Source organism: Ornithodoros turicata, chromosome 1 (assembly GCF_037126465.1).
Source record: "Ornithodoros turicata isolate Travis chromosome 1, ASM3712646v1, whole genome shotgun sequence".
NCBI classification, from domain to species: Eukaryota; Metazoa; Arthropoda; class Arachnida; order Ixodida; family Argasidae; genus Ornithodoros; species Ornithodoros turicata.
In genome coordinates this window covers 51,547,257-51,670,061 of record NC_088201.1, presented here as the reverse complement: position 1 = coordinate 51,670,061, position 122,805 = coordinate 51,547,257, and the positions used below count along the sequence as shown (strand labels likewise).

Below are 122,805 nucleotides of genomic sequence, written 5' to 3'. Positions count from 1 at the left end.
TTTCGGGAAAATGTAATAATGATGACAATGATATCCGACATTGTTTAAAGACATAATTTTTAAAAAGTTCTGAAACAATCACGTATTTTGGGATATTCATCACCAAAGTTTGCTGTGCAAATAAGCCGAAACCGAACCCAGCGCATCAAGAGCAGAGGAAGGACACGACCGACGACCAGGACCAGGACGACCAGAGCGTTCTATGTGCTCCGGAGGGAGTTTCCGCCGTTACTCACGTGACGCAGCGTCACGCAGGAAGGCCTGCTGTGGATGCTGCTATGACGTCAATTAAAAAGCGAACAAGAAGAAAGCTCTAAGCAGCTCCCAAAGCTCGCGCAGGCCCCCGTGCGTGACGTGGGGCGCAGGCCTTCTGCTATATACCTATAGGAGGTGTTGACACAGCGCGAACGCCTTCCTATCGTGACGTGTGTGACATCACTCGAGGGAGCACTTCAGCCTTCTCCTCTAGGTGGTGTTGGTTTATATGGCCAGCAGATGAGCGCCTACTCCAATCAGCTCCATCACTTGAAAGTACGTCGTAGCCCTCCTACGTGGAATGAGCGCTGTCTTCCTGCGCTCTTGATGCGCCTATTGGTTTCGGTTTCAAACAACGCTCGAAGCTAGAGGCGAACAAGGTCGCGCCCGAAAGCCACGGTCTTGAAGGGATTACGATGATCCCTGAAAGGGACGCGGCCTTCGGTCCTACTTTTCTTTCAATAGGAGATTTGTTTCGGTTTCAGTCTCTTTACCAACGTCACGGTGACGTTTCTCGGGTATAGAGGTCTTAGTGGTCACATACTCTGGTGTAACCCAACCTGCAAAAAATGACACCTATGCCATTCCCACAGCTTTATTATAAAATATCTCATATTTTACGAGGCTGCAGCGTATAAAATAAAATAAATAAAATAAAAAAATCTAACGAAAAAAGAAAAACTGTATATTGTTACAGCTACTAAAATTCGCGAGTTCGGAATGCTAAAATTTGTGGTTTGATTGATAAGCACGAAATGCTGTACGCCCTCCCTAACACCCCATTATCATACCGCCATTTGACTAAAGCGACATTGCACATGTTTGTGCTGCAAATCAGTTCAAATACCCACTGGTAACTACAACTAACCGTGAAAATAAAATTTGAGATTCTAGCACTGCGTTGAAGGCGATTCTTACAGGAGTCATGCCGAAATTCCAGCGTGCCCACAAAATTCCTGAATCTTTCAATTATTCAAACGAAGCAACAAAAGACGAAGAGGCAGCTTTCAGTCGCCCACCACGGACAGCAACAAGCCAACGATGATAAACAAGGTACGACGACCGTTGATACAATCATAATATCAGACCCATTTATAAGACCATGTTCAAGACACAGACATGTGCAATGAATCTGCGACAAACGCTCGTTCGCTGGGGATTGCTGCTTCCAACACGAGGATGTGCGGAGATCTTCCTGAAGAAGCTCGACACCCTAGTAGCTCAGCAGGATTCCAGAGCGTTCTATGTGCTCCGGAGGGACTTTCCGCCGTTATCCAGACTTGAAGGCGTCACAGTAGACGTCATTTCCATCCTCTGTGGAGCTCTGCAGTGTGCAGCCTGGCCTTTCATCCGGGAAGACCTAGACGCGATACTTTGGCTTGTGACAAAGTTCGGACCCCGAATAAGCGACTTTGGCCTTGTACGAATAATGAGAGATGTGCTCTGTATCGAAGAAAACGTTTCAGGCGCACACGGAAGAGCGAAGAAACTTTTCTTCACGTTACTCACAAGCTACAACGACCGTGTCCTATTCCGTTTAGAGCGACAAATCGTGGTATCTTCGCATGAATTCCAGTGCCGTGTCCTGGAACTCTTGCTGCAATGGCTGTTACTAAAGATCTTGGTTTCGCAGGCGACAGAAAGAGGGCTTCTTCGCATTGCCTTCGAAGGGCTAGAGGGTCATTCGTCAGTAGTGAGACTTTTGTGTTTAGATATCTGCCACTCCTTGAGGTACCGTGGGGTACCCTTCCACGACATTATCCTTTATCTGAAAGCCCGAGGCGCATCCGAAGAACTCATCTGTGCAGTGGAAGCCCGCCTAAAGCGTCGCCAACGACCTCCAATTTTTGACGGCAGTATTCCGCCAAAGCGAACTGGTATGACGGATGTCGACATCGCTTGGGCAACGCGGGAGACGCGTAGCCTTGAATGGATATAGTCTGAAATCACTCATCGGCATAGTAACGCGGAGGCACGTGCAATATGTGCACGGGGTCTCCTAAGGGGTGCGAGCCTTAAAGTCCTCAAGACCACCTCCACGTGGTGGGAGACGGGCAACGACACGTCGGCCAACGGTCCTCTGGGGCGCCTCTTTATTGTGCCGCAGTCGGCCGTGCTGCCAAAGACGATGCGCACTAAGTGTCTTTTTTTTTTTTTTTTGTCTTCGTTGTGCTTACTGCTCTGTGTTGTTACATGTCGTTCCATATTGAAACTAGTGAGACGATGAAGCTCTACAGTGGGAAGATTTGCGGTTTTGTAGTTGGAGTTCTTGCCAAGTACTTGGCAAGAACTCCGTTACCACGTGGTAACGGAAGTGCACAGTTCAACATACGTAACGCCCAATATGAATTGACGGCATAGAAATGACATGAAATCTTTTTTGCATCAAGGTATACTTCGGTTAAATACAAATTAAATTAACGAACTTGGGACAGTGTCGGTATGTTCCTGAACTGCAGATCTCAACCACAACAGCAGGCCTCTGACTTGATAGCGGCTGCAGCATCATTCCTGTTGTGAACGCTTCGCCATGGACTGACCGTATACGGTCAAAATACAACTCATATTGAAATGCAGCACGGAGACAGGATTAAAGGGGGGTTATTTATGGGAAATATGAGAACCTCGTAATTACTTTAGCTCTTGTCCTTACCAAGTTCAAGGTTTTATGGATCACAAATCTTCACCAGCCAGCCGCCATATTTTCGGTTCTTTCAGCTATAGAACACTTTGCTCTGTCCTTAATCTACCCCACCTTCTGTACTGCCTTTCGTTGTCCGTTGCACGGCTGATTCGCGTAGTGGCTTTTCGGCAGAAAATTTCGGAATGTTCTAAGGCTTCTTTTTTTTTGGGGGGGGGGGGGTGCTCGGAAAATCTCTGATAGGGAGGCACATCACATACTTTGCCACTGCGGACTAAATAAAATTTAGCGTATTTCGTATTACAAATCAACCCCGGAGAAAGACTGATGCACGATATATAAATGCTATCAGTGAGACGCGCTTCCACGAATTCTCAAATGAACCCCCAAAAGACTTCATAGTTTCGGATTCTCCAAGGTTTCATGTTCCAGGTACGCCTACAGGTGTCATGACCACGAGCTGTCGCGTCTGTCTCCTAGCAACCACAACGCGCGCACCTTTCCGGTCTCCCCTCTCCGCCTCCCTTTGGAAGACTGCCAGCAGCTGTGGTGAGGATATGGTAGAGGTGTGCGCCGCCGCGCCGCCGCCGGAGATCTGGAGCTCGCCGCCGCCGCCAATGTTGAAAAATCGGCGCGGTTGTTGAATGCGTCCATTTTGATCCGTTCTCCACAAAAAAAAAAAAAAAAAAAACTCTCATACATCTAATCTTTTCGTTTGATTTTCTTGCATCGTAGGTTCCAGGCTTCATTTGTGGTGTTTTTAGCAGTAAGAATTTAATCACTGATATACTGTTTATGCTTCACAGTTTCGTTTCACAGTCCACCCTGGAGGCACAACTCCAACTTGTCATTCAATTCCTGCAGGTTGTTTGCCGGTCATCCACTAACACCGTAGCACTAGTCATTATCCATATACAGGGTGTGTTTTTTATTCGTTACAGAATTTTCGTTAAAAAAAAAAGAAAAGGGAACTAGCGGAACAAAATGGATGCAGTTTTTTAGTTGGTCAGGTGAAGATTATCTCGAAGAAACTATGTAACTACAAGATCATCATTTACCTAAAATTAATTAATTCTTTAATTAGGGGATTTCGCGCAAAAGCGAGATGGCACGACGGAACATATTCCTCGTTGAAAGCAATTCCCTGTTTAAGAAATCCTTAAACGCGCACGTGTGTTGAAATATCTGACGCTGAATGTAGCTATGCAAATGTGCCGAAACCAGAAGTACGCAATTTCCTAGCGCAGAAATGACGAGACGTTCAAAATTACGATATCCTTTGATATCGTTCCCCGTATCCGTATACCAGTACTATATACCATATAGCCATATACCATATATATCAGTATATATCATATATATATATCATATACCATATATACCAGTACGTATACCGTATTCCGTACCAGTATACGGAACGTTATGTGGGTTGGAAAGCGATCTATCTTGCCAACAGATTAGCGCCTACACCAATCAGCTCGATCGCTACAAAGCACGTGGTCCTCTCACGTGGATTGCCTGTCGATCTTTCTGCGCTCGAAAAGTGCGTAGCAAGTAGTGCCTTTGTGTGTGCCGGCGACAAGCACTCCGTCTGATGGTGTTTTCAATCGCGAGATCGCGCGGCTTCTAATGCGCGCGAAGCGTGCCAGCCTCAACCCACTCGCTCTGGACAAGCTTATACTGTAAAACCCTTTAATTCGCGAGCCCTTGATTTTCGCGAATTTCGCGAGTCGGGAAAATTCGCGAACTTTAAGAGCACGCAAAAAATTTCAAAACACAGAAGGAGGAACTCGAGGAGCGCGCGAAATTTAGTGGTTGCGAATATATCCCTGTTGATTCGCGAAAATTTAGGGCTGCGAAATTAAAGGGTTTTACAGTATTTCTTCGTGATAACTACAGCCTCTGCAAAAAACAAAAAAAAAAAAAGAAGAAGAAAAAATTATATGACGTTATCGGTGCGCCTTATGTCATATCGTTTTCAGTTATAGTAGATATATGTAAATAAGCAAACGTAGGGCTTACGTTTGTATATTTACATATATCTACTATAATTTCTCAAAAAGAGCCACTGGATCACTGGAAGAAGCTTTTACGCGTTATCATCCTGTGAACGTTCGGCACTCGCTATAACTGTTACGTGTGGTTACCATTTAAGGGGTGGCTCATCGTCCTGACTGTCTAGTTATGTTGTTTTCTCCAGAGACCGGTCCTTAACGGGCCCTGTCGAAGTGCTTGGGTGACGACCTTCCTGAAGTGCGTTCTCCTAATATTCCTTTGCGTGTTCTGGTTTTCTTTCATAATACGCGCTTATACAGTGCTGATGTACTTGTTTGGCGCAAGGTGCAATAAATACTGTTATCGTCTCGGTATCTATGATGGAGAAAATACCCCCGCCCTGAGGCACCGTGCGTCGCCGTCCGAGAACACATATTGACAGCCCACGGGGCTCACGCCGACAAGACAGTATCGGCGTGGCGCCGCTGACGACGCCGCCGCCGGTCCTTCAACGTGCTCTACGCCGCCGCCGGAAAAAATGCTCACGGCCTCACGGCGCACACCTCTAGGATATGGTGGGATGGAAACGATGGAAAGAAATGGATGGATGGATGGATGGATGGATGGATGGATGGATGTGTAGGGGCACCCCTGGTGGGCCTCTTTGGAACGAGGGTCCAGCTTTAAATGTGCGGACGTGCCGGATATTCTTTGCTTCGTTTCTCTTCTGTCATTAATCAGTTGCAGTGGTAGACGTGTCCTATCAACTCCCCGGTGGTGGTGCTGATATTGAATCCGTCTTTTCCTCTGGTATGAGGGGTCCCGTTGTATCGTCTGCTTTTGCATCGTCTGTATTCCTCCGGTTCTGTCTGCTATGCTCCTGACGGTTTTCTACCGACCATTGCTTCAATCGGCGTTTGGTTGTTGCCACCTCTGTATTTTCTCCGTTGGCCGTAGTAAACCCGAGGGCTTCCTCTAGCGAGCATGTTCTTTTTCCACCAAGGACCTCGCACTCCAGCATCACATGTCGTGTGTTTTCTACTATTCCTTTCTTACACAGCTGGCAATGCTTATCTATGTCCTCGAACTTGCTCCGCCATTCTCTCGTTCGTATAGAACCCCTCCTCTTGCCTCGAATAGACGGCCACTTTCTTGGGAGTTATCGTACAGCCCGATTGCATTTGCTATTGTAGTTTTCCCCTTTCTGTATGTCTCAAATGCTGGTTTTTCTTCCATTCTCTTTCTCCAAGCCTCCGTCTCCACTTCCTCAATTCGTTCCCGTATTTCTTTGTCTGATAATTTTGGTGATGAGCGTTCTATTAGCATGACTGGTATGTTGTATTTTTCTTCCAATTTCCGAGTTCTCAGATTCCACCTAGTCGGCATTCCCAATAGAATTGAAATCTTGTATATTATTCTTGGCCATCTGTGTTCTTCCATCTATTAACCAGCTTTCATATGTTATTTTGCTATGCTTCTCTGGCTTCGAAAGTGGAGATTCCTAGGTCACCCATTACTATTTCGTTCGGTACGGATCTGTGGCCGTCTCTCAGAAATTCTCTTGTGTTTGTGTATATGCAGACTGCTCCATTTTCCTCCTTTGGTCCTTTTCATCCCAGTCTACATTACTACATCTACAAATCTACATTACAGGAGCCATGTTGCCAGACGGACGGCACCTTGAGCCATTGTCGGATCTAGGGGGGGGGGGGGGGGCATCAGCGGCATCAGCGGCATCAGTTTATGCATTGAATTTCCCTCCTCCGCTACGTGCTTCAACAAAGAACCCCCCCAAACCCAGGTTCTGGATCCGCCCCTGGCTTGAGCACACTGGTTGCGTTAAGTAGGCGCCTCTCTTTTGGCACACTCAAATCGAGAGTATGAGACACCCGGGGCGGCCACTAAACAGCGAAAGGAAACTTTGGAGCGTTTCACTGCTCGCTTCGTGATGCCGCTCCCTGTTGTCTGCTCGTGCAGTGCACAGACGGAGGACACGTTGTCTCAGTTTGAACCATAGTAACGTTGGAAGAGACGACTACGGTTGCGAAGACTTCTCCTTCTAACAGCAAATGAAGTGGAAAAGATGGGAATTTGTAACAGACGTCATAGGGGCTGTTTACTGTGAAGACTGCTGTATGGCGTGAAGATGTCTGCATTAAAGCACCACATTTCCCGCGAATAACCACCGATATCCGTGTGGAAATTGCCCATTAATACAAAAGTATGATAACAGTTATAAAAAACCATGGTCGATCCATCGGTGTATCCGACGGAAATGAGTTAGCATTAAAACTTGAAAATCGTTTGGAAAGTCTCTCATTCCCTCTGCCCTCACCGCGCATGCGCACCGCACCGTGAGGACAGACGGACAGCTACCACCACACCGCGAATCTTGCGTAGCGAGGACTATAATGCCAACACATTAAAATATTAGTTTACTAAAATCGGAGCATAGGGTAACATATTCGAAGGTCGTCCTGCCGGCGCTCGACAAGAAGCACGCCTTGGAAAATTTCAAGCACCCGGGCGTTTGTCGTCTGCTTCAAAACTCCCATTTCAAAACGTGTGCGCGGGGAGCAACCAATGTGAGAACAAGAGATAAACTGATGTTCTGAGGCTGGAACAACACAGAAGGGACAGATACAAACAAAGCCTCAAATTGCCTAAGAAATCAACGATGAAAGATGAAAGTCACTGAAAAGGTTAGAAAACCTTTTCAGTGACTTTCATCTTTCATCAATGTGAGAAACCTGCTGTCACATAAATTCGGCAATATTTTGAAGATACGAGATCTTGTCCAAGTAGCACTTGAAATTAGCCGCAGAATTTGGAGCGCGCGAAGAAACCCCCGAGACACAGGACCCCAGGACAGAAAAAAGGGGGACGACATAATACAGTCGGAAGACAGTCCCGGAAATCCCGTGTCTTGGGGGTCGTGCTTGGGGGTTTTATAGGGGGTTTCACTTAGTAGAATGTTTCAGGTTTCACCAGCTAGCCTGCGCCCTCATCCTTAGTCATGTGACTTCCTGTTGCTTCGTTCGTGCAACCAGGCGGTGCTGGCAGCGATTTGTTGTTGCGGCAAGGTCGATGGCGTGTGTACGATGGATTACCCACAGTTTCTCGGGTAGTACCGCTATTTTAGTGATTATAGCAAGTCTCAGCGTTCTTGGAGGTAAGACAGTCTCCGTCACGCTTACTCAGTGCAGACCAATGCTTGTGTTAAACCCTCGTAGCCGCATTGGAGTTGTTGTTCTGTGAGACATGTCGAGGCATTGGTCGAAGCTCGAAGCTAGCGGTTGTCGTCTGCTTTTTGTGCCTTGCGAGAGCGTAGTGACTTCCCGTCTATTCATTAAGTAGAATGCAGGCGCTTTAAATTTCACATGAACGATATCCCACTTAGAGTTTCTACTGTGATTTAAAGTGGAATCGTTGGTTGATGTTTGGATAATGTGTTGTCATTTGTCAGTTTCTGGCGCTTGCATCGCGACATTGTGTATTAGTCATGCTGCGGGTACATGTATAGGTGAACGTGATTAGCCCATTGCTAGATACAAATACCACAAGCACGTTCTCCTTGCTGCATTGCTGTTCGAAATACGTAAATATTTGATTGGAGGTATCGATCGATTGCACACTTCTGCAGTGTTGGCTCAGCATCATCATCAACACAATATGAAACAATACAACTTTCAAGAAGTACCTCTAAATTGCGCTGCACACGCGCATTAATATCGACAATACCATACCAACCATCAAGTTCGGCTTGTTTGAAATCATTACGTGCACGTGTGTTGCACAGCGTTCGTTGCGATCCACTAGGTGAACGCTGTAACAGGGTCAGGTCACTGACCGCTACTGACAGCAACATTGGATGTTAGAGTGCGGTGTGAGGTTGCTGTCACTATTGAACTTGCTTTCCATTATACAATCATAAATAAGCGAAGATGAACATGTTTGTTTTACTGCAACCATTGTCCAATGTGGACTGTCTAGTTTTGTGCATTATTCTGCCGTGTGGAAGGGGACTAGAAAAAGTTGAGCACTACAGTCACTTTCACAATGAGGGGTCCCTTAATAAGTGCCTAACAATTACGGGGGGGGGGGGGGGTCATTTGCAATTTTTGCAAGTGACCCCCACACTACTATGCTACGAAATGTTGGTGGGGGATGTGCAGCTAAGGACCTTCGGTGTTAGGAGTCCGAGTCAAAACACGTGAGGAAAAATTGAGATAGAGGAAAATGGGCTAAACTAGGGGGCACAAAAACAGAAGCACAGTGTATTATATCGAATGGTGATCTTGATGGATTGTTATGTCAACATCGTATGACGATCTGTGAGTAAGTTCCACCGTAATGTGATGCTGAATGACTAGAAAAGTGATGAATCAACAGCTGGGCTGCTTGGTATAGATCCATTCCATCAGGAAGGCGATAGCAAAAACACAGGAGAAGAGAGTAGTCCTGTGTTTTTGCAGTCTCCTTCTTGATGCACTAGAGAAGTGGCACCCTATGATTCCAATGCAAGTCTTTCTACTATGTCATTGTCCAGTCAATCTCCTTTGCTGTGACCACATGATGTTGGTTCAAACTTGGGTAAAGTGAGGCATGCAGTCGGCTACAGGTGACCTCCGCCTGTATCCCTTGTTCACAGGATATGTGCACATGCCTTCTACTGTGTTTTCATCCTTCGTCACATTGTGATGTGCATGTGTGTTATACGTGGAAAATGGAAAACTGTGGGTGGGGCTAAACAGTTAACATGACACACCGGTCGCGGCGAGTGGCTACCCAGTACATCATTTTAGTTTTCCTCTACATTGAAAACTACACAGTGCAGTGTGATGAATTATCTGGCACAATAAATGTCCACAACACATAAACCAACACAACACACATTTGCGATATACATGGAGAAGGTACAAGTCAGGACAAAAGTTAGATTGTAAATATAGAAACTGAGAGAATACGTAGTGTTTCTCGCATACAGTAATCATGCGTCCCTACGACCAGCCGACAGTAGAAGTAATGATTATTGTATAGAAAATAATTTTATACAAGGTACACATTTGTTTTTGTCATTTGCACATTTCATGGATTATCTTCTGGCTCTAGCAACGCAAGTGACACAAGGCAGAGAACCACCCGCTGGCTGTGCAAGCAGAGAGCGACTATCGTATTGCTCTTCACTATACCGCTTAAATTTTGTTTCAGGCGAGCATGAAACCACATCTTCCTGGGTTACACTTGAGAAGTCTATGCCACGGCTCGTTAGCAAGTACACTCACTTCGGCAAAGTGGTGGTGTTCCATTTCAACGTCCCTGATGAGGTTTTGGAGGCCAGCTTTCACTTTAAGGCCAACATCAGCAAGCGTTGCTCAGTTAAAGACTTGCATTTGTGAGTACAGATAATATGCTTAGCATTTTGGGGGCTTGTACGCAGTATGCGCAAACACGCAGTCACATACAGGCTCTCGTCTGCAGTTTGAGCGCTAAGAACACGAGCATGTTCCAAGGATTGTCTGTGTTCGGACAACGCCACCTAGATGCAGAAGGCCTGCTTATTGCCTCCTCTCCCTCCTTCGCTACGTGGACATATATAGTCAGAATTTGTCTGCTACTGCAGTTCGCCGTTCTGCGAATTCAAGTACCCGCAAATGATTGCAGCTCACTTGGAACCTGCAGACCTGAATAGTTAGACAAAAAGTGCAACACGCTCTCCAGAAAATCAGTTTTGAAAAAGTTTGGGGCCACTCACAGACGATGATGGTTCGTCTTCACAGCCATGACCGGTGAAGACACGTTCGTGATTCGCTGCCGCCGTTGAAAGCACGATCCTGATTGGCTGACTATTAGTTGTTAAGTCACACCGACGAGTAAGCAGGCTTTCTCTATCTATAGGTGGTGTTGGTTCTGGCCATGCTCATCCTGTTTGTAGGTTGTATGCGTGTTACCAGTTGTTTATGCGCTCATTGCGTGTAACCAGGTAAAAATTATACTCATTCTCCCAATGTCTGAGTTCCTTAGGTACATGCAACACGGGAGCTTCCCAGTCGTGAACCCGTTCAATGCATCTTTTCCGGAGCATTACGTAACAGGGCTGGGCTCAGGAACGTTGCGGTACATAACCGTGCGCACCGATGAACAACCTCGCTACATCAACGTCACCTCGCCTGTGCCTGGCGGTTGGTTTGCAGTCTCATTCTTCATAGATAGCGATGAACGAATTCTGCAAAAGGTGCGTAAGTCTGTATCGATAGACAATGTTGACATAGAACACATGTTTTTTGGTGGTGAGTTCTGGCACAGCGTGTGCCCCTTCGGTTACACTGTGACTTCCTCACCCAGACAACGCGATAGTCACGGCACAGCAGCCGTGGGGGACTAATACATATTTGGCAGGTCTTACATCGGGTTTCCTCCCTTTAGTACCACAGACTCTCTCCAAAGATTTGCCTGTGAGTGACTCGTAAGTGACAGCAGTTTAGAAATAAAAAAACTTACGAGATGGGAGTGGAGTGCGTTGCCTTCTCACATTTTCAATTGTAATTCACTGCCACCGTTTCTGTGTGACGAACGACAGTTGCACCTTTTAGCTATTCATGGAATGTCGGTTTTTGCTTGCATGTCCATGTATAAGACTCCTCATTTCCTGACTCCTTATTGGGGGGGGGGGATTATTTATTTGGACGGGAAAGGTCAGCTAAAAAGGACGGCTTACTATTCCTTGTTAAATAATTCTGTAGTGGGTAGTCAAGTTCCCGGGGTCCTTTATTGGGGTTTATACCTTGTTTGTACTAGTAACTAGTTTCCATTCCTGCAAATGGAATCATGTAATGCCTGCAGTAATTTGTAAATAAATAAATAAGCAAAACCCTTTAATGTCTCATTTATCACCCTGTTCGCCTTCTCTAATGGCTATGCTTGTAGTGGAGGGCATACTCTTAATTAAAACAGGCTGGAGACTGCTATTTTTGTCAATATAACCCTCTGCTTTACAGAACCTCCACACCCCTTGCAAGGCGATGATATCTGGCATGTTCAATGCACGCTTGGCCAATAATGTGAGAGTTTTGCTGTTGGATCAAAGCTCGACACATAGTATCAGGAGGGTAACATACTTCAGGTAAATACGAATATTTTAATCCTAATCACAGTTTATATATTTATAATATTAGTTACTTTATCGCGAATCTACATGTTCTTTCCGAATTTTACAAGTGCCTTGTTTGTTGATTTGCAAGTGTCATCGTATTACAGATTCATGTCACCAAAACATGCCTGGAATGTAAACTTCTCTGTGACACACTGTTCCGCTACGGACGATGCAGAGGGAGAGCTTTGCCCTTTGATAATTCATGCCGCATCTGGCGTGCTGCCCGAAAAGTTTAACAAATCCGACATCAACCACAGTTTCGCCTTGGCGAACTCGTGCCTAGTCGACTGTTCAAACTCTTCTTCTGGTCATTGTACGGGGTCCGTGGTTCCAACCCCAAATGTTTGGAGCTACATTTCGATCAGTCCCAGGAGTCATGTCGTCAACTTCACTCTGACTACCAAATCTACAGGTGGGTTCCAGCGCATGCTTGCAGACAATATTATTCATATCGTAGTTTCAATTTGTAGTTGTAGTTACAGCTACGTAAGAAAAATGGACTACCCTTGCGTTTGCCAACCAAGGGCAAGGGAGGCTCCACCTCCTGGATGCGGGCCAATGGGAGGACGCGGAGGGCAGGCACTTTCCAAGCCTCTGCTCTCGTCTAGGAGATGGCGCAGCATTACCGTTGTTTCGCATGTCGCGAGGCTTCTGCCATGGCGCACCAGTCGAACCAACTGCTTCGCCGTCCGTTAACCAGCAGCTACCATAAATTTCGCCTGCCGCAAGGCTTCTCCCATGGAGCACCAACCTAACCAATGGCTTCGCCGTCCGTCAACATGGGAACGAGGCCAAACGGGCGTCACGCATACGCCGGTTAATGGACGGCAGAGCCGTTGGTTAGATTGGTGCACCACGGCACAAGCATTGTGACACGCGGAACAACGGTAACGCTGCGCCATTTCTTAGGCGAGAGCAGAAGCTTGGGAAGTACCTGCCCTCTGCGTCCTCCTATTGGCCCGCATCCATGGGGCGGAGCCTTCCTCGCTCTTGGTCAACAAACGCACGGATAGTCGAAAAGTGAAGGGAAAGGAAAGGACAGTAAAATAGTTGGTAGATAATTCACGGTGATAATTTGTGGCTTAACACCAAAAGACAACTGTGATCTTGAGCGACACCACAGTGGTCGGTCTGTGGATTACGTTTGCCAGCCTGATGGTTCCTTAGTGTGTGTCGAAATCTCAGCCCACGGAAACTGTATTTAACGTCCCACGGGGAAGATGGCATGTCTAAGTAACTTTTTCTGTGCAACCATGTTTCTGGCATCCTCAGCCAGGATCGAACCCGAAACCCTGGGATCAGTAGGCAGACACACTGTCAACTGACCTACCGAGGCCGGTAAATAGTCTGTACACTCAGATATGGTGGGATGCAGTTTGTGTGTTTTTGAGAAGTTAATTACTATGAAAGTAAATGTATAGCGTGTTGGTTGAACTGCACCATATTGAATGAAAGCATGGAGGAGACAAGGACAGACAGGGACAGCGTTGTCCGTCCTTGTCTCTCCTTTGTGCGTTTGTTCAATATGGTGATTAGCTGATTACTGTGTACCATTTCAGATTTATTTTTCATCTCTACAGGTACAGTTCTATTCCGCGCGTAAATGCAGTGTCTGCGACTTGCTCTGTAAAAGTGGTGTGAAGAAAATGGTCCATGTAACTACTGTTTGTGAATTGGGCAGAAATGCTATGTTTCAATTCCACATGAAATGCAGTGTTTCTATTAAATGCGGAACATTTTTTTAGCTGTATGTATGGGTGAATCCCTGCGTACTTTGTGTGTCCTGGATATCGACCTATCGATTGGTTGATTACTAATTAATTAAGTGAAGCATTAAATTTTTAATTGCCAAATCAATACATAAAGTAAATGAAGTAGTGGTAATTAAGGGTGAATAGTAGCTAACCAGTAATCAGACAGTTAATTGGTTAACAGCTAATTGGTAAAATGATGAACAATGAGATGATTAACTAATTAGTAATTAACTAATTTGTTACCTGGGTTAATTCAATTAATTATCTATACTAATTTTTAAATAACTACATAACAAAAAAAACCTTCATGATTAACTAGTTCATTAGCTAAATAGTAGTACATTAATTTGGTATTTATTAATTACAGTCAACCCTCGATTTACTAACACCCTTCGTTTCTCAAAAAATTGTTAATAAATCAAGGGATTCATAAATCGAGGTGCAAGGTGCACGGAAGAAAAATGGGCTGAAACACAACAGGTAATGCACTAGATTACGCTAATTTTAGAAAATATTGCATAATTGTGCTGCATTCGGCTGCATTTATCCTGTTCAGAAGAGACGATAGAAGTCTGGCACTTGACTTGTCCGCTAGGTCTTCGAATACCATATTGCACTGTGGATGTGAGTCAACGCTGGGCGAGCTGTCACACCTTCGGAACAGTACTGCAAGTTATCTTCACTAACTCTAAGATCAACCTCGCCATCATCACTTGACAACTGCACTAAAGCACCATCATCAAGCGGCTCACATATGTATTCACAGTCACCACAGGAAATGCACTCCTCTGTTCTCACTCTAATTCTTGTGGCTTGACCTTCATTCTTTGTAGATCTTTATTGACGCGTTCCAGTACCGTCCCGTGCATCAACCTCTGGACGGCTCTGTCGTCCCCTTTCATAAATCGAGGTTAGAAGACGTGTTTTTGCGGTTCGTACCATGAAAATCCGTTCACAGTTCGGATATCGAGGGTTCATAAACCGAGGGAGAAATACATGGGAAAAGTTTGGTTCCTTGTGACGCTGTTCATAAACCGAGGGAATTCACAGATCGAGGGTTCATAAAACGAAGGTTGACTGTATTTAGTTTCCTTATTATGTAGTTGCGCATAACCAGTTAGATCATTCATTGATTGTACCAGAACATGTGCGCAGTGGCCTCAAATACTACATATTGCATTTCAACGTTACTCTGTGCAGTGATTTCTGCCACAATTTTTTGGTTCCCATTTGTTGTAGTGCTGCAGGAAGCATCATAATGCCGAATGCTGAAAAAAAAGTTCTAATGTTGACGTAATGCTGTTTGTATGTCCAAGAAGATACTGAAGCACGGTTTTCAGTGTACAGTCCATGTTAGGAGAGACGGTGGTCAATGGAAGGAGTTTGGGTTCATTGCTATCTATTTCTCTTCATGTGGCTGAAGATGGGAATTGTGGACATTTCAGTGTGCAGCGATGACATTGAGAATGTCTCTCCAATGAGGGCGAAGCAGAAGCAAAAAGTTCACCTTCTCCAGCAAATGCTCTCCTCCACTGGGTCGGAAATACGCTCTGTTCTCAAGAACTATATTGCTCCTTCAACATCCAGGAATATGTGCTGGCCCACTTTTGCCCTTCAGGTGAGTCACTGCAATTGACACCAACAGAGAGGAAGTGTGATTTAAATTTAGTTTTTCTGTATCTTTTACCATTTAGACAAGTTGTGATAAAATAACACCTTCTGAACAGCATGATGTACATGTGTTCGAAGGAGCAGCAAGGAAATTAGAAATTTACATAGCATGTTGCTAACCTGTGCTGCCATTATGTGTTCTAATATCCGCTGTTACTAAGAAAGGTTTGCACTTTTTCTGTAGGATTTGAACATACGTAATGTGTGTTCCTCAGTGCTCTTCTTCCTGTGAGCATAATATCCATGTTTTTGTAGTAGAACACAATGCAGCTGCAGAGCAGAGTTGTACGTAGCTCGTTACAAGTAACTCGTTACTCAGTAACCAGTTACTTTTTTTGGTAACAAAGTAACAACCTAGTTACTTTTCTGAAAATTGTAACTGCTAATGTATTCAGTTACAAAAATCGGTAACTTGTTCGTTGAGTCCTAGGGTGACCGGCATGCTGAATGACGAAACACGTTCCGATCAAGTCATTGACTGTGAAAGCATTCCTGGAAAAAGACCCTGGATTTCCTTTGTGTGTGTGTTATCTCCCAGCTGCTGCCAATGGATATACTAGAGTGACTAAACTCGCGTAAACTCGGATTTTGAGATGGCATTATCATTCTTTGTTGATTCGTCGTGTTGTTATAAAGTGTGTTCACCTGACCTGGACGATGAGATCCCGGGTTTATTATATGCAGCTCGTGCGTGTCATTAGCCTAGCAGCGTATCCCGGGAAGAAACCTTAGTCCCTGTATTTTCTCTCCCACCTCCACATTTGTGGGCTCCATTGAGGACCACTCACTGGATTATTAGATGGCACAGATGATAATCACTTCAGTGTGGCTTGGGTTGGGGTTCAGGGTGAAGGCGGCAAAAGGGAACGGGAATGCAGTATTTTAGTGTCTTCTTTGCCTTCCCAAACCAAAATGACGCAGTACATCCCACACGTCGTATTCAAATTTGCAGGGGCGTGCTCGGGTAAGCGTCTTCAATATTTTTGTTGGCTGTAGCAGTTACCATATCAATCGGATACTTCGTGGAGTTAATGCTGTGTAGGGAGGAGTTAGCCCGAGAACTGTGGCTGATAGATGGTTTACAACGGGGGGAGGAAAAAAAGGAAAGAACCATGCAAAGAGCCATCTTATACAACGGCTTATAGATGTTGGTGCAGCGTTTATCACTTCACATAAACACAGAATTGCGCAGACGTCGTGTAACCTCCTAACAGTGGTGCAAAAATAAGGGAATAAAGGCAGCTGTGGATCTTGAATTTACAGGAAAAAAATGAAAGTCAGCCTCATTACTAATCAGGCGCATCCTCTTTCCAATACATGCATCAAACAAAGATGGCTGTATTTGATGCAGCCAATTTTCACAGCAGTTTCAAAGAGCCTCTACACAGCAATTTTCCAGTATATTGCCACAGAGGCTCTCTCGAGGAAACGAACCAAAAATAACCGATGCCCATTTCAAGTACCAACTATTCTTCAAAGCGAATACCATGTAAATTATCGGACCGAATAAAGCGCGTGTCAATTTTTATTTTGACATGGTTGTGGCTCTGTAATAGCATGGTAACGTAAGAGTAACTCGTTACTGGTGAGTAACGGGAACACGTTCCTTTTGCTGCTTTGGTAACTAGTCACGTATTTAGTTCCTTTTTTTTCGTGGTAACGAGTAACGGTATTTAGTTCCTTTTTTTCGGGAACGTGTACACGTCTGCTGCAGAGCAGTAGCATGTCTGTTTGAAGCTCTCTCCCCTCTTCCCTGCTTTCAATATTCCAGGCCGTCAGCTTGATATTCTGGCAGTTATTCTGTGATTATCTGTTTCCTTCACCAGAAATTAATTTTTGTGACTGTTCGACATCGGTTGTGATGTATTAAGGTAAGTAATCAGTTCCGTCAAGCATCGTACAGGTTAACTGAGCGAGGTATTCTTTATCTTCGCAAGCAGAGAAAGGAGGCTGCGATAGCACCATTTTTATATCACTTAGAGGTTTCGTATAATCGTGATGCCTCTGTAGTGGCTAGCATCACGCGTGATCAAGACAGTTGTCCAAAAGGAACAGCCATTCTACTACAGTCAAACTCCTTTATAGCTAACACCTTTTTAACGAAAATACCACTACAGCAAATTTTTTTTGCGGTCCCGCTGGAGCCTATAGGTCCAATAATGGACATCCTTTTTAACGAAAATACCTTTACTGCAAATTTTTTTTGCTGTACCCTGAGTTTCGTTGTAAAGGAGTTTGACTGTATTTACAACAAGAACCATTCTCGTACATGAATGCAGAGATGTCGGCAGATTGCAGAACCACAATGGTAGCAAAGGTTCATATTTTTTGCTATCAGCATCTATAACCGCAAAGAATACATGCATTGCGGTGTAGAATTTTCTTTTCCTTTTTTAAATCATGAAAATAATTTGCCGATTAAAAAGGTCAAAAGACACTAAGAACAACCGTTTTGCAGTATGTGGACAAGTGGATCGTATTTGAGTACGGCTATCAGTTCTTGGACACAGAGTTCTCGTCCAACTCCAGCATTAACGTCACTACGATGTCTCCGACGCTACTTACATTCAACGTAGTACAGGGAACAGGAACTGGTGGAACACTCTCTTTGAGACTGGTCATCGACCCACATCATGAGGTATGTAAGGGTGTGAGTTTTACCCTCCTGATACCTTTTCAGATCTCATGCTGTGGTGTATTTTTTCTTGAATAATTGTCATAATGCAGGCTAATTGGTGATGCATGATGAAATTTGACTGAACCCCAAGACTGCCATGGTAAGAGTTGGGCGCGGTATGAGCTGTCTTGGTATGGTTCTGGGAGGCATTTTGGGGGGTGGGGGGGTGTTGCAAGATTTTTGCGGTGCATTAGGGGGATGTGGTGGGTGCTGAGAAAATCCCTGTACTACATAGCTGTTAGGTAGACCACTAACCTCCTACCCTAGCTCTTACTCGCTCTCTAGAGCTCTACACTAGCTCTTACCCACATAAAACATTTGGAGGTCCCACATAGCCTGGACTGTATTTTGTTCGCCATTCATTCAGTTAACATGACGTCGACATCACATGTGTTGGTGGCAACAGAAATTATATATTTTTTTCTTTTGAGGACACTGCCAAATGTGTGTACTGTATGTATGTGTTCCCTGCTCTTTTACACTGAGTTCTGCATCTTGTGTATCATATTATGTCCTATAGATGAGCAAGGGTTTTCCAGGGACCGTCACTGGCAGAACTCACTGTGCGGGCAGCCCTCTCATATGGCACACGTCCAAAGCTTGACCCCGATACTGGGACATGGCTTACTAAAGGCGTAGTAGAAGTCAACACTAGCAGGGCTGAATTCAGATCTGGCCAACTTCATGTCCCTTTTCCTGAATCGGGACTATGGTACCTGGGCATTTTGCCTCTGTGCACGAGCCATCACAAGGATAATCGGAGGTAAGTCGTTAATGCAGTGTACCTAGATATGTTTCCTATAATTACATGAACTTAAACGTATAGGGTCATTCCTTGCCAAATGATCCAAACGTCCTGCTCGACCCCCTGCATTTCTGGACCAAAAAAATTATTGTGGATACCTTATGGCATGAATAGACATTTCCCAAAGTTTTGCTGGGGAATATTGAGCCCCTGTCATTTTACGGGGGGTCAAAGTTTTCAGTAAGCATGAAAACTAGGGGTGTGCGAATCCGAATATTTTAAGTCAAATCGAATATCGAATCGAATGGGGGAAAAAAATTCCGAATACCGAATCGAATATCGAATATTTGCGCAAAATTTAAAATATGTGACTTTCGCACTAAAAGTTTCCATTTTGTAGCCCATGGCTTTAGTGTAATTTTTCTGGCATTAACTGTCACAAGAGAGACATGCAATTCTTCTGTTTAAAGCCCCTACTCTAATTTTATATGAGTGCTTCCTGATTTTCAGGTGAGCCTACACTTACTGGAGTACTAGAGTGGTTATCTTCATTTCAAAATTTTATGTCAGGCAGTAGCATCTTATACGGATTAGGCTGTAATTGTTTCAGACAACCACAGGCCATTTGTGAAACAAACGAATTGGCATCCTGCCTCAGCTTTGCCATGAACACCCTTTAGTTTCTTTGCACTCGTCCTACGAAGTTGCACTACTGAAATTTTAGATGCAAAGGACATCTTTAAGACACCCTTCTTGTTCATGGGCTGTAGTCATTATTCGAGAGACAACTTTTTAAAGGGAACCTCACAGACATTAAACCAAAGTCCCTCGTCGGCACCGCTAAACTGCATGTGGGAGGGGCGCCGCCCCTTCCACAAACGATGTCTACAAAACTAACTTTGGATAACGTTATCTTAAACTAAACACTGTCCGTCCTGTGTTGGTCCTGCAGCAAGGGCAATTTCGTAAAGGAGGCTTCACCTCATGCACGGAAGCATCAGGTGAAGCCCACTTTCGGGATGTGTCGTTCATATTTGTGGAATAGTCGAATATTCGAAAAATCGAATATTGAATATTCGATTCGCGAATCGAATAGTTCGAGCGTTTGATATTCGATTCGATTCGAGAATTCGAATATTCGCACACCCCTAACGAAAACCATAGTATGTTTAGAATAATGCTACCATTGTAGGACGTGAGGACAAAGTTTTCTCTATGAACACAGTGTACAAGAAGCGTGGAGTTTACGAAGCAGTCTGTGCTAGAGTAATAACTGCTGGGTTTGTGAGTAGCAGCAGGCAGGCTAGCGTGTTCGGAGGTCACAGTACCCACACTTCAGGAATATATATAGTTTGCCGTTCGAGCTCCAACGCTACTTTCTGTTCTCTGTCCTGCGCACAATTTCTAACTTCCTCACAATGTATCATGCTTATGCTTTCGAAAGAGTAAATACTGTAAACGTATTTTTATTCGCAATGTATTAATTTGCGAATCGAGCAATATCTCATTTGTGAAGTTCTTCACGAGTGTTTTATTCCGCTATTCCCGGGCTCTTTCCTTCTGCGGGATAAACGTCAAGCTATGTTCACGACTGCAGTGTTTCGCGATTTTTTAGCGGTCGCAAAATTTGCCAAAAATTAATACGTTGCGAATAAAAATATGTTTATAGTACTTCTAGAGGTATGTGATCCCGTGGTCCGTTCCTCAGCGACCCCGAACATGTGGCCTGCGGTGTGGACCACGTCCCTTTGGAAGTGCACCTGAATGGGACACCTTGCCTCAACATGGAATGTGGCAAGTTTGGGACCTGCTTTCAGTATCAGAGCGACAGCTTCTTATACAGTTGCTGCATATGTCGTGCAGGTAACAACCGGATCTTCCGTCACCGGTGTAGTTCCTCGTATAAATATCGTCTCACGTAGGGTACCGCGGCTGGGGCTGCTCAGACGACAGAAAAGCGCTTGGCCACACGGATCTTCTGGTACGGCTGCTACTGCTGACACTGAGTAATCTAGTCATGATACCTGCCATGGTACTGGCGTACGTGCGGCACCACTACCTCGAATGTGTTGTCTACACAGCCGCAATGCTGGCTTCCACGGTGAGACATTTCGTGCACATATATATTTTTGTCATGCCATGTTTTTGGGCTGGCATGATATGAGGGGAATTCAGTAAGTTTGATGCTCTGTGTTTGAAGCCTGTGGCAACAATGTGTTGGCGTATCGATTGAAAGAACCACTCAGGGGCAGCAGGTGTCCAGAAATTCCGTCAGTGCTCCAAGTAGGAGGGCGCTTCATCACCGTGATCAACAGAGATCTCACTGATAGCATCCAACAGTTTCCCACACATTTGGCAGAAAGTCCAGGACTTCGCCTATGATTACGTTGAACGGATGTAGTGGAATTTTGCATGTGAATTCCATCAAATTGTTCTCAAAATTTTATTTACAACCCACATTCACGTAAACATAACTGAAATATCCAGTTCTGCCCGCTACCACTATTTCATCATTTTCTTATATGAACATTATTAAAATGATTGACAGATCTTTAGGATTTGACAATAAATTCGGTACTTTTCTGTAGTTTTGTGAAACAGATCTAGGTATTTAGTCCTGCCTCACGAGTTTTGTAATTTGATGTATGCTTGATTACTTACAGTTTTATCACATGTGCGATGCTGAGCTGTCACCCCTCTGTGTGGTGCCACTGGAAGTGTTGCAGTTCTGGGACTTCATGCTGGCAATCGCCGCCTTCTGGATCACGCTTTTAGCCATCGCGAAAGTGCCAGAGAAAGTGCGATCGGTGTCCGCCACACTGGGGGTGTTGGCAATTGCTGCAGTGGTTCAGTACGACCGGACGAGCCTCGCTGCATTTGCTTTACCTGTGACAGTCGGCATTTCTATCGTACTTATATCTTGGGTATGTCATTGTTATACTGGTCCTTGCTCAGAGCAAGTTTCAACTTGCCCTAGTCTCGGAACTGTTGGCAAAGTGGGGAACATGGTTATCAAAAACACGACTTCGTAGTTTCCAAACGACCCACAATATATATTGTGGATAGCATTAGAGCTGTTTTCCTGATTCATCTTTCTAACACCACACACCAGCAATACAAATTACTGCAGTCAAAATTAGTGCTCAACTTGTCGCCATGTTCTGTATAGCCATCACACCACATGCTTGCTGTCTACTTAGTGCTGTGGCTTAAATGGACGGTCGCATCCCGAAACCCATTGGTTGGAACTGATAGCACTGTGTTCAGCATCGGCCGACAATCTACTTGGCAAATTTTTTCGCCCGAAAAGTGCTTAGATACAGTAAATCTCGGTTGTAACGAATGCCTCACGAACGACCGTCAAAATTTGTATTCAGTCTATGGAAATTGCCCCCGCCTATTATGAACGAATTGCCGGGGAGCCTTCGGTTACTGCGACCGAAAGAGCTCCCTCGACCACTGGAGAAGGCGAGCGCGCGACGTCAGACGCCCGCGGATTTGTCAGGCGCCGCTTGCACGTGACCTCGCTTTGCAGCCAATGCGCTGTCACCATCAGCGCGCGCTGCACGTGCACCCGTTTGGCCGATGATTAAGGCTAATGGATGCAGGTGAAGCGGGAAACTTTGCGAAACTGCTTCAGAAAAGCTGGATTTGTTCATCAGGCACTGGCTACAGACGCCGATCGTGAAGTGGACTTTGGTGTGCGTGATACCGACACAGAACTTTGGGGCAGAGCAACGGCTGCGAATCTGACTGACGGCTCTCAGTCTTTCGAGGAGTTCGCGACAGCAGATGACGACGCACAGGCCGTCGCGGACTTCAGTGATTCGGACATCATTGCCGACGTGCGCCCGCCGCAAAACGAACTTTCCGATGACGATGATGATGACACAGTGTCTTCCCCTCCTTACATTTTAACTACAGCGGAGGCACTCAAGTACGTTGCTTCGCTCCACGATTTTGTGTACACGAAGGCGCTCGCCGCGGCCCACCTGGACCATCTTGATGACTTAGAAAACGCCGTGATCTCCACAACTGTGTATAAACAGGCGCCATTAACGATGTATTTTCAATGAGCGGCATACATGACTCATGTTTCTTACACTGCTGGCCTTTTAGATCAAATTTTTTGTCCATTCCATTTATAGCGAACTTCGGATATAATGAACGGGTTGCGCACGACCGTCGAGTTCGTTATAACCGAGATTGACTGTATTAAATAAACGAATTTTAAAGATCAGCGCCGCTTCCGCTGCTGCAGAAGCTCCGGCGGTATGACGTCACTCCCTGACCAGAGGAGTGACAGGGCGGAGCTCAGAGGAGAAAGGCGCCATCCAGACGCCCCGTGACTCTGTGAAACGCCTGGACAGCTGCGGCATTCCTTTTCTCAAGTTTGTGCCTTTGTTGGTTCTTAGGGAGTGACGTTTTCTCCTTTTTCCGGAGAGGGCATTCCAGCATACTCTCAAAATCTGGCGCCTGTTCCTGTTATGCATTCCATCGAATAAGAATCAAACTACGTCACTCTTTCACGTGGGATTCTCGATACCGTGGTCCATGAGGAATAAAATGACACTATGGTTTCAAAACCAACTAGAACGGATGCGACCATCCCTTTAACCAATTTTCAAGAGATACAGAAAAATATAATAGAATAGTGGGCCTAGAGGCCAAACTTGATAAAATCAGAGGAGTATTTGTGTAGCCATCAATATTTACGCTGAATTCATTTTTGCAGGCTCGACAGTGCTATGCACTGCGCACCTGTTACCCTCATCGATGTGTGTGGCTTCTTTCCATAACTCCTGGGTTCCTACTAACAGGCACTGGGGCAGCATTGTATGCCTTCTTCGAGACACGGTCAAACTATGCTTATGTGCATAGCGCCTGGCATGTCTTTGCAGGTCTTGCACTTCTCTGCGTTCTTTCTCTGCGTCAACCAGAATCATCAGGTACCGTTCCACTGATCTACGCACGTTTTCAAAAATTCCAATTTCGAACTGTTGCGTGCATGATGCCTCTTGCATACACATAATGGAATTAGTGCAAACCAGCAAACAAAGGCAGAATAATAGTATGTTTCTAGTAGCAGGCGTCCTGTCAGGAACACGATGAAGAGTGGCTGGCGATAGGTATCAAAGCGTAAAATTAATAAGCAAAGATATGTTTGTATGGGATGCCAGTAGAAATGCTGGCAGGATTCTGCTTGAAGCAAGGCTATAGTGTGAGATTTTTCTGTTGATGTGCAGGGCGACCTTTCTTATATCGATGAATAATGTCCTGGACATCCTGCAAGACATCCTGAAATTTCACACAGTGTCTTACCGCTGTATTCTCCCTCAGTCATGAGGGATCACCAGTCTGCTTCAATACGCTTGGCAGTGCTACCTGCACACGCAGCAAGCGTGTGCCCAATGCAGTGCCAAAGCTAATGAAACATCCCCTCGAAGTGCAGGGATCTCTCAGGGCAGAGCCAGACTTATTCTTGAACCTTTTTCATGTTTTACTCGGTTTAGCTCGATTAGCTCAATCGGGGCTGATAGCAAACATGCCAAATTTGGAGGGCTGTGCGAATAGTGACTTTTGGGTTTGAATCAAATACAAATCGAATAATAAAATCTTCTAATAGTAGCGAATCGAATAATGTTGAATACCGTGCTCAATACCACGGTGGGCATATTGTTGAATAGTAAGCAAAAGTCTGCATTGAAACCAGGTGCTCAGTTGTAGTTTGTGAGGAGACTGACTGCAAACTATGTCCTGGCTAGCTTTTCTACAACAGGAAATACAAACTTGCCAGCACTTGTAAGGGGAAAGCTTGCACACACCCTCTAAATGTTACCTTTAATTTGTGTTTCACATATTTCATTGATGAATACATTTGTGCTAGAAATGTCCTGAAAACTGTAATTCTGGATTGTATCTAGTACCCAGACATAATGTAGTCGACCGTGTGATGAAATCCCTTTTTCTATGGTGTCATAGCTGGTCCAGCGAAAGCTCAAAATAATTTAACTTAAACTTCCCTGCCAACATTTGGTAAAATATTTCTCGAAAGTGGCAAGTTTAAGCGACCCCTCAAATTGCACTTTTACAAAATGCCTGCAACCCGTCAGCACTGGCAGAAGTGTAAACGGACGCACGGAGACATGCCGCGAAGCCAACTTGCAGCATATATTCAAGGCCGCACGCGCAAAAGTGTAAAGTAAGCTTCACCTAACACTCAGAGGCATGAGGTGAAGCCACTCTGCAGGATATGTTTGAGTCGCAGATATGTAAAGTAGGCTTCGCCCAACGCTCAGAGGCATGAGTTGAAGCCAGATTGCGGACTTATACGAGTATTCGATAATATGTTATTCGGTTTGAATACGAATAGCGCGGTACCGTTATTCGGTACAAATATAGAATATTTCAAATATTCACACAGCCCTACAAGTTTGCCTTGAGCAGCCGAGAAATTTGCACGTATGTGTCTTTATTGGTGAGAATGCCATGTGGAAGAGTAAACAGTTGCGTCTTTCGACCTGTTGCTAGAGTCCTTCATGATGTGAGAGTTCGCTTCCCTTTCTGTTGACGCCTTGCTTTGTCATGGTACCCCCTCGTTTGTCCCTGGGTCATATCACTTCCTTGCATGGCTCTGCTATATGATTTAGCTAAATGAGTTTCCTTGTTTTGCACATCATTTCATACGTTTAATGTGTGTTGATGTTGTGCTATTGTGGTGTTCGTTGCTGCAATGCTTCTGAGCGTCTAGGAACCGAAAACGTAATTGAAGATACCTCAAATTAAGTTTTCCAAGCCAAATTTTAATGGCTTAGGCCTGCTTTAGTGATACCTTAGTATTGATTCTCATACAATTTAGATTTATAATTTAGAGAATAGTTCACAATGTCATTGGAAATAGACCTTGTTAGAGAGAGTACGTCTCTACAGATGTTTTGTAAGAAGTTTAGCCGAATGGAAGCGGAAGTGCCATCAGTGCAAAGATGCTACACAATGTCTTTAAGAGGCATCCTTTCAATGTCCTTTAGCCATGTGTACTGTCATTGTGGAAAATACAAGACAGGTGAAAAATTGACATGGCAAGCAGGATAGGCTTGTGTTTGAGAAGATGTTTGCTGATGCACTGAAGCCCATTGTGAAGAAATTCTTGGGTTTCAAATCTAGAATGCCGGCAATGCAGCACACTTCGTCATCTCACTTATTGGCTCTAATGTTTTGAATTTGCTATAATGGTCAGTTCGAAATCAATCTAGCGATCAACTGTGCAAACATACCCTGCATGCACATTGGTAATGAAAATAGTGACCTGGAGTAACTCCTAGGAAAATCCGGTGGTAACAAACATATAGAGCACGTAGCCATCATGCATCTGGAAACAGATTTAGGAGATTAGAGGAGTCAGAAACGCCAACAATGTACTGCACTAAATTGAGTGCTTAGTCGTTACCGGTTTATAAAAAATGTGTGCGTTTTGAACACACAACTTAAAAAAGGCAACATTTACGAAAGTTCTAGTATACTGCGATCCCGTTAATTTGAACTTGAAGGGGACCGAAGCTCTGTTCGATAAAGCAGAGTTCAAACTAAAGGGAGTCACTCTGAATGAGGGCATGATGTGCTAGCACATGCTACAGTGGAGACCGCTTATAACGTATATTGCGGGAACGCCAAAAATCCGCACTAAAACCAAATAGTATCACATTTTTAGGCCAATACATGCCCGAGATTGAGCACCCAACTTTCTGTTATACCAGGCTGTGACCCAGACTGAACAGCACGGAGATTCCTTGCAGAGAGAACAATTTATTCAACATTCTCAGGGAGCCTGGAAAAACGCTGCGATTTTAGTCTGCCGTAGTTTCCTGATCATGTCTTGTGTCCTCAACAACGGCGCAGCGAGGCAACTGACTGCCTCATTGCTCAGTCCATTCTGGGTACAGGAATCCCTCAGTTGGTGCACACACTCTACCGCCTCTTTGCTGGACATCTCTACTGCCGTAAAGTCCCGATCATCATCAGAGTTGTTTTCCGGCACACACGCCTCACGGCCCCGGACGGCTTGCACTATCGCTTCATCGGTGGCTGCTCGTTCATAGATGCGAACATCGGTGTCAGTCAAACGTGTCTGCTGAAGAAACGAAGCCGTTCTGTACAATATCTTTCCACAAGTCTTGTGCGTTGACTCTAAGATGGGTGACGTGACGCAAAGAAAAGTCTGAGGCTTTTCGGGGCGGCCAACCTCCTAAAATGACAACCTCTCCCGCATTGCCAGAAGCGTCCTTTGTGATGGGTGATTCACGCTTCGGAAGTCGCTGACAAATGTGCTCAGTCCTTCACCTAGTTCGAAGAGGATGTCTGTGACCGCACTATAACTAGTATCCCGCGTCGCATGACCATTATAAGCAGTATTCCTATACATTATGTTCTATGGGAAGCATAATGGGGGTAGGAAAAAGCTGCATTATAAGTGGGCCCGCACTGTAAGCAGTTACGTTCAAAGTGGTCTCCACTAGAGCACTGCACGGGCCTAATTTTCAGGCCTGTGCCCGTCCCAGGACCGGCTGCTACGTCCCGCACCCGGCTCAACCTTTAGTCCTGTTTATTGTATACACTATATCGTATGACTTGGCATGTTCGCAATGTCGACAACACTCAGAGGTAGCCCTAGCTCACTGTAATCCATTCTGTTTTGCCTGTTCAGGTAGTGACGGAAATACTGGCAAGATGTGCAGCTATATTGCTGTAGTGGACGGAAGCAACCCAAATTCCGCTGCAGAACCTGCTGCAGAACGTCTTGTGCCAACTACCGATATTGAGAGCAACACAGGGCCATAGAACGTACCCGTAGACATAACCCTGTCAGTCTATGACGTCAAATATGTCCATATAATATTTGATGGTACTACATCAAAACCCACACAGTGCCTTGTTGTTGTCAGACTGTAGCCTTTCGAACATCCCAGAAGCTGAGTCAAAGGTGTCGGCTCCAGAGATTATAAATGGGGGAGTTTTGAATGAATCTTGACTCTGAAGAACCAGTGAGAAGTTTACAACTGTTAATTGTGTCACGCGTTTCTAATGTAATTATTTGGATGTAAATATTATTCACACATTACATTCCTGCCGCGTCAGATGTTAATGAAAAGCTTCGATAAAGGATATCACAAAGGCACCTGGACACGAGTCAGTGTCACGGGACCGCATGAAAAAAAAAGTGCTTTTGTGTAAGGATTGAATGGTTTATTTCATTATTTTTGGAAAATGAAAATTTGAGTGCCCAGCTAGTCGAGGGAAATGTTATGCACGAGGCTTCCTGCCTTAATTACAGTCCTTCTGCAGTGAATGTTCGAGCACAGATGCATTTTACTGTCGTAGTGATCCAGAAATAAGTGTTAGATAACTCAAATTCAGGAAGGAACCAGCAAAATTTCAAAGGCCACACCCTACTGATTCAAATACTGGAGCAACACAAATTTCCCACACAGTCGTGCCCGTTTATTACGATCTCCAAAAGAACTACAACTCCGATATAATCAAATCTCTGGTTCCGGTCAGCTTGTCCATTGGACAAGCTTATAAGCGTGACATCGATATAATGATAATCATAAATGCACTTGCAACTTATGATGAGAACTAATGGAGGTTGCTTCCTCTACCCATCATTTTCTCGCCCTCAAGTTTTTTCGGAGTTGGTGTGTGCAATGATTGCATCTGCTGCTATGGGAAATGTTTCAGTGAGGAAAGGCACATATGGCTCTGAATGAAGTTGTGCGTGCTCAACAGATTTTGTACCGGCGTACCAGAGCAAAACCTCATTGCGAAGTACGGTGCTTTTCAACATGTGAGTTGCCACGCCACTGAAACCCGAGCCGATGAGTTACCTATGGACGAGGTGCGTTCTAATGAACAACGCAGTTCCAAAAGTGAGAACGATGAGGACCTACGTGACTACGGCACTGTGATGGTGAGCAATGAACGAGGTCATTGATATAAAGAGGTACAGAACTTCATGGTGGTGTCGACTGTTATGTTGTCACTGGAAAACCTTCCATGTAATGTGACTCAAAGCTGCTTCAACATAGAGCTAGATCAAATGTTTGCGCAGCGGCGGAAGCGGCGCTGCGCAAATCTTTAAAATTTGTTTATTTAATACCTAAGAACTTTTCAGACTAAAAAATTAGCCAAGCAGATTGTCGGCCGATGACAAGTTTCCGGATGCGCCCGTGTCTTGAAGTCCACATTATCAGGCTTTGATGAAACTTAGCTTGTTCTCCCTTCCTGCTAATGGAGGTTAACTAATTTGACATATTTCTATTATGTGCTCAAAGGTCTGCGATGCATTAGGAATGCTAAAAGGACAAAAGGAAGTTGCATATAGTGCACATGTTCTTTTACAACCAGCAATGAAAGGGAAGTTTCTTTAACAAGCTGAAGTGTGATACTTTTTGTTTCACCTTTGTGTTCAAACTTTTACTAGCTTCAAAAATAGATGTAGTGTCCAATACGAACATTATGCTAATTATATTGTAAGTTAGACATGCTTCAATGAAACACTACTTATCCTTAGCATCTTGGTGACCACTAACGAGTCTAACTTTCGAACATTTACTGATGCCTTATCTTTCATTTTGTTCTGACAAGTGATGGGAAGAGGAGATGGTCACAATAACCTAGTGGTATGGGACGTCATTTCACATTCTGGATAAAATGGTGTAACATAATAGTTGCTGCAAGCTTTTGTGTGATCACCTGTACTTGGCGACCTTCTCTGCTATGTTGTGCGTTTGTCCTTTACTTACACGTGTGTGGCAGAGGGCACAGATGTTAGTCCACAGTGTGAAAATTCTGAGTCCCAAACCTTTTGTTTGTCCCTTCTTCAACTGGTCAGTTACAATAAAATGACTTGTGATATGTTGTGCTGTGCGGTTTCACTGGTGTCCTGGTCTTACTGGTGTATGGTGTGTATGCGCATTGTCTGACTTACTACAGGATTAGCTGGTCTCTCGGCTGGTCATCATATGGTCCTGCTGTCTATATCGGTGAAGGTACACATGAGATTATCAGCTAACACTGTTTTTTTGTTCTCGAAAATTCTGCACTTTGGGGCAGGTATCGGGGGAGGTCACCCTAACCGATGAAACAAGTAGAATGACTATACTAACTGTATTGCCTTTTTCATGATAAGTCGGGGCAATTGGATGGCTTATACGCAGGGCCTGACTCTTTAGGGTTATACCCGATTATGCCCGATATTTACCTCCCGATTCAAATCTGGAAAAACAGGGTTTAACCCAGTATTTCCCCGAAAACTGCTGGACCTGGGGAATCTGAAGTCAACACAACTTTGGAAACTGTGTTGTAACTGCATAAATATGCTAATACCCACTCTCAAAACAGAGACCCTGCTGCCTCTTAGATGCATAGGCTAAATATTGACATGCTGTGCCTACTGTTGTGTCGTGTATTATGGCGAGTAAACCAAAGATTTACGCCTGATCCAATCCGATTTAACCAGAATTAGGTTGAATCAAGTTCCGTTCAACCCGATTACACCCGAATTATTGAAGCACAATATAACCCGAATAAGTCAGGCCCTACTTATACGTAATAGATTTATGTGTACACGGCTTGTTACTGCTGAAGTTTGACTTTTTTTTTAAACATACATTAGTATTGTGCCACTGAGCCTCAATTGTGATGTTTAATGGTCATTCGTGCTGGGGTGTCTCCGTGAACTATGAACAGAATTTTTGAAGCTAAGCTAAATTTCAAAGCTAAATTTTTTAAACGATTTCTAAAAAAGGGGGATTGCTTATTTAAAAAGAAAAGATATTTGTTCCATTTAGCGCGCTGGTGCTGTTGCCGTCGTCAGAAAAAAACAAAACAAATAAAGCCGTGGAAATAAAAGCAGATTTGATGGTCATAGTTGTTGCTCACTTTATATTGGGCTTGATTCTTTTTCTAAACACCACAACAGCATGAGCGCAACAGAAGGAGCAGACATGGTTGTTGCGCCAAACTTCTATCCTACATAATTGAAAAAGTTCGTTAATCAAAATTAATGAGGAGAACTCCCCAGGAGGTGGCTAGTGCGACCACAACATGGCCCATTTAAAATAGAATATATCGTCATTTATAGTAATTAAAAAGAGTGTTTTCTTATTTTATAAAATTCTGTCCATGGTTTTTATATACAGGGAGTCAGCGGACACCCTGTTTGTAAAAGGGTTAAATGCAAGGTTTTGATGGGAAGAGTTTTTTTTTTTAAGTTTGTCGCCATGACATACAAAAAAATAGCTTGTCTCCATTGATGACTATATGGTTAATTTGATTTGACGTTTAATGGCGCAACAGCAGCGGAGGCAATACTGCGGCATGACAATGATAAAACATGGAGATGGTGAGATCCGTTTGAGATTGTCAGTCAGGCAAGCATGATAGGGACTCAGCTAGCGTCTTGCAAAGACAGATTGGCGATGTCTTCTTGAAAGGATGGTCATGATGATATGGAGAAGTGAAATGCCATTACCGGAACACGTAGCTATCACGACATTCAGCGCAAAATATCACTGAAGTAGATTATTAGCGAGATATGTCATCTTAAAATGCAAAGCACATCACCGGCATAAGATAGACGTTGCTCTCAACACACCCATGACGTAGGAGGCTTACGCCCAGTGTTGCCACACGTAAAACAAATTTATCTGTAGATCCGAGCCCGAAAAATCTGTAGATAGAGCTAAAAATCTGTAGCCACCCAAAACTTAGTTTCTTGAACATTTTGCCTTCAAATCTGTAATGTCTGCCTGCGTCTCTAAATTAGTGGAAGAGCAAGGGCTTATTTCGTTCCACTGCTGAAGACCACAGCGCCGGAATTTTTTGTTGCGGCGCACTGGCATTACGCGTTGGAACTTTCGGTTTGCGATGTCGCGTATTCAAATCTGCTACAATCACAAAAAAGTGTCACTGCACGTAGATTTTAATACTTTGACATCTGATATATCCACATGAGCCGTTGCGCTCCAATGCAAGAATAACGCATCGCGTGTAGTAGGAACAATTATCTCGCTCGTCCCACCATCACAATATGGTGAGCGAGGATCGCAATGGACCACAAAAACAATAAAGGTCGATATTATTTCCACAGACATAATGAAAGCGTACATGCGTGACGTGAATTATAAACGTTGTTGTTTCACTTCAACGCGAGTCAAGTCTGTGATACAAACTGGTAACGCGCACACAAACACTCAAGAAAACTGATTTAGCGTTGAGGCTCGCCAATAAGTCAGACGCAGTAGACGTCCTTCTCCTTCGGCGAGCCCCGCCAGTTTCGTGATCGACGGGTCAAATCCTTGTCAACTGCGAAGGCGAAGCAGTTTGACCCAACAGCATGCGTTTTGTGTGCAGGAGGCCAGTTGGTGGTCGTTGAGAGGCTGTTCCTTTGCTTCGTTTTCGTCAAATTAACTGTGGAAAATATTCTAAAAAATAGTCAGTAAAGCACTCATTCCCGCGTTCTGCTGACGTTTTTCATCGTTTCGTTTTGTGCACTGATGCGAAACACTGGGTCGACTGACTCATTCGTTGGAGCAAAAAAATCATGAGATTTTCGGAAATCTCTGTAGATCTTTAGATTTTTCAAAAAGTAGGTAGATCTCATGATAAATCTGTAGGTGTGGCAACACTGCTTACGCCTGTGACGTGAACTGTACGAAGAAGGGAAGGGACCTGGGAATTAGACGTCTGCTGCGCGTTTCGCAGATGCTCTATAGGTGGGGTGCGCTGGTTCTCCAGAAAGAGGGAAACATGTTTGCAAACATGTGACGTCACGAGAAGACTAGTTCGAAGTATGGTGAGCCAGAAATACGGGTGTGCCAATCGGGAAGGTTTTCAGGTACCCAAAAATGAAGGATGCTCCAGGGACGCTGAAGTCCGCGATAGGGCCGCGCTCTGGCGGATTTTCCTAAGTCACGTGATGTTCCACTACAGTTTGCCCAAGAGCGCTGGTGTGCGAATGTCAGTGCTTGGGATGCGATACGGACAAACAAGGACACGAGTCACTCGTTATCACTTGTTTTGTTGCAGGTACCACCGCGACTGGCCTTCATAATCAAAGCATGTGGTAGTACCCACCAGCATATGCTTTGCGCGACGGTGTTACGTAATGAATGACATAGGGGCGCAGGCAGTGATTTCCACAGAAATTCACTGCTGGTGCCGAGCTTTCAAAGGAGGGGGGGGGGGGGTGCTAGGTGAAGGTTCCACTTAAGGAATTTTTCTTAGACACGGAAAGAATCGTGGCAAAATGGTGACATCTATGTACAGATTTCCCGTTTTATTTGTACATGTTATTACGTTAGACCACAGTACATTAGAATACATATTCATAATGAACGGCATTTCAACATTAAGATGCATAATCAAATCGCAAATGGTTCTTGATGATCCACATTGAGTTTGCGTGCCCGCACGTATTTTTGCTCGTATATACGCGCAATATATGCACTGAACAATCACTTTCAAATGATTTTGGACAAATGCATGGTACGATCATCTGCACGACTGTGGTCCTACTGCCCAAGTTTGACAGTATACAGGATGTAATTCGCTGCGCCGGATTCTTTACCACAACGTGTTGGTGGCCGAGCTGGGTGGGGTCACCTGAGAAATTTCAAGGGGGGGGGGTAGGGAAATCCCTGGGCGCAGGTCGTCTATGGGGTGTATTCACTGATGTCACCTCGCCGCCATACTGTAGGTCCCTCGAAGTTATGTTCCCGCCTTCGTTCGCTAGAGTATGCTTTTTTGGATGATTATTAACGTCGGAAACATGAAAATCGCTTGGATATGCTACAAATCACAGAGCACAATAACTTTGAAACGCGAAATATACGGTGAGTGCGATATGGGTGACGGCTTGGATGGGACCTACAATATGGCGGCCGATGACAGCACATCTGCCTGTTAGCGACAGTGGTGGTCTCCTGCGGATGACGTCATGTGAATAAACCCTGGGGCGAAGGCTCAGCGATCTGGCCAACTCGTGTTCAGGAGGCACGTCGTGCGAACGTAATGGTACAAAAGGCCCTGAAGGCCAGGCCAGAAAGAGGGAAACGCACGGGTAAAGCTATGCTAAAGGGAGCCTGCATGCGCGTTCTCCTCCTCCGTCGTCGTTGACAGGGTGGGGACAGCGGCGGACGCCCCGCCATTTTCGGTCATAAACAGCGCTGGTTGCAGCGTGTTGCGATCGTTGCGATAGTCCACCTATGAGACTCTATCAGCCTTCCCCAGTTTTTCTGTGCGTGGTATCTTCACGAAAAAACACCTCAGTGGTCTCGTTTTTATTCTCGTCAGTGGTCTCGTCAACTCGTTATTAAATGGTTCTAGGACAAGGCTTTCAACTCGACAGACATAACCAACAAACGTGTGCGATTTCTGATGCCGTTTCGCGCTGTCTGATCCGGCTTTAGGCAAGGACAAATGGACAGCTTATGGACAACAAATAGACTACTATAGGACAGCTTACAGAAGTGCACTGCGGCCAAGATTATATCAGATTTATTGGAAAACAGCAAAGGGAGAGAATGTGTGCAATATACACTGGATCATGGTAGGTTGACAGCCGCACAGGTTTTTCTGCTGTACGAACTTTGTGCACTGTTTTTGTACCGCACCTGAGGTACATTTTGAGACGAACGCCAGCAAACTTCTTCAAAAATATGTTGCGACAGCCCTTGTGGGAATCACAAAATGGCAGTGCCTTTGTGAGCTCCTTTTGAATAAGTTGGTGCAATCACTGAAGCGGCTGTCGAAGCTAAACATCACACGAGTCCGATGCTGCTTTGAAAATCTGCTCGCATTTTTGTGTCCCGTTTAACACTATGGCATACCCTATCCCATCTGTTTCCAGTACAGCACTGAGCATACGGCATCCCAAACTACCATAAATCATCTGAGAATACCCAGGAATGGTCCAAATGTGTAATATCATTTGAATATGTCCACCAGATATCCAGAGGGTCATACTTTCGAAAACATCATATTTTGGACACCCATAAGATCTGAAAATATCACAATGCTAATATTCATATAGGGGCTACTTAACATGAGGTTTTACATTGCTGACCAGAGTCATGGCTGGCACTTAGACGTTAAGGGTGGGTGTGTTTCGCGTGATCTCTAAGATCAACACATTTGTATTCATGTAATGTAGTAGTATGTGCGGCATTTTCTTTCTTTTTTTATGCTTGTGTGAGCTGTGCCTCCATTTACAATTTGGTGCCGTCTGGCTGCAATTTACGTGCCAGTCTGCCGCTTCGTACATCAAAGGCTCGCTGTACTTACTCTGCAGCGAACCCATGTCGCGCACCTCCTCCCCTTTCTTTTTCCTTTGTTCGAATAAATATATCCCCCCCCCCCCCCCCCCCATGTCGCGCTCATGTGACCGTGTGCGTGATTTTTCAGTTTATCTTTTCCTCTCTTTCCTTCATTTTTTCTTTTTTTCTTTTGGAATAGCGAGCCGGCCTCTGCCGACTGACCTTTCCTTTTTCTTTAATAAATCTTTATGCACCCCGCCATATGGCAAACCTCTTAGTTGGGATCCTTCAGGTACCGTACTTTTTGTTGCGCGATATGGTTGCTCATTATGAAGGAAATATAGCCATTTTCTTCTGTACGGAAGCTGTGACAGCATAAGGGACTGTTCTACGGAAAAGGAGGAGGATCCGAAGTCGTTTTGAGGAAAAAAAAAGCTTTTGTTTTATTGTACCTGTACAACCTCCTTTCCTTTCTGTTTCAAGCATAAATTCCTGGCAGTGTATATGCGTATTCACATCATCGTTTCCAATTGTTGTTGCGTCCTATCTTGTTGCAAAAATGTTCCAAAAGCCAGGAGAAGTCATGACGAAAAGAACTGTACACTGGAATGAACCAAACGAACGAAAGACGGAAGATATGACCTAAAATGGCGGATGCCCCGAGGCGTGGACCCGTCACTAGGAAGCCCCCACCCTGTCAAAGAGGACGGAGAAGGAGAACGCGAGAGAACTGATGTTCTGAGGCTGGAACAACATAGAAGGGACAATCACATACAAGGCCTCAAGTTGCCTAAGAAATTAACGATGAAAGATGAAAGTCACTGAAAAGGTTAGCCAGCTGTAGGACTCGAACCCACATCTTCTGGATTACCAGCCCAGGGCTCTACCAATTGAGCTAAGCTAACACGCCTTCTCAGCGACTTCCAGGGTGCGTCATCTGAAGGGACATGCAGGCTCCCTAGCTGTAACGTAACGTCGCGTGCACGCCACCTATATGCCATGCGTGAAAACGTTAGTGGTGACCAGCACTTCTACCACAGTCAAAGACCAGATTTTGTATATAGACCGTTTACAGCAGCCAGTTTCTTCGGGCGCTAGTAGATGGCGCCACTGTAGCCACGCCATTGCTTGCCTTCTGCGAGAGCCTGTGTACCTTTGCCCATGTGAGTGTTTCCGACCTTTTTTACCGGTGTGCTACAGTTCTGTGCACAATCTGGAAAAGCAGAGGGAAGACTTGTTCCGTGAAACTGTGTCAGAGATCTGATCGTGTGGGACGAAGCTGGTTTCCACAAAGAGAGAAAAACAAGCTGATTCGACAACAGTAGGTATCGAATCTTCAGAGGAAGGATTTCAAACCGGGACAGTCAGCGAGGGTAAGTAATGCAACCCTCAAAGTGGCGCAGCATTTCTGTGTGAGCCCCAAACTCCGCTGTAGCGTTGGCTGCAGCTTGTGAGAATAAACTTTCCCCATAGTTGCAGGGGTCACGTTCCTTGCAGTTGAACGGTTCCGTGTACATGCCTTGTCAGTGCACGAAGCACTCGATCGTGAGCCCCTTGTTTGTCGCCTTACAACCTTGATGAGCGGTGTACAAATATGACTGCACCTGCTGCTCAAACCCGCTTTACATGTGCATGTTGCCGCCAAAGTGGGCCCGAAGCTAGTCTCTGTACTACACGTTCTTCTCACTGTTTGTGTCGACCTGATGTCGGCCTTTAAAATTCATACACCATCGTTGCACTGGCACAGTACTGCACCGACATGGCCGCTGTCAAACAGCTTCGTTCCCTTCGCAAATTCTCTGTAGCTCAGCGCAGGCTTTCCGTCTCCCTCTAGCTCGTTGATCATGTGGTTGTATACATCTGAAATCAACAATAAAAGTATATGCTACTTCATAACGACAAGCCCTTACATGCATATCTTTCTCAGGCAGTTGTACCGCAACTCTTGCGATAAAAAAGCAAGAAATCACGATCTTACGATATTACATTATGAACGTACCCACACCGTAACGTATGCGCAACAAAAGAAGAGAAAAAAAAAACAAAAACAAAAAAACGCCGAAATATGTAGTAACTCGAGCATAGTGCGCTTGATTCCACGTCAAGAGATCCAACGGGTCAAGAGATCCATCGAGTCAAGAGATCCACCGATGGATCTCTTGACCCGGTTGGATCTCTTGACTCCTCTGAGGGTTCGCCAGGCTTTGATCTTTTGACCCCTTTGTGTTACGTCGTTAACTCTAACATCGCTAAGCAGAGATTACTCGTATCGAAATACGAGGGACTAGTTTTACGTGCGGTATAAATATAATACAAATGCAGGTGGCAAATCAACATCTCATTTTTACTGACTTAGTTACTTACTTTGTAACTATCATAGTCGCGGGATGGCGTAAGTATAGAAACACACAGACATCATGGCGAGTTGTATGCCTTCGAGTCACGGCGTAGCAACTGCAACGTCGTGCTCTCTGTGCGTGAACTTTATTTCGTAAAGGAAGAGTGAAACGCGATCAACACAAAGGTACGCCGCGCAGTCGAGAACTTAAAACACTGGGTAGTATATCAAGGGAATGGCGGCGCAGTGATATTGGATAAGCTACCAAAGCCTTGCGCCGGCGCTGACGTAATTGACACTGGATATCACACTCCTCCCCTCTCCGAAAAGAAAGCAGAACACCTGACTTACGTATAAGCATTACAGCACTTGCTATCTACGAAAATAAAGCGAGAAGACAAAAATGTCATCAGCACCAACTATGGGCAATATCTGTCCACAGGACGCTTGATTCGTGTAGACCGTCTAGGTGACGATGTCACCGCACTATCACTTGAAGTGCTGCTGCCGTCTGGACATGACCCATGATTCTCCACGGTATCAGGTTGAAAATCAGCTGGTGGTACACTCGGTGACAACTGCGACTGTGCTGTTTCAGCGTCGCTGTCTGATGATGATTCTGATCGCTGTGCATCCCTTCGTAGATGGTCTTGGTGCCTGGTGGAAATAACTCCCCCAGGTAGCTGTACAACAGCAGACGACTGTCCTTGTGCTTTTGTGACAACAGCAGGGACCCAAGTTGGTCCAGGTCGAAAATTTCTTGCGAACACTGAATCCCCAGGACGATAGACGCTGTGGGAACGAGCGCTTTTGTCACGCAAAAGTTTGCTGCGCAGTTGCTTACGAAGCACTGTGGTGCGCATGTCCGGATGGAGATTATCCAGAGCAGTCCTGAGTTTTCTTCCGCACAAGAGTTCTGCTGGAGATGCACCGGTTATCTCGTGCGGCGTTGTTCGATAGCTGAATAGTGCGCGAGATAGCTGCGTCTTGAAATCACCTATGCTTGCCTTCTTAAGCTTGTTCTTAATTGTTTGAACAACCCTTTCAGCAGCCCCATTCGATGCTGGGTGATATGGAGGAATTAGGACTTTTCTTACTCCATTCCGCTTCACAAATTCTGTGTACTTTGCTGATACAAATGCTGGTCCATTATCCGACACTACGAGATCGGGCAGTCCATGTCTCGCAAATATAGAACGTAGACAAGAAATAGTAGCTTCCGCGGATGGTGATGGAACAACTTCGGCTTCTACCCACTTGGAAAATGCGTCCACAAGGATGAAGATGTAATGACCCTTAAAAGGGCCTGCAAAATCCACATGCAAGCGCGACCATGCTCTTTCTGGAAAAGGCCAAGGCGTCATAGGAACACGCCTGGACTCACGTTGTTGTTCTTGGCATGTCATGCATCTCTGTACCCTCGCGGCAATATCTTCGTCCAATGTATCCCACCAGACGTGACTGCGGGCCACAGCCTTCATTTTTGTGACACCAGGGTGGCTGTCATGAAGCAAGTCGAGAACCTTTGCACGTAGCTCTTGAGGAATGACAACACGATTTCCAAGAAGTATACAGTCATCCTGCACGCTCAGTTGATCAAAACGCCTTTGGTAAGGCCTGTAGTCAGTCACGTCAGGTAATTTGCCGCCTGACAACAGTATGTGGCGAACGTTGGATGCAATGACGTCTCTTGACGTGGCTTGAGCGACTACCTTTGCGGCTAAAACAGTTGGGTAGACTCCTTCCAACAGGAACACTTCTGAGGGTCGTTCCACGGGAAGAGCTTCGGTAGGTAGTGGCAATCTGCTCAGTCCATCGGCATGTGCGATGCGGCTTCCCTGTCGATAGACCAACTCGTAGCGGTAAGAAGATAACGTCAGGGCCCAGCGAAGAAGCCTGGGTGAACAGTTATTAGGTACAGGCTTATCGTGCGCTAAAAGTCCCAACAGTGGCTTGTGGTCGGTCACTATTTCGAATGAATGACCCCAGAGGTATTGATGAAACCTCAGAACGCCAAAAATTACGGCCAGAGCCTCTTTATCGAGTTGGCTGTAATTACATTCTGCTGGCATTAAGCTCCTTGACGCATATGCAATAGGAAGCTCTTCACCTGACAGTTCACGGTGCGCAAGTACAGCACCCACGCCATAAGGCGATGCATCACATACCAACACCAAAGGTTTCTTGGGGTCAAAGTGAGCTAGGACCCTAGCAGATGTTAGGAGGTCCTTACTTTTTTGGAAAGCGAGCTGCTGCTCGGTGCCCCAAGTCCATGGCGCATTTGCTCCCAGTAACTGGTTTAGAGGATGCAGTACTGTCGACAAATCAGGCAAGAACTTCCTGTAATAGTTCACTAGCCCCAGGTAGCTCTGCAACGTTTTCACATTCGTTGGCGCTGGCGCCTTCGTCACAGCTTCCACCTTCTTTGGATCAGGATGTAACCCCACCTCCGTGATTACGTGACCTAAATAGTGCACCCTAGGGGCCATAAAAATGCACTTTTCAAGTTTCAATCGTAGTACAGCTTCTTCAAGCCTTCGCAGTACAATATCCAAGTTCTTCTTGTGATCGTCGTCATCCTTTCCAGTGACAAGGATATCGTCGAAGTAAACCACGACGCCACGCAGATCTTGCAGCAGGTTTTCCATTATTCGTTGAAATAACGCTGGTGCCGTAGAAACACCGAACGGTAGCCTTACGTACCGATACAACCCTTTCTGAGTGTTGATGGTCACCAGGTTCTTGGACTCTTCGTCCAGCAGTATTTGTTGTTAAGCATCCTTGAGGTCAAGCTTACTGAATTTCTTTCCTCCTGACAGCTTAGCGAACAGTTCCTCAACCCTTGGATCGGATACTTCTCAGGTACGGCAACGGGATTTACGGTAATCTTGAAGTCACCGCAAATTCTTACACGTCCATCGCGTTTGACGACAGGAACAATGGGCGCGGCCCATTCAGACGTCTTTACTGGTTCGATAATGCCTTCACGCTGCGTACGTTGTAGCTCCTCGGCGACTCGGTCTTGAAGAGCAAACGGTACTGCACGCGCTTTAAAGAATCTTGGGCGTGCGCCGTCCTGAATTTGTAGTTTCGCTGTGACATCCTTCAGGGTACCCAAAGTATCTGAAAAAACGTCTTGATGCTTAGCAATAACGTCCTCAACAGTTGAGACCACGCAGACGCGTGTGTCCTCTGCTGTCAGAGCCATGCCAAAAGCTTTCATCCAAGTGCGGCCGAAAAGATTTGGACAAGAACCCGGCGCCACGTAGAGTGGTAAGCACTCCTGCTTGTCACGGAACTTCACTTGAACGTTCACGCATCCTCTCACACGAGTTAGTTCACCAGAATAGCTTCGCAACAGTACGTTGGAAGTCTCAAGCTTTGCATGGGGAAGAACCTTGCGCAGAACATTTTCACCGATGATAGATACTCCAGCACCTGTATCGAGTTCCATTTCCAACGGAACACCATCAAGGACGACGTGCGCGCGAAACGGATCGCTTCGATCCGACGCATTCCAGAGATCAAACACTTGAGACACAGAAGTAGCTTCTTCTTCGTCTTCAGATGGATCTTCAACGGCATGTACTGGTTTCTTTTTGTCAGACTTTTTCTTGTCTTCCACCTGTTCTTTCTTCTTGTTTGCTTTTCCTTGGCAAACTTTCGCCAGGTGACCTTTTTTCCCGCAGCTATGACAAACTGTGTTACGATGTCGGCACTGTGTCGCCAAATGCTTCTCACCGCAGCGGTAACACGTTATTCCTGTCGACTTATTCTTCACAAAATTCGCAGCTGTGCCCTCGGATTGTGTGGACAGCGTTCTGGAATCGTTTCGTGCAGCTTCAATTGCGACAACAGTCTTCTTTGCAATGGCTAGGGTAAGATCTGGCACTTCGAGTAGTCGTGTCTGCATTTGGGCGTCATTAATGCCACACACAATTCTATCACGTAGCATACTGTCCCGAAATGTGCCGAATTCGCAATCATCCGACAATCTGTTCAACGCAGCAATGAAATCACTTACGGCTTCGCCTTCCTGACGAACCCTTGTGTTGAACTTGTAGCGAGCGACTACTTGTGACGGCTTTGGAGAGTAATGACTATCCAACGCCTCCAGGATGGCGGGAAGTGCCGTGGCGGACGGTGCAGCAGGCGCAAGCAGGCTCCGAAGTAACGTATATGTCTGCTTTCCACAGCATGTCAAAAAGACAGCGCGTTGCTTGTCCTGAGCAACGTTGTTAGCTTCGAAGTACTGCTGAATCCTTTCCCGGTAGTCAGTCCACGCAGAAGCGTCGCCGTCGAACTGCTCAATATTGCAGTAAACTGGCATGACGGTGAGTGCTCTGTAGATGCAGGTCTACTCGAACAGCAAAGATGCAAAGTGGTTAATCCTCGTCGCCAATATCATAGTCGCGGGATGGCGTAAGTATAGAAACACACAGACATCATGGCGAGTTGTATGCCTTCGAGTCACGGCGTAGCAACTGCAACGTCGTGCTCTCTGTGCGTGAACTTTATTTCGTAAAGGAAGAGTGAAACGCGATCAACACAAAGGTACGCCGCGCAGTCGAGAACTTAAACACTGGGTAGTATATCAAGGGAATGGCGGCGCAGTGATATTGGATAAGCTACCAAAGCCTTGCGCCGGCGCTGACGTAATTGACACTGGATATCACAGTAACACATAGCGCAGTCCAAGAAAAGCCGACAGTTCTCTTATGTCATTTCTGTTAAAAACAGGGGGTTGCATAAGATCAACCTGTTTGTAACACAGGATTTATAAAATGTTGTCTTTTTTTTTTTTTTTTTGACAGCGCTTCGTGTTAGTGATTATTTCTACAGTTAGCGTAGGCTACGTACACTCACGTTGGGTGGGCCGGCCGCTGTTTCAAACACGTTGATTATTCAAACACTTCTCGTATCACAGCAGGCTCGTAGTCGAAGAGCCAAGTCGCTGTTGTGGACAGACGTTCTACATGGCGGAACCGTCTGATCATGGACTCTCTCAGGGTACGAAAGGGTACTTCATATGCCCGAACATCTGTTTTTTTGTGTTTTTTTTTTCTGTATCAAGTTTTCCTAGAATTTTTCCCGCCGTCCACAGAAGGACAAAGCCAGAGCACTTTGCTGCTGGGCCCATTATTATCGGTAACAAACTTCAGTTCTGGCATAACGTGGGGACGGCTGCGCCAATGGACAAAGTACAAAGACAACTCTGAGTCCAGCAGTATAACCTGCATTTTGGGGTTGAGGTCAATGAACGTGGCAGGTCAATGTTGATTGGAAAGCACAGTCAGACAGTATTTTCCCGCACAGTCAGTAAAGGAATAGAATAACGTGATAACGGTGGGGGCCACTGAAAAGAACGCGATAAGGATCCCTGCCCCTGCAGCCTACGATTCTTTGTAAGTTGAGCTCAATATTCTTCGTAACAGGCATCCGTTCTGGCATAGCGTGTTACGGCGCTAGGGCAATGAACATAAAAGTGCAAAGGCAAAAGGGGGACTCGCCGCCGTAACCGACAGCACAACCTCAGGATTTTCTCGCTTACTTTTTTTTTGTGCGTGTGTGGTAAGAAGAGAGAAAACACAGAAAAGTATTCACTGTTACCGGGCATATTACTTCATAACCTAATACTATGTACAACGCAATAGTTCTGCAATGAACATGGTAAGGGATAGACTTTCTTTTTTGTCGGGAATCCTGACCAGTATGACGCTTTGACTGGTTGGACCTCTTGACTCGTTGGATCTCTTGACCGGAAGCGGTGCGCTTCCGGTCAAGAGATCCAACGAGTCGGGAGATCCAACCGGTCACGTGACAGGCGAGTTCAGAGATCCAACCAGTCAAAGCGTCATACTGGTCAGGGTTCCCGACAAGAAAGAAAGTCTATCCCTTACCATGTTCATTGCAGAACGATTGCGCTGTACGTAGTATTAAGTTAGGAAGTAATATGCCCAGTAACAGTGAAGAGTTTTCGGTGTTTTCTTTCTTCTTAACACACACGCACAAGAAAAAAGAAAACAAAAAGTAAGCGAGAAACCTTGAGGTTGTGCTGTAGGTTACGGCAGCGAGTCCTTCTTTTGCCTTTGAACGTTTATGCCCATTGCCCCTAGCGCAGTAACACGCTATGAAAGAACAGATGCTTGTTACCAAGAATATGGAGCTCAACTTACAAAGAATCGTAGGCCGCAGGGCTTAAAACTTATCCTTGTCTGGTTCTTTTCATTGGCCCTCACCCTTATCACGTTATTCCATTCTTTTACTGACCGTGCGGAAAATGTGACTGTGCTTTCTAATCAACATTGACCTGTCACGTTCATTGACCTCAACCCCAAAATGCAGGGTATACTGCTGGACTCAGAGTTATCTTTGCACTTTTGTGTCCATTGGCGCAGCCGGCCCCACGTTATGCCAGAGCTGAAGTTTGTTACCGATCATAATGGGCCCAGCCGCAAAGTGCTTTGTCTTCGTTGTTTTGTGGACGGCGGGAAAAATTAAGGTAAAACTTGATATAGAAACACACACACACACACACACAAAAAAAAAAAAAAAAAGAAGCTGTTCGGGCATATGAAGCTATTTTTCGTACCCTGAGAGAGTTCATGATCAGTCGGTTCCGCCATGTAGAACGTCTGTCCACAACAGCGACTTGACTATTCGACTACGAGCCTGATGTGACACGAGAAGTGCTTGAATAATCAACGTGTTTGTAACAGCGGCCGGCCTACCCAATGTGGGTGTACGTAGCCCACGCTAACTGTAGAAATGAGATGTTGATTTCCCACCTGCATTTGTATTTTGTTTATACCGCACGTAAAACGAGTCCCTCGTATTCCGATACGAGTACTTTCTGTTTAGCGACGTTAGAGTTAACGACGTAACACAAAGGGGTCAAAAGATACAAGCCTGGCAAATCCTCAGACGAGTCAAGAGATCCAACCGGGTCAAGAGATCCTCCGAGTCAAGAGATCCATCGGTTGATCTCTTGACTCGATGGATCTCTTGACCCGTTGGGTCTCTTGACGTGGAATCGCATAGTGGGGCCGATCATCTGGGACGCACGAGGACAGAAATATCACTCTAAATCAAGCAAATGCACTCACCTGATCGTCGAAGCTTCGGCCAAAGCCTCGTGTCATCCTTCCATCCGGAATTCATTGCAAAAAAATTAAAATCTGAGAAAGCGTCTCTGGGTTGCACCGCCGTACTACGTGCGCTGTGCCAATAGGCAGCCGAAAGAGAAGGCAAGCAGTGGCGGGCAAGGTCACGTGCGCTAAGATGGCGGCGTCCAGATAACTCTGCTGTAAACTGTCTGTAGAGGGCCGTTTCACGCCAGATGATCCAATATGGCCGCTCGAACACCTCCGACACTTTTTTTTAAAAATTAGTGCGCGTAGAGGGCCTACGCAGATGAGTAGTGGTGAAGGTCCCACCTCAAAATACATAAAAAAAATATCTTACTGATATTTTTAAGAAAGCTGTAAGAGTAGCACTGATGCCATTTTTGCAGGCGGGTTATGCAGCCGGGCGGATATGCTGTGGTAAAGCGCATATAACTATTGGAAGACTACATAAAAGTGACTCTCTAATAAGACGTTTTCGAGGAAAATGCGAGACAGCAGAATTGGAGGCAATCATTATTTGAATCCACCCTTTTTTTCTTCTAAAGTCATGAAACGAGCACGTACTTGGAGATATAAACCGCCAAAAAGTTGACATTCAAATGAGGTGAAACCAAAACTATACGCACTTGTCGTGGGCCGAAACGACACGTGGTCCTCCAACGCGAACGCCCGTCGCTCCTTTTGCGCTTCAGAAGTGCGTGGTTTCGGTTTCGGTTCATTTCAAGTACGTGCTGGTTTTAAGCAACTGAAAGAAGAGCGCGGATTTGAATAATGACTCACTCCAATTCCGCTGTCTCGTTTCCCCCCGAAAACATCAAATTAATAAGTTCATAAATTAATATTAGGTAATTAGTTGTCCAGTAGTTACGCTTTCCGTCAAGATGTCCGCATGGCCCGCACAACCCGCCTCTGACAACAGAATATAGGTAGCTAAAAGTTTTATTATAAAAAAAAAACTATTTAAAGGATTAAAAAAAAACACCCTGTATATTTCCTCAAAGCTTTGGAGGCATCTGATACTTAGCGTCAGTCACGTAGCGTAAAGTCAGAAACGTGCACTGTCGTGTCCGTGGCCTCGCTCCGATAAGCGCCCGACTACCGGAGAACAGTGGAAATAGCAATGGACCGGTCAACTATCACTTTCGGGGCGGTCGGTTGCAGGTATGGTATCGTTTTTTGACGAACACCTGTAAGAACAACGGCCCAAGCGCAATGAAAGAAGCCCTAGGAAGTCATTCACGCAAGTTTCAGATAAGCAGTCTTCTTTCATTGCGTTTCAGCCGTTCTTTTCTTTTCTTGTTCGCCCCCGTGTGTTCACAAGTGACACTATGCCAACATCCGGCCATCCCCAAAGTGACAATCGACCGGTCCAATGCTGTTTTCGCTGTTCCCCGATAGTCGAACGCTTATCGGAGCGAGGCCAGTGAAACAGGAAATTTGGTTAACTGTGGCCCCCGCAGTACATTTTCGCCATTTACTCGCTCGCGCTTTATCTGATGAACTACCTAACGTGATTTTTATGTCATTAAAAGATGCAGTACTACATCCTCTATAGCTTACTCAAAATGCGTTCTTCATGCTGCGCGCAAAAGATGCGATTTCTGCTCCGCTTGCCATTTTTTTTCACGTCTTTCTATTCAACCAGCGGGTGAAGTAAACATAGTCCCTCATTGAATAACACCATAGGCGCGTTAGAAAAAAGTGTGCTTCCTCGCGAAATTACTTTATACGTTAGCAACGCTTGAAGAATGGAAAATTTTGTACTTTTAAAATTTTCGGCCGCAACTTTCGTAATGCGGCGGTCGTGATAAAAATAGCTGCCATATCTCATTCTATAGAACAGAGATTCCACTGCATCGTACTAGAAAGCTGGGAATCTACTGTTTGAACTACGCTAGAAAATATTAGTTTTTCTGGACTATCACTATACTTAGTCGCCAAATGCGCTATGTATTACGCTTTATAGTACCGGTAGTATAATATTGACCGTTGGCACGTATTCTGTGTTTGAATTGTAGTACACACAATTAGCGTTAGTGTCCACCCCTTACCACGAAACGTTGCCCGACCCCTCAAATGACAGTACGCTAATCGCTGCTCGGACTGCGCTCTCAATGGCCAACCATTAAACGTCGTCAGCCCCCGACGTCGTAATGACCCCCCCCCCCCCCCCAAGCCCAGCTAGTAGGCTTCATCTTATTCTCTAGGCGACGTTCCACTATAAGCTGGACATCAGTGAAAGTCATTTTGGAATGAAGCCACGGTTGCTCCCCAGCCAATCGTGCTGCTTATGGTACTCGACGGTAAGTGATATTATTGGTAGGATATGCGCAGTGTACAAACTCCTATTCTTACGTTGTGAAAGGGTAGTCTTCACCATACGTGCACAAAACGAGGTACTAGGTCAATGTCATTTAACTGGAATCACATCTAAGAAGGAAGAAATAGAGACAGCGTTATTCGTTCTGACTTCTGCTTCGTTGCCTATACCAGTTTCTTATTTCTAATATGCTGCAGTATAGTCCTTTGCTATTATTGAGTGCACCAACACGGCTAAGTCAAATGAACGAAGTCCATTCCACTATTTTTTTTTTTTCAGGATACACCTTGGAAGATAGGAACTGTTCCAATAACAACGAAGCTAACAACAACGATAGTATAGTCTAGAAGTCTGACAAATTGTGATGGGTACTGCAGTAAAGGATCAGCCGCATGAGCTCGTGTTTCGTAATAAAGCACTGCGCCTGAACACAGTGTAACATAGGGATCACGTGACTTCTTGGTACACTGGGTGGACGGTCAGCGGTACGTTGCAGCTACGTGTCCATGGTTATTACGCTGCGCTGTGTCTTTGTGCTTAGGTAATAGCAGAGGGAACTGGAAAACTACTGGAAGAACAACACTGTTCATTTGGGACAACCCGTTTTACACAAAACATTGTTAACACCGATAATTACAGTGGACCTCTTCTACTAGTTTCAGCTTTGTTGACAATATTATAGGAAATTTTTGGAAGGTTATGAGCTCTCCTCCATGGCCAATTTGTACACTGTAAGCAAAACTTTCGTTGGGAGAGTGAGCTGTAGTTTCTTGGGACACAGTAGTAACCCTTAACTGAAGACCTGACTGTTGAGTTTCCAAAGGTCCGATCTCATGTAGTCTAGTCTGGACTGAGGAGGGTAACATGGCCTTGAATCGGAGGGCAACGAAGCGGACAAATCGGGACGGAAAGAACATAGCACGATGGGCTCACTAACCAGCAAAGACAAGTTTACACCAGCTCTTTGCCTTGACCCTTCTGTGTTAAACATAACGTCTAGACCAGTGTTTCTCAAAATTTTCCAGTACGTGACCCCTTTGAGTAGTACCAAACCGACCATGGCCCGCCAACTTTATATGCCTTCCGAAAATTTTCCTTTCTTCAATGACGCAAATACATTTAGGTTGTAATTTCTTTAAAAGACATTAACCACAGAGAGAGCTACCAAAAAATCTTATTAATGTTGTTTAACAAGGATTCATCTAATCACGTATTTTAATGAGAATGACGAATTTGCTTTCTTGATACAAGCAAATCAATACGTTGGTCTGTGTGGCTCAAGGCATATCGCATGTCTGCTTGGACCGTCCATGACCCCGAGAAAAAGGCTCATGATCCACTTGGGGGTCATGACCCGCAGTTTGAGAAACACTGATCTAGACTATATACAGTGGCGCGCAGACTTGCCTTAAAGTGCCACTACGGACTATATCTCGTGTCTTCAGAATGCTACCAAAGTTATGTTACTGAAATCTTCTTGTCTCACTCTACATTCCTGCAAAATATTTTGATTCTACGTGTCGCGAAAGCTAGAGAAAATTATTTTGCTTTTGATTTTTGAGAACTGTGGCATATGTTAGGCTCCGACGGAGCGCTCGGCTCTCATCTGGCAATGTTGTTGCCCTTCGCGTCTTCCGGTTGGCGCACTTTTTGCACTCCGTTAGCGGAGCCCCACGTGACATATCCTCCGTCAGCACCGACCTTCGAGAAAACACAAGGAGGGAGAAGGCATCTCTCCCATTTCCCCTCTTTCGATCTCGTCACGTGAGTTCTCCAACACGTGGCCCTCCCCCGACGCCGCTGCTAGGAGACGAGTACCCTCTCCAGAACATGACACTGCAATTTGTGGGCTTATGATTACGTCACCGGCTCCTCGAGTCATCGAAACTTGTGGAGGCTCAGCAGATCTTCAAAAATTGACAGAAATGCACAGCGTTCGTAAACAGGATTGAAATTTCGCGTCTAGAATCGCTGAGGCACCTTCTTTTCATGCACTAAATAAAATAAACACAGTTTTCCAAGTCCGGAGTGGCACCTTACCAGCGGAGCGCGTGTCATCGGGCCAGTGGTTTATCCAGAATTCTTTGTCTGGGGTGTTGTTGCGAGTGTGTGTGGGCTAGTGGGTGTCCGGACAACATTCACAACACTTATTTCGAACAATATTTATTTATGGTGGAACACGAACAATATATTACTTTCAGTTTCGTACATCGCAAAGTTATGTGACAAACACAAATAAGCGGCGATGATAAGGTAAGACTTCCGCCACAACCAAACTAAGAAAACGGGAAATATAGGCGTTGTGGTTGTCATTCAACGGGACTACTTCTCCGTCTTCTCAAAGGTTTCTGTGCGGTGTATTTAACCATATATCAAGGGCTCTGTCAATCACGTCTTCATAGTTGTTGTTCTCCTCTACAGAGCCGTTCCTGATGCATGGAATGGCAGGCTCTTCAACGGATATCTTCATGAGGGCATCCACGTGCTCAGGGAGAAGCCGAGAACGCTCGGACGACAAAATTCTGTTCATTACAGAGAAACTCCTTTCAACACCGGCCGTCCGTATTGGCAAGAGCAAAATCTTCTCGGCGGCTGCAGATAAGGCAGGAAACATCTCTCGCCTCTCTTCCACGCCAATGTGACGAGACTCTCATGACTGGCGATGTCACCCGGATACCGTTTATATAGTTTGAATTCTGTGGACATCCCATCCTTGCTTGTTCTGCACAGATCAGCAACGCCAGTGAGATCCGTCATTTCGCTTCTATTCTTCAGCATTGTGTGGAATTTCGCTAGTTCTTGAAGCTTATCTGAGTTTCATGTTATCCGTAACTGTTGTTCTATAATCCTCCGCAACTTTCAGCGAATACGTCGTGCTCCACATGAATCCCGCTGGCTTATGCCTTGCTTAGGATGTCGTCCGTCTCACGTCTCAAATCACGAATTGTTGATATCTTCCAGTTCTTCTATCACGGCATTTATCGCATTCGTGGCCTCTGAGATATTTCCCTTGGATGACTGTAGTGTCCCACTGAGGATGGCCAGTCGGGAAAGTAGCGCCGCGAGCAAGACTCGAATGAAGATCGTGGAGACCTTTCGGAACACAAGAAGAAGGCCGCCAGCATGAGATGAGTGGTACCCAGCTTCCACATAAATATGTTCAAAGGAAGCACAAATGGCGGCATAATGCTGGACCACTATTTTAATACTGCCGTGGTAGGAGAGCCATCGTGGTTCCCCCGGATGGACTAGCTTGTGCGACATGACGCCAAGTGCTTTTTCTGTCTCCTGGAGGACAGACTGTAGAGCCTTCCGACTGCACTAAGCACGCGCTTAATTTCGCGACTTTTCCTGCAGCTGTGCACAAGAGCGAGTTGCAGTACGTGACTTCTGCAGTGCACGAAGGTTAAATCCGGTGAGTAGGCCTTAAGTCGTGCCTGAACTCCGTTAGTAGCCCCACTAAAGTTTGCTCCCCCATCGAACGGATCTGAGGAAATGTCGCGAGGGTCCAGACCAAGCTTTCGAAGCTCTGAAATCATGACAGAGGTAATTGTTTCTGCATTCGTTGCCTCAGAGGGTGTCGCAGATACAAAATGTTCCTCAACTGGAAATTGGACACTCGTGGAGGTGAGGCACCGCACGCAAACGCTAAGTATCTGACGCCGTTAATATCGGTACACTCAACCGCGGGAACGGAATAGGGCTTCCGCGACGGAATGCGGCGACAGCCTCGCCGAAGGCATGAAGAAATCCAGTTATGCTCGTCGATGACAGCCGATGAGCGTTCCGCGGACTGTTTCTCACAGCACTTGCAAGTACATTTGATTTGTGCATGCTCGCATGCATGCATGATCGCATTTGTGCATGCGATCACAAAAAGTTGCAAGTGCAAGGTCTGGCCAGTTTGAAGTGGTATGCGGGATTTCTGAGCGAAACAAGTAGTAGGCCAGCTTTCATTCCTTAATGGATCCTTGGCCGTGAGCTCGTTTCATTTTATCTGCAGCACAGCAAAGCCACTGGCACCAATGCACACCTTTGCCTCGAAGATGCTCGTCGAAGAGACGCGGCGCGGAGTCTACTCCTCCGAGAGTAGCGTTCAGTCGAAACTGGCGACGCGCTTATGCCCATAAGCTGCATGTGTTCGACGAGGACGCGTGTCAGGACAAAAAGTACTGTACTGCTTCCGATACGCGGTCTCGGGTTATGGTGGTTGGTGGTGACGCGCCTTGTGGTCTCTCGTGGTAAATCGTGTCATGTGCTTAAGCATATTTTCCCACAGCACATCGAGGCCTGTGCTTTGCCTGCAGCTTTGAAAATTTTCCGCTCCGATGCCATCGCAGCGCATTCTACATAGGCTGAAGAAAACAAGAAAATAAGTTACAAAGCGTCTCACTGAACATCAAAACTCGGAGCTGAGTCTAAAAACACCACGAAGCACAGCGAGCTGCAGTTTCTTTCACCTGTTACGCGGAAATATTAAGAAAAGATAGAGAGCGTCGTATAACTACATTTTTTTTTACCCCAGCAGCGGGGAAAGTGTTGGGGGGGTTCGGAAAATTTTGGGGGGTTGTTGGGCGGTTGTTAGGGGGGTCTGGATAAATCACTGCATCGGGCGCTGATAGACAGCTGGATACGAGATTGGGATGATCCACTATCCCCTTGGAGGGAGAGTCGGTACGCATAACGGATGCGGTTCCCTGATTATCGATACATGCACGTGATCAAGGCCACCCAAGGTACTGTTTGGGAGACTGTTGTCTAAAATCTCCAGCCCGTTGCGGAGCGATTCCCAATCGGCGATGTCGCGCACGAAGGAACTATACCAATACCTCCGCGAGGGGAGGCCGAAGTCGAATAAAGTATCAAACTCAAATGCTCTCCCAGCAGACGCCGCCGTGTATGCGATGGTTCTCTCTCTCGACAGGTGGCACTGCATGGCATTCCCTCGCAGAGCTCTGTTCCCTCGGAGAATGTATTGGTATTGTTCCCTCGTACCCGACATCGCCGATAGGGGACTACCACGGACTGGAGATTTTAGACAATCGTGTCCCAAAGAGTACATCAGATAAACGGAGCAGTGCTCCTGAGAAGCCGAAACGCGAACGCATCCGTTGTGCGTACCGACCCTCCCTTCAACGGGATAGTGGATCATCCCAATCTCGTATCCAGCTGTCTATGAGCGCCCACGCGCTCCGCTGTTAAAGGCAAATCTGCGCGCCACTGTACGTGTAGTCTACTGGAAGCGTCAGTTATGATTTGTTCCTTGGTCACAACCCAGGAGACCTGCACTGCGTGCTTTTTTTAAAACTTCTCGATGTCTCTCTCCCTCCAAATTGGAACCTGCAATATGCGTTTCACTGCTCACGGAGTAGCAATAATAATGGTACTACCGTGCTTTTTTTTTTTAAATTCTGGGTTAGCGCCGCGAAGCAACTGTGAGCTAACCGGGGCGAGCTGTGTGCTATGAGCGGCGTACAGACGTGGACAGATTGAGAGAGGACAGCAGGAAGGAGTGGGGGACAGGGGGGGTTAGTATACGTCCTGGGACGACTTCAGAGGGAACTCTGCCGACATTCGCCTGGAACGTCTTCGGAAAACCTCCGACAGCACAGCCGGTGACAGGATTCGAACCAGTGTCACTTTCCAGCCTCAGTCATCCTAACCACTATGCCACAAGAGCTGGTGTACCGTGATGTTACACGTAAGGTTTGTATGCGCAGTGTGGCGCAGTAGCGGCCGCGTAGAAAGCAAACATTCACACAACTATGGGCTGACGACGGTGCCGCGACATCACAGTCGAACCTCGCAAACGGGGACTTAACCATAACGACTGTCATTCGTATGAGGTGCTTCGGTCAAGTGCCCCGTAGCAGGATGGGGGGCATAGTTGTCTCGCGACGTAAAGCCACGAATTATTATTAGGGATCGAGGGCCACGCGTCACAGCGGTGGGGCGGGGTTCACTTCACCTCTATCTACTAGATAGGGAAGTGGCAGCTTTTACTGGTTATCGTGCACACCTTTGTTTTTTGTACGAATTCCAGTATACTGTACTTGAGCAAATGCAGTAAATAATAATAATAATAATAAACACTTGCTAAGGTGCCACATACCAGCAGAGACTCAGACGAGTGCTCCTGTACGACAAGTTATCAAATGACTTCCACGCTGGAATTGTAGATGTAGCTATCAAGTCCAAAGGGCTACGTCCGTTAGAGACAGAAAAGAACCCTGAAGACGATGACATGAATGACATGACATTGGCAGTGATAGTAGTAGGGGCACAGGAACAAAAAGGTATGGGATTACTTATTATTTATTTATTATATACTGCTAATCGCCTTTTGGCGACCGTAGCAGGAACAGGCTACAATGTTTTGGATGTATACATGAAGAGCAAACAACGACAACAAAAAAGATTCAAACACAGTAATACATAGAATAGAGCGTAATGAAAACCTAGAACAAGCACCTGAACATATAAAGAGGAAGGGCTGTACAGCTACTGTGGGACGATGGCTGATGAGAACGCATGTAATGATGAAGCATTTGTTATCTCGTACGCTAGTGCATTCCTGTCTGTTATTGTGCGCGGAAAAAAAGAAAACCTGAATGCATTTATTCGAGAAAAAGGGGCAACAAACGTGCTGTTATGCCGGGATCGCACTGGCCTATTTTCGTTACGCGAGATATATTTGTTGATGTCGATACGAAGTTTTCCATTGACCATGAGATAAAGAAGTTTAAGCATGTCGCGTGAGCGCCGAGCAGTTAGTGGTTACTTACCCAAATCCCACTGGTATTCCATGCTCGAACTGTCCAATCCCAAGTCGTGGTCCAGAGAACACAAGCACAACAGTTGAATGGAGCAAGGTGCCTAATTTCGGAACTTGCACCCCTCAGCCGCTTCCAGGCTAAAGAGGAACCAATCCCCAAAAAGAGGGAAAAATGAGAGCTTCCAACGTGTATCCGGCGGCAGCGCCCCCGATGTCGCCCTGTGTTTTGCTCTGGGAGATATCAGCTTACTATCTCCGCACGTGTCCAACACCTCCTAATCAGGCCTGCGCCCCACGTGACACCGCGTCACACACGAAGGCCTGCTGTGGATGCTGCTATGACGTCAATGAAAGAGCGAACAAGAGAAAAGCTCGAAGCAGCTCGCAAAGCTCACGCAGGCCTCCGTGAGTTGGGCAGTGCGCAGGCCTTCTACTATCTAGGAGGTGTTGACGTGTCCCACCTTCAGATATTCCGCGTATCAATTACCTCATCATCGCATGTGACGGAATAGCGAAAGGAAGTAAGTGAGGCCTGCAGTATGCCTACTTTGGGAGTGTCGGTGCAGAAGCCGCCTGCATCTGAGTGCGATGAAAACGCGGTGGACCGTCTAGAGGACCTCAGTATGGGATTGCCCGGGTGTCGATCTTCGATTCTGAACCCGCAAAAAGGCACTGCGTTCCGCGGAGATTTATTCAAATGTTGGGACTAGTGGATCCAACGGGCATCACGGGAGACGTAGCTAACGGTTCTGCCCCTGTCCAACACGATCCATGTTGTCAGGGGACGCCCGTGGGGTCGTCCGCGCGGAAAAGGCTGGGGCAGCTGGTCCGCTGGGCCCAGTGGGTCACAGTACCGTCCCGATAAGCTCGACAGTTTTTTTTTCAGATTCCCACTGCCTACTCCTGTGGTCCATGATGCGATAAAAATACGGCTAAACTACGGTAACTACACTTCTACCAGCAGCAGTAGCGGGGAGGCGGCGGTGGCGATGGGCAATGCCGAATATCGGGTTAGAGGAAGTTAGCCTAGGTTAGGTTAGGTTTGGTTCGTGCAGCTTGCCTCACGGCTATGCTATGAGTTGAACTTGTGATTCACACGCTCTAGGCGGTGCCGCCATCAGACTGCCCCGACGACGTGTCGTTGCTGTAGTTTACCCAAAAATCACATTGGAGCGAGTTACACGTACCAATCGACTCGGCGTTGTTATCGCAACGTTCCAGACCGCGCGTGACCGGCGAGAGCCGTGTGCTCACCTGGAGACAATGATGGGTACCTTGTACTATACTTAAAATACATTTTTTCCCCATTAGTTTCCCATCAAGTACTGAAGTACCCAAACTTAGACTCCAGACAAAGAATTAAAAAAAAAAATCCACCCTACTAAAAGAGCTAAAATGACAACAAGAAACCGAAAACACAAAGATAGCGCTATCTGTGTTTTTTTCGTGTTCTTGCCATCGTTTTAGCGCTTTTAGTGTGATGCAATACCAACAGTCCCATCACATCCTCCTGGTCTGCGGACAGTACGACCGCGAGCGCTCTCTCATGAAAACTGCTCTGCGCCGATCAACGCCAATTCAGCTTAGTCAAAATTCTCGGGCCATGGCCGGACCCCTCACGTCAGATGCAAGGCGTACGAATTGTTGTTGAGTTCCTCTCCAGCACTGGACTAATGGACAGTCTCTAATAGGACACTTTCTCATCCCTTCCGCAAGAGCAATGGGGCAGTGTACCGCAATAGCGACGGTGAATTACCCACTACATCATCATCCCATTTATGCGTGTGTGTGTTTGCCCTTTGTCTTTGACATCCCACAAGTTTATAAGAACGCGGCCGTTGCAGGCCACACTGTCGCATTCCTGCGTTTGTTCCCAGCCCCATCGTGCCTGCGATTCCTCCATGGACGTTCCCGACCGCTGCAGTCTCTTTTTCCATTCCTGGGCTGAAAGGCCGGAAGAATCAGACAGCAACTCCAGTTTTGAAACAATTAACGATGTACATGATGCAGAGCAGATATTCTGAACATACGGCTGTGTTCACGGATGGATCTGCCAGATCGCAATGCTAGGCAGCTACCTTTTACCATTCCGGATGACTCGGCGACTCATGGGTACCAATTATCGCATCGCACATCCTCCACGTCTGCAGAACTACATGCCATCTTACTATTGCTCAGAAATGTCCCATTCACTCAAAGCCGTAGATGGGTGGTATACTGTGATTCCAAAGCTGCCCTGCAATGTATTGCCCATATGGGGCTTCGTGGATCCGTGGCTCCGGTTGTTACATCTATCCTCCACGAAATGAGCCGTCTACAGACGAGTAGTGGTCACAAAGTATCCCTGCATTGCAGAGTTGTACGTAACTCGTTACAAGTAACTCGTTACCCAGTAACCAGTTACTTTTTTCGGTAACGAAGTAACGACCTAGTTACTTTTCTAAAAATTGTAACTAATAACGTATTCAGTTACAAAAATCGGTAACTCGTTACTCAAGTTACTCGTTCCTTTCCTTCGTTTACGCTCGGCTTCAACATGGACGACATGGTCAGTTAGTATGTGGAAATTCCCGAAATCTCATACGCTTCTAACACGAGGTGACCTGACCTGGATGTTCAGCTCCTGGGAGCCTCTGGTCGACAGTCATTCTTTTGTTGAGTCTGAAGGTGACCGGCATGACGAATGCCGCAACACTTCCCGGTCGTGTCATTGACCATGAAAGCATTCTTGGAAAAATACCCTGAATGTGTCTGCGGGTGTAGGTGTTATCTCCCAGCAGCTGCCAATGGATATACTAGAGTAACTGAAACTCGGATCCTGAGATGGCACTGTCAATCTCTGCTGATTCGCCGTGTTGTTGTAAAGTGGGTCCACCCGACGTGGACCACGAAATCCCGGGTTTATTATATGCAGCTCGCGCGTGTCATTGGCCTACCAGCCTATCCCGGGAAGAAACCTTAGTCCCCGTATTTTCGCTCCCACCTCAACACTTCTGAGCTCCAGTGAGGATCACTCGTTGGATTATAAGATGGCACAGATGATAATCACGTGAGTGTGGCCTGGGTTGGACGAGACGTTCAGGGTGAAGGCGGCAAAAGGTGACGGGAATGTAGTATTTTAGTGTCTTCTTTGCTTTCCCAAACTAAAATGACCCAGTGCATCCCACTCGTCGCATTCGAATTTGGAGAAGCGTGCCCAGGTAAGCGTCTTCAATATTTTAGTTAGCTGTAGCAGTTACCATATCGAGGATTACACGTTAACGGCACTGCTTTCCACGAGTCCATCGAATACCTCGTGGAGCCAATGCCGTGTTGTGAGGCCCGAGAACATTTGTTGATGGGGGGGGGGGGGGGTATGTTTATTGAAAGAAAGGAAAGGTTAGCCATGCAAAGAGCCAGCTTATACAACGGCTTGTAGACGTTGGTGTAGCATTTATCAGAACATATCAGATATATCACATATTTATCAGAACATCAACGCACAATATCGCGCTGACGTCGTGTAGCCTCCTAACCGTGGTGCCAAAATAAGGGAATAAAAGCAGCTGTTGACCTTGAATTCACAGAACGAAAAAAGAAGGGAAGTCAGCCTCGCTACTAATCAGGCGCATCAAACAAAGGTGGTTGTATTTGATGCAACCATGCCTTTCCACAGCAATTTTTCAGTCTTGCCACAGAGGCTCTCTCGAGCAAACGCACCAAAAATAACCGATGCCCATTTCGAGTACCAACTATTCTTCAAAGCAAATTCCATGGAAATTGTCGGACCAAATGAAGCACGTGTCAATTTTGATATGGTTGTGGCTCTGTAATAGCTTGGTAACGTAAAAGTAACTCGTTACTATCGAGTAACGGGAACGCGTTCCTTTTGTTACTTTGGTAACGGATAACGTATTTAGTTCCTTTTTTTCGGTAACGTGTACAAGTCTGCTGCATTGGATTCCAGGACATTGTGGCATCCACGGGAATGAAGAAGCGGGCAGGGCTGTTGCAACGGCGTATGGGTCCCGATCAACAATATCTATTATCCTCTCCGAAGGGGATAGAAGAAGCTACCTTGCCGATATGGCAAAGCCCTATCCCATCTACAATGGTGTCAAGATGTCAAATCAAGGACCATCATGAGAGAAGCGGATCCCGATTTATCCCTAAACTTGCCCAATCGGCTGCCTCGCAACTTTTTGTCCATTATACACAGGCTCCGCCTCTGTGTCGCCTTCACCCCACTCTTTAAATACAGGCTTGGTCGCTCCGACACCATGTAATGCTCCAGGTGTGCCGTGCTAGCAGATATCCAGCACGTGATCGTGGACTGTGTCCTCTTCAGGGTTCAACGAGAAAGGTTGCGAAACCGGCTGAAGCCAATCACTGCCGCCCCGTTCACTTTGGAGACAGTTCTTGGGCCCTGAACATCCTGCAACATCGTCGTGTCCTGCAGATTTTCCTGGATTTTCTGAAAGACACCGGCCTCCTTTATGGGAAGGAGTTGCCTGAGGACAGAAGCCGCCGATATTTCGAACAGAGACTGTTCTTCTTCTGGGCACCGTCCTCATCATTGGCATGGTATTTAAAGGGTTAGGTGTGACGTGTTTAAAGGTTCATGCGAATTGTGGGTCAACAGCCCGGAGGGAAGAAAGGTTCCGTACGGTGTTTTACGGCCGGAGTGAATGGCTGCTTTGTTAGAGTGTGGAGGAGATTATGTGAATGTAGTGATCTAGGCTACAGACCGGTTACAGGAAAATGGAAGGTTCACGAACACGTGGACGAAACGGAACAGACAAGAATTGGCAAGCATAGCGAAAGATAAGGAGGTTAGTGATTACGTGGGGAAAATTCCAGAACCAGCAACGTTTTTTTTTTATTTTTGTAATGCAAAGTTGTGGCATGCAATAAAGAAAGTAGAAAGCAGTGGCCATGCAGAACATAACAGATGATAATGGAGGTAGAAGGGAAAAGCATATTTTATTTGTGAAGTGTTTCTAGGGTGCCTTGTGATTTGTTGATACCGGACGTGTGAAGAGCGTTGAACTTGTATATGAGATAAGACTCCCTATCACGTCTGCCACGTGTGGATCTATACTCCACGTAGGGACCAACGACATCGCACGGTCGACAGCACAACATGTCATCCAGGAATTCGAAGCACTAGTTTCCTTCATCACAAACAACAGACCAGGCGCTGAAATAGTACTGACAACGATACTTCCCCGAAGACAGAACAAACACCGAGCATACATATACCAGGACACATGGCTACACGAGTTCGACAGGAAGGCGCACGCTGTCAACAACCACCTCATCCACATGCGTCAGGTACACACCAACGTTATGGTTATCACACACGCAGCTTTCGAATACCACGCTGAAGCACATCTCGCTCGGGACGGCATCCACCCAAACCACGCAGGCGTACGAGCTATGGCACACAACATCAAACACCTAATGGTCCATAGATGCCGTCCTGCACTGACAAACGCTCAAACACAACATCCTCAACCAGCTTACACTTTAAGTGCCAGCACCGCAAACACGCCAGAACACACGATGGCATCAAAGGGGACCACAACGACCACTGCACCCACGCATACACACGCGGCAAACGACAACACTCCGAACACAACCCGCACACACACAAAGTTCACGCAAACTGTGACACGGAAAACCACAAGCACGCAAACACAGACAGATGACATCGAGGAACACAGCGAGTCTCCACAGCCACTGACCCCACAGCCACCGACCCCACAGACACGACGCACGCGCACATCACGCAGAAAACACCGTTGACTATCTAATCACCAGCCTACCATGCAGTCAACGAACTTTCTACGAATGCGAAAACTCATGGAGAAACGTAGCCGATACCTACATCATCTACGGATCTACACCCGCCACCTGGCTCACAACACAGTATACCTAAAGGCCTCACCCCTAAAACAGTTCCTGCATTAGGAAAACTGACACCTGAACTAGAGCTAGAGTGGGCATCAGCCCTTAACAACACAGCCCGTACGTTTCTAGAAATATTAAAGAAACAGTGCCACGCGCAACTCGCTACGATCCAGGCCCATATGAACAATATCAGTCTCACCGACGCGGAGGCAAACACTCTCGAACTACACATTCAACAACTCAACCGCGAGCTAGCTAACAAGGAACACTCAAAACTCGGAAAACCTAATTCCAACAACGACACGGATACCGGACCCATTAACACGACACACGCAGCAGCCGAACAAATAATTTCCAGCACCACAACCACAACTCCCTGCAACATCGCTGAGTCACCCCGAGAAAACGCTGACGCAAGCACCGTAATAGATATATCACGCTCACTAACCAGCGACGAACTACAAGTCCTCTCTGTCACAGGGCGACAAGATTGTTTTGTGGATTTTTGTCGTTTAACAGGTTTTGGGAGAGTCAATTTGGAAGAACACACTCTGGTTCGGTGCGCCATGACATCTTCGGGATGCTCAGATTTATGGCGTCCAGATGCTTGGTTAGACTCGTGGAGGAACAGTCCACGTTGAGAAATACGACACTTCGACGCGACTGTGTTTGTGCCCTCCGGGTTGTTCTTGGCACCCCGCGGCGCGACCAGTGCTGCTTCTTTCGGGTCGTTCGGACCGTGTACATTAACCAGAGGCCACGTGTTGTAGAATAGAATTCTGTTTTAAGGTCCAGAACATGAGGGTCGTCTTCGCAATGATGCGTTGCAAGAAGTTTTCTTTTCTGTTGTGTTGTTATTGTTTCTGTTTTTTTTTACGTAAAAATACCAGCTGTGTTTTGGGACAGAGGGGCGATTACCTTTTCTCAGAAAAAGGGGGGATGCTCCGTGCAGTGACATTTGGGAACCCCGTTTCCCGAGGTAATATAAGGGGTAACTGAGGGAAAGTGGGGCAGTCGTCGCAAGGTGGTCAGTTAAGAGTCCCAGCGAGAGAGTGGGGGGGAAGTTAGAGGAGTGGCGGCAATGTACTGCAGGTGGACGATGATACAAGTTAGAAATGTGTGTGAAAGCTGACTAAGTTCGGCAAGTGTTGTGAGTGAAGCGACGACTCAAGGGACCCACCGAGAACCACCGTCGGAAGTAGGCAGCGATTGACCCCCTCCAAGACATCGCAGAACTGAGCTAAGTGTGACTGTTTGGTTTGAAGTGGTACTGGCTCTGTGTAATCTCAGTTTTTGCAACATTATTGTAGCATCAGTAAATATGTTGTTGATTGTAGCTCTGTGTACGTGTGCAATCGTTCAGCCACTGACTGCAGCCGCTTGACTCGCTGAGTCCGAATCATAATTAGTCACGGAGTTCCAGACATTACTTGGTATCGTCACCCGAACCCGTGACACTCTCTAGGGGATTAACATTCTGCCCTACACTCAATTCTGTTAACGAATACGAAATCCACAAAGACATATCAGACTTTGCGCGGCTACGCCTTAGAGAATTCTTCGCTCATACAACACAAGAAAACAACAACGACCTCCGACTACCATCAACCTGGACACCAAATCACGGCCGAGAACCCGCATTAGACCTGTACATTAAACAAGTAAGCAACGACATCCTTCGCGGTATTTCCCAAAGCTCGCGTGGTCACAACCTCACTAAAACACAGCGTGACATCATCAAAGCGCTAGCTGACAGAGATGATATTATTATCAAGCCCGCAGATAAGGGTGGGAGTATCGTCATCTGGCCCACAGATAAATATATTTCTGAAGCTCATAGGCAACTCAACAATACGCAACACTACCTCAAACTGGACCATGACCCAACAAAGGAGTACACGGCGCTAATAACCCATACCATACAGGACCTCCACGAACGAAAGCTCATCACACGTGATGACCTCAGATATCTCACCCCATCAAACACAGGCGCAGGTCGTTTCTATTTACTGCCCAAAATCCACAAGGTACACGCCAACGAGTTCTATACGGCTGACATCCCCGGCAGGCCAATTGTATCTAATAACAACACACCAACAGAAAGACTCTCGAAATTCCTGGACCACTATTTAAACCATATTCCGACAACACTGCCATCGCATGTACAAGACACAACCCACCTCCTCAGAATAATCAGAGATATAAACAACACTCGTACATTTGGTAGGGACACAATACTAGCCACGCTGGATGTGACATCACTGTATACTAACATCCCACACAACGACGGAATCACAGCCCTCTGCAATACCCTTTCTACAACAAACACCAGAAAAGACACGGAAACCATACTCGCTCTAATGGACTTGGTCCTTAAACTGAACTACTTCGAGTTCAATGGCGAACACTACCTACAAGTACACGGTACAAGTATGGGCACACCTGTTGCACCCACGTACGCAAATATCTTCACGGGGTTCTTAGAAAACAAAGTTCTCAGCGCCCTCTCATTGAAACCCACGGTGTACCTTCGATACATCGATGATATACTGATAATATGGGAACACGGGTAACATGAATTTCAAAAGTTGAGGCCCGACCACTGATCTCTATCTATAAAGGCTGGATGGCGCATGAGAGAGGGGCTCGCGGGGGAGAGGCGTGCATTCGGGCCGCCATGTTGGGAGGCCCTAAAGCGCAGTGTGCGCCCATAGAAAACAATGGGAGGCAACGGAGATTGTGAGTATTTATAGCGCTGCAGGCGTTGATCGTTGCTTGTCATCACACAATTTTGTAAGGTGCCAGTATACTGATGTATCCTAACAGTGTTTCACAGGTGTCCTGCCGTTCGATTCTTAATTACGTTATGTTTTGCATTCCGAAACTAGACCGTCACAGCAGTGCAGCGCTGGGGATTGTACTACAGTACGTTTCCCAGCCAATATTTCAACAAGAAACGATGTGAGGTTAACAACCACCATGTATGTGATATCCCGTGCTGCGTTCTGGACAAAAATTGTTCCATAAAGAACGGTCCGGGAAAGGATATACTCGCATGGCAGAAAGAGATCGTTCTGTAGAATCACAGCCGTTGTTTTAGCCGTGTATCGGTTTCATATGATGTATATCAAGCACTGCCGCAGGAAGTGTCTTTTAGTGAACGACTGCGGTGCTTTGCCTCGCAAATATGGACACACCGAAGCAGCCCAAATACGTTGTGAGCGTGATTTAATTGCTTCACGCAATTAGAACACGCTCGTTAGGACAGTTAATCAGGTAGTGATGTAATGTTAATCAATTAAGTTACTTAAAAGTGGTAACACCTCCTTGAGACACAAGATTTACCTCTTTTTGAAGTACATCCCTTCTATGTTTGTTTGTTTCTTCCTTCATTTGTTCTGATTATTTGCAGGCGCAGTTGTGCCAAACTGAATGTCCTTCTCGAGTACTCACATGCTTTTGCTGAATACAACTGCAGCGTGAGCAAAGCTGCTTAGGAACGGGGGCCTGCTATCCAGTGCTGACTTTGTCATGCTTGTTATGTGGAGCACGTTCGAAAAAATGCAGCTGCACATCTGAAACTCCAATGAGTATCATCGTCATCTAAAAGAGAGCGTCGTAGCACCGTTGTATGACCAGACACGCTTTCTGAATATCTTCTATGGCACCTTCCGCAGTTTGCACAATTTTGTTCAGCATCGAAGTCTCTCATAGGAACCACTTTGCATTAACTGTGACTCCCATCTTACATTTTGATGTGCAAGGGCCTTCTTGCACTACACACGTATGATCTGCAACAGGATAATTGCAGCAGGACGATTTGGAGCTTGAAACAGTTGTGATTTTGTCATTTTGGCCCTCGTGTACCCCGTCTGTGAAACGTAAACAAAAAATATCTAACACGATATGCTTTTGTAAAGAAGGTCACTGATGGTGAGTAAAGAGAATATACAAGTTCAAGTTTATTCAACGCTGGGTAACGCTCCAACAGATCGGTTAAGGTTTCCATCTGTTGGAGCGTTACCCAGCATATACGTCAACGGCCTCCGTCACGTGACTGAAAAACAATCCGGCGCATCACGAAATTCGAACCAAGGCAAGAACGCTGCTGCCAACGGCCACTACAGTCACCCCTGAGGAAGGAGCCGAACTGGCTCCGAAACGTCGGGTATCCCCGTCCTGTAACTTGGTTGGAGATTTTCGTTACTATCATAGTTCTCACCCAACCAGACACACTTGTGTCGAATATGTTCACTTTCAAGTCATTATATTATTCAACATTTTATATCAAGTTTATACAACATCAAGTTTATTCAAGTTATTTGTTGCACTTATGTGTTTCAGGATACAATGAACGTGCAGGGAGGTCACAAAAGACTACATTTATTGTTTTATGACCTTGCTACAATGACAATATATATTTTAGGAATGACAATGGACAGGTACTCTCTCTAAATTTGTAGCACTCAATTTTAGGTTAGAATGAGCAATGAATAGCAACTTCCCTCCTGGTATTTTCTTATATATGATGAATTTTGAATTTAATGTGATCAAATATGTGTTAATATAATAATATATATAAGAATATAATATGTGATAAATGAATGTGATCAACAGTAGATGTAAACAACACCAGTAGCCAGAGAAGTGCATTCTCAAGAAATAATTTTCTTCTTATAGCATATATGTGCATGCCTATTAACTGAAACAATTATCACGGTTCTCACGGTTTTAATTTCTGAGAGTGTACTGTAGAGACGGCTTAGATCTACAACAGTTAATACAAGGTATTATATACTGTGAATACATTTAAAAATCCCATGTGACACATACTTTCTGGAGGTGCTGCGGTAATCAAAGTTTGTGGGCATTACGCAGGTTCTGCACCCATTTCTTGAGTATGTCGAGGCAGCTGTGAAGTAACCTGCATTGATGATGATTATTCCAATTTTTATGGTGCATCGACAACAAAGGAAATAATACATCAGAACATTGGTTTGGGTGCAACCAGTTAAAAATGAATATGTTGTTTAATAAATGCATTGGACAAATGTTAAAACATCAGTTTAAAACATGGTTTACAATCCCTGTATCTTCTAATAATTGAAAAGATTAAAAACTATTCTAAAAAGAATATGGGGAACTCTTCTAAAAAGAATTATAATCTCTAATTATTATATTGCTGGGTGAACGAGCCTAAAGTGTAAGGTGTGTTTCTGAGGTGAACATGTAAGAAAATATGCAAAACTGAGAGAGGCTAACCACAGTGCGTGCACTGAGGTTGTTCCTTCCTGTAAAGTCGAAACCAGTGGATGAGGAACGTGATACTTACCTGTACACCCAGCCGTATCACACTGCACAGATTATTCACTGGGCAGCCCTAATGACGAAACCTGTATTGAGAGACCACTTTCGCCTTAAAACTGCTACAAATAGCACGACACGCTAGAAATTATTACTATCGTAACAAGCTGACGATACAGCTCAGACACAAAGGCGTTATTCAAGTCGCGCCACACCACCGTTACGTAGGATTCTTTGTCACAAATCAAACCAAGGCACAAAACAATACCAATACATGAAAAAATGTGACAATCGTGGTCTTATTATGACGTAATACCGAACTTCTGCGCGAAGGTAATTCAAAGAAATGAATGTGGCACTTGCTTCCGCAGAGAACACCGTGTACCATGCTAGCAATGCATGCAAAAAAGCGCTCGAGTGTTCGCACATATATTGATGACAACACTACCTGTGTAGTGTAACATGTTCTTTCAAGCATATTATGCACTCAAACTGTATTTGCCGCCGGGTAAAATGCAAGTGTGCTCGATTGAACGTCGGAAGAGCGATCAAGCAACCTGCATCCAGTGCTCGTTTTGGGCAAAAAAACACTTCATAATGGTCAAATAAATGTACAGAATGGACGCCTATTTATTCCTTGATGAAGAGTGACTCACCTGTATAAATTTAGGCCCTGTAACCTTGCCAGTACGGTTGGTACGACCGTAATTGCAAGAAGTTGCCATGATCGCTGCGGCGACTGTTGTGGGCACCGTAAGATGGCGGCCGGTTTCTTCACGCTCGCGCTCCCTATCCGCGATCCAGCCTTTTACAATCGAGATCAGTGGGCCCGACGGCCCGACGCACTCAAACTTCATTGGACAGCCAGCGCCGCGGCGTGGCAGGAAAGGGCATTTGCTAACTGTAGCTTTCCGGCGCTTCCCGGTTGTCATCGCCTGTTTGGAGCGTTGCAGCACGTTCTTCGCCATGGAAAACGTCCCGCCTAGGCTACGATGGTCGTCAAAGGGAAGTTTTGCTGCGTATATGAATGCCATAACAATCAGTGGGACTCCAGAAATGCGGAAACACCTGTCATCTTCTACTCCTTTCCCGGCAAGCCGTACGAGAAAGAAAGAAAAGAGCGTTGGGTAACTGGCCGTGCGCAGGGCCAAGGAAGTGTATCCATTTATGTAGCATTCTCCACTAAACTTCTTTGTGGTCAAATATCGTTTTCTGACTACCGTATTCATTCATTCAGCCCAGACGGCAGCTCGTGGAAGCCGAAGAAACAAAGCGTAATCTGCAGCGCGCATTTCGTTGGCGGTCGTAAAAGTGACAGCACAAACAGCCCCTCATACATCCCCACGATATTTCCAGATGCGTATCGGCAAAGAATGAGGGACCTGCAGTGCGCTCGGGGAAGGCACGAAAGGTATTATCTGCTCCTGTTTTTGTTGCAAGATGGAGTTAAGTTGTCAAGATTCCTTGAACACACTCTTGAACACATCGTGGCAAAGTTTGCTTGTGCACTATTTGAATGAAGACTCCTTTCCTTATACTGTGCTTAGGTGGAGCAAGCGACACATACAATCAATGCAGCTATTGGCCGATGTACAGGTTTTTGATGAAACACAACACATGGCACTGCCTGAAGCTGAGGACACGAACTCCTCACTGGACAACACAGACCCTTTAGACTACACGTGTACTATGCTTGACTGTGTAAGTACTTCCGTGTTGGTAAGCTCCTTTACCCACATAACATGGTTCTATTCTTTAGTTTTCTGCAGGGGACGCAAACTGAAGATGACCAGTCAATGCCTGTGTGCGGGACAACCATCGCAGCCTCATTTTCAGTTTTCCTCTGCACAATAACTAGTGATGGAGCAGCATCACAAATCTTGCACAAGACTACAAGAGATGCATCTACATCCCCTGCAGTAATTGCAACAGTGACCAGTTCATCCGGGCCAACAGAAAGACAATGTTGGTTTGCAGGATACGAAAGTGTGGCATACAATTCTGATGCACTTCATGGGCTCACAAACGTGTCAGCTGCTGTGTTTGCTCTCCTCCTCAGTGTACTGCAAACTGCAGCTACAGTGCGTGAGGGTGATATAAGCCTTCCAAATAAGTTGCTGCTGTTCCTTATGAAATTGAAATTAGGCATATCGTTTGTATCACTCAGTTTTCTGTTTGGCATCCATCCATCCATCCACAGCATCTCGAATATTTCAGTTTGTACTTTACAAACTAGCAAGTGCAACAAGAGATATTTGTACCCAGCCGTGCATCTATACTGTCTGCAAGTCCACCTTGTTTCAAGCTTCACTATCCCTCGTGTACATTTATCTGAGACTGCACTGAGATCCGAACGGAAACACCTCCAACAGTGCAACAACAACGTGCCCTGTTTTCAGCCTACAAAAATGGTTACACAGTTAAATTCCTTGTTGGTGTTCTCCCAAATGGGATGGTTGCATTCATTTCAAAGGCATATGGTGGACGAGCAACTGACTCATTCATTACTGTCAACTCTGGATTTTTAAATCATGTACAGAGAGGAGATGTTATTCTTAGTGACAAGGGCTTCCCTGGGATAAGGACAGACATGAAAAACCTGGATGCTGTACTAGTGATGCCTCCGTTCTCAAGTGGAGGTCAATTTAGTGAAGAAGAGATGAGGACCACGTATAATATTGCACAAGTTCGTATTCACGTGGAGCGAGTCATACAGAGGATCAAAATATTCAACATCTTAAACACTCAGGTTCCAGTAACGCTCCTGCCACACATCGACAACATATTTCACATGTGTTGTGTGTTAGCAAACTTGCAAAGTCCGATCATCAAGGTTCAGTAGTCATGAAACTGCACACTGGCGGGGTAGACAAATGATGTAGGATTATTTGTCGTGTTAATGTGAAATTGTGCTCTGCATACAAACAGCCAAATAAATTTAACCCTTTGTAGTGTAGTTACCCTATTTACTTTGAAAATTGGTCATGAATTGCGTGTGAATAGTAAAAATAAAGCACCCCAGGAAAGTATTCGTTAGATGCTGCCACTCAAAAGCAGACTCACTTTATTTTGCATTTATGCAAACCATAAATTATGTCAGCCTTTGCAAATAGTGTTCAAAATAAAACTTCTCAAGCTTGGGCACAACCTCACACAGGAACTGTTCATCCCTTTGCACTAGAATATCTGCCTGCTGCTTTGTAGTGTACACATAGAAGTGGGCCTTCTGCACACCTGCAATGTACATCAGTAGCTGCACTTGAGTATAGTAGGTATGACGCTGCTTTAAACACAGTTTGGCATCCCGGAACTCCAAATATGGGACAGATGTTGACTGCGCCTCTTCCCAGTAAAGCTCCTTTCCTGCTCTTGAGAACGGGCACTTTATTTCAAGCAGCAGTGGCTCACCCCCTTTCCAGATGATGCCATCAGGGCTGCCACAGAGCCAAGGCTGGCAGATGCTAATCATAACACCAGTCTGCAAAAAGTCAATGCATCAGTGAGCTTGTAAAGTATGTGTTGTATTTAGGAGACCACACCTCGTACACAGGAGCATGATGCCTGCTAGCAAAACTCAGCCTCGCTTCTGCCTCAGTCGAACTCCCTTTGGAACAAAAAAAAAAGGTTGTGCTGCAGGTGAAATTGACAGTGCCAGCAAATGCCCTCACCATATTTTGTTGCTGCATTGCTGAAGCGCCTGCTGTTCAGCAGGGCTTGCACCAAACCTTCTTCATTCACTGTCCTCGTCCATACACGATGTGCATTAGAGCTGGTTATCCTGCACCTACGCTCTTGATGCCACCTGGAAGACAGATGAGGGGATGAACAATGATAGCAGGTTATACCGCATGATACATATTAGGCAACGTCACTGAAAAAGAAAAAAAAAAAAAACGTTGTGGGGACCACCTTTCGCACATGGCTTGCTTTCTTGTTTCAATTGCCAATTCAATAGCTTCCTCTTGTGTGACGACAACCCTCTCACTGTAGAAAGACCACGCCGTTTCGGGGAGGCACACAATGAAATTTCGTTTCGTTAGTGTAAGGCTCTGTGTTCTGGCAATACTTGACTCCATACAGTGGTACGTGTTACCAGATGGTGCACTATATAATTGTTGGAGCAAATCCCTGTCCAACTGCTCACTAACACTGTTTACGATACCACGAAGCAACGTTTCACATTCTTTTTCAATCGGGCATCTCTGTTCGAGGTTCAACATCTGAACAAATGAGCCCTCAATGCCTGGAAAATGTTCCAGGATATGGTTCGTGCAAAAACGGTCAGCATCTTTAATTCGAGCTGCCCCCTTTGGATGTGGAAGGGGCATATTGAATAAACTAAAGTTAGTTTACTCAAATGGGTAGGTCTGCTTGTTGTAAATTCCATAAAATTAAAAACGTGAAAAAAAAACAAAAAAAAAACGCAACCAGCAACATGCTTTAGTCAAGGCTCACCTGCGAAAAGATCGCATATCAAGAGCTGGTTGTCGAGCGCAGGTCGTGTTGAAGGGCGTCCCCAAGCACGTGGACGGTCTGTGCACGACTTCATAACGTCATTGTTGATGTACTGGGCAACTGCAGCGGTATGTTTGCATTGCCCAGCGATTCCGCCTTTACAGCTGCACGATGCAGAAACGATAGCTCTTTCAGATCCAATCTGGCAACGAAAAAATAGCAAAATTCCAATTGCGGCAACGATGCAAGAGGTAACCAATGCAATATATCTTCTTAATACTGAGGCTTACCTCAATTAAGACATCGTGTGAATGCCTGCTTGTCTGCGCAACGCATTTGCCAGAAATCGTGACGTCTCGTCCAAGGGCTTCTTCCTTCACGCCGTACACATGTTCGGACTCCAACAGTTTTCTTCCCTTTCTAATATTGCTAGCACGGAAAAACTGTGGAATGCCTTTTATCCTTCCAAACCCACAAAATATCACGTAAGCACTCATTATACCCCGTCACAGGAACACCCAGAGTCAATCAAACACCATAAAGTACCGTACGCTTCGTAGTAAGTCGCAAAAATGGCAGAAAAGTACAGTCAATCTGTTTTGGGATTTGCCACAGGTGGCGCTGCACGCAGGGAGCGGTGGCGCCGCCTGTCAAGCGCGTCATCATCACAGTCAACTCACTTAATTAACTTCCTCGACACCACAATATCACTAGACAACGGCAACCTCATCACAACCCTGTACAAAAAGCCAACTGACAAACAACAATACCTTCACTTCAAGAGTCACCACCCGCGTCACTGTAAGGTTGGAATTCCTAATGGGCAGAGTGTAAGACTACGCAGAATTTGTTCAAACGACACAGATTACGCTGAGAAGCTTGACGAACTCTGCAGTACACTTGCCCAAAGGGACTATCCAGACTCCCTCCTAACCGAATTCCATCGCAAGGCACTCACACTCGATCGAGACGAGGTTCTGGAAAACCGAAAAAATCCTGACGCGTGCCAAATAAGCTTCATCACAAGATATTCCAACGCACTTCCAAACATCAAAGCCATTCTACAGAAGCACGAGCCCCCGACTTAGCAATATATTCACAAATCCCATACAGGTGACATACCGACGCGCAAAAAACCTGGCAGACTCCTTGGTCAATGCCAAAATCAGCAAAACAAGCACCCCGTACACGGGAACACGACCCTGCAACCTCCCGCGCTGCAAAACATGCAAGCACGTTCAACACGCTAACTCCATCAAAAGCACTGCGAGCAATTACACCCACCCCGTTAACCACGCATTCACATGCACAAGCTCCAATGTCATATACTGCATTGAATGCGGCGACTGCTCTATGCAATACATTGGTGAAACCGGCCAACAAATGAACAACCGCCTTACCGGACACAGAACCGACACGTCCAACAAACTCCCCAAAGCAGTCGCCGAACACTTTAACGTTCCTGGTCACAATTTTGACAACATTAAACTATATATTCTAGAAACCGGGTTTAGATCCACACGTGACAGACGTGATAGGGAGTCTTATCTCATATACAAGTTCAACGCTCTTCACCCGTCCGGTATCAACAAATCACAAGGCACCCTAGAAACACTTCACAAATAAAATATGCTTTTCCCTTCTACTACTTCTACCTCCATTATCTGCTTTCCACTTTCTTTATTGCATGCCACAACTTTGCATTACAAAAAAAAAAAAAAAAAAAAAAAAAAAACGTTGCTGGTTCTGGAATTTTCCCCACGTAATCACTAACCTCCTTATCTTTCGGTATGCTTGCCAGTTCTTGCCTGTTGTCCCGTTTCGTCCACGTGTTCGTGAACCTTCCATTTTTCTGTAACCGGTCTGTAGCCTAGATCACTACGTTCACATAATCCCCTCCACACTCTAACAAAGCAGCCATTCACTCCGGCCGTAAAACCCCGTACAGAACCTTTCTTCCCTCCGGGCTGTTGACCCACAATTCGCATGAACCTTTAAACACGTCACACCTAACCCTTTAAATACCATGCCAATGATGAGGACGGTGCCCAGAAGAAGAACAGTCTCTGTTCGAAATATCGGCGGCTTCTGTCCTGAGGCAACTCCTTCCTACATTCTACCGGTTCGCTGGATTTCTACCCATCTACGGCCTCCTTTATGTTCTTTAATCCTGATGTGCGGCCTTGCTACCGTCTCTCCCCCCTCGTCTCGTCATTGTCATTTTACATCTCACGCAGTCCTGTCGACGGTTACATCCCATTTCGCCTATTCCCATTTTGCCTAACCCGGATTATCGGATTAAAGAGGCGGGAGGGGTAACAGCCGTTAGGCGAAATGGGACTGCCGTGCAATCTCATTAGGCTAAACGGGACTGTCGGCAAGTGGGCGTTACTTACACGCTCGGACCCGATGATGACGTGTGCAAGAAATGAATGTGCTCGTCGGACAACTACCTTACGTCGTCCGAAACAAAGACCCTTTACATTTGCAAATATAAAGTGTAAATATAATGTACAAATATAACAAACATTTTACATAGTGACTCCTGATGGACAGCATGACGAATGAAACAAGGCTTCGAGCCATGTTCAGTGTCACCTGAGCGATGTTAAATATGGAAACTGGTGTCACTATAGTCGTGTTTAATTTAACTCTTTTTTCTTTTTTTTTTTCGTGTTAGCGCCGCGAAGCTATGAGCGACGGCGAGGTGGCTATGAGCGAGATGTGGCTATGTGGAGATGAGAGGTGGCTATGAGCGACGTACAGATGAGAACAGATGGAGAGAGGACAGCAGGAAGGAGTGGGGGGATAGGGGGTTAATATGCGTCTTGGGCAGACTTCAGGGGGAACTGTGCCGGTATTCGTCTCGAAAGTCTTCGGAAAACCCAGGGAAAACCTCTGACAGCACAACCGGTGGTAGGATTCGAACCCACCGCCTCCCAGTTAGCACGACACCACCGAGCGAGACGCCTTAACCCACGTTCAACCTAACTACCGTATTTTCCGGTGTATAACGCGCGCGTTATTCGGTAAAATGGCGCTCTGAAGAGGGCCTGCGCATTATCTAACGGTGGGAGTTATACACGGAAATATTTTCCGACAGGAATTTCTTTTCTGGTCGGTGTCGTACAAGTTCTAGTCTCCTCCAGGGTGTGCTGTGAATTTCTCCCAAATCACTTAAAGTCATTTGAAAAAGCCGGCGTAGGGCGTTGGAATTAATAAAAAGTTGTGATGCTACTTAAGAATGTCATTGAGCAGTCAATAATTCAGAATGGCGAACGGGACATGATGTCGTACCTCGATGCCGTGGGACATCTAATGCATATTGAGTAGAGCTGCAAATTTGGAAGAATTATGAAGTGCAGAAAACAAAGCTGCCCTTTTAATTTAAAAAATGTAAATAAATACTATGTTTTCACTCTTGCACAGTCTATATTTGTGAACCAACAGATGAGGGAAGAAACCCTAGTGTAATATGAATTATAAATACAGACCTCATGCTTCAATGAAACCAACAAGGTTGCATGTAAAGTTATATGAAGATCCGAAATGGACTTTTGGCAGCATGCCAGAGGACCGCCTTCTTTCTTACGTAACACGGATTAGTAGGGGAAGTGGGACTGTCTGCAGCATACATTAGGCCAAATGGGACCCCCTGCAGTTCGAGGTCGGTGAACCTGCTAAGGGATGGCGAGATAATCTGCTAAGAAGCATTAGGCAAAATGGGAATAGGCGAAATGGGAAAACACGCTGTCGACATTGGGGTAGTGAGCCACAACCCAGGTGGCGAATTTCCACATTCATCATCATCAGTGCATTTGTTGTTGTTGTTGTCGCATTGCAGTGGATCCCCGGACATTTCGGCATCAGCGGTAATAAAGAAGTAGACAGAGCCGCCTTGAGCGCCCACGCAGCTCTTTCCCCAACAATGATGTCCCCAGGCGACCGTAGATGTGCCTTCTTTCGATACTCACCTGTTCCAAGATGCAGGCTGAATGGCAACACGACGTAGACCACTCACTTCTATCTGCTGTAGACCCCACGCTTTCTCCTGAAATTCCTCCGCAACTACCGTGCCCTTTTACTGCACTCTTCCACCGCATGAGGCTGAACGTTGCCTTTGCACCTGCCTTTAAACACTGTCTCGGCTCCATCTCGTCTTCCTTCTGCCCCACTTGTGGAATGCACGGCGACCTCTGCCACGTTATCCTGGTTTGTGGGCAATATCACAAAGAGCTTGTACTCATGGAAGTTGTTATGCAACATATTGACAAACGGCCGTTCAACCTCGCGAAGATTCTCGGACCGTGGTCGAACGCCCACCAGATGCAAGGTCTTCGTCTTCTTGCGGAGTTCCTGCGCTCCTCCGGTCTGGCGACGGATCTCTGAAAGTGCTCCCCCATCATCATCCCCTCATCCGTTTCCAATGTGCAATAGGGTAGTACCATTCAGGGGTACGCCATGAAATTCCTCACATTCGGTTTCTCACTTTCGTTTCTTTGTCGCCCAGTCCCGCTACGGGCACGTCACATCTGTCAAGTGAATGGGACGTTAACATGGATACGTGATACACCTGTGGAGGGCACGACCCGCAGCCCGTGACGGGATCCCTTCATAACCTTTGTAGAGATAATGAACGCTACATGCAAAATTCAATTATAGATTATCTGCTGCGCGTCGTTTCAAAATGTCTGCCATGGTGGTGGTTGTGAATAGCACTGACAATTATACGACGGTTGCTTCCGGGTTTTTCTTTTTTCTTTTTCGAAACTACATCGATCCTTTAACATAACCATGCACACGCGCGTAGCCCTCTGAGAATCTTATTCCTGTTCTCGTCCTTCGTGTCGGAAGGTTGTACTACCGAGGATGCGCTCGACAAGTTGCTCGACGGAGTGACCATGATCAAGAAGAAGAAGAAGAAAAAAAAAACACCGTTAAAATACCACGTGCGGCACCTCTTCATGTGGAGATGCGATGCGTACATGTTCCCACGGCAACTGTCTGCTCTTCCGCAGGGCGTGCAGTTCTCCGTTTGGCGTCACCAGCCGTCTATCGAGCTTTGGATAACGCATTTTTTTTCTAAGCGTCTTCACAAAAATGGCGTGCTACGGCTACATATATGGCTCTCTGTATTGAAAATGTGGTCTACAATATTATACGAGCAGTGCATTAAACACATGCGGTTAGAGATGGTTTCTCAACCCCTTTTGAAGGCCTTGAAGCGGAGACTCGGGGGAAAAGTGTCAAACTGAAGCGGACAGAAAACAGTTTGGTACCACTCTCTAGTTCTACGTACAGGTTGAAGCGAGCACGAGATGGTACTCGTCCAGTATGGATACCTCAGTTGGTCCTCCACGCATGCATGGCGGCTCGAATTTTACTTACTGTATGACTGCGTCTCCGGCCGATGATTAATTGTTAGCGTACATTTATTCTTTGCTGTAAGTTAGCATTGAACCCTGTTCCTCCACACGAGTCGCGTTTTTATCAGCGTCACACAATTTTTCGCAGTTCCTGGTAAGCAAGTGCAGCAGAATCAACACTAGCGCCATTACGAGGGAAGCCACGAAACATGTGTACATCAACACCATGGGGAAATCATCTATAAACTGTCCAACAAGTACTGGGCTTAACATAGCACCAACGCCAGACATGACAATGATAAGGGACATGTTGGCGTTCGTCAGGACGACGTACTCAACGCAGAACGACACAGCGGCGCCGTAAATCGATGCCTGACCTATTCCAGACACTGCTGTTCCAACCCAAAGAAGGAGACTTGAGGATGCACCCCATGGCATTAGGATGGCGTAGGTGCCTACAAGAAGGAGATTTGACGCGAGTAACATTCCGAAAGGAGTCACTTTTAACGCCATCACCGCGGCTAAAACTCTAGCCAGCGTGAATGTGACAAAGAAGACTTGTGTGAGGTAGGCAGCTGATGACACAGTCATGCGAAGGTCGCTCTTCACACCGAATGTTGTCAGCATTTGTCCATAAGAACATTCCATGGCAACATACACGAAAACGTAAATTCCCGTGAGCGCGAGAAATGTCCTGGTGAACCTTATGTCGCGATTTGACGGTGCGACGTCGTTGTGCACCTTCTGCGTGGAGGCCTGCCTTTCACTGGTTTCCTTGTTATCCACAATGTACAGTAGGGTCATACACACAGCGATGACAGCGATATAGATGCTAACGATGAGAAACGCATATTGAATTTTTGATTCTTCATAATAATTCGTCACTGTAGAGTTGAGGAAGCTGGTGCTCTCTGGGAGTGATGTGTTTGAGTCTGACAGGTTGCCGGCGAGGTGATCACGTGGTAGTCCCGAGAGAAATGGTTGTGCCAGGAGAGGAGCCAGCAAGGAACCCACGCCGAAACTAAAATGGAAGACCTGGAGCACGGGACCGTTGTTCACCGGCCATATATTAACGAGACGGACTTGCGAGCCTGGGAAAGCAAGAGCATCAAAGGTACTGGTTTATTTAAGGCCAACTGAACTGCCGATCGTAGTTTTTGGGCATTCTACTCAGCAATAAAGGAATAATGTATCGCAAAAAAAAACATATATATATGAATGCCATTTTTTAAAGTGTACAAGAAGTATCCACAGCACAATAAATTTCACTTTTTCCACAAAATGTAAAAGATAAAGTGCTCACCAGTATCAAATGCCCCAACCCCCATGCCATTAATGAAGCTAGCACAATGTGCCAAAGGCAAGTTTCCGCAGAGAGGTAAGAAAACAAAAGTCCCGGACATCATGGCCACGGTGAGGATAAGCAGCAACTGTAGGTTGTATCTGTCAAAGAGACGGCCACCTAAAACGAAAATAAATGTAAACACAACAGGTACATTGCTAGGCACGTTCATAAATAACCATTTTAGTTTGTAATATTAGAAGATCTACTACGATTATGTACTTTGTAACTTATTAAAGGGAGCAAGCAAGTTATTGGCCGTAAGAGCGAACACCGTCGCCGTCATGCGGCTACTCTATGAACTGCCCATAGTGGGGATGCAAGGACACAAGGCTAGAGCAAATACAGCCTGAGCGCTACTTGACGTGACGTAGGTGCCACGCCCCAAAATAAGAGTCCGCCAATCAGAACCATGCTACTGGCGGCCGTAGCTATGGAGATGAGCCGCCATTAGTCACATGGGGAGCCACAGGTAGCCACAGAAAGCCAGTGTTCGAAACGGCCTGCGGCGATTGGATGAAATTGACAACATCCCCACTTTATACTCCAATCTACTCCAATTACCAATTACCCCAGGTTGCGTTGACTCCCCCTGGTTGCGCTGGGCTAGACCGCCGTTTACACTGTGGTTGTTATGCTCGCAAACGTGCCTGCAAGACAGTCTTTCTGTGCATCGAGATTTCCCAATCGTTTCAAAATAAATGAGGGAATATAAGAAGACTTATTGTAGATCACTTTTTGAGCTTTACAAAGCAAACCGCCAGATTCTCTCGCATGGACTTTTAACAAGGGGAGGAAACTGTAGAACAGGGAACCGTTGTGATGCAACGTCATTGCCATAAGTAAAACCATGCATGACACAGTCACTTCAATCATAGCCAGTGCGAACGTTCTTCGACAAACTATTCTGCCAAACATTTTCTACGAGCCAAGAATAACGTACATCTGTCAGAATCCGCACCTGTTCATCCAATTTTACCTTACAATATATGACATATTGACATTTGGCCGTTCACGTGTCCCTTCCGGCTTAAACATATACGCTTCACGAAAAATGTCGTCCCTGTCTCCAACCGTCCTTCGTAGGAATTATACAATATTTTGCACGCGCACATCAAGAGAAATATATAAAGCAGATTATATATTTTATGGGTCTTTCCAAGCCCACGGTCAACATCATGTTCCAGAGTGTAGCTTTGTTCATTAACATGCGCCGAACAAGGTAAGATCCTCCATTCAACAGCTGCCGAAGTTCACGGTTGAATCATCATCCTTTATCACTCCGTCCTGGACACCTCCGAACCTGGACCTCTTTTATTTTCCATCCCTAGGCCGAAGATAAAAAATGTGATATGGCATGTTGTTTGTCCAAAGTGAGCACTCCGGCCATGATACGGATTACAGTCATGTCTCGATTATCCGGACACCTCGGGAGTCATCCCTTTTCGTCCGGACAACGAATTTCCGGATAACCAAACCAAGCAGACTTCCGGGGAAACACGAAAAATTTGGGAGACCTCGTCACAGCCCCAGAAAAGGAAACAAGTGAACGATCGTTTCTTCAAAAATGTATGCCAAGTGAGCTGCTTGAAATTAGTAGCATGCCTCTGACATAATTTTGTGTCACCGCCATGGCACCCACTGCGTCGCACTGCTGTTCAAAGAAGGGCGATGACTCAGTCTCAGAAAGTTGGTCCCGCGCACATGTTTTTGTCTTTTTGCAAACGCCTTTGCCAAAAGACAGGCGATGCTCAAGGACGGCCTGGACATGACGTTCACATGTGGATTTCTTGCGCCCGGTGGGAACAGGGCACCTCTTCCGCTTATCGTGTGTCCACTTACACCAAAAGGGAGTGAGCTCTGAAGAAAGCGGAGTCAAACAGTACAGAATGCCACGGTGAGATGTGACCCTTTTCCGGAGTAGTGCGAATACAGCACATGCCAGGGACAGAGGACGCTGACACTTCTCCGGATCAGGGAATCAGAATGACCTATGTCCTGGAAGATCGTTCCTCGTACTTGCTATCTGGATACGGATAACGAATTCCGGATAACCGAGGCAAAATCCAATGGTAGCAGGCTCGTTCCAGGTAATATAGTCCAGATAACGAGTTTTCCGGATATCTGAACTCCGGATAAGCGAGACATGACTGTATACAGCTATATTTACAAATGTCCACCTAAAATGCTCCTCAAGTGCCTTTATGATTCCGTCTGACACCATAACCTGCAGCATTCACTTATCACATAAGACGTAATCAACATCTGCCGAACGAAACGTTATGCTCGAAGTGAGGAAGATGGAGGAGTGCACGATTCGATCCTGGACATTCTATAACGCGGAGTCCGCTACAGTGCTCAGCAAACATGGGCATTTACGGATCACTTGGACATCCTCTTGACATTCTAGAAGCTTACCGGGAATGATACAACAAGAGACACCGCATTGCGTTCTAGTTGGTACCAGGTCATGTGGGTATTCCTGGCAACTAGTAGGCAGATAGGGCAGCTCTCACCACGTGTCGCCATCCCAACACATCGTATCATCCAGAGGGGATCGCCTGTCTCTGATTTCGGGTATATCCGCTAACAAGATGAGCACTCAGTGGTAGCAAAATATAACATCACACTCTTTGTTGCATGCTGTGGATCGGCCACTCTCCCTGACGCTTCCCCACCAGTTACCACGTCGACTCGTAGTCACCCGTGACCGTATGCGCCTAAACGTCCTATCTACTCCTGAGTAAAGAGCGTCTTGGCCTTGCAACGTGGAACTTCTGCCCCAGATGCGACGTCCGGTGCCACCTGCAACACATGCTCATGGTGTGTGGTCTTTCCCGAGACCAAAAGCACGTGGCAGAGCGATATGCAGCATATCGATCACCGACCGTTCACCATGGACAAACTTGTCGGGTCATGGTCTACCACCGCGTATCAGCTGCATTGCCTCCCTCTGTTCTGGAACTTTTTGACGACGACCGGTCTCGCGAGCGAAATGTATAATATACTACCCATTCTTCAGCCAACAACGGGGTAGGGCCACCTTTGATGGCGAACAACAGTCACAGATCATAATAGTTCCCACGCGCGCGCGCGCACGTGGTGTATCTGTGTGATGTGTGCGCGCACACACACAACTCCACTTTGGGAATCCGGATCAATGGGGTCCTTTGGTTTCGACAAGGACCCCATTGGGACCACACTGGGACCAAGGGCCCACTGATCCGGATTCCCAAAATGGAGTTGTCTACAAAGTGAAATGCAATGATTGTGACGTCAGGCACACACACACACACAGATACGCCACAGGTACACAGATACGCCAGCTGCTAGAACAAAGCACTTACACTCTGCGGTCAATGGATAAACCGAGGGGGAGAGGGCCCATATATGGGGAGCAGCCGAATTGGTCGGGTGATAAATTCAATATCTCCTGGGTTTTCTTCATCCAAGCAACCAGTCAACCATAACAAGTAATGCCTTACACTCAGCGAATTTCATACGTTGCATCTCATTTTCATAGTGCTTTCGTTTTTCAGCGGCATGCAATAAATGTTCGCTTCAATTTACTGAGTGCGTGTGAATCTTTCGCAGAACTTCAATGCTCAATCATCATCATCATTATCACCATCACAACTTTCTCTTTTTGCCGAAAATTGCGGTTAGTGTTTGCTGCACGTCCACCGCACACGGTCGGGTTCTGTTTACAATTCCACGACTGGAGTGGTTCGCAACGCAGCGCTTTTTTAAAAAAATGAAATTGTGGAAGTTCTCAGTAAACTGTAAGTAGTACACCCGAACTCGGCTCAAAATTTAAGCTAAGCGCAGACGCAGACAAACGTTCGGAAACGTTGCGAAGCTTCAATATGATCTCGTAGAAACACGTGCGCATACTTTGACAAAGGCTACAGTGCTTTGATAGAACGCGAGTATCGAGGCAACATAACTACAAGGGCACGACACCAGCGCCACCTGAAGCTGGGTAAGCTGAGCGGAACGTGTAAAGAGTTCTGCTTACCAACGAGACACCCAACTAGGGATCCGATACATCGGGACGTCATGAGATGAGATACGGCACCGACGTTGGAGTCATATATGTCTACGAGGTCCAGCAGGGCCACTCCTGTCAGCGAAAGTATGAAACCCTAAACAGAGAGAGAGAGAGAGAGAGAGAGAGAAAGGATATTAGTGGAAGTCGTCCTGGTTCCGCCAAAGTTCGCACTGTTGAATCGTGGACTGCGCCATATTGCCACTCCTCTTTGTATCACAGTGCAATATCTGTGTACAATTTTGGTGACTTTAGAATGTGCATACTATAATGTCGCAGGGTTCCGCATGCTGGATATATAATCTGTGAACAGAAAACTTTAACCTTAAACTTGAGCGCAATTTTCACCCCATCCTCAGGGACATGCTAGACTTAGAGTCAGCCACACGCTCTCATTCGTGAGCTGAAGAAACTGAAAGAGGGAATAAAATATTGCGAAATCAAATATTTCCATTCCATAAAGCTTTTTTTTTTTTTTGTGTGTGTGTGAGAGGAAATCAGATAGTGGTGCACAAGTCGTGGAGTTATTTTTGGGTCGCCATATGCGTACCTTTCAGCCGGCAGTTTGCTGTAATTCCCTTTGTTTCCTGTCTTGCGGTGAGCCCCATCGTCATAAAGGACGTTACGTTGGCAATACTGATTAACTCGACGAAGAAGTCACCATCCTCTGGACGGAACCTGCAAACCACTTCCGTTCGACCTCTCGATGCACAAGAAGCTACTGGAATACGTTGGATAACAACATACAATATCTAGAGGTATCTGTGCATTACCTGCAAGTTACCCTGGACAGCACCGGCCTTTTGGTCTAGCTCTCGCTGTTGTAAGAAAGCCCAAGAAATTTTCAGTGTAGTCTAATGTTTAATTTGATCGATTTCATAAACTACAATGTATTGAAACTTTACGTATAGTTTAGGTGCACAGCTGTACACGTTTTTTTTATTTGTTCACCGCAGACAGCGGAGTAGTTAAAGGGGCACTAAAACAAGACAAACAACAACTTACTCTCAAGTGAAAGTCCGTGTTTCAATTGGTATAACGCAAGCAAAATTAGTTCACACAGCGCGACAGTTTAGAAGAAAAACGTAGGTAGCTAGGTGGTGGTGATAGGGCTTGCCGTTGTCGGCCTCACGTATGTGGGCAACGTCACGACTCACGCCCTGGGGGAATGTGCGTCCTGGGCCGACTTCTAAGGGAACTGTGCCGACATATGTCTGAAAGCGTCTGAGGAAAACCCAGGAAAAACCCCAGACAGCACAGCCGGCACCGGGATTCGAACCCGGGTACCTCCCAGTCTCGACGTGACGACATGGCCAGCACGCTAACCACTGAGCACTGAGCAATGAAAACAGAGCCGTCTTTGGCGGCAACGAATGGGATCCCCAAGAGGCAAAGATTGGCGGCATCCAATGAGACAGCAGGAGAAGTGCGCGCGTAACTATCGTGGCCGTGTGGATTTGGAACGGGTCCGATCGTAGTGTTCGATATATGCGCGGCATGATGCGCACTGCTGCATTTCTCAACACCGATTCACTAAATTGTAGCCCACAACAGTTCTCGCGAATGCTTCACTGACAACATTTATGTTCACGTCCTTCGGACAGCGACGCCAGTCCGCTTGGCAACGCGCACTATGTTTTTCACCGGGACTGCTCCATGGCGTGGCACGCGCGTGCACGCGCAGTATGGACTAGAGTCACTAGATAGGGAGCAGAGTAGCGACACTGAGCCACGCCGGCGGGCGAGCCAGCCATTTTGGGTCCGGCGTGGCTGCGTCGCCTAGCAATGGGGCGCCAGCTCGCAACCGAGGAAACCGGTTTTGGATGGAGGGGACTCAACATGGACGCGCGTTCTTGGAAGGAGAAACCACGTGACACGACGGGTCCAATCGTGGACACCGAAAGGCGGCTCCTGCACGGAAAAGGAATGCCATACTCTGTACCCCTATTTAGTGACTCTAGTATGGACTAAAACTAGCGATGCATGAGTTGAAACGACGTTCACTGCTCAGCGCCGAAGCAAGAAAGAGTCCGGTATACCGTAATTTCACGCGTATTAGCCGCGGCTTATGCGCGATTTTTTTTTCTCACGGCCGCTCTGCGGCTTATCCACCGGTGCGGCTTATCTGATAACTATTTTGGCCTGGTACTTTCCTCATACCCAGGTTTTAACCGAAAGGGCGACAGTGTCTCTCGAACAGCGCCGCCCTGCCAATGCACGAACAATGCGGAACAGGGGCACGTCCACATTCGAGTAGATTGACCTTCCTGGCGTCTTCTCCCAAGCAGCTCTAACCAAGGTTGTTACTGATTCATGCCTTCTTGAAGGCCAATGACCTGTCGATCCATGAAAAACACACAAGGGCGAAGTCCGATCTTCGTAGAACACTAGAACTGATTTCCTTTGTTGTACACCATCCCGACCCCGGGGTATGGATCACAGGGTTTACGGCCTTCTCAGTGGTCTTCCTTGTTGCACAAATCAGTCACCTCGTATTGCTCGCGGCTTATCTGCGAGTGCGGCTTATCTGCCCGAAAATTTTCAAAACGTTCGTAAAAACAGGTCCTGCGGCTTATCTGCGGTGCGGCTAATACCCGTGAAATTACGGAATTTCGATTGTAGCTTCGTTACGGGATCGAAGTTTTTAATTATAATAACAAGTACGAAGTTTACGTAACGTGTAACGTAATTTGAAGTGAACCTGTTTCTGCATTTTAGTGCCCCTTTAAATAAGTGTTTTTAGAAATGCTCCCGATAGGATATCGGATGAACGGAGCTTCTCCAAGACCATTAAGGCGGTCTCACTCCTTCAGAAGTTTATGGGAAATTTTCATCCCCACACCACGCACAAATCACGTGGAATATCTTCGCGGGGTTGCCAGAGATACCTACGGCGGTCAATGGGCGCCAGAGCAACAGTGCTTCGCCGGACGCGCACGGCTTCGACATCTACACTCTAAGAAAAAAAGGAGTACTTTTACTCCTTTTGGGGAGTAACTGCATTGCCACAAAAAATAGTCCCTTTCGGGAGTAAATGCACGGGAGCAAATAAATGTCACAGAGTGAAGACCGCATTTCACGCGCTGTTGTAAGACTCCAAGGTACATAATTGGTGCGCACGCATGAAAATACTTTGAAACAAACCGTCAACCGTGATATATCGAGTGATATAAAATCTTGCGCCATACCAGGGCACAATTTGCGAAGAAAGATGCGTTAACTGTTTCTTACTCTGTGTGGCTGGAAAATTGCTACGTTGTCTGAGTTATACAGCCTTATGTCGTTCAAATTGACAAAGGGCACATATTTACGTAGACTTTTGCATTCAGGAGACCATTCGCGAAGTTTAGTGACAATTTGCAGTCCTGGGGAGTAAATGTCGGGACTAAATGTCGGGGTTGGGGACTAAAATGGGGAGTAATTGCAGTCTAGGGGAGTAGAAGCTGCAATTACTCCCCGTTTTACTCCTTTTTTTCTTAGAGTGTATACCAATATAGGCAATACTGTAAAAGTAGAAATTTTCGCGAATTTCGTGATCGAACTTTTTTCGCGAAATTAAGGTTCCGCGAAATATAGGTAGCGGATATGAAAAAGTATGGGCACTGGAATTTGCGACGATATGAGCTCCACAAAGACAAATAGACTTACTTGACGACCCGCATTCTCACAAATTCGTTCTTGTGAAACATTTCTATAACTGAAACGCCACTTCAACATCGGTAGTTTGTTCGCATAGTGTACACAGTAAATCTTTTTGCACCCTTTAGGGTGTAAAAAGGGTGTAATTTGCGGATAACACCATACTTTTTCCAGTTACACCCTTCGCTACACCCTTGTCAACCTACAAGGGTGTTTTATGGGCGTAAAATGGGTGTACATTAGAAACACACCCCAATAACACCCTGCTCTCATAAAACCAGCACGTATGCACTCTTAGAAAAAAGGGTGGGGCAGTTACACCTTTTACGAGGTAATAGTTGTCGCATATGTTGCGCCTAGAAGATTGCGAAGTTCTACCTGTTACTTCACTCTCAAAATAGAACTTCACCGCATAGCACGTAGTTCGCCGACCATTGCCACGAATGATGGGGTTACCGCTTCTGATTCGGTGAGCGAGGGGGTCATACACCTTTTGTAGCAATTTGGATATATGAGCTGTTTTTACCACCCTTTTACACCCTTTATCAGACGCTATGTTGACCTAGGTGGTAACTATATAGAAGTACCTTATCACGCCCTTTTTCCTTAGAGCGTGTCATTGTCACGGGATCGAAGCTCACGGTAAGCATCTAGAAGCCTACCGGCAAGGCTTCATGACACTGCTGGCAGTGTCATGAACCCCCGATCTCCCCGATCCCGCGATAGTCCGCTTCCGTCCGGTCCCACACGAATTCGTAAGACCTCGAAATTAACCACTTTTACAGTATGTCTCATACCCTAAAGTTTTAGTCAATGAGTCGAATAAAGTAAAAAAAAAGAAAAAAAGAAAAACGGTTCATCTCGTTCTAGTTAGTGAGTCGTGCGAACGAAAAGTCGGTTTTGTCGTCTGCTTGCATTCGCACAAGTTTCACAAACTACGAGTTGAAACGAGTTTTGCGAATGAAAATTTACGTAGATTTCCGAGGAAGGCCTGCTAGTTACTCGAAGTGACGTATGGTTAGGAGTATGTCCAATCAAAACCGCGGTTCTAACCACCGTGGTCATGGTGACGATCAATCGCGGAGCCTTCAATCGCGCAGGCATGCCACATGTAGCGGCAGGCTTCCTGTTTTTCAAGTCCACGATGATTGTAGAAATAAACGTCATAGGCACTCTATGTGTTACTTGACGAAGGAGAGAAAGGAGGCATCGAGCATACCTTATTAGTTCAAAATGACGTTGGCTCTTCACTCAGCAAAAAACTGTCGAAAGCATCACACAAAACGGCATCTAGAATGACCCCAAGAGAAAGTTAATCTGTGCGCATTCCGGTCCTCCGATGTTTCTTCTTGTTGAGGGTCTGGCGTAGATGTAGGCCAGCTGGCGGACAAACTGTTTGTCTTGTGTTTGTCCTGTCCCTCTAGTTGTGCCCAGACTCAGGCTTTTCACATTATGGAGTTTCTTCTAGTTGAACGAAACCAAGTTTTATTTAGATTGAATGGACTTTCGAACTTGAACTGGGGACGCTGTTACGGCGGGAAGTGTTACGACTCAGATGTCCGTTACACCCTAAACACATAATACCCCTCGGAGTGTTTTGGAAGCCTTGAAAGCCTTCTGCTAACGACAGCGCGAAAGAGCGCCGACACTTTCTCTTCATTTCTTCTTCATCCAGCCGATGAAATAAAAAATGGAGAGCGAAGAAGCGGACGTCGCTTTCGCCAGCATAGCTTCCGGTAAACTATGTTGCTTTTTGTAATGTAATAACTCGTTTACCCCATTATGCCCTGCTTGGTCGAGTCAATATATGTCAATACGTAGGTAACCATAGAGAACCGAATCGTACGTGTTCTGAGTGAGTCACGAAGTGCGCCGCCTTGAAGTTTCTGTTGCGCAGCCGTAAACCAGCTGGTAGGTATAGACCGTTGTCACCGCTACCATTACTATTTCGTTTCTCTAAAGCAGCCTCTAAAAGAGTCAAACGCTTTCAACAGAGTTTCCAGTACTACTATTATTATTAAGGATATGGATGCACTCGGGATAGGGGGTATTTTGCCTGCTTGGAAAGGGTTAGTAGTCCATCTTCCATGTTCGTCCATATGTCTCAAAGTGGCATCTTTGGGACGTTGCTGTAACGTTCAATCGAGGTCCAAATGCTGATCTTCTGGGTACCCCAGGGATATCCATGGGCTGTACAGAATGCTCCCTGGGATATTCTAATATCCAAATCAGGATATCATCGGGATGTTGCTGGAATATATATGGTTTACTGGGAGCTCTCATGCGCGAAACACCATCTAGGAGCAATTCTCCTTCCGACGTAAACCGTCTGCACTCTAGCAATATGTGGTTGACATCGTCCACTAGACCACGAGTGGGACGCATTGGAAAGTCCACCAGGCCCATCCCGAAAAGCAAACGCCAGCAAAATGGGACACCGGTGCAAAGACGATGGATGACCGTCTCGGCTGAACGGGAGATACGGTTGTGGATGAAGAACCACAGGTCGGCATCCAGCTGCTGCAGTAAAATCAGGTAAGGCCTATTGTCAGCGAACTATGGTCGACGGGAAACTTCACGTGTATTGGAGGCCAATACATCAAGTGACCACCCAATTTACTTTTTCGATTTAGGCACTTGTTGGACGCACACACGCATATAAAAAATGCCTGAGGGTATTCTCCACTCTTATGTACGTCTGTTTCCAGCATACTGTGGAGCCCGCCTGTCTCCGGATCGAAAATAACTGCAAGTACTATGTAGGGCGTTATCATTTTGGCACTGCTATTAGCAAACATTGAGGAGAGGTTTGTTCTTTGATAGTGGAGGTTGTCGGAGCAACAGCCACCAGATATGGACGGACCGAAGGTCTGTCTGTACAGCGACAAAGGCTTGAGGGAAGCACGCGGGAGCTATACTGATCGAAAACATCACGAAGACTGAGTCAGCGATGAGCAACTATAGAAAATGATTGCAATCAGAATTTGAAATTCTAGCTTATAATGTTATAACAACCGAACCCCGCTGTAAGGAAAACTGATATAAATATAACATAGAGACAGGGAACGCAAGGAAGAGAGAGAGAGAGATGAAGACGTCGGCCGCGCTAGTGCAGCTGCACCGGCGCGGGCGACGCCTCCATAAAATGCACGAATGTGACATGCGCGTCCAGCTTGTCCAACGACGTCTCTCGGAGCGGCTCGCTCAAGCACACTCCGTACAATTCTAACAGGTCCCGCTTTGCCTGCAGGAAGATACATTACGAACCAAACGATTAGGAGTGCGTACGCTTCTGGGCTACTTATTATCAGCGCTAGTATCATCGAAAGAGTGCAGTCATTTGCCATTTCCAAGTGGTCGGTATACACTTGAGTGTGTTTACTCGCTCGATGGTGATGTAAAGACACGGATGGCAACACTTGTCTGTACTTACATCACCATCGAACAACTTTTTCATGCACATGTCTTCGATAACACACATGTGTACATACCTAAAGTGTTTCACTATATTTGTCGTATGAGCATGTTCAGTGACAGTCTTTCCTCCACAAACTTTTGTGTTACATCAATCATACACAATGTCAAGCGCGGCGGAAATGTACTGCTACATGATCGACGGTCTACAACATCTCGCTTTTCTCTATTTTTTTTCCAATTAGATATTTTTTTATTCGGTGTTAATAGCGCGAATCAGCAGTGGCTATGACCGACGTAGAGCGAAGGATTTGAATCTACCACCTCCCACCCTTCAGCAACATCACCTCGAAATCGGAGATATACCACCAGCAAGCGAATGCTGCGTCCACGCAATCATGCCGCTGGAGGGGTACACTCCCCGACATATCATGTCGGATCAGTAAAGGGCACCCGAGATGTTACACATAGCTAGGATTGTTAAACCGGTTTTTTTTTTGCTGATCTTAAAGCACCGCTCAAACTTAACTCTACTACAAAGCTAGACTATGAATTCATTTTGTCATTTGAATGAACTCACTAATAGGCTTTTGCCGAGTTTCGGTTCAGACATGAACAGGGAATTTGAGAAGCAATCTAGCTCACCAGCCCAGCACATCCCAGGTTGAGGTTAATAGTATGCGCTATTGGCAGCAGCAATGACTTCTTGTTGATGACGGGCGACATGGTCCCAGTTCCTCCCATCTCCGAAGTGAGATGGTTTAAGAGTTCTCCATGATTGCCTTATCAGGAACTGCCCGGGCGATGTAGATAGCTCACGGCAATAATTGTGGCAATGATTCTATAGTTGACAGAAAAACGACAGGCCTGCGTAGACTCCCTGCTGCAATGACCATGGACTTCGCAAATCCGCGGGGTAATCGCGCCTGACGTAACGGTGACGGTCATAGGACGCTTTTGATTGGCAGGCAAATGTATGCTCGCTTCATAAAGATAGAAAAAGAACACTAAGTACACGTGTCACTCTACGACAAATGGCTTTGCTTTTCATATAAAAGCTTCAGTTTTTCTTCCCAGACGACCTTAGTGCATTGACGAAATGTGACAAGAAGTTTAAGGAATGCAATGTCTTGTTTAAATTGAAGCTTGAAGCTGCATTGAACATACCGTTCGTTACCGTTATTTTTTAAATTGGCGGGTACCAAACGTGGAAACCGCTTTGGTAGGTTGGAATTCTTAATAAATGTTGCGATTAGCCTCCGCTGGGTTAGCTCGCGATGAATAACTGGGAAGGAATGCATTTATCGCGCGCTACATACAGGGTGAATTTAGCAAACGTTAATCATTTTGATCGAGTCGTAAAAATACAAGATAACATCTCTGGCCCTTCAAACTTTGCAGACTAATAGTCATTCGCCTGAAGTTTTATCCATATTTTTTTTTCTTTTTCAAATGCTATTACTTTGTGAGAAAAAAGTTAGAAACAAAGAAATTTCTCACCCCATGCATTTCCTACTGCCCATACCGCCCGCAAATCGCCCTTTTTTTTTCTCCTTCTGATCACGTTCACATCACCACGTATAGGTGGCGCTGCCTGGAGACGAAGCAAGACCAAAACATTTAGGGCTGTTGCAGTGAAGTTTGCACAGCGCCATTTCGGGCCCAAACGGCCACGGATCCCAACAGTCGGTCGTTTCATTAGCGGGTTTTACATGGTGTTTCAAACGGTATGGTGCCAATGAAAGCTACAAAACATGTAAGAAATACACAGAAAAAGCAGTGCTTCTTCAAAAGTGCGAACAACTCGAGACCGTGTATTTGAAAGTGCCGCGTCGTCTGCTAAACTACCGCGTGTTGCATAATTTGGGGCGCTGACGTTGCCGCTCACTCGCGCCACCTGGCCCAGAAAAACAGGTCTATGGAACAACCAACAACCAGATGGATCAGATGCAAGGTTTCGAGGCAGCGCCACCTATACGTGGTGATGTGAACGTGAAGCAGACAGAGGAAAAAATGGCGGTTTGCGAACGGTATAGGCCATAGCAATGAGCATGGGATAAGAATTGGCTTTGCTTCTAACTATTTTTCTACAAAGTGATTGCATAAAAAAATATGAATAAAACTTCAGGCGAATGACTATTAGTCTGCAAAGTTTGAAGCACCAGAACCATCATCTTCTATTTTTATGACGCGATCAATATGTGTAACCTTTGCTAAATTCACCCTTTCTTCGAGTTTTAAGTAAATTTCATTCGAAAAATATTCGTACTTATCAATCTCACAGCATAGAGAATCCACATTGCGTTGTAGTGTGGTACATAGAAAATACCGAATCTTCGATTAAATTCTCTGTCATCGCGAAAGACTTCTTAAAACCTTCGTGTGTCAAGTCAGCGAGCTAAAGCTTCCATATTGTGAAATTACACTTCCTACAACTAAGCTCGTAAATTGCAACACCCGTTCAAATTTTAATTAAACACTTACTGATGTGTGGTAGTCTCCACTTTACAAGGCTTCTCCTGAAAGTGTTTCGACAAATTTTAGCATTTAATGCACACTCAAATGTCTTGTATAGGATGTCTGACTATATGTAAAACTTTTTAATCTGTATCTTAAAAAAAAAAAAAACGTAAGAAAGTATGTACAGTTTTGACTTTGAAAATTTAAACAAGAAAATGATCTTCGGTGTGGAGTTAGCGTTTTACCTCATTATGAGCTAAAAACCTCTAAAATTAAATACGCCCTTTCCATTTGCAGTGTTCGTAAGCTATGAGACTCTGAATAGGATGATAGTTTTTCAGTATGTCTTCGGGAAACCTCAGGTACATTTTGTGAATTGGATAAATGATCTACGTTTATGTTTCACCTGTGCTTCTTATAATGATGAAGTTTGCAAAATGAATATTTGCTTATATAATTACATTTACATATCTTCCATTGTGCTTATACATGATGCTCATCCTCATTGTATATTGGTTAAACATTTCTGATGATAATTGTGTGGTTCGCTTCTCCCAAAATCTGATTGCCAGATAGAATTTATCTCATACTTGTTTGTGTGCTGTGTGTTATGAGGATTGTGTGATTAGAATTGTAGACTCCGTCTGCACGTCATGCTTGTAAAATCCCCCATTTGCATCGCAGCATTTGATAATAGATTCCATTCAACATATATTGTCAAAAGATGTTATAGACATTCTTTCAATTATACATTTGTCATTGCTCAAGGATAAGAGAACAAGAGTGCTGGTCCAGCTGGTTGAGAAGTATACACACTGTGCAATTTAATTCAGGAAATATGATAAGTTTTCGCAAAAGATTAGTGATCCTCTTTTGTAAACAAAGATTGATGTATCATGCGTCTAAATTTCAATGACCGACTCTTCTCCGTCTATTCTATCCTTTGGATGTTGAAGTTGTACAGAGTGTAGTCGGGTAAAAACTATTTGATGGTCAGCTCTGATTCCATATGAGAATTCTTGCACATAGCGTGGAATATTCGTTTCCTTAGCAATCATTGTTCTCAATCTAACCATGCTAAATACAATTGCAATCAATCTGTTTTCGTTGCGATGCATAGAATTCATTATAGTGATGACAAAGAAATTAAATTTATTATTTCAGTTATACACTTGTTTATTTTGATAAAGTACAACTGTGCTATTCCAAACGCTGAAGTTTTCGTTTGTTATCTTGATTATTGATGAATTGAGAATGCATCATATAGTGATGTCTTATTATGGGTCGCTTGAATCCAGCGTTGATTAATGCAATCGATACGTTGTCGCCGTATTTGTATCGCTTCAGTAACTTGCTCTTAGTTGCCACGAACTTGCAGAATCTCTTATTGATGTTTCCTTTCTTTGTATGAAGATTCTTGAATGGCGTACAAGAGAGATTATTAGATGAAAATCATTCGGTGGTCCACCGCAGTTGATATGGTCGTTGAGTTTCAATAAGTGATGATACATCAGACCTTGTACAGGGTGTGTGCAGAAAAACGTGACCCGCATTTTTACATGTAACTCGTTGTCTACTTAGCCGAGGAACTTCCGGTGGCGCACGACGGCGTATTTATGCGTGCGAAAGCTACAAAAAAATCCGGGAAGCCATACTCAGTGTAAAAAAATAAACAGAGCGCGAAAACATGCGCTTCCATGCACTAGAATAGGGCGGTCATGACAGTGCATGGTAGTGCATTTCAGTCTCGGGAGCGTTATGTGCAGGCACCGCTAGGCGTACGCCGATGAGCATCCATGTGGGACATCGTTTCGATTTATGCACCGATAGCTCCCCTAGCGGTACTTGAACACAACTCTCCTACGTCCACCATGTTGCCCTTTCACATACACCCTGTTGTTTACCATGTTGCCCTATTCTGATGCACGGAAGCCGACGTTTTCGTTGTTCCGTTTGTTTTTTAAGCTGAGTATGGCTTTCAGAATTTTTCTGCAGATTTCGCACGCATAAATGCGCCATCGTGCGCCACCGGATGTTCGTTAGTTAGGTAGGCAACAAGCTATGTGCCTAAATGCGGGTCATGTTTTTCTGCACACACCCTGTACAACAATATTGAAATTCTGCTCAGTCGACATCGTTGCAACAACTGGTAGAAGAAAATAATTGCTGTGGTAGTAAAACATATCACGTGATAAGATTTTTTATGTACTTTCCGTGTCAATAGTTAGACGTAATTTCAACAAATTCATAATGAATCGTGCGATATAGACCGCTTGTATATGATAATTTGATCTCACTGATTTCTTGATGAATGCAATACTCTTTGCAATGATTACGATTACATCTGGTGTTGAGTACTTCAATTCTTCTTTAGCGGACCTCAAAAACTCCACCATCAATCCCAGTGGTTCATCCGATGTTGATGTGCAGATATTTTTATAACTATTCTAGATTCGGCATACACATTCTTGCACCTTCAATTCTATAATTTCTACCATATCTCAGAATACGACCATGTCTAGGACGTATTGAAATGCAGTGATAATGGAATCATTTCGCGGCTCTTCTTTTTCGAAGCAGTTTTTTATCACATCTTCCCATGACTTATGGTAACGAGTGCAAAATCTGTCCATCTCTTCAATGTAGAGCAATTGTCTGTTCTGTTTTCAAGTGCGCGTCTACACTTAATTAAAAGCATATCCGTGCTCATTATATTGTTTGTCATGCAATCGGGTTTAGAATGTTATTAATATCCCGCCCGTGTCGCCATGAGAATTGTGGAAATTGATTTAGAAAAAATATGTGATGTGTAACAAAAAACGAGCGCTTTCAATGATTCTATGTACAAGACCGCGAGAGAATCCTCCCCTCCCTACCTTGACGTGGGTGTAGGGGGAACTTTATGGTCGTCGGCTTCCATGTCTCACTTTATTGTTTGAATTTCCTAGTTGATCCTGTTTGTTCATTGAAAAAGACAAGTTTCTGTACTGATTCTGTGGTGTATTCATGCTGCTTGCTTAGAAATTATTTGTCTTAATTAATTATTGTTTTGACTTTGTTTCAGGTATTCACTCGATTGATATCCTGTGAGTTGGGAATTATGTATGCATGATGTATCAGTTGTGTCTGTTGATTTCCTCCGTAGGAAACGTTTAAGTATTTTTCGTTTGCTTAGAAAATGACTGCCTGAAATGATTATTGTCTTGTATTTGTTTCAGTTGGTTCACTCGATTGACATTACAAAAATAATCTCTATGAGTTGGGAAAGCCTCATATTTCTTAGTTGCATTTCAGATGTGTTGTTTCTGTGTGGTTCATCTATGTAGAACTTTCTGTTGCAAAATATTATAAAAATTTTCAGTACATTCATTAAATTTGCAATGTTTCTCGTTTTGACTGAGTATTGATTCGCTGATGTTATCATAATATTTCTGGTTTGCTTAGAAAATGCTTGTCTAAAACCGGTTTGCTCTGATATTGATGTCTGTTCTTAGTTTTTGCTGTCTATTGATTGCTTTGATAGAATTCTTGTTGTGTTCCTGAGAGTCGAATGCTAACATCTATTTGCGATAATTGTACAATAAAACATATCGCCTTTGTACTAACTTGGCTGCCTTGAGAAAATCTCCGTTTGCTGAAAGAAGGAAGAGGAATGTACCCCCACCCCGTGGAGTGACAAAGTATGCGCAGTTGCTTCGCTTTGGTTGTATAGAGAGAGAGAATAAGGTCTCCCCGCTTTGAGGAAGAGGGTGAAAAAGTGAGAGCCTTTCTCATTGTAGCATGTCTATTTTCTGTGTGTTGGATACCTCCATCAGTGTAAGGTTTGTAGTGTCTGTTAGAATGAAAATTGTATAGTATTCGATTAGATTAAGCCACGAGGATGATTTTATGGTGGTTCAAATGATAGATTATTTTCCTCGGTTGTTTACGTGTTGGAGAATGCGCCGCTTAGAGCGTTCCTCTGTTCTTCAGCGTTAAGTCTGCGCTAGTCACAGTTGGAAGTTACTAAATTTGTAATGTTTCTTGTTTTGATAGATTGATTCGATATTATTTTCCTGCATGTATCTGTTGCTTACGTGTTGGATGATGCGCAGGTTTCCCTCTCTATTAGTGCAAGCTATTCATCGTGTTGTGTTGATTCGAATTATTACCTTACGTCTGTGCTATTCACTTAATAAGAAATTGATTAATTAAAAGTTGGGTCATGTTGGAACAAAACATATGCAACGTAGATTCGATATTGTGCTCGAAATTCCTTACCGCACTTAATAAGAAATGAGATAATGATGAAATTATTAGTGTCGCAATAATGGTGATAACTGTTTACGTGCTGGATGATGCGCAGGTTTGGCTCTCTATTAGTGCTAGCTATTGATCGTGTTGTGTTGTTTCTCATTATTTCCTTACGCCTGTGCTATTCACTTAATAATAAATTGATTAATTAAAAGTTGTGCCATGTTGTAACAAAACCCTTATGAAAATGATTTTCTAGTTTGTATACAGGTCTTAACCAGGACCTATCCAGCCTATTCACTCCCAATTTAGCAGGTAGAAACTTGATTAAAGCTGGATACAGTATTTATTGAGTGCACTGTATACATTTTCTAAACATGAATTCCTGACCACTTTGTAACCAGCCCTTATCAATTTCTGTGTCAAGCACACTGTATACAGCTTTTATACGGAAATTTCTGGCCGTTTTGTAACTAGTCCGTATTCAGTCTGTATTCAGCAGCAGTATTTTAATGACGTTCTGAACCCGATCATAATGTACGCATGCAAAACAGAAGAAAGGAATTTTGGGCAAAGAATTTTATATAATTCTTTTAATGTGCCATGTCATTGACCATCCTTTCACGCGCCGTACGTTGACAGAGATTTCAAAATCGTTCAGCATTTCCCGAAACATCCTGGAACCGCCACAAGCTGAAGAGATAGTACGATTCTACCGTCGTCATATCTCCTCCGCCGAGCCATTGAGCGGAGACGTCGGCTCCATGCCCATTTCAACACGGGCCTGCCCGCGCGTCCTTACTTGTTCACCATGCCATGCCACCAGCAGGCGCTGTCTGTCGCGCATGCGCATGGTTTTGTTCGGTTCGCTTTGGCTGGGGTAACGGACGTTTCTCGTCGCCGCATGTATGAAGGGTGTTCAAGTCAAACCGGGACTTTTCATTTTTCGCAAAAGTAAAATGAACATACAGGCGAGAAATTAGTTTTTTTCAACGTAATCTCCAGCTGCACTAATGCACTTGTCCCAACGTTTCACCAGAGGGCTTGGATGCTAGCAGCGTAGAAATCCTTACCGGCGCGTGGCAGCCATGATCGGACCGCATTCTTGACCTCGTCGTCGCAGCTGAAGTGGCGGCCCCCAAGGAACGCCTTCCGTAGCCCGAAGAGATGGAAATCGCTGGGGGCGAGGTCTGGACTGTAAGGGGGATGTGGCAGCAACTCCCAGCCAAGTTCCTGTAAGGTGCGTGTCGTGAGATGCGCGGTATGCGGGCGTGCATTGTCCTGTAGGAGGACTCCTTTGGTGATGAGGCCCGGACGCTTTTGCTTCAGCGCCTTATGCACATCCCTGAGAACCTGGCAGTAATATGCACTATTGATGGTTGTACCACTGGGCAGAAAATCAACATGAACAACGCCAGCCTTGTCCCAGAAAACCGTGGCCATGACCTCACCCGCAGACGGGGTGCTTCGGAACTTCTTGGGAGCTGGCAAGCCGGGATGCTTTCACTGTTTTGATGCGCGTTTAGAAGCAGGAGTGAAATGGTGCACCCACGTTTCATCGCACGTGATGATCCGATCAAGAAACGGCTGTCCTTCAGTGTCGAAACGGTACCTTAGCTCTTGGGAGATTTCCAGTCTTCTCTGCCCGTCAAACACGAAATTATTAGTGTCGCAATAATGGTGAGCACGTCTCAGACTTTTTATAATAACACAATTTTTATTGTAATCGTTTTGATTAAGATTGTCTTCTTCAACTAAATGTAGTGTCCTTTGTTATATATTTTTTTTCCTCTCGTGATCGTGTCGTCCCTCTGTGTTCCTGTGGTCTTCCAGGGTCTGTGTTGTGTACAATTACTTACATCTATCAGAACTTGTAATTGAAATTAAAACCCCACTATTGCAATGATGGTGGTCACGTCTCAGACTTTTTATAATAAAACTTGAAATTCGATTCTTATCATATTGATTAAGAATGTCTTTTTGATTAAAAGTCACGTCCGTTTCTCGTTTTGATAGAGCAATGTTTCGCTATTATTTCCCTACATGTAACTGTTGTTTGCGTGTTGGAGGATGCGTCGGTTTTGTTTCTCATATAGTGCTTGCTACCGATAACAAAGCCGATAACAAGGTCGCCGGGGAAAAATTCTTTCCCAGAAACAGTACCGCAAGCGATACTGCAGTATCGCTACTGATTTTCGCTACTGATTGTGTTGCGTTGATTCGAATTATTTCCTTACGTCTATGCTATTCACTTAATAAGAAACTGATTAATTAAATTTGTATCATGTTGGAATAAGGCATATCCACCTTAGCTTCCCTATTGTGCTCGAAATTACTTGCATCTATCAGAACTTGCAATTTAATTGAAATTAAAACTCCACTATTGCAATGATGGTGCTCACGTATAGGAATATTAGACTGTTTATAATAAAACTTGTAATTTTGATTGTAATCGTATTGATTTAGAATATCTTCTTTGATTAAATGTGCTATTCCATTTTAATTCTGATTCGTTGAAAACTTGTGTGCATGATTATCGATTACCATTAATAAAAAATATTGTGTTTGATTCTTTCTGTGTGATACCTCTTCAATGCTATTGCATCGTACCTGTAATAAGTGAGTATATTCTTTATTATGTGAATTGTATTTTATCGTATTTCTTCTGTTTCAGGTTTTTTCGGCTGGATTTTTCCCCTTCACAGATTGGCATTACACCATTGGCATTAATAAATATATTTCCTTTTGTACTTTTGTGTATGAATGTCCTTTGCATGTCTATACTTGCATGTAAACTGCCCACTGTGCAGCTGTTACGGTGGGGGAAAGAATCTGCGAGTGAAGTCGGCCCAGGCGGAAAATTGTGAATGAAGTCGACCCAGGTGTGACGGTAGCATCGCTTGACGGGGTTGCCAGCGTGCATGTCTATACTTGCATGTGAACCGCCCACGCGCCACCGGAAAAAAATGCGAACGAAGTCGGCCCAGGCAGAAAAATTGTGAACGAAGTCGGCCCAGATGTGACCGTAGCATCGCTTGGCGGGGTAGCCAGAGTGCATGTCTATACTTGCATGTAAACCGCCCATGAGCCACCGGAAAAAAAATTGCGAACGAAGTCGGCCCAGGCGGAAAAATCGCGAAAGAAGTCGGCCCAGGGTGAAAAATGCACGACGGTAAGCGCACGCGCAGCCCTCTGCCCACGCGCCGCCCACCGGGAAGCGCTCGGGCAGCCCTCTACCCACGCGCGGGCCAGCGCGCGCTGAAAAAAATCGCGAAAGTCGGCCCAGACGCGACGGTGGCACCTCCTGACGGCGTATGAGCTCAAATGGACAAGGCCGTATACTACTAATGACAACGTTCTGTCCCTTGAATTGATAAAAACGGGGGGGGGCGCCATTTTTGTGACAATTATGAACTGCATAACGCCACAGAAATGGCGTGCGCCCCCGTTATCGACAAATAAGGGCTAAACGATGCCATTCGGGAGTATGGTTGGCTAGGAGCGTGCTATGCGGTGCAGTTAATTTTTCATTGCGCCATAGGCTACGCATTGAATCTGCGTTCACCAGCTCTCAACTCAAGATCGGCTCTAGGGGTGACGTCGGCTGCGGCCACTGTGAACAACCTGAAACAGTCGAGCACATCCTGCGAGAATGCAGAGCATATCATTCTGCGCGCGGAGCCCACCTCCCTCACTCCAGCTCTGGCTACCCCGGTGGTTCTTATACCGCACGCATGCCCAAGATTCGCAGACACGTCTCCCTAAAGTGCGCTTAGCCTAATAGTACATGTTGTGTAAGTAAGACAACTTTACGTTTGTACACGTGTATAGGTGAGAGGAGGCATTAATCCCGAAAGGAAGGAGGAGGACACAAGAGAGCGAACACTTACCAAGGTATATCTAAACAGGTAGCGCAACTCCCATAGGCCCCTGTGTCTTCATAATGACGCCATGATAGAGACGGTCAGCGCCATCCATCCGTTGAGCGGACTACTACGATTGTAAATAAATTATGTCAGGGATGACGTCAGCACTATGAATAATTAGTAGTGCATAATTAGCCACGGCACGTTTACATTCGCGCACTTTGTCTGCGTTGTATACCCTTTTCCTCACCCAACCAACAACACCAGACGAGAATGCAGAAAAATAATTCACATCAGGTTTAATTAAACATATCAATTCGAAACACATAGAGTTATCACAGATTTATACAATTCCAGACTGAAGGGCATCGTGATGGCCACACAGAAATTAGGAAGATTCACTTAAGTTCCATTTCTCTCCTAGAGCTACACGTACACCTAGTGATTAGACGTTTGCATTTATTCAGTGAGTGGCTATATTATAGGTAAATTGCAACGAAACATGGCATCGTTGGTGCACAGCTGATTCCTGCTAATACTCACGCTATCATGGCCGCTCGTCCCATGACGAAATTTTTTTTTCGCGGGGCCAGCAACAGGGGATGCATTGTATTTATCTGTTCACACCAGTGGTTCTTGGTCTACAGCTCCGAGATGTGAACGCCGTTTCCTGTTTAACTAAAAAAGTGTACCAACTCAGTATTACAATGCACGGACACAATGCACGGATAAACACGCCTACTGTGACACATACGCAAAAGGAACAGGACACGGAAATGTACTCGGGTGGTAGATGATTTCGTATATATGCACGAGCGGGGCAACAGAAAGTTTTTTCTACATTGAAATTATGAATAACCTATTAGTACACACACAAGCCACGCCCATGTTGTAAAGTTTTTGTGTTTACGACCGTACCTCTACTGTCAACACCCAGGATCGCTCGCGCATCTTGCTGGTGGTTTTGCCGATGGGTCTGATTTGGTATTTTCGCTTGTTTACGCTACCAGTTTAGATATACGTTGCACTTACCACGGGTCACTTCCTTTTGATTGATGATAAGGGGAACGGCGCGACGGGCTTGATAAGGATTCTTCAAACTATTTCATTGCTTTCAAATGCCAGACTTCCTTGTAGAGCAGGATCGCTGGTATACAAATAGTGCCATCATACCTCGGACATTTTCTGTTTTCTCTATTATTGCGGGGCGTTTCATTTAAAATGAGTCAATTTTTTTAAAATAAAAATGGTGCATTGCACCTGAACGAGACTTAGTGCGCAATGTTAGTACTCAGTCTATTTTTTGTTTCCTCGTTATCCTTTTTATTGCAGGGACTAGAGCAAAACTGTCAGTGGCGGAGCTGTAGAGGGGGAAGGGGGTCTTCGATTCTCCTATCCTTGATTATGTACCCCCCTCAGTTTCTTTTTTTTCCCCCGGTTTAAAAAAAAGCGCGATTGAAGTTCCGAAACAGCGCCTGACAGCAGCACCGACGCGCACGGAAAGAAGTGATCTCTTCGTTCGTTCAAAATGTATTGCGAAAGCTAGCGGGGCGGCGGATCAGATACGCCGAAGCGCGGTGTCACGTGGTACTTTTAAATCTCGAAAGTAGTTTTTCGGAGCCGGGAAAAGAACAACAGATAGGAGGTACTGTCAGGGACACTTCTAACTTTCTACTCGTTTCCGTGGCCGCGCTCCGATAAGCGCCACGCTAGCGGCCAAGGTCGCAAATAAAAAGTGGACTCGTCCAGGGGTGGCCGGGTGCCGACAAGGTATCGCATTGCCGCACGAAGGCATTGGAAGGACCGAGTAAAAACAATAAAGTAAAACGTAACAAGGGAAAGCAGACGCGATAACAAAGCGCGATCTTCTTGCTCCTTACAAAACAGGGCACGGCAAGTGACAACAGATTAAGATAGTGATATAATTCCCTCTCACCCCGTCTACCTTGTTACGTTTTTCTTTATTGTTTTTACACGTTCTTTCCAACACCTTCGTGCGGAAATGCGAAACCTCGTCGGCACCCGGCCACTCCCGGACGAGTCCACTTTTTGTTTGCGACCTTGCCCGCTAGCGTGGCGCTTATCGGAGCGAGACCACGGAAACGGGTAGAAAGTTAGAAGTGTCCCTGACAGTACATCATCATGGGTAACAGAACACAAGAACCCCTCCCCCATTCTTTTTCTTTTTTTCCTTAAAGGGGCACTAAAATGCAAAAACAAGTTCACTTCAAATTACGTTACACGCTATGTTAATTTCGTACTTGTTATCATAATTCGAAACTTTGATTCCGTTACGAAGCTACAATCAAAATTATACCGGACTCTTTCTTGCTTTGGAGCCAAGCAGTGAACGTCGTTCTAGTTCGTGCATCGGTGTTTTTAGTACATGCTGCGCGTGCACGCGCGTGCCACGCCACGGAGCAGCACCGGTAATAGTGCACGTTGCGAAGCGGACTGGCGTCGCTGTCCGAAGGAAGTGAAGATAAATATTATCGGTGGAACATTGGCGATAACTGTTGTGGGCTACAATTCAGTGAATCGGTATTGAAAAATACAGCAATGCCCACCGTGCCGTTCATATACGGAACACTACGATCGAACTCGTTCAAAATCCACACGCCCACGATAGGTATCCGCGCGCTTCTCCTGTTGTCCCATTGGATGCCGCCAATGTTTGCTTCCTGAGAATCCATTCGTTGCCGCCAAAGAAGGCTCTGTTTTGATTGCGTTTTTCTTCTAAGCGGTAGCGTTGTGTGAACTAATTTTGTTTGAATTTGAAAGCACAGACTTTCATGTGAGAGCAAGTTGTTTTTGCATTTTAGTGCCCCCTTAATAGTTATGCATTTTAAACTGCGAAGGTGTGCCATTATTGGCGAACGATCTGTATGGTCGACGTGGCAGCATATTGGTCGAGCGGGTGAGCGAGGAAGCGCGCCTTTGGCCGACGTGGTAAGTGAACTGAGCCGACACTCGATTGGCCTTTGCGCCGTTTTTCTGCGTTCCTTGCATCAAAGGTTGTCATTTCTCAGCATTCTCCACTCTACTGTGCCCATTGTCATACTTGTCACCCTCCTCGCTTACCTGTTATCACCGTGAACCGTCCGCAAGAACGGCTTGACCGAATGTCGACCCAGCCTTGCAGGCCTGCATTTTATGCGGGTACAAGACTTGAGAACGCACACGTATAGAGTATAGAGTACACGTATACGTGTACTCTAAAAACATAACTTCACCGCATAGCATGCTGTGTGCCGACCATTGCCGCGAATGATATGGTTTTCGCTTCTGATTCGAAGAGAGAGGGGGGCGTACGCCTTTTTGTGGCAATTTGGATATATGAAAATTGCCACAAAAAGGCGTACGCCCCCTCTCTCTTCGAATCAGAAGCGATAACCCTATCACTCTTGGCAATAGTTGGAGCACAGCGTGCTATGCAGTGAAGTTCTGTTTTTAGAGTATACGTGTAGCAGCAACAATGCTCTGTGCTGCTAAGAACGGTGTCTTTGGAACAGAAGCGTCTCAGCACTGGTTACGTCGGCCCAAGAAATTACATTTCACGCGGCATGTCTACCTCAAGTTGGTAGTTTCCTATATGAAAATATAACCAGTATCGAAGTATGCTTACTCACTTACCAATCTAAAGCTGAAACACTTTGCCTAGCACTGGCTCCGGTGCTTGCGTCTCCACAAACGTCATATCTTGTTGCCCGTCGGCTCGGCATGCCAGTGGTACTCTAAGACCAGTATAGACTTGTGATGAGCCTTAGGTCTTTTATGTCTATGTGAGTCTTCACTGTTATTACGCGAGTGGGCATTCGTTACTTTCGCTGGCTTTTGTTTTCACCACTAACGTTATACTATTGGCACTGCAGCACGTGTCTTATCCCCTTATCCCATTTCCGTTTCCCTGACATAGGGCGTCGTGTGGATCAAAGTGGCTGCTGCACTCAATTAACTTGGGCTGTACTCAACTTGTGACGCGCAGGAGTTCATTGCAGTTGAGGAGGAGAAGAGGATTAGGGGAGGGGGGGGGTGTAACGTCTTATTTGGCGCGCCGTTGTTCGCCACACAGAAGTGGGCATCGTCATGACTATAGAAAAAAATAAAAATAAATAAATAAACGGATGGATTAACCTTTCCCCGACGGCCTTCATCAACCAAACGAACGCTATGTGATTACGGAAAGATCTCTTTTGCTCCCTTGTAAGAAAAAGAAGCAAAATGGACCGGAAGGGGAATAAAGATATGCATGGTTACGTCCTATCTTTCATTTCCTGGAGTCATCGTATGTGGTTGGATCTCTTTCTTGGATTGGATTGGCCCGGAGTAAAATATGGAGATTGTGGTTCCACGAATATGGAGCCGAGCTACTTCAGAATGCAACGACCCCAAGGGGTTGGTCGGGTTAACGATGAAGTGACAGGAAAGGAAATGAACGAGCGAAAAAGAGAAAAGAGCGCGTAGCTCATGGCGTGTGTGGGATTACTATGCGCGGCAGCTAACTTCCACTGTCTTCGTGATGCCGCGATGTGTTGAAACTTCGTGACCGCTCGTATGTCCTGGAAATATTTCACAACTAGTTCTGAAGGAGCAATTATACGCGGACAGAAAGAGACGAAGACACAACGAAAACAGGCTCTGTGTGTTCGTCGTGTCCCCGTCTCCTTTTGCTCCTTCAGCATTGAGAACGTACCAACAGGCACATATTTCTCTTCTTGTGAAATTTTACAACGGCGCGTAACGCCCGATGCATGACTTGCGGGTGCCACATACCGACTACCTACTGAGGACACTGGAGTTCGTAAAGAGTTCACTGTCGTTGGCTCTCTCTAAAGGACGATTTCGAGATAATACGAAGAGATAATTGTTGCGTGGGGCTATTCTACAAGAAAACGCACTACTTACATGCCGGCTTATAGACCTTGTCGCGTTACTCTCAAACCACCGGTCTCCGTGCGATCCTTAACCTCGTTCCCATCGACGACACAACAGGGGTGGACTGCCAAAATCGCTCTTCCCATTGGGATGAATACTGGTGGCCGCCGTCTTTAATGAGTATGACTGACGATAACGTACCATTCCATATAACTATAGTCCTCCGGTAAACATCTGAGATGCGTATCAACGTTCGAAAGATAAAGGAAAAAGAAGATTGCTCGCTTCCGCGTGCGACATGCACAGTTGTTCACGTGATGAGTCCTGGCCGAAGTGATATCCTTTTCACACCGGTTCCAGAACGAGAAAATAGAGAGTTTTTGTATATCGTATACGCTATCGCCTTTGCGTACGTAAGGGATAGCGTTGGTGTCTCTGCGCAGTGCGCTCTCTATCTGTTATGGGTGTGCGCAGAACTGCCAACGCTATCCTTTACGGACGCAAAGGCGATAGCGTACGATGTACTAATACTCTCAAATGAACGGGCACGAAATGAACAGGAACGGACTCGAAAATAGTGAGTTTTAGTATACCGTTGATAAGGTTATCGTGTCTATCGGAACCAATCGTAGTCGCATGTGACTCAGAATCTTATCCACTGATTGGATCCGGTTGATACGGTTCGACGCAAGCAACGTTATCAACGGTCTGCTAAAACTCTCTAATGAACGAAAACGCAAACGGTAAAATGAAGGAACTCGGCAACTAGGCAAACAGCAGTCCACACGTGCACAGTTCCTGTGACTACCACGGGGTGCCAGCACTAATGACGTCGCCTACTCCTTGAATCGCGTTTTTGTGTATAGCAAAAGAAGTACTCAAAAGACTGCAAAATACGCTTTGAAATATAATCCGCTGCGCATCCACCAGAAACGAAATCGAAAGAAACAAATTGTTAGAAGGGCTCCAGTGACATTTCGGGGGCATGTATCAGATATTCACGCCACCGGAATGTGATATGGATATATATCCTACACGCGGAGGCGGTTCTTTGTAGGCGGCTGTGCGAGCACGCATTCGAATTTTCGCGCCCAAGTCACGTCCTTCGAATCAATTCGCGGCACAGTTGCTAGAGGGCAGTATCGGTTTCGGGCAAAAGCGAAGACTGCGTTTTCTTCTCCTCTGTGCGTTTCTCTCACCATGCATGATGTGAATATCTATGAAAAATGCCCCACATATAGAACTCGATCTGTGCACAAAAGGTACGAACATGTATTTATCACGTACTATATGCATATTTTTTACCAAGCGTAGGTTGGTGCACCTTGCATATGCTTTGAACGTGAATGTGGTGGTGGTGTTGTTTACCGAGCAGTTTGCCTGCCGGTTTGGCAGCATGATGCCCGTAGGAAAGATCGTGCTCCCTGGGCTGACTTCATGGGGAACAGCGCCAACATCAGTCGAGGAAAACCCGTGCAAAACGCCCAGACAGCACAGCCACTGCTTATATATTTTAAGCGGGCCATAGTTAAGGTTTCGAATATTCGGATAAACAAAAAAAGAAGAAGAAAACACATGCCGGTAAAATTTTAAATTATTCGGATTTATCCGTAAAAAAACTCGGCTTTTGATGGTTAGAGTTATCGAGAGTTCAGCAAGTAAAAACATGCTCGGATGACTGTTCGGCAGGGTTCGTTTTTTCTTGTGTCGGGCTTGCCTCGTATCGCGAGTTACCAGCCCTCACGACAAGGAAGGGAAGGCTCTCTGTACCGAAAACGGGTAACTCTATCCTCGCCTATATAGAGGCACCTCGACATTCACAGAATAAGGCAGGAGGCACCCACATTTAGTGACTCTGCTTGACACGACGGCATTTTATGGTCATTTCAACCATTTCCCTGTACTGGAACTGTATGGAAGTCCTGCTGCACAACCGTAAGCGTTTTTCAAGGCATCTTCATCTTCTTCGTTTTTTTTTTTTGGCAGTACATCACTTCACGGCCGTCGTTTCTTTTTCTCCGAATGTCGGATATTAACTGAGTTGTAAAAAATAAACGATGAAAACGAAAAACAACCTCTAAATATCTAAAAAGATTAACTCTGAAAATCCGGAACCCTAGTCTTTTTTAATTATTCAGATTCTTCCTATTAGTATTCGTTCCTTGGTTCAAGATTCTCATATGTTTAACACTAATTACTGCTGGCCTCCAGTGGACGCCTGAAAGTTTCTGTGACGTCAGAGGCGATGAGATATGATCCCTCGCGGCGTTTTTGGTGCTATTCTGCAGAACACGAGACAGTCGCACTGTGGGCGACTCTCATTGAACAACTTCGATGTCGTCAATAACTCCCGTGCCAGCTACACATCGCTGTTTTGATTGATTGATTTGTAAAAAAAAGAAAAAAAAAAGAAATGGAGATGGAGATCGCTGTTCTTCTCAGGGGTCGAAACCGGAACTGAACCTCACTCATGAACAGCATAAGTGTCACAAAAAGGCGTACGCCTCTCGTTTTCAACAAATCAGGGCACATAACGATATCATTGGAGATTATGGTTGCCTAGGCGCATGCGATGCAGTGAAGTTCATTTTTAAGCGTGTATAGAGTTATCGTTTCTGATTCAAAGAGAGAGGGGAGCGTACGCCTTTTTGTGTCAATTATCATATATCCAAATTGCCACAAAAAGGCGTACGGCCCCTCTCTCTCTTCGAATCAGAAGCGATAACCCTACCATTCGTGGCAAGGGTTGGCGCACAGCGTGGTATGCGGCGAAGTTCTGTTTTTAGCGGCTAGCGCCCCGCCCAGTCACGTCGTGACTGGGCGGTACTCTGGTTCGAATCCAGGTGCCGGCTATGCTGTCTGGGGTTTTTCCTGGGTTTTCCTCAGACGCTGTCTGACATATGTCGGCACAGTTACCTTCGAAGTCGGCCCAGGACGCACATTCCCCCAGATCGTTAGTCGTGACGTTGCTCACCAGTGTGATGCCGACAACGGCGAGCTCTTTCGGCACCACCACCACCACCACCTGTTTCTAGCGTGTAGCTTCTACTCGCACACATTATTACAAAGCTACTGTATATGCGTGTTGATGACATATTTCAGATTATCTATTTTTATTTTATTGTTCACAGTATAGGTAAGCAGTATGTTGTGTCGTGCGCAACTGAGGGGCATAGAGAGATATCGGAAACACAGCAAAATGCCTCCGTGGTCATTGCATGGAAAAGGCTTTGCTTTAATTTACTTCGTCTTCTTCCAGTACGACGTGAAACAGACATGGGTGAAGAATTTCAATCGACTGTTAAATAGCCGCTATAGGGCTATAGAATGTGGTTCCGTTGTTCTTTCACATGAGATATATGAAACCTCTGAGCTTTGCCTTCTTTGAGGATTTCCTTATTTAGTTGTTCTATGGCACTGGGGGCTCTAGGTGTCGAGTGTGGTCCCCGGTGCATGCTTGCCTCGGCGTTTGTCACATTCCACCTGACAGATGTGGTAATAGGGAGTTTTACTACATAACAAGGAACTCTACGAAAACGATACGATAAGTGAAGTTATCAAATCAAAGCTGAGCTGAGCAATGTGATGTCACCCATTTCAAAGAAACAGGGCGATTGGCTTGTCATGTTTTCTGAACTGTTATCGTGAACACTTTCTGACGTAACTAATACCCCTGACACACGGGCACGTTTGAACTCCTTTTCCATTAGGGGTCATTTACAGCTGCAAAGGACACCTTCGCGAAAGTAGTTCGTGCCGGTGACACTTGGCGAGAACGAACTCCTTTTGATGTTTTGTTTTAAAAATATACACAAAAATATAGCAGTCAGATAACAGTAACAGTAAACATAACAATATGACCGATGAATATAAAATACGTACTGGAACTGTAATATCTGCACGCACACTTTAAGAAAAAAAAAAAACGTAGAATTTCCTACCCAATGTGGTAGAACGACAGTACCTCTACCATTTCGTGCCAATCCACACGCGCCTTCTCGTCCGCGGGTATAAGCGGCGGCGTCCCTTTCCCTTGCTCCTCTCTCTCACGTTTGCTCTAAGAAAAAATGGTAGAATTTCCTACCCAAGCTGGTAGAACGACAGTTTCTACTTTGTAGTTTGCTTCTGCTCTGCAGTTACACCCAAAAGATAAAATTGGTTTGAGTAGAAATGTGATTGCAATGCAGCTCTACCGAGATGGGTAAAAAATTATACCTTTTTTTTCTTAGAGTGCAGACTTCGAGTACTTGACAAATGAAAACACGGTCTAGCTGTAAGACAGAGATATCAGCCTTACTTGAACTGAAATCTGAATATTTCGAGGTTAGACTATATAAAAGGAGGTTAAAAACTAGGCTGTCTGGTGTAACATTCTGAAAACGATAAAACCCCAGTGCCGGGGAAACACACAAAAAAGTGGAGTAGTTCTTAGCAAAAAAAAACAAAAAAAAAACACATGAGAAAGGCACGGTAGTTGATGCTGCTATAGATAATTCGATAGGACTTGTGGCCGCAGCGGTACACGTTAAAGACGTGGGCGGGGAGGGAGGGGGGGGGGGGGGAGGACGAGGTGTGGAAGGTTCCAGGTATGGAAAAATCAGGTGCAAACATTGAACAACTCCCTGGTATGCGGACCAATCCGAGTGGAAGTTGTGGTCCTTGGGCTTGGTTTATAAGCGGGGTCGTTGTGTGCAATAAGGTGATTGTTTGTCAGTCAGTGCCTGTGTTGTCTTTTGTGTTTCCCGGGCACTGCGGTTTTATCATTTTTAGAATAGGCTATACGAATAGTTAACACGAGGCGAACACGACGAAAATCCAGCAATTCGGTGCAGTAGAGGCAAAAGATTGAGGCTGTGAACCGCGAATGTTTCGAACTGAAATAGTGTTCTCGGTAATAACGCTCTTGAAACATTATCGCGTTGCACAAGATGACGTAAATGCACATAACCTAACGGGATGCCTAACGACAAGAATACAGTACAGAGGAAAAAGAGCGGAAAATTATGTGAGTTACGTTTATTTGGTAACGTTAGCGGTATCGCATTACTTTTTCGAATTTGCAGCGGCGCTATAGTATTATCCATATATACTTTTGAGCGGATCAGCGGGTCACGGTATTCCGTTACTTGGCTTCGGTAGTGGACACACCACTGGTTGATTCTCCGTACCAGTCGTTCGATATGTACTGACTTCTGGCTGTATAGCATTGGTTAGGGCAACCCTTGCCAGCACTTGCACCACACTCGGCGGTAGCATGGGCGTTCCCAGGATTTTTTCCAGGGGGGGGGGGGGGCAAGTGTGCAACCCCCTCTCCTACCACCTCTTTTTCCGAAGGTGGACCTTGTGGACTCTGTGTGTGTTCAGATGTTCCTATTATGACACCTGAGTATAGTAATTACGACCTATGACTAAAGAGCGCACTGTTTTCACAAGATACCTTGGGGCTCCAGGGGGGGGGGCACGGCCTCCCTTTGCCCCCCTCTCGGTACGCCCATGGACGGTAGTAGACCACCATCAAGAATGGGGAACGCACGCTGAGTGCCAGGCTCCAGCGGTTTCTTTCCTTTTTGTATAAGAAGCAGATATGCTAAGGGTCAGTGGAAATATTGGTTAAAAAGGCCAGTCGTTCGTTTACGTCACATAAATAACGCGCAAGCATCAGCTAGACCTCCTGCCATGTCACAAATGCAGCTCATCAACTGAGAAAGCATAATGGTATAGCGCAGCAGGTAACCATAGGTTTCCTGCTTATTTCGTTGTTCGTGTGGGGTGAGTGACACAACGTCATGAGATAAGCGTGGACAAAAATCATCACGCAACTCTGATAGGGCCGGGAGATTGTTTTCAGTGTCATCATTAAGACAACCAAGAGTAGCCATCTCACCAGTGCACCCAACTTGTGGCGCGAGAGAACCTTCACGCCGTATTCTGACGGAGTATATGCGGTCACTCTCGCCGGAAGACGCTGTGACGAGCACTGGAGAGAATCGATACCCGCCGTCCAGCGGCAGTCTGCGCAATGTTCACTCATGTCATTTCATAAGGTCATAGAGGAGGAGTCTTCAAAATTGTATACTGTGCTGTTAACAAATAGCTCTGCAGTAGCGAGATGCGTGGGAGCCTACTTCTTCTTCTTCTCCATATTTTCTAACGACAGTCGTCGTCGTCGTCGTCATGAAAAGCTTGCAATGACCAAACCGAAAGGTTCAGAGACGCAGGATTCGCAGATAAGCTACTGTATGATATTGGGTAAAAACAAGGCGAAGCCCTTTGGCTGCACGTAATGTACGAGTCTGTAACTCAAACGTCACCAGTGGCACTGGGCAGTTCTTTCGGCCGTGTTGGGCCATCATCAGCAGGGCGCAGGTATAGGCAACGTTTGAGCGGGTGTCGTCAGAAGGTCACGCGAGAACGTGTAGTCCTCCCATCAGGGTGCGAGCCTCACCAAATTGAAATGTTACTTAGACTGGAAGTCAAAGCAAATGAAAAAAAAAAAAAAAAAAAAAGTGTACAAAGAATAAACAAACATTGGCGGTCGTACCGCTCATTGCGTTTGTGCCAGGTAGTATAGACAGATGTGAGGAACGTGAAGAAAAATAAACTGTAGACCTGTAGACTATAAACACGACATGCAGCTTGTACCAAATTCTTCAAGTTGTGGGAAAGTGCGCATTGGACCAGCACCACGTTCTATCGGTGTAACGTGTTCGGGGTTTCAAGAAGGCGCGTGTAAGAGAAAGCCAAAAAGAAAGGGCACATTAGTTTTGGAGGAAGGTACAGATAGATCAGGGAGGTCAATGCCAAATGTGTGAACCCAGGGCCTCCACGTTAAGACACGATACACAGACTTTTAAAGAGGGTGCATAAGATACGGAAAAATTCGGATGAATTTGATACAAGTGTTAGCAAAGTAAATAATATAGAGTATCGTCAATAAAAGTAGGCTATCATCAATAAAATTACTTTGGAATGGTATATTCTTCGTGTCCATATTCATTATCGCTGTTAAGACCCGTCTTTTCCCGCTTATGATGACTGATCTGTACTTACCCTATATAAGACATGCTACCCAAATAAATCATCAGCGTTCCTTAACCGAAGCAGTACAAAATTCCAATGCACGGGGTATCCTGCAAGTACCATATCAGTGTATTCGCAGGTGCACATAAATAACACCTTACGCATTCGCACATTCAGTACATGAACCTGTCTGGATAGGGAAACGGGGAGAAAGGCCCGTATGTTTAGAGAGACTGTAAAGTGGAATGGTAAACATTCTGAAACTGTGTGCTTTTCTGAAAGCTTTTAACTCGCACGCTTCAGATACGTAATAGCTCTGCTGTATATTGAGCATTTTTAGCAATCGAATTGCAAAGATTGCTGCGCCAAACCAAATTTGTGGACTCCACGACGCGGCACCCCTCAAGCGATTCGGAAGCGATTAGGCTAGCCCTCTGGCAGGTCGTGGCCAGCTGCAATGTGCGCTTCTTCGTCGTGCACGGTTGCACGGTTGGTGCATCCCGGAAGACTAGAACGTAAAGCGCACATCCGTAAAAATCGCATGGATGCGAGCCGTTTTGCACAGGCGCGACCAGCAAGCGACTTTCAGAGCTTTCATCTTCACTCTGCTCACGCCGTGACCGTGGGTAATGGCAGAGGAGAAGACGACGCGGAGAGAGAGAACGGCCAACAGATGGCGCACACCGCGCAGATATTCTTGCAGGTTACAACAGTTCAAACCGAACTGCTCAAGAGTTGCTGGTATCCTTCAAAACAGGTCAAATAGTAATTCGTAACCTGTCTAAAATGCGTTACGTCGTACTTCAGTATCACGTGATACTTGTCCGCGAATCCGAGGCGCGGCCTGCAATATTTCCCGTGGCGGATGTCTGTGGACGCTGCGATCGCGAAATTATCAGTCTTTGAAATTTGCTAGTATGGAAAATATGAAGGATTGAGGACGTTATAGTTGTCATGACAAGGAGTTCCACCTGGTACATAAAAGCATGGTAGTTGCATTTCACTTTACTGTCCCTTTAAATGCTACTTTCCTTTCCGATCCCTCCTTTACTGTCGAAGAGGACCTTGCGCACAATTTCAAACCTCCTTTCCTAACCGATGATCAAGAGGTGCGGTTCGATTCCAGCTGCTCTCTGGCTATTTCGATGACTACAGCATTGTATACCATATTTCTAGGCACTTTGAGGCTTGTATTGTGTTCGTGAGTTGGGGTGTTCCAGCCTCAGAACACTTACTTTCCTTGATGTTCCTTTCGCAAGCACAAAAGGGCTGCATTTGGATACGCTGCCGATAGGTTACCTATATTCGCTTTCGTCGACACAATAGCGAAGTTTAGTAGATCGGAAGGTGCTCACGATGCCGTTTCCGAAAATATGATAAGCCCTGTTTCTTTGAAGCGGGTGGCATCACATTGCTAACAGCTAGGATTTGGATTGGATTGGATAATTGCTCGGATTTTTTGATTTGATAACTTCATCTGTGGTGTCGTTTTCGTAGAGTTCTTCCGATATACTAAAACTCGCTACTGTCCGTTCTCCATCTTCTTGCTCTCTGATATGCCCCTGTAGCTTATTTTTGGCCCGAGAAAGATCGCTGTCTTACCTGCTGTTACACAACGGCACCTAGATACAGAAGGCCTGCTTATTGCCTCCTCTCCCTCCTTCGCTACGTGGACATATAAAGTCAGAGTTCGTCTGCTATTGCGATTCGCCATTCTGCGAATTCAAGAACTCGGAAATAATTGCAGCTAACTTGGAACCTGTAGACATGAAAGCGCTGCATCTGTAGACAATACGTGCAACGCGCTTTCCAGAAAATCAGTCATGAGAAAGGCACAGGACCGTTTTGAGCTTTATCTTAAAGTTTTCCCGTTTAGTACGCGGGGACGTTCCATCACTGCTAGCAGACGACGGTGGTTCGTCTCCATGGCTACGACTGCTGAGAGCTCGTTCGTGATTGGCTACCACCGCTGAAAACACGATCCTGATTGGCTGACTATTAGTTGTTACGTAGTTGTTACGACGAGTAAGCAGGCTTTCTCTATCTAGGCGGTGTTGCTGTTACATGTGGTGTTCGTGTTCCCCTATTCGGCAACATATGCAGCGGATGTGACGTCAATACACGATGATCAGCGCATGCGTTTTCCCCTATCTTGGATTCAATACTATCCCTAGTGCCAGAACATAATGCACATAGACGAGCAGTTGCAGATTGACTGACTTTAAGAATTTGCGGCAGCGCGAAGTAATCTTAGATTGCGTGTCGCTACAGGTTGATTCAGGTTGACACCGTTCCATTTCGTTGTTTACACAATCATCATCCGAGACAAAGGAGACGACGTCGAGCAGCTAGAGCTATAGGGAACTAACGCGTCGGAGCGCAGTGAGTCTCCTTTCCTTTGTCCGATGACGATAAAGTGTGGTGCTCTTCAGAAGTTGTCTCACAATAGAGAACTACAGAAAATCTCGGGGAGCAGAGCCATTTGGCATAGCCCCGCAAACTGTTTCGATTTCTCCATGGTCCGCACGAGGTGTCAGTATGAGGGAAAACGAAACGCGATGGCAATTCTCCCTTTCCCATTTCAATAGAGGGTTTTAAAGTAGGAGGCGTGCCCAATAAACGGGGAGTACGGCGGACGCAAGCAAAGGCAACGCGAGAGAGTTTTAGAATAAGGTTTCGGGCACCGCGGATCAACCCACAACGAAAACGCTTTTCGCCTGCAGGACCATCAAGCGGTAGCCGGGGGGGGGGGGGGGGGGTTCAACTTCCCGAAATGGTACTTTTATGGGGGAGGGAAACAAGGAGAAATCCTCCTATTTATAATTTTTCTGGCTATACGCCGCTAGGCACAGCATCCATTTGGTGTGTCATTTAATTTGAAAAATGCTACTTTCGGTCCCATATGTCGTTGTTAAATTGACGTTACACTAAACGACAGGTGTTTCTTTTTCTTCTTTTTTTTCTCTAATATCTGGATGGTTCCTCGAGCGATGTGATTACATATACTTCCTTTTGAGGCCCTAGGTCTCTCGTACTTCAAGCGCTAGAGCGGCACAGAAGGCGAGAGCAATCAAGGACAACGCCACAATGATTGACATCACTTGCAAGGCATCTGCAGCTCTGTAGCTTTGTAGCACTCTGTACTCTCGCTATCAGCCGGCTGCTGGAGGCACTCGGGCTCAATTTTGCTTCCGTTAGGAAAGCACAAGCCGCTACCGTCAACAGCTAAGTTGAAGAACGGAAGCAGTGGAAGGGACGGGAAATGGCGTTCGAAAACTTCAGAGGTACTGTGTTTATTGTTTACCTTTTAATTCCGTGTTAGCGCCGCAAAGCAACTGTGGCTATGAGCGGCGTAATGACGCGGGCAGATGGAGAGAGGACAGCAGGAAGGAGTGGGAGACAGGGGGTTTAGTATGCGTCCTGGTCCGACTTCAGGAGGAACTGTGCCGACATTCGTCTGGAAAGTCTTCGGAAAACCCAGGGAAAACCTGAGACAGCACAGCCGGTGACAGGATTCGAACCCGTGTCACCTCCCAGTCTGGGCGTGGAAAGCGATCGTCTTAACCAGTATACTACGGGAGCCGGTTCCGTACTGTGTGAAGAAAAAAAAAAGAAGAAAAAGAGAAGAAGTATTTGTCGAAGGAGGAAGGGCTGTGTCGAGTTTTAACGCACTACTTCATACGAGCTACCGTCCAGAAAGTGAACTATAAATGACACCTTTAATGATGACGATTGGGGGAGTTCCATGGCCAGGAGTGATATATTCTGCCCCGTTGCTGGCGATAATGTGGTTGAGTCGCTTCACAGTGACGACGGAAGGCCTGCGGTTGTATAGAGCCTAAAATGTTTCACACAGTGCGTCTTCCTTCCGTAATACCCTTCAGAATTAAGTGCCGCTAGTGCGAACCCTCCGCCACCAGCCTCTTCTGCACGCGCGGCCTGTAGAACATGCTCATTTCGCAAGCAACACACTTCGCATCATATGATATTGCGCAGTTTATTCTACAGCTTTCGGAAGAGGACGCAGGGGTGGTCACGGAAAACGCGACGTCCTGCAATGGACGAAGCAGTTGGCAGAAATGAAGACAACATTGCGAGTGGTGCTGTTCCCGAAGGACGAAGCACTGCGCAGCATTGACCAACTTGCAAGATCGCGGTTGTGGCGCTTTGATAGGCGTACTGTATTGCATCCTGCAGGCATTGTAGGTACTGAACGCTATAGAGTATGGAGAGAGAAAGCAAGAAAGAAAGAGAGAGAGCGAGAGAGAGAATTGTTTTTCTACGTGTCATGGTTCGCAGACTGGTTATGGTGAGATTGAAACGCTCGATCCAACAAAAATTTCGCGTAAAGCTCTGACGTCAGAGGATCGAGAGCCTCGGCCGTTCTCCATTGGTTCTGGAAAACACGTGACTGCGCTGGCTGCCTCACGGTGGCGGGCCTGTGCGCTGTGACGTCGCACGAGTTTCGAATTCGCGATTTGAAACGCGTATATTAGTCACTTTGCTGGAACACTTAGCAGCAATGGGGTAGAGTATCGCCCCTGGCGATGAAACTCGAAATGAAGTTGTTGTTGTTGTTAGCATGGAGATTCACATCGTCTTTTGTTTTTGTCCAGCATCATAACATGAGCTGAAGTATCACAACAGATTTAACATATTTCTAATTTGTTTGGCGTAATGTGTGTACTTCCTACTCCCACATTTGAGTTGTGGCCAACTTGCCCGTTCCAGCTGCATGCTTCGAGAAACCTCGTTCTGCTTTATTGGGCGTACTGTGTTCAGCGCTCGTTCCGTTGTGTTTCATGTTTCGGAAACACATACAGTCATAGTTGTCGCAGTGACCGTGTTATCGGAAGACGCGATACTGGCATTCGATCGTCACCTTCCCTTCTCATATCCAAGGGAAGAATGCACGTGACTGAAGGAGATCTTCAATTTCCCATCCCATTCTTACTTTCTTCCTTGTTGTCTGTGGTGACAGGACCATTTCCTTTTACTCCCACTCGACGCAACCTTGCAAAGTGAATTCCGAAGAAGAAGCTTCCATATTATAATGCAATCAATATCCAGGCACGTACGTGCAGGTTTCGAGGAGTTACGACGCCTCTCCAGGCATGGCACGCCGAATTATAAAACGACGAAAGGATAGCTCCAGAGATTGCTTGCGATGTCTCGGAGCTTCCTTCTTTCTAGTGTTTACAGTCGTTAGTGTACCTCATCGTTCCACTTCAAGTAAAAAGGAGAAGAAAGGCAAAAAGGAAAGTAATAAAAATCTAACGAAACTGAGCGCGCTCAAGTGTCTCCATAGGAACCGCTTGTTTATTGCCGTCTACGTCTCTTCCTTTCAAGAAAATATATGTCCCGGTGCGTACATGAGAACGTGCTGCGCTGGTGTCCCGTATACCTAGGATGACGGAGCTCGAGTAGTTCCCTGCAGCTCCTCAATTTAATTAGAGCACAAAGCGAAGAGAAGCACTCCAACATTTCTGTCGCTATATACCTGCACCGTATCCAGCTGCACTGTTGTGGAGGAAAAAAGGACTACCGCGTGAACGCTTCGGATTGTTGTGCCATGAGCTGTTGTGTTTTTCCTGGGGCGCTTGCAAGGGGATCGAGCTGTTCATACTCGCAAGCATGGATGTAACGACGTCCGTTGGAATGCAGGTACAGGTGCGGCCTTACGTAAGCTATGACAAATATTCGCCGAACAACAACAACTTTATTGTGAGGTGATAAACGGGGAGTTTCATCGCCAGGGGCGATACTCTACCCCATTGTCGGTGTGTGCTCCATTTAGTGTGTACTCCATCCGTTTGATTCACATTTCGCTCACACATCATCATCATCATCATCATGATATCCGTCGTTGTCAGTGGGAGCTTGCGAACACTGTAATATTTGAGCAGCATTGTGCGTATAGTCTATACCTGCTTTTCTTGATGAAGGGACACACCAGGCGATTACCCTGTTCCAAAACAGGGTGGTTACAGTGTGATTTACGTGCGCATGCAGTTACCCGTTGCATGATTGATTTACATTGCATGATTGATTGATTTACGTGCCCATTTACGTTACAGTGGTTGGCTGTAGTGGTGGTAGTCACAGTGTGATTTACGTGCCCATTTACGTTACAGTGGGTGGTTGTAGGGGTGGTGGTTACAGTGTGATTTACGTGCCCATAATGGCGGCTGGGTGGTTAATGTGCCCTGGGTCGGCTTGACAGGTTACAATGTCGACGCGTGTTTCAAGTGGCTTGCCAGAAGTCCAGCGGACGCACCAACAGTCGTTGAGCAAAAGCATGGAACAAGACCCGCCATGAGCATGCGCGTTATGGCCGCTATGTATTCGTCACCGCTATATTCGCCTCGCACCACATGTAGACACAGCGGGAATACGAGATTACATTTCCCTCCCCTCGGCACGGCATGCAGATTTTTGCGGCGAAAAACTGAAAGATGAAGTGGAGGATGAAAGGCAGCCTTCAATTCCCCTGGCTTGCTGCCGTCGGCAAAATTCGCGAAAAGGCAGCGGAAGATGCAGCTTGCACGAATATTTTACCACACAGGATGCATTTAGTGACGAAAGGAAGAAATGGTTAGTTCATGTATTTAGAATCCATACCATAACAGGGGAAATAATCTGAAAAAAAAAAAAGTATACTGAAGAAAGCAAGACACGCGTGTGCTGTGCGCGTGCTCATTCTCTCTCCCCTTAAGTGCGTTTTATTTCACGTGGTCACGATGACTTTTTACCCTGGTTTTCTTGCAGTGGAGAATCCGCAAACTCGAAGGGCGATTTATAATCAAATAGAGAAATGGCGCCCCAGTATAGGCAATAATCTTTTACAACATATATGTCGCCACGCACCGTTCCTCATAGTACTGCGTCACACTACACAACGGGTAACAGAAAGCTCATGTATCACCTCATGGCATATCAAGTTCTCCTCAACTGACGCATAGCACGCTCTCGAAAAGCTCAGATGTTTTTTTTTTTTTTGTATACACATAATATGCGGAGGTGTGCGTTCATATTGATATTATATTGCTTTATCTTGACGACAGTAACGAAACCCAAAAGAAATCGTCTGACGCTGAGCGAAATAGAAACTACGACTGTAATCGAAGTATGAAGGCATAAAATCGGGCCATCAGAGGTGCATTATTAATGCGTTCTGGAATGAACATAATGAAGTCTTTTCGAAATTGAACATTCAACAACAGCTGCTTATAAGGCGCGCAAAAATAAACATGCTGTGTGGCAGGTGCAGCGCTGTCACGATTTGTAAGCAAGTACTCGCCCGTGTCAGTTCCGCTGATCCTGCTCCAACTGTCATTATGCCGAACCTAGTCCTCACCTTTCATCTAGGAGTGTCCCTTCTCCTTTGCGGTAATGTCATATTTTTTCTACCAGTATGACGTTAAACACCAAAAATTAGCGCATGGAACTATGTTGCGCTTTTTCCAGGTCATGTCAAGACTGCAAACGATGCTACTACCATGTCTCTGTGTAAGCCACATTTTGATCACGTATTTGTCTGGTATCACATTATCAGGGGGAGAATAGTGGCAATTTATCATCAGCGCATCATAAAGAACTGTTTATTTCGTGCATTTATTGACCAGCCCGAGGGGACGTGCATGAGGCCACTGATGAGACTTTCTTTAATTTACGTTTAACTCGAGTGATGAATTGTGTTCATTGCCCTAGGTTGTCTACACGAAGTGAATTATGGCGTGTGCATGTTCGAGCACCACAGATTCTACTACGACTACGACAAGAAGGTGTGCAAGAACTTCACCTATGGGGGTTGCTATGGAAACTGCAATAATTTTCCTACAGAGGAGGACTGCATGGAAGAGTGTCATCCAGGGCCAAAGTAACAGGGCTACAGCTTATGATCCAGACATCATGGCATGAGCAGCATTAAAGCTTCCTGTGGCGTACTTCCTGTGGAGTGGATTGGCTTGAATAAATAATGCGGATATTGTGGTTCCACGAATGTGAAGCCGGCTACCCCAGAATGCTTCCAGTTGAATGCGCAGCGGCCACCAGGGATTTCTGTTATTTCTGTTATTGATGAAAAGAATGGGAGGGGGGGGGGACTGAGTGAGTGAAAAAGCGAGTGCGTGCGCGGGATTACGATGCTATATGTTCCACTTTCTTCCTGAAGCTGCTATGCCGTCAAAACTTGATGACCTGTTTGGATGTGCCGGAAATATTTGTACTTTTTTATGTGGCGGAAGCGTATACGCTATGCAAGCAGGTCAGCTGTCGGCGCAGCTCTCCAGTTTCCCTCTTTCTGATTTCATTGCTTGAGCGATTAAGAGATTTCATTGCTCCTCCTCCCAAATAAGGGGGTAACATTTCAAGGGGAGGCGCACTTGCAATAGTTTCTTCTGTGGACCCATGCCGGTTCCACGAATACCCCTTATTGCTGCCTTGTGAGTGGACAGACACCTCGTCACGTGGTTTCTCCAAACTTTACCCTCTCCCCTACACAGAGAGAAAGTGTCGTAGCGTATTGCGTTACTTTTATTTGTACGCCTTTTTTTAAAGGAGGGAAACAAGGTTTCACGCGTGGATGTTCCTTTCGGATTAACGAATTTCGTTGGATTAAAAACACAAAAAGAAGCACCTGGGGAATCTCCCCGTTCGAGAGTTCCGCGAGGTATTGGGCACAGTATTTACTCTGGTGACTTTCATGATGTTAATTGTGTTGATGACTTTGACCAGTAGGTTGCGGCACCATAGTTGACACTTCCGAAACAGCGGAAGAACGTCCTGCAGACGACGTTGACGGCCGTCGCTGGGTGATCGAACGAGTGTGTGGGAGAGTTAAGGGACGATATTGGCGGACCAGCCGAACACATCGAAGGTTGCCCTGTAGATTTACCGGCTCTATATGCTCTCGGACACGCGCTGCTCCGCAACGCCAAAACGTTACACGAAATTTATTGAGTGTCAGCCATGTAAACGTTCGGGGAGACTTCACTGGAGTAAATACTCCCATACCTTATTTCCCCCTTCGCACAAGAAAAACCAAAATCAGAAAAACACACACACACTACTGTCTACACTAAAGGGAGCGCAATCGTGTGTGGCGTGCATAGAGCACATTACGATATGTTCCTCGTTCCCTCTAAGCCCTTAGTAAATCAGCCCTTGCAACCGACTGTCGACCCAAGGGAAACGTTTGGTGAAACGAAATAGAGCAGTTGTTGAGAAGCACAGGAAGTGGCGGCACTCAACCCGACACTTCTTGATGCTGGTCAGCTGTTTGGTATTTTGCGTAGAACGGGGCTATGAATTTCACCTCGAGATCTACAGGGTGTCCCAGAAAACGTGTCATTGATTTATAATAAAAAAACTACACCACCTAGAGTCATGCGGTCAGTGGCATTTGTTCTTACTGGGTTTTTGCCACCTCCTGATGTGAATGTCATGTAACGTAAGCTTAATTATGTCAATTTTTGCGAGCTTAAGTGGGAAATTTGCCTAGTAAAGGTCACTTTTTTCTCCCACCAATGTGAAGAGCGTGTCTAATTTAGTCAAATTAATGATAATTGACAGGGATATTCAGGAGCTATCCCATCGGAAAAAATAGCCGAACATCATGCTCTACGGAGGTCGTACAGAATAGAGCACAATGAATTTTTCAGCGCAATCTTTGTCAGTCCGACGAAAGGAGGTTGGAAACCCAGCCCTCCCCGACATCGCAGAAGGAGATAAAACAGGCACGGCTTATCACGTCCGACTTTCGCTCGCATAATGCTTTCGCTCTCCCAATTTTAGGAACTGTTACTTTTTCTACTATCACTCTGTGGGCTGGCTACGGAACCTCCTTTCGTCGCACTGAGAGCGATTGCGCTCAAAAAGTAGTCGCGCGCTATGGTCCGGTGCTCCGAAATGCATGATATTCGGCTATTTTTTTCCGATGGGATAGCTCGTGAATATCACTGTGAATTATCATGAATTTGAGTGAATTCTTCACGCTCTTCGTATTGGTGGGGTAAAAAAGTGACCTTTACTTGGCAAACTTCCGAGTACAGTTCGCAAATATTTACATAATTAACCTTGGAGTACATGACATTCACATTAGGAGGTGGCAAAAACCTAATAAGAACAAATGCTGTTGACCGCATGATTCTAGGTGGCGTAGTTTTTTTATTATAATTCAATGACACGGTTTCTGGGACACCCTGTAGATAGATAGATAGTGAGATATATAGCTGAAACGAAAAATGAAACACAGACTACGAAGGTACGGGAAGTAAGAAAAAGGGGGATAATTTATTTACATTTAAGATACTTAAAACCAATGGTAAAAGGGATGTCTACGTTACGTCGTCAGGACAAAAACCTGTGCTGGACAAACCTGGACAAAGAACAGTTTTGTCCTGACGAAGGCGGAGCCTCCGCCGTAACATAGACATCCCTTTTACCATTTTAATTATCTTAAATGGAAATAAATTATCCAATTTTTTCCTACTTCCCGTACCTTCGTAGTCTGTGTTTCATTTTTCATTTCAGCTACATACTTTCGCGGTCGTCCGAACTCCTTTCATCTATTATACAGGGTGTTTCAAAAAACGTGTCATTCGGACTTTATAAAAAAACGAGGCGACGGAAAAATAGGGGGTAAACGGCATTTGTGTGGCAACTGAATTTGCCACCTTGTAAAAATATTTTCATTTAATTTTAATTAAAAGAAATTGAATTTCTTTAATTGAACTTCAAAATTTCCCAAGTCAACCTAACGTTTTTTTTTTACAGAATTTGAGAGCCCGGAGCGAACTTAGTCAGATCCACCAAGAAATCCGCTCGATATTGCAAAAGGAAGCGCCCAAAATAAGTCCCGAAATTGAGGCTTCAAAGTTTCGGGTATTCAACGGCGCACCAAATCAGTCGCAAAGATGCGCAGAGAGCAGCACATGCTCTCGCTAACACAAGAAACGAGATACCCAACGTTGCTAGACACCATCCGAAGTTTAGAGCGCGAGAGTATAGCGAAATCAAAACACGAAAGGAAGAGTATTGATCCCCCCTCCTTCTATAGTATGCAAAACGTGATTAGCGCCGAGATGAACATACCTGTTCATGACGCGAGTTATTTTCACTGATCAAAAAGAGGTCACGTGGGATTGCGTGACGCTTGCGAAATGTGCAGCAATGTGCAGTACGGCGAAACGAAACTTGTAAATCGTGCATTGCACTTCATGGTAGCTGCCAGAAACGAAGCAAAGTTATGAGACAATGGATTACAGGTATGTTGGCATCTTTTTGATTCCTGTGTATCATTTCATATTACACTGTGACACTGAATACATGCGTGTCGTGTCTCGCGATGCTGGGGAAGTAGTTGCATGGGAAGTGTGCAGACTTAATTTTTGATCGCGTTATCGGAATATCGGCACCTTTCACGTTGTGACTTGCATGCATGCTTGCATGTGACCAATCAAGTGCTGTTCCCTAGTGCTGTAGCGCTCCTTACAAATGACAAAACGAAACATGTGGGAAGGTATATTTTTGATTACTCATATATAACGAGAAAATGTATCGTTTTCAGGTTGCTGCCACTACTCCATGTGCCCGCGATTGTCCTGCGTGTATGATTACACTAACGACGTCGCCCTCCACGGCGGAAGTGGTTTGCGGACACGTGTTTCAGCATGAAGCCTGCAGGCAACATCTGATGCTTACCCTTGGATATACTGATTCTGAATTTACATATTGTAGCTTAGAGGAATTCCGAATGCCCAGAGTGACACACGCTTATAACATTGTGACATCAGCGCAGTGGCATAAGCACTAATGTAGTGCCCCACGAAAATGAACGAGGGGCAGTGGTTTATCCAGAATCCCAAGCACGAGAGGGGTGTTGGAAAAAATTGGGGAGGGGGGGGGCATCATTATAGTTACGTCATTACAGCTTAACATATCATTACAGACGTGTCTGAAGCTGAAATTGCAAGGGCACCCCCTGTAGGGGGTGCACAGTCAAAAAAGTTAGGGGAGTGTCACTGAACATTTGGGGGGTGTAGGGGGGTCTGGATAAAGCACTGACGAGGGGTACTCCTCCACCCCATGTAAAGCCTCATAAAACACCTCCTGAAATATTTTCCTGGCTATGCAGCTGCATCATTATGACGTAATTGTCATTGTTGTCCATAATTCTTGAATATGTTTTGAATATATGAAAAAAAAAAAGTCTGCTTGACAGCATGTCTTGTGGTCATCATCAAACAAGAGCATATGTCGTTTTGTTCAGCACCTTATATACTTTTTTTTTTAAATTTCAGGTGGACGTAAATTGTAGAAGGCAGCTAGTGGGGGAAATGATCATGGTTATAGGTCATGTGGCTCCTGGAGCTCCCAGTGGGCTCCCTTGTGGAGTAACTTTTCAGAACACACACACACATAGTTTGCTCACAGAACCAACGAGTAGGATGTTGATCGAATGCTGAGACAAAATGGCGTAACACATACAAATATCATGTGACACAGTATGACAATAAAAACATTTTTCACGAGGGATGCATGAAACACTGTCATAATATTGTGTGCATGAACCAATGTGTGTGACACAAGCCGTGGGTTACACCACCTCGGACACACTTTGGGAAGCATAAAACACAGCGATTGCTAATATGGTGGATGCTTCTTTTTTCTTTTTGGCCGTGATGAAACATCTTCGGCCGAAATGAGACTACCTTCGGCCGTAATGAGATTTGGCCGTAACGAGACACTTGGGGATTAAAGGATTTTCGGCCGTAATGAGACTTTGGCCGTAATGAGATGTTACCGTAGGGGGTGCACAGGAAGGAAAGGAAGGGGATGTAACCAAACATTTGGTGAGGGTTTGGGTGGTGTAGGGGGATGACTGTGGTTACCTGCACGATCTCAACAGGTTTCTGAGCCTGTAGTCGTAGGCTTTGTCCGCTGCCACCTCATCCACAGCCTCGCTCCCAGTGATGTCTATGTGTAGAGTTCCATATTCACAGTTAAAAAGGATTAAGAGTCGATGAACGTACGTCAGTATATTTACCTGCTATTTGGTTTTAACCGAAAAACGTCGATTCCATGTGAAAATGGCATATACACACACATATACACATACATGGGAT

General features: G+C 45.6%; 3 protein-coding genes, 1 long non-coding RNA gene and 1 pseudogene across 11 annotated transcripts; 3 read left to right on the top strand and 2 right to left on the bottom strand.

Annotated features, from left to right (window-relative positions):
• Positions 1 to 7,947: 7,947 nt before the first annotated feature.
• On the top strand, positions 7,948 to 47,434 carry LOC135378248 (post-GPI attachment to proteins factor 6-like). Of its 5 annotated transcripts, none has more exons than XM_064611219.1 (13): positions 7,948 to 8,063; positions 10,103 to 10,286; positions 10,916 to 11,126; positions 11,890 to 12,014; positions 12,149 to 12,456; positions 15,244 to 15,416; positions 17,928 to 18,107; positions 18,686 to 18,909; positions 20,600 to 20,754; positions 20,814 to 20,992; positions 21,555 to 21,815; positions 23,627 to 23,840; positions 47,269 to 47,434. In XM_064611219.1, the coding sequence occupies exons 1-13, from the start codon at positions 7,979 to 7,981 to the stop codon at positions 47,334 to 47,336; spliced, it is 2,367 nt and encodes a 788-aa protein (XP_064467289.1). In that variant the 5' UTR covers positions 7,948 to 7,978; the 3' UTR covers positions 47,337 to 47,434. The 5 variants fall into 5 exon arrangements, with proteins under 5 accessions (XP_064467289.1, XP_064467288.1, XP_064467290.1 ...); XM_064611218.1 differs by lacking the exon at positions 47,269 to 47,434 and adding an exon at positions 27,593 to 29,802; XM_064611220.1 differs by lacking the exon at positions 47,269 to 47,434 and adding an exon at positions 24,138 to 24,288.
• A 19,143-nt stretch (positions 47,435 to 66,577) lies between these two features.
• On the top strand, positions 66,578 to 67,976 carry LOC135398949 (uncharacterized; annotated as a pseudogene).
• Positions 67,977 to 67,998: 22 nt separating this feature from the next.
• On the bottom strand, positions 67,999 to 70,463 carry LOC135398941 (uncharacterized). Its single transcript, XM_064630520.1, has 5 exons — positions 69,706 to 70,463; positions 69,416 to 69,617; positions 68,629 to 68,762; positions 68,500 to 68,564; positions 67,999 to 68,438 (listed from the first exon to the last, which is right to left on the bottom strand). The coding sequence occupies exons 2-5, from the start codon at positions 69,430 to 69,432 to the stop codon at positions 68,052 to 68,054; spliced, it is 603 nt and encodes a 200-aa protein (XP_064486590.1). The 5' UTR covers positions 69,433 to 69,617; positions 69,706 to 70,463; the 3' UTR covers positions 67,999 to 68,051.
• Positions 70,464 to 74,530: 4,067 nt separating this feature from the next.
• LOC135378247 (sodium-dependent glucose transporter 1B-like) lies at positions 74,531 to 98,503 on the bottom strand. Of its 4 annotated transcripts, none has more exons than XM_064611215.1 (6): positions 98,327 to 98,503; positions 97,808 to 97,910; positions 94,991 to 95,150; positions 80,142 to 80,268; positions 76,085 to 76,243; positions 74,531 to 75,872 (listed from the first exon to the last, which is right to left on the bottom strand). In XM_064611215.1, exons 3-6 carry the CDS (start codon positions 95,018 to 95,020, stop codon positions 74,848 to 74,850), a joined length of 1,341 nt encoding a protein of 446 aa, XP_064467285.1. In that variant the 5' UTR covers positions 95,021 to 95,150; positions 97,808 to 97,910; positions 98,327 to 98,503; the 3' UTR covers positions 74,531 to 74,847. The 4 variants fall into 4 exon arrangements, with proteins under 4 accessions (XP_064467285.1, XP_064467287.1, XP_064467286.1 ...); XM_064611217.1 differs by lacking the exons at positions 94,991 to 95,150; positions 97,808 to 97,910; positions 98,327 to 98,503 and adding exons at positions 80,722 to 80,889; positions 80,945 to 80,989; positions 87,870 to 88,151; XM_064611216.1 differs by lacking the exons at positions 94,991 to 95,150; positions 97,808 to 97,910; positions 98,327 to 98,503 and adding exons at positions 80,722 to 80,849; positions 80,945 to 80,989; positions 87,870 to 88,151.
• An 18,403-nt stretch (positions 98,504 to 116,906) lies between these two features.
• On the top strand, positions 116,907 to 117,624 carry LOC135398936 (uncharacterized). The gene is made up of 3 exons (XR_010424154.1): positions 116,907 to 117,067; positions 117,146 to 117,187; positions 117,389 to 117,624. It is a non-coding gene; the product is annotated as an uncharacterized LOC135398936 (long non-coding RNA).
• The last annotated feature ends 5,181 nt before the right edge of the window (positions 117,625 to 122,805 follow it).

Coding starts and splice junctions, on each gene's coding strand:
- LOC135398941 (XM_064630520.1), bottom strand. Junction 68,565..68,628: donor CAATGCAGCAACAAAATATG/GTGAGGGCATTT, acceptor TTTGTTCCAAAG/GGAGTTCGACTGAGGCAGAA. Junction 68,439..68,499: donor ATCATGCTCCTGTGTACGAG/GTGTGGTCTCCT, acceptor GACTTTTTGCAG/ACTGGTGTTATGATTAGCAT.
- LOC135378248 (XM_064611218.1), top strand. CDS start 7,979: ATGGCGTGTGTACGATGGATTACCCACAGTTTCTCGGGTAGTACCGCT. Junction 8,064..10,102: donor AAGTCTCAGCGTTCTTGGAG/GTAAGACAGTCT, acceptor ATTTTGTTTCAG/GCGAGCATGAAACCACATCT. Junction 15,417..17,927: donor GGCCCACTTTTGCCCTTCAG/GTGAGTCACTGC, acceptor ACCGTTTTGCAG/TATGTGGACAAGTGGATCGT.
- LOC135378247 (XM_064611214.1), bottom strand. CDS start 87,968: ATGGGAGGAACTGGGACCATGTCGCCCGTCATCAACAAGAAGTCATTG. Junction 76,244..80,141: donor CCTAGTTGGGTGTCTCGTTG/GTAAGCAGAACT, acceptor TTTTCGTTTTAG/GTGGCCGTCTCTTTGACAGA. Junction 75,873..76,084: donor GGTTGGGGCATTTGATACTG/GTGAGCACTTTA, acceptor TTGCTTTCCCAG/GCTCGCAAGTCCGTCTCGTT.